At 40.3% G+C, this 144,179-nt stretch overlaps 1 protein-coding gene across 5 annotated transcripts; it reads left to right on the forward strand.

The window, feature by feature from the left end:
- The first annotated feature begins 34,796 nt into the window (after nt 1–34,796).
- Nucleotides 34,797–100,842, forward strand: LOC124619254 (histone acetyltransferase KAT6A-like). Of its 5 annotated transcripts, none has more exons than XM_047145518.1 (9): nt 34,797–35,223; nt 35,758–35,795; nt 40,581–41,069; nt 41,695–42,257; nt 50,525–51,070; nt 67,506–67,799; nt 69,657–69,914; nt 81,492–82,147; nt 97,843–100,842. In XM_047145518.1, the coding sequence occupies exons 2-9, from the start codon at nt 35,768–35,770 to the stop codon at nt 98,168–98,170; spliced, it is 3,162 nt and encodes a 1,053-aa protein (XP_047001474.1). In that variant the 5' UTR covers nt 34,797–35,223; nt 35,758–35,767; the 3' UTR covers nt 98,171–100,842. The 5 variants fall into 5 exon arrangements, with proteins under 5 accessions (XP_047001474.1, XP_047001475.1, XP_047001471.1 ...); XM_047145519.1 differs by having other exon boundaries at nt 34,798–35,223; nt 50,507–51,070; nt 67,596–67,799; XM_047145515.1 differs by having other exon boundaries at nt 34,799–35,223; nt 50,507–51,070.
- Nucleotides 100,843–144,179: the final 43,337 nt, after the last annotated feature.

The raw sequence follows: 144,179 nt of genomic DNA on the forward strand, positions 1-144,179 counted from the left end.
CGTGTCGCCTGGAAAGCATCAAAATCGCAAGGAACCTGTAACACAAATGGATGGTTTTAACAATGATGTTTTAAAGTGTTCCATGTGAATGATGAATGCTCGATATCACAAAAATGTGTTACGGTTATGCAGGAGACAATTAACTTCAATGGTAAGCGCTTCGTCTAGACGTTGCTTCCTGATACGTTAAGAAGAGAGTTTTTAGTTCAAAGAAGTGGCATAGGTGCAGCACGAACTACATCCCATATAAAGATTCACGATAGAAGAGAAGGAGGTAGTTCAACAGTGTATTACCCTGATGAAACATGGGTCAGTTACAATCATCCCAGGAACATAGCCGGCCGAAGTGGCCGTGCGGTTAAAGGCGCTGCAGTCTGGAACCGCAAGACCGCTACGGTGCAGGTTCGAATCCTGCCTCGGGCATGGATGTTTGTGATGTCCTTAGGTTAGTTAGGTTTAACTAGTTCTAAGTTCTAGGGGACTAATGACCTCAGCAGTTGAGTCCCATAGTGCTCAGAGCCATTTGAACCATTTGAACATCTGAAAAATGAGTGATGGTACTGGCAGTTGCCGGCCGCTGTGGCCGAGCGGTTCTAGGCTCTTCAGTCTAGAACTGCGCTGGTGCTACGGTCGCAGGTTCGAATCCTGCCTCGGGCATGGATGTGTATGATGTCCTTAGGTTAGTTAGGTTTAATTAATTCTAAGTCTAGGGGACTGATGACCTCCCAAAGTGCTTAGAGACATTTGAACTGGCAGTTTAAAGTTTTCATAGGAGTAGGTTCTCGGATAATTATTCTGCATGCTGGTCCTTCTTGTTTTGTTTCTGAGAGTAAACTTGAATTTACGTGTAAGAAAAACAGCAGTGACTAACATTCGGAAATGAACACTATCAGTTTCGTGACGTGATTCACAATTCTTGTCATACGTTGTTTTGAAGTCGGTCATTGCCAGTTATAATTCAACTGTTACAGAGAAAACACCAGAAAAGCGGATGTTGTTCCCTAGCTTAAAAATAAAATAAAAAAATAAGCACAGTATAAACCAGACCCATGCTGATCTCCTGCAGTTCGTCAATTTACACAAGTCATGTGACAGAATGTACAAACTTGACTTCCTTGCTTGTGGTTGGGGTCACACAGTTTTGCGTTTACCCAAGTGTCACTGTCAGTTTAGCCCTATTGAATTAATTTGAACAAAGGATAAGGCTATGTGGGAGGAAAAACAGCATTCAACATAACATTCACTGAATCGCTTGCGAATGAGGCAATAGGCAACATTCCACCTGTAACGTGGGCACAGTCTGTGCGGCCTGCTGAAAAGCTTCAGGAAGAATAATTTGACAGGGAAGTGATGATGTATAGAATCCTTGAACCTATCATCGTAAATATGTAATCAGATTGTTTAGAAACACATTCAAATAGAAGTGACGTTGGTATTGCGATGTAGAATTTGGAACGAAGTACACGTAGTAATATTTCTTAGTTTTAAAGACACGTGGTTTAAAAATTGTCTTTGTCAAGATATCAGTTGCGTACATAATAATGAGAACTTCCTAGCCTTTTTAATTAGGATTTTCCATCTTTTGAATTATGCAGACTATAATGTTCAACACATTGCCCAAGGAGAATTCCTATTTTGTTGGGCTCAGGAAGTGAGGACTACAGGGGAAGATATTTTCTCTCTTTGGAATTTCTTTTTTGTTGGCTACGATCTGCTATGGAGCAACTGTATTGGTACATGTACCAATGCAGCGGCAGCATTGGCTTATAAAGTAGTACAACCGAAATTCAATAAAGTGCTGTGTATTTTGTGGAAGCACGAACTTTAAACGGTAGGCTATTTCCCGTTCTTTGCGAGAAGATTGGTTCTATTCGTGACTCGCACGCGGAGGTACCTTGGATGCCTCGTGGTAAAGTCCTTCGAGGCGGTGTGGATCTGAAGGATGAACTTCGTCTTTTCCTATTGAACAGCTCTCCTACACTCTGTTTATGGATGAAAAATGTCTTTTAATTTATTGCGCTATTTGGCCGACGTTTTTGAGAAACTGAACAATCTTAACGTATCATTTCAAGACCAAAATAGTAATATCATCGTTCTAAGGGAGAAAGTGCTTGCGTGTAAGAGAATACTTGGACTCAGTAAAACGCAGATGGAGAAGGGTAACTGCGAGATGTTATTTTATCTGAATGATGTCGTGAAGGAAAATAAGTTGGATGTATGCAAAATTGGTAGATTGAGCGTAGTAGAACTTGAAAACCTTCGTCAACAATTCCAGGATAAATTTCAAAAAAAAAAATGGTTCAAATGGCTCTGAGCACTATGGGACTTAACAGCTGTGGTCATCAGTCCCCTAGAGCTTAGAACTACTTAAACCTAACTAACCTAAGGACATCACACACATCCATGCCCGAGGCAGAATTCGAACCTGCGACCGTAGCAGTCGCACGGTTCCGGACTGCGCGCCTAGAACCGCGAGACCACCACGGCCGGCTATAAATTTCCAAACTCTTCATTTCATTATGACTCGATCTACAAGCCATTCGATACTATCATAACAGACCACTAACCACACACTTGTCAACAGTAGAACAGGAAGAGCTCAGAGGACTCTCAAGTGACAGAACAATTCGAAATTAATTTAAATCGAAGTGTCTTGAAAATTTCTGGGCGCAGACTCGGAATGACTGACCCAGTTTAGCAAGACGGGCAGTGGACGTCTTATTACCATTCACATCAAAATACTTGTGTGAAAATGTTCAAATGTGTGTAAAATCTTATGGGACTTAACTGCTAAGGTCATCAGTCCATAAGCTTTCACATTACTTAACCTAAATTATCCTAAGGACAAGCACACCCACCCATGCCCGAGGGAGGAGTCGAACCTCCGCCGGGACCAGCCGCACAGTCCATGACTGCAGCGCCTTAGAAGTACTTGCGTGAGTCTACGTTTTTGGCAATGGCGTTAAGTATGACGAAATGTCATTCTCGACAGCAGCTCGAAGGGGATCTGTGAGAAGCTGCTTCAGAGATACAACCACAACTGGATCTACTTTCCTCAGAAATTGAAGCGGATACATCAGCCTAAATGTGCAACAGAAAATTACCGAATGTTGAACCGTAAGCAATTTTACTTTTGTTTATTTTCTTTTCAGATGATCAGTTTATATGTGACAGTTTTTACATTGGCATTTAAGTGTTGACTATTGTTCTATTGCTGTACGTCGTGATATTGCAAGTATTAAAACACGTCGTAGCAATTGACGGAAAGTCATCGAGTAAAAGGGAAGTGATTTCTCGCGTTCCCCAAGGTGGTGTTATAGGCATTCTGTTGATCCCTGTCTGTACAAACGATTTAGAAGACAATCTGAGCAGCCGTCTCAGATTGTTTGCAGATGATTCTGTCGTTTATTGTGTAGTAAAGTCACCGGAAGATCAAAATCAATTGCAAAATGACTTAGATAAGGTATCTGTATGGTGCGAAAATTGACAGTAGACCCTGAATGATGAAAAGTGTGAGGTAATGCATATGAATGTTAAAAGCAATCCGTTAAACTTCGGTTACACGATAAATCAGTCAAATCTAAATGCCGTAAATTCAACTAAGTACCTAGGACTAACACTCAGTACAGTTTAAACTGGAAATCACACATAGAAAATGGTGTGGGAAAGGGGAACCAAAGGGTGCGTTTTATTGGCAGAACACTTAGAAAAAGCAACGGATCTACTAAAGAGACTCTCTACACTAGGCTTATCCGTCCCCCTTGGAGGTGCTGCTGCGTGGTATGGGATCCTTACCGGATAGGATTAACAGAATACATCGAGAAAGTTCAAAGAAGGGCAGCATGTTTTGTATTATCGAGACATAGGGGAGAGAGTGTCACGGACTTGATACGGGATTTGTGGAGAACACCATTAAAATAAAGGCGATTCCTGTTGCGGCTGGATGTTCTCACGAAATTTCAACCACCAACTTTCTCCTCCGAATGCGAAAATATTTTGTTCACGCCAACGTACATGGGGAGAAACGATTATCATAATAAAAAATAAAGGAAATCAGAGCTCGCACGGAAAGATGTGTTCGATTTTGCCGCGCGCTGCGGACCCTCTGCCAAACACGTATGATTTGCAGAGTAGCCACGTAGATGTAGAAGTAGATAAATATCGTAGGACCTTTCTGCGCCAAGTATGAGAACTGCTGCGGAAGGAAAGAAAAGTGGGTGATGGAGGGGCAAAATAATTTATGTTCCAGAAGAGGAGCATGACAGAAAAAGTTTGAGAACGTTTGTATAGAGGACCGGACCATTGAGGGGAGCAAGAAGAATCTTCTAGCTTCCTAGCCGTCAATGCATATTACTACGCTACACATCTCCTATGGGTCTTAAATTTCTGTGATAAATATTATGAATTACACAAATAGCGTTGAAAATCAAAATCTGTAAACCATAAAAATCATGGTCAACTGAAATCTATACCGCAGACTTGGTGGCTTCATATAGGGGAAGTGTTGTGGTACACTTCTCACACTTTCGCCTCTAGCCAGCCCTGCAATAGAAGTTTAATACATTTTAATTGTATTTTTAAATGATGGCATTCAATTTTTATGTTCAGTAGTCTTTTTCTGAAATTACAAACAATACCCTGGAAAATTAAAGTTTTTTCCAAACTGAGAACATGTTCAAAGATACAACATGGTTAAGTACCTAGAAACCAATATTCGATTGAAATTTAAAATCGCTGGAGTCAAGAAAATCTTGTCTTCAGTATATGTTACATTATTACACTACTAGACATCGATAATCAGTAAGTTATATTATATTAAGCAGAAGTATTATCAGAAACTAGTTACACGTTAAATACGTTTTGAAACTGAAGTTATTGGAAACTACGAAAAATTTCCAGTTTCAAGACAGGTAAAAGTGCTACGACATTAAAGAAACCCAGTTCGTTTGGAAGTATAATGCACGCAGAATGCCGTGGCCGCTAGATGCATAGACGCAGGGCAAGCATGGGGGAACTATAGTGGTGAGGGTTACTGGCAGGCGCTGTTCTGAACTGAAGCCTAAGCTGAAATTTCCTGTAAGTGTTAAGTGGGGACCATCCACGCCCACACTTGCATGATGGCCTTTCAAAAAGATCTACTGTCACCTATGCTTTGGTTAGTATCTAAAAAGAATTTCGCCGAAAATGAAGCGATTTATTTTCGCCTGGCTTGTTACCCATTTGTAACTTTCAGCGAAGCATCATGAGTGGCGAATTTTGAGCAAAACCTACTCATTTTTCTGGTTGCCGGGTTAAAATTTGTTATTTTTGCCAAAACACAGCGGAGTTTATACAGTCTCACTTCACTAACATGTTGTGCAGATGCAGTTGCAAAAGTATTGTGAACAAGCCGTTTTATGAAGTTTATTAAGTGAGCAACTGACGAAAAATAGGGTCAATAGCTTATGAAAAAGCACATTGTCGGTATAAAATAAAAGTGTAATATCTTCATTTATGTTGTTCCAAACCCCACAGCATTTCGCCTTTCACCAGCTATCAATGGACCTTAAAAATTGTATTCTTTCATCGAGAAGTCTGTATTAAGTGGAATAAAATGGTAGATAATGAAGTTTTGCATATTAACCTTATCGCAAAATGTTCTCCTCTTTGCTTGCTATCATTGTTAAAATCTCATTTCGATATCTCAAACCGTTTATGAAATATGAGGAATTTTGTGCATATTTCACTCTGGCCTTATCGCTTGCGCGGCGCGATCGCAAATGAGTGTGCTACGTCAGATCAATTTTCTCGAGATTGATGATGGATAGGGACCTCCACCCAAGTCTAAAGAAAAATTCAATATGTTAGCTAAGTCTCATACACTGCAACATATTATGTAATGTGCACCAAACGCAGAATCATAGCGAGCTTTATTTCTCATTATAAAGTTTTTCGAATTTCGCTGTTTCTTAGTTACATGTATGTATCACAAGGAATATGACCCTGGGCGGGGTATACCACATGTCCTATGGTAAAATACCTTCTGTTTCAAAGTACAAGGTGGTGCACAACCGACGAAATATGGCTTAACTGCCCCATGTTATACTCGTATAAGTTGCCCTAGAAATATATAGCATTTTACTTACCATAAAATTCTGAACCTGCAGAATTAACAAACATTCCTGTTATGATAAGAATTAATTAAATATAAAACTGATTAAATACTTGTGTTTCTGATTTATTATTAACCTGTAACTGGTCATCAAACAGTACTTATAAAATTATGTTCAGTTACTGGGGGTGGGGTGGGGGTGGGGAGCTGTTCGTTAACTAAATAATGGTGTTCATTCACTTGGTTTTCTGTTAATTTTTTTTAATGTACTGTAAAGATGATTCAAGCGTGCCCCTCCCTCCCTGATTCCAGTTTCTGTACTTATTTGAGGTAGTCCATAGTACGTGTTTCCAGTTAAAAAATTTACCAGCAATTGTTGTGGTGTCAAGTATGAATTTTCCAATTCACTGGTTATGTTAAGTATACCAAATAGCAGTAATATATTATAGAACAGTTAAATGCGTAGAACACGAAATACTTACAAATTCTGTGCAAAACACAACCTCAAGTCTGACAACACCAAAACTGTAAAAAATAGCGGAATCTACTTAGGGTGATCTCTAATGCGCATTCCTTTATGTGATTCTAAAACCAGTCACTATACTGAAGCACCCATCAAAAAACACCATCTATTCCCCAGTACACGATCCTCCAGGTTCAACACTCTCCTGTTAAATGAGTCACATACTTCAAAAAAACTACCCCAAATTCTTTACATATTCACATTTTGAAGAAAAGACTTTATAAATTAACAGTAGTTAACCTTTTTTTCTGTCTTTTCCCTTTTTATCTTACGCACTTTGACCTATTTACTGACGTTTTGTTTCGACATCATAGTTGATGTACTAATATTATTGATCTATTGATCTCTCACTTTCTAATAGCTATGAGGAGCGTGTTTGCTAGACCTACTGATTTCGGCACAAAGTTGTCACTGATTTCCTGCTCTGGCTACTAAAATTGTGTAAGAAGTCCCCCCCCCCCCCCCTCGCTTGCAACTATAAAGCGCTAAGGGCTTCAGGCGAAAACAGCGGCCGTCTACAGAGCTGCGACAAGTAACAACACCGAGGCATTGCCATAGAGACCTTTAAAAAATAGCGATAGTTTATTGGGTGAGGAAGGCACGGGAAGCTGCCACGCCAAACCTACTGCAGAACTGTCAGGGGCCAACTTACGGAGCATCAAATCTACACTCCTGGAAATGGAAAAAAGAACACATTGACACCGGTGTGTCAGACCCACCATACTTGCTCCGGATACTGCGAGAGGGCTGTACAAGCAATGATCACACGCACGGCACAGCGGACACACCAGGAACCGCGGTGTTGGCCGTCGAATGGCGCTAGCTGCGCAGCATTTGTGCACCGCCGCCGTCAGTGTCAGCCAGTTTGCCGTGGCATACGGAGCTCCATCGCAGTCTTTAACACTGGTAGCATGCCGCGATAGCGTGGACCTGAACCTTATGTGCAGTTGACGGACTTTGAGCGAGGGCGTATAGTGGGCATGCGGGAGGCCGGGTGGACGTATCGCCGAATTGCTCAACACGTGGGGCGTGAGGTCTCCACAGCACATCGATGTTGTCGCCAGTGGTCGGCGGAAGGTGCACGTGCCCGTCGACCTGGGACCGGACCGCAGCGACGCACGGATGCACGCCAAGACCGTTGGATCCTACGCAGTGCCGTAGGGGACCACACCGCCACTTCCCAGCAAATTAGGGACACTGTTGCACCTGGGGTATCGGCGAGGATCATTCGGAACCGTCTCCATGAAGCTGGGATACGGTCCCGCACACCGTTAGGCCGTCTTCCGCTCACGCCCCAACATCGTGCAGCCCGCCTCCAGTGGTGTCGCGACAGGCGTGAATGGAGGGACGAATGGAGACGTGTCGTCTTCAGCGATGAGAGTCGCTTCTGCCTTGGTGCCAATGATGGTCGTATGCGTGTTTGGCGCCGTGCAGGTGAGCGCCACAATCAGGACTGCATACGACCGAGGCACACAGGGCCAACACCCGGCATCATGGTGTGGGGAGCGATCTCCTACACTGGCCGTACACCACTGGTGATCGTCGAGGGGACACTGAATAGTGCACGGTACATCCAAACCGTCATCGAACCCATCGTTCTACCATTCCTAGACTGGCAAGGGAACTTGCTGTTCCAACAGGACAATGCACGTCCGCATGTATCCCGTGCCACCCAACGCGCTCTAGAAGGTGTAAGTCAACTACCCTGGCCAGCAAGATCTCCGGATCTGTCCCCCATTGAGCATGTTTGGGACTGGATGAAGCGTCGTCTCACGCGATCTGCACGTCCAGCACGAACGCTGGTCCAACTGAGGCGCCAGGTGGAAATGGCATGGCAAGCCGTTCCACAGGACTACATCCAGCATTTCTACGATCGCCTCCATGGGAGAATAGCAGCCTGCATTGCTGCGAAAGGTGGATATACACTGTACTAGTGCCGACATTGTGCATGCTCTGTTGCCTGTGTCTATGTGCCTGTGGTTCTGTCAGTGTGATCATGTGATGTATCTGACCCCAGGAATGTGTCAATAAAGTTTCCCCTTGATGGGACAATGAATTCACGGTGTTCTTATTTCAATTTCCAGGAGTGTAAATACACTTCCTCACGATCGGCTTCTAATCAAACTGCGTGACTACGAAATATCGTCTCAGTTACGCAACCTTATTTTGTATCTCCTCACTATAAATGTTTTGGGAGACAATATCAGCAGCCGTCTTCGATTATTTGCAGATGGTGTTGCCGTTTACCTTCAACAGAAGATCAAACTAGTTACAGAATGTACCACTAATCATATAACGTCTCTGTGATCCAAATTTAAGTGCAGTTCTAAGAGCTTTTGTGCTTTTGACTTTTTGTGCCTGATTCATAAAACCTCTGGCAGCTAGTGTTGCCACTCGTGTCTTCACGAATGGCGCCTCTGAAGTACGTCCGATAATAGCGGCCTAACACTCCGTTAGTTTCACAATTACTTTAATGTTCTGTTCAGTCTTTGTCGTAGATAAGCGCAAAGTTAAACCACGGATGAGTAAACCCTGTCGTTCCCTGTAGGGACAGGTGAAGCACTTGCCACCTCGACTCCATTGTTACGCTGGTGCGCAAGTTCAAATATAACGCGCCGTGAGACAAGTTATCATTCCGAATTGGGATCTCGCTGCCTCAGTGACAGCTAGACTGGCGTGATTTAGAAGGACTAAGTTCTGCAGGTGCCATCCCTCTCATTTCTGGGAGGGAATGAAGGACGAATAACAAAAAATTTAGGACATGGACGATGAGGGGCAGACTGCCATCAGATGAATGGTGAGCCACATGTAGGCCGCGTTTGTGCATCACTTCTTTTCCGTATAGAATCCTTATCATGTATGATTAACAGAAGATATCGAAAAAATTCGAAGAAGGCTGGTTATTTTGTGTCAGCGCGAAGTAGGGGATGTGTCAGGGATAAGATAAGCAAAGTGGTACAGGAATCAGTAAAACCAAGGCGTTTTTCATTGCAGTAAAATCCTTTCACGAAATTTCGGTCAACAGTTTTTTCCTCCACACACGAGTGGCCATTTTCCGTCTTTCTGTGATCCAAGGTAAAAGAACATGTTCACTGTTATAGAAGGCAGACCGACTTACAACCGAATGCAGCCCACGCTTCGTAATCGAGTGTGTAGTGTCACATTTTGTAAAGAGAATATGATAACTCCTACAATATTATTTCAGTGGTACAGGGTGGCGCACGAAGAATCGGCTCCGAGTACTAGACTCCTCATTGTAGCTAACCAATCGTCATCTATTGTTTCGAAGTTGTTTGCATTAGTTTATTTGTTATTTCTTCACTGCCTAATTATTATCTGTTCTGCTCGTAGCGGCCAACAAATCGTGCGAGCAGTCGGTACTCGGGGCCTGTTTCTCGTGCGCCACCGTATATTATTTCACTGCGATCAGCCGCATAACGCTACAGTTGGCTAAACGAGATGTTTTGCAGAATCACGAAAATTACAAGTGCATGAGAATTCTGTTATAAATAAAAACTCTGTACTCCAGGGGGGAGGCAAGTGCCCCCTCTTTGCGCCTTCCATCTTCTGTCACCTATGCAAGTAATTTTCAGTTTTTCATAAGCACCATATATGAAGCACAGTGAACGGTGAACGAGTAAAAATGAACGGTTCCCAAAAAAGAACGATCACCAGTGAACTAGTTCCCAAGTGGCGTTAATGGAAGATGGGCTAGAAGTGTTTTGCCTGTAGTCCCACTGCTAATAACCTGTCCGCAAAGTCCGTGTTGACACACGTGTGCCCACAAGCCCCTTATCTGTGCTGTGGTAGCTGTACGATCTACCACTGCTGCCCTCATAATATGACATTCTTGGCAAGCGTTTGTGCTGCGTGGATGTCCAGAACCTTGCCTATGGGTGTGACAATGTTCAAGTGACCACTGATACCAGCCTCGTTGCACAACGAACGCAGCACGTCAAACTTTCTTTAGTGGCAGTTCTCCGAAAGGACCATCCCATCACTGGGAAGGCCACAATATTACCTGTTTCAAAGTCGTTCAGTTGTCTGTAGGAAGCACGAGTGCATTTCCGTGGCGTGGTTCTGCGCTTGCTTCATACGTATGCACCACACTGAGCTTTCTGGTTGTGAACATTACCTATTAAAGGGTAGACACAGATGACGCTCTAGTAGCTATGCCACTACGCTATCTGTTGGCAGATGATGAAATCGCTATCAGTACACCTACTATCCCCGGGTGGCATATGGCGTCATCGGATCAAAATCAGCGTTGTCTTTCCAGGTGTACTAATTCTACAGGACTACGAAAGTTGAAGATGTACTAATTCTTTTTCCGGCAGTGTATATGCAAACATTATATCTGATTCTGCTGCGCGGGATTAGCCGAGCGATCTTGGACGCAGCAATCATGGACTGTGCCGCTGGTCCCGGCAGAGGTTCGAGTCCTCCCTCTGGCATAGGTGTGTGTGTTTGTCCTTAGGATAATTTAGGTTAAGTAGTGTGTAAGCTTAGGGACTGTTGACCTTAGCAGTTAAGTCACATAAGATTTCACACACATTTGAACTTATCTCCTTCTGGCAGCAGTGGAATATCAAGTGATTGTGCTTTGAAGGCTACTTTCCTATACTATGTATGACCAGTATTTTGCCCAGCCCGTCCATAGGTTGAAAACTTGCGTAGTTTCCTCAATATTTTTTGTCCATGATCAAAGAAACTAAGGCGCGTAATTTCTTAAAATACGAGGTGCATTCAAGTTCTAAGGCCTCCGATTTTTTTTCTCCGGACTAGAAAGAGATACAAACATGCGCATTGTTTTAAAATGAGGCCACATTCATTGTAAATACGTCCCAGAGATGGCAGCACCATACGGCAGGTGGAATTTTACCGCCAGTGGCGAGAATGAGAACTGTTTTAAATACTTAAAATGGCGGTGTTTTCCTTACTTGAACAGCGTGTAATCATTCGTTTTCTAAATTTGCGTGGTGTGAAACCAATTGAAATTCATCGACAGTTGAAGGAGACATGTGGTGATGGAGTTATGGATGTGTCGAAAGTGCGTTCGTGGTTGCGACAGTTTAATGAAGGCAGAACGTCGTGTGACAACAAACCGAAACAACCTCTGACAAGCCGGTCTGATGACATGATCGAGAAAGTGGAGAGAATTGTTTTGGGGGATCGCCGAATGACTGTTGAACAGATCGCCTCCAGAGTTGGCATTTCTGTGGGTTCTGTGCACACAATCCTGCATGACGACCTGAAAATGCGAAAAGTGTCATCCAGGTGGGTGCCACAAATGCTGACGTACGACCACATGGCTGCCCGTGTGGCATGTTGCCAAGCAATGTTGACGCGCAACGACAGCATGAATGGGACTTTCTTTTCGTCGGTTGTGACAATGGATGCGACGTGGATGCCATTTTTCAATCCAGAAACAAAGCGCCAGTCAGCTCAATGGAAGCACACAGATTCACCGCCACCAAAAAACTTTCGGGTAACCGCCAGTGCTGAAAAAATGATGGTGTCCATGTTCTGGGACAGCGAGGGTGTAGTCCTTACCCATTGCGTTCCAAAGGGCACTACGGTAACAGGTGCATCCTACGAAAATGTTTTGAAGAACAAATTCCTTCCTGCACTGCAACAAAAACATCCGGGAAGGGCTGCGCGTATGCTGTTTCACCAAGACAACGCACCCGCACATCGAACTAACGTTACGCAACAGTTTCTTCGTGATAACAACTTTGAAGTGATTCCTCATGCTCCCTACTCACCTGACCTGGCTCCTAGTGACTTTTGGCTTTTTCCAACAATGAAAGACACTCTCCGTGGCCGCACATTCACCAGCCGTGCCGCTATTGCCTCAGCGATTTTCCAGTGGTCAAAACAGACTCCTAAAGAAGCCTTCGCCGCTGCCATGGAATCATGGCGTCAGCGTTGTGTAAAATGTGTGCGTCTGCAGGGCGATTACGTCGAGAAGTAACGCCAGTTTCATCGATTTCGGGTGAGTAGTTAATTAGAAAAAAGATCGGAGGCCTTAGAACTTGAATGCACCTCGTATAATCATGTGACTTGTGCAGTCAGCCACATACTTGTGCAAGACACAATTTAACTACAGTATGGCCCTCTTTTGAATTTTACGAAAGCAATTAAAGAAAAATCGTTTTTGATATAAATTGTTTTATTCTCATAATATTCGCCTTAAAATAATACACTTCTCTGTGCAATTTTTCCGCTCTGATATAATTACCACAAAACATGATTTTAGTAAGATTCGGTGAGTTATGATCAGATATAATGTTCTGATCATTTGCTGTAAAATCTTAGAACATATTCTGAGCTCAAACGTAATAACGTATGTCGAAGAGAATGACATCCACCGTACCAACTACACTACTGGCCATTAAAATTGCTACACCAAGAAGAAATGCAGATGATAAACGGGTATTCATTGCAGAAATATATTATACTAGAACTGACATGTGATTACATTTTCACGCAATTTGGGTGCATAGATCCTGAGAAATCAGTACCCAGAACAACCACCGCTGGCCGTAATAACGGCCTTGATACGCCTGGGCATTGAGTCAAATAGAGCTTGGATGGCGTGTACAGGTACAGCTGCCCATGCAGCTTCAACACGATACCACAGTTCATCAAGAGTAGTGACTGGCGTATTGTGACAAGCCAGTTGCTCGGCCACCATTGGCCAGACGTTTTCAGTTGGTGAGAGATCTGGTGAATGTGCTGGCCAGGGCAGCAGTCGAACATTTTCTGTATCCAGAAAGGCCCGTACAGGACCTGCAACATGCGGTCGTGCATTATCCTGTTGAAATGTAGGGTTTCGCAGGGATCAAATGAAGGGTGGAGCCACGGATCGTAACACATCTGAAATGTAACGTCCACTGTTCAAAGTGCCGTCAATGCGAACAAGAGGTGACTGAGACGTGTAACCAATGGCACCCCATACCATCACACCGGGTGATACGCCAGTATGGCGATGACGAATTCACGCTTCCAATGTGCGTTCACCGCGATGTCGCTAAACACGGATGCGACCATCATGATGCTGTAAACAGAACCTGGAGTCATCCGAAAAAATGACGTTTTGCCATTCGTGTACCCAGGTTCATCGTTGAGTACGCCATCGCAGGCGCTCCTGTCTGTGACGCAGCGTCAAGGGTAACTGCAGCCATGGTCTCTGAGCTGATAGTCCATGCTGCTGCAAACGTCGTCGAACTGTTCGCGCAGATGGTTGTTGTCTTGCAAACGTCCTCATCTGTTGACTCAGGGATCGAGACGTGGCTGCACGATCCGTTACAGCCATGCGGATAAGATGCCTGTCATCTCGACTGCTAGTGATACGAGGGCGTTGGGATCCAACACGGCGTTCCGTATTACCCTCCTGAACCCACAGATTCCATATTCCGCTAACAGTCATTGGATCTCGACCAACGCGAGCAGCAATGTCGCGATACGATAAACCGCAATCGCGATAGGCTACAATCCGACCTTTATCAAAGTCGGAAACGTGATGGTACGCATTTCTCCTCCTTACAGAGGCCTCACAACAACGTTTCACCAGGCAACGCCGGTCAACTGCTGTTTGTGTATGAGAAATCGGTTGGAAACTTTCCTCATGTCAGCACGTTGAAGGTGTCGCCACCTGCGCCAACCTCGTGTGAATGCTCTGAAAAGCATCTTCTTCCTGTCGGTTAAATTTCGCATCTGTAACACGTCATTTTCGTGGTGTAGCAATTTTAATGGTCAGTAGTGTAGCATGAATTCCGGAAACATCGATCATCTGAAATCCAGCTCGCACTTTTCTCACGTGACACAGGCCTCATTTTTTAACACTATTTCGAAGCTAATTTGGATTGCGTAATTATCTGTTATATCATCAGGTAGGACCCATGTAAGTAATTTTGTCTTTTGAGTTTTGTAACTTAATTTTCAACAACTTCATATCAAAGTACTCACTAATATTACTTCTATCCATTGATAGAAATTTGTACAGTCAGTTCATTCAATTGCAATTACGGTTTTTCATTTACGATTGAGTAATAAAAGTGATACCAAATACGAGCGTATGCCTAACTAGCTTAGTGCCTGCTGCTTCGCTCGCGTACGGCCTGCAGAGATTTTTTTTTGTTTTTATTTAATCGAATTTTTATGTTGTTCATAAATTGCAACACCTTCTAAGTTTTTCACGCTGATTAAGGCCAGATAAGCATGGTCTTTTCCGAATGTGCTTGTAGCTGGAGTCGGAAGGTTTTGTTAAACATGCCTTTTGCGTTCTTGTGGAGATGTTTCCTTCGCAACTTTAATCGCCTAACAAATATTTCTTTATGTCTAACCGAGATGTGAAATACTAATTTTCATACATTTAGCTTAAATTTTTTGTAGTGTAACGAAATATTTTCTTTAAAATTTTCAACCCCCATTACACTCCCTTAGGAGGTGAATTTCCAGAAACACTGGAACACGGATTTTTTTATTCTTCACCGGGAAGTCAAATACCAATTGTCGTAGATGCACTCTTAAAAATCCTTCAGAAGTTCTTTAATAATTGTGTACTTTCAAGAAAACACTTTCTCTCGCTAGTTAACCCCCTCGGTGGTTGAATTTTCAAAAATGCTGAAACACGTACTTTTTATTTTCTGACTGAGAGACCAAATACCAGTTTTCGTAGTTCTAGCTTCAGAATTCCCTTAATAGCGACATACTTTCAAACAGCATTTCATTGCTATTTCGCCCCTTAACGATGCCTGCAGTATAAAATCCACACCCTCTCCAAACTTCAAGCTTCTATCCTTAGCGGTTTGGGCTGGGCGATAATGAGTCAGTGAGTGAATCGGTATGACTGTATTTTACCCCGTTAGGGTTTCAGTTTCCAAAAGCAGCGAAATACATATTTTTTTATTTGTAACCGAGAAGTCAAATATCAGTGTTCATAGATGAAACTTTAAAGATACTTCAGTAGTTTTTTAATAATGATATATTTTCAAAAAATGCTTTCACTTACTATTTCGCCCCCACAAGGTTAAATTTCCAAAAATGATGAATCACGTATTTCATTATTTCTGACCGAGGAACCAAATACCAATTTTCGTAGGTCTAGTTTCAATTTTGCCGTAATACATTTTTTTCCGAAAACCCCTTCCTTCCCTATTTCACTCCCTTGGGTTTGGGGTTTCGAAAAATCTCGTCTTAAACAACGCCTACGGTTAAGATGGTATCTGTTCTTTCGGACATGTTCGAAAGAACAGATACCATTGGTGATCTTGCAGCTCTCGAAGAACGAAATCCACACCTTCTCTAAATTTCAGGTTGCTGTCCTTAGCGGCTTGGACTGGGCTACAATGAGTCAGTCAGTCAGAGCATTGTCTTTTATATATAGATATTATAATGTTGAAATATGTAACAACCCTGTTTATCATACTGCCAGCTTACTATCCTATTGGCTAACGTATATTTACCTCGTAATTATTGTAATTCATACCACGAAACCGGACTAATAATGTAAATAAAGCGTTTATTTGGGCAGCTGTATTATATATTGAAATCTTGTTCACATTAAAAGTAATGTACTCATATTTGAAACAGGAAACATGATAGGGATACTTGTAATAATGACGTTTCAGTATTATTAACAAAAACGTAATCAGTGTTGTTTGCTCTTGCATTTTACTTATTTCTTCATGAAAGCAAGAAATATGTAATCGGCTTTGTATCACATTCCATACATTACAATTGTAACCACTGGATAATCAAATTTTTTTGTAATTACCAATAACTTCTGTAATTTAATTAGCGAATTGATTATAAGCAACAATACATTAATTGTTAGCAAGAGTATATACGTAATGACCAGCGAGAAATGTGTGGGAGGCCCAGTATGATGTATAATCTTGAGCGGCACTCTGTAACGTAATAAACTGTACACCTGAAATATTAACTGATTCTCACGTCTTTTGAGAACCATAGTGTTCTCTTGACCGTTTTCACTTAAGAAACTTGCAAGAAACATCAACTGCAGCGAAACAGCGAAATGGAGGTAAGTTCTGGTCAACGTTTATTATTTTGAACAGCCTGAATTACACCCACCAGATTTCAAGAACATTTATTTCAGTTACCATTGACAAAATTAATATTTCGTAAAGACGTGTCCTTTGAACTATTTTCTGTCGACAGCTTTTATCTCCAGCATGGCGGTTAGGTCAGGTGTATTTTGGGACCCAGCCGATGAAAGGTAGGACCGGGCAGCGGAAAAAATCGCAGCACCAAAAAGTAAGTAATGTAGAGTAATGAAATTTTGGGAATACGTTTTTCTAGATAACAATTTAAGTGATTAGCACTGCAAGATCACAGGTTAATGTAAGCTTGAGATAATTCCATTGCAAATGTGAAATACTGGTACATTAATAACCGATGTAACTGCCAGCATGTTGAACGCAAGCATGCAAACGTGCATGCATTGTGTTGTACATGTGCCGGGTGCTTATTGCACTTGGTCTGTCAACACCTGGGCGGTTAATACTTGTTGTGGATGACGCTGGAGTTATTGCCCTGTAATGTCCCACGTTGTCTTGTTGGAAAACTCCCCCTGGAATGCTGCTCAAGGGTGGCAACACAACAGGTCGAATCACTAAACTGACGTAAAAATCTGGAGTCAATATGAGTGAGATAACCACGAGAGCGCTCCTGCTGTCATACGAATGTTTTCCAACAAGATAACGTGAGACATCACCGAACAATAACTCCAGCGCCATCCACGACAAGTATTACGTCCAGTGTGTCCAGCAAGCAGACAGATTCGGTTGCAGGCCCTCAACTGGTCTCCTTCTGACCAATGCCCACCCATCACTGGCACCGAGGCAGAACTACGGAGGGGCGTTTGAAAAGTTCGTGCAAAGTCCGAGAGATGGCACCACCGGTGCGTATCGAGGTCATGTTTTGTTAGTAGCATCTTTGGAAAGAACGCACACCAAGTTTCAGCCATATTGGTCTATGTCTTTGTGTTTGACATTCATTTGAATCAAGGAAGTCGAGTGATTGTCCAAAAATGGATGAGAAAGAATTTCGTGTGGTGATTAAACATTACTTTATGAAAGGCAAAACGCCTCAGGAGAGTAAAGAGAAGCTTGATAAACATTACCTTCGATTAGAACAGTTTATAAGTGGTTTCAAAATTTTCGGAGTGGCCATACGAGCACAAGTGATGCTGAACGTTCTGGACGCCCTGTGGATGTTATGACTCCAGAAATCAGTGATAAAATCCATGATATGGTCATGGATAACAGAAGAGTTAAGGTGCGCGAGATTGCTAGTGCTGTGGGCATCTCGAATGAAGGGATACATAATATTTTGCATAAACATTTGGACATGGGAAAGCTATCCGCAAGATGGGTTCCGCGATTGTTCACGCTTGACCAAAAACGGAATCGTGTGAAGTGTTGCGAGGATGGTTTGCAGCTGTTCAGGAAGAATCCGCAGGACTTTAAGCGTCGTTTCGTCACTGTGGATGAAACATGGGTATGTTACTATACTCCTGAGACCAAACAACAATCTAAAGAATGGGTTACCAAGGGAGAATCTGCACCAAAAAAGGCGAAGACCATTCCTTCGGCCGGAAAGGTTATGGCGACTGTCTTTTGAGAGATTCACAAGGGATAATCCTCATCGACTATCTGGAAAAAGGTAAACTATTACAGATGCATATTATTCATCGTTATTGGACCGTCTGAAAACCGAGCTGCAAGAAAAACGCCGACGATTGGGCTGCAAAAAAGTCCTTTTCCATCACGACAATGCACCAGCACAAAATGGTTCAAATGGCTCTGAGCACTATGGGACTTAACTTCTGTGGTCATCAGTCCCCTAGAACTTAGAACTACTTAAACCTAACTAACCTAAGGACATCACACACATCCACGCCCGAGGCAGGATTCGAACCTGCGACCGTAGCAGTCGCGCGGTTCTGGACTGAGCGCCTTAACCGCGAGACCACCGCGGCCGGCGCACCAGCACACACCTCAGCAGTTGTGGTCGCAAAATTAATGGCAATAGGATTCCAACTCGTTTCACATCCCCCCTATTCTCCAGACTTGGCTCCCTCGGACTACTATTTGTTCCCCAATATGGAGAAATGGCTGGCGGGACAAAGATTTTATTCAAATGAGGAGGGGATTGCAGCAACTAGTAGCTATTTTGCAGACTTGGGCAATTCCTATTATTCGGAAGGGATCAAGAAATTAGAACAGCGTCGGACGAAGTGTATAAGTCTAAAAGGAGACTATGTCGGAAAAAAAGGTTTACCCCAAACACGTAAGTAGTTTTTATTTTTACACGGACTTTTCAAGCGCCCCTCGCAGCTTTCGTCAGCAAACACGGCCGACCTCCACCCTGCCCCTTCAATGAACTCTCGCTCGATACAATGAACTCGCATATACACCTGCGTCAAAAGGTAAATGACGCTCACGACCATTACAGCGTGTAAAGCAAATAGCGGCGCTTCTAGCATTTGAATAGACATGTTTCAGATGTGGAGACAGGCCTACCAGTTTAGTTTATGTCACACAACTCTTTTTCGGTGTTACGATTTTTTCTCCATCGGTGTAAAACAGCGCAAACTGGGGCGCAGGACAGGGCAGAGCAAGAGAGCACAGTGCCTGTTTCAGCCTAGACACCGTTTACTGCTAGAGCGCCACGAAACTGACGGCCGGCACGCAGAACAAGTAGTCTGGCGGGCTGAGCGCGATAGTGGAAACCGCCTTCCAGTTTTCCGCGCCGGCCGCTGTGGCCGAATGGTTCTAGGCACTACAGTCTGGAACCGCGCGACCGTTACGGTCGCAGGTTCGATCCCTGCCTTGGGCAAGGATGTGTGTGATGGCCTTAGGTTACTTAGGTTTAAGTAGTTCTAAGTTCTAGGGGACTGATGATGACCTCAGAAGTTAAGTCCCATAGTGCTCAGGATTTCCTAGAAGAAAGAACACAACATGTCATTCTTAACGGTTCAAAATCTGCAGATGTAGAGGTAATTTCGGGAGTACCGCAGGGAAGCGTGATAGGACCTTTATTGTTTACAATATACATAAATGACTTAGTTGACAACATCGGTAGCTCCGTGAGGCTATTTGCAGATGACACGGTTGTCTACAAGAAAGTAGCAACATCAGAAGACTCGTACGTACTCCAGGAGGACCTGCAGAGGATTAATGCATGGTGCGACAGCTGGCAGCTTTCCCTAAACGTAGATAAATGTAATATAATGCGCATACATAGGGGCAGAAATCCATTCCAGTACGATTATGCCATAGGTGGTAAATCATTGAAAGCGGTAACGACCGTAAAATACTTAGGAGTTACTATCCGGAGCGATCTGAAGTGGAATGATCACATAAAACAAATAGTGGGAAAAGCAGGCGCCAGGTTGAGATTCATAGGAAGAATTCTAAGAAAATGTGACTCATCGACGAAAGAAGTAGCTTACAAAACGCTTGTTCGTCCGATTCTTGAGTATTGCTCATCAGTATGGGACCCTTACCAGGTTGGATTAATAGAAGAGATAGACATGATCCAGCGAAAAGCAGCGCGATTCGTCATGGGGACATTTAGTCAGCGCGAGAGCGTTACGGAGATGCTGAACAAGCTCCAGTGGCGGACACTTCAAGAAAGGCGTTACGCAATACGGAGAGGTTTATTATCGAAATTACGAGAGAGCACATTCCGGGAAGAGATGGGCAACATATTACTACCGCCCACATATATCTCGCGTAATGATCACAACGAAAAGATCCGAGAAATTAGAGCAAATACGGAGACTTACAAGCAGTCGTTCTTCCCACGCACAATTCGTGAATGGAACAGGGAAGGGGGGATCAGATAGTGGTACAATAAGTACCCTCCGCCACACACCGTAAGGTGGCTCGCGGAGTATAGATGTAGATGTAGATGTAGATGTAGCCATTTGAACCATTTTTGGGTTTTCCGCACACACACCCCGTTTACGTGGGATCCCAAAATCAAATTTCGTAATCTGAGTTCCCAATACCACTAATGGATGGTAATGTAAACACTTAAAAATCGATTCTGGAAATCCGCTTCTGCTTTCCTGTTTTCCAATTCGGCAACCGACTTTCGCTCCCATGTAAACGCAACTGGTTTTGAAACGTGCTTTGGCTGTCAGGTTTCGTTTTGTTTTTAAAAATTTCGGCTAATATGGACGGAGTACTTTTTGTACAGTGAAGGATAAGTAGAAATATTAAACTGAAGCAGTTTACACTTCAACTAACTGATGAGAAACAGCGATTGGGCTGGCTAAATCATAAACTATAATAGCTGTTTTCCAGGCGCCATATTTAACAGGGCTAGCAAATCCGCTTGAGAAAATGGTTCAAATGGCTCTGAGCACTATGGGACTCAACTGCTGAGGTCATTAGTCCCCTAGAACTTAGAACTAGTTAAACCTAACTAACCTAGGGACATCACAAACATCCATGCCCGAGGCAGGATTCGAACCTGCGACCGTAGCGGTCTTGCGGTTCCAGACTGCAGCGCCTTTAACCGCACGGCCACTTCGGCCGGCTAATCCGCTTGAGACCTTAATATGTTAACACCACAGCAAAAAACGGTTTCCGAAATTCGTTTTTCGTCCTTCGGTAGATATGTTGCATGTAAACATATTGTCGTGAAGCATTTCCTTTGCTTGCTGCCCAGCGCCGGCCAGGGTGGCCGAGCGGTTCTAGGCGCTACAGTCTGGAGCCGCGCGACCGCTACGGTCGCAGGTTCGAATCCTGCCTCGGGCATGGATGCGTGTGGTGTCCTTAGGTTAGTTAGTTTTAATTAGTCCTAAGTTCTCGGGGACTGATGACCTCAGAAGTTAAGTCCCATACTGCTCAGAGCCATTTGAACGATTTTTGCTGCCCAGCCCTTCGTCGACTGTGTCCCAATATGCGCCTGGCCGAACACTACAAAAGCCATGGATGAGGGCAGTGTCAAGCGAAATTTCTTACTGCATTGAGAATTTTTTGGTAGAGAGATGCAGAAAGTTATCTTCGTTAGAGCGTCATAAGATGTGTTCCAAGGAAGTGTGTTGGAACCTTTACTAATCGTCTTCTGTATTACTGACGTAGTGGACAATATTCATAGTAGAGTCTGCACAGATTAACATGGCCAGTAGATGCGCAGTTGGCAGAGCACCTGTGGGGAGAGTTGGAATGGTGGGGATTGCCAGCAGCTGCTGTAAGGGAAATGCTGGACGGGGAAGCGCTGCTCTAAACTGAAGCCTACACTCACATTTATTGTAAATAGTGAGTGCAGCCCCTGTTCGCTCACACTTGTATGGTGACCATTCAAAAACGTCTACTGTTACCGCTGCTTTGGTCTCACTGAAAATGCACCAAAAGTAGCGATTTATTTTCTCCTGGGTTTTTAACCAGTTTTAACTTTCAGAGAAGTGTCGTGAGTAGCGGATTTTGAAGAAAACTTACATTTTTCTTATTGCTGTGGTAAAATTCGGTTCGTTTGCCAAAATATAGTGGAATTTACACAATGTCACCTCACTAACAATGTGTGCAGACACAGTTGCGGATTATTCTGAAACTGTGGTTTATTGAGTTTCTTAAGTAAGGAACTGAGGAAAAATAAAGTCAACAGCTTATTGAAAATAAATGTGTAATGTCTTCACTTATGCTGTTCCAAAACCCACAGCATTTCATATTTCACCAGCTGCCAATGGCCCTTAAAATTACATTCTTTCATCGAAAAAGTCTGTAGTTAGTGGATTAACATGGTATATAACGAAGTTTTACATAATAACCATATGACAAAATACTCTCCTCTTTGTGTGCTATCATTTGTCAAAACCTCATTTCAATACCTCAAACTGTTTGTGAAATGCGAGAAATGTTGTGGATATTTCATTCTGGCTTTACCACTGACACATGCGATTGTGAATGAGTGTGCGACATGTGGATCATTTTTCTCAGCATTGTGGCATATAGAGACCTCCACTCAAGTCTAGTGAAAAACTCAGTATCCTAGCTAAATTTCATGTGCAGTAACATATTAATGTAATATGCACAAAATATACAGTTGTAGCGACCCCTATTTTTCCTTGTAAACATTTTAGAATGTTGCACTGTGTCTTACTTAAATGGAAATATCACAATAACTATGACCATTAAAGAAACGATAGGCATGTTATCCCAAAGGATCCGCCAGGGTAGGTGAGAGCGCTAATGCGTTGCTTCCTGGACTCGAGTAGGCGCGCCGGCCCTGGGTCGAATCCGCCCGGTGGATTAACGACGACAGCCAGTGTGCTGGGCAGCCTGGATGTGGTTTCTAGGCGGTTTCCCACATCCCACTAGGTGAATACGGGGCTGGTCCTCACGTTCCGCCTCAGTTACACACCTTGCAGACATTTGAAACACGTTTGCACTATTCCATGATTTACACTAGATGCAGACAGCTGGGGTACACTGATTCTGTCCCAGGGGTTACAGGGTGGCGGCAGGAAGGGCATCGGGCCACCTCTAAAAACTAACTTTGCCAAATCCATTCTAACCACGCTGACCCTGTGATCGCTGCGGGACCGTGGCGTAAGCAAAAGAAAGAAAAGAAAAGAAAGGCATGTTATCACAAAGCTGACACATAAAGCTATGAGTAATGCAAGAATGAATTTTTTCACCAAATAGTTTCTATACTATTGTTTGAGAAAGCTTGCAAGGCGTGCACCTCGGTTCTATCAATGCAGCTCATCGCTGACCGGCTGAAAAGGGGAAAAGCACATCGGCCTCCCTTGCCAAACAAATGAATGAACTCGGCCAGCACTTTGGACAAAAACTGGCCACTGCACATCGTCCACCATTTCCTGCATGTACTCTAACCTCAGACTTTTTTCAGATGAAGCAGTCATCTATAACGAAGTACCGTCTGAAAAAAGCTGCACAAATATTCTGTCAGATGTTGGTAACATTTCAAAGTGATACAAAGAATGGCAACTTGCTTTAAACGTTCAGAAATTTCGAACTGGGCACTACACAAAATGAAGAAACGTAGTATACTATGGCTATAATATCAATGAATCACAGTGAGAATCAGTCAGTTCATACGAACACCTGGATGTAACACATTGTGGGGGTATAAAATGTACATAATCTCAGTCATAGGTAAAGCAGGTGGCAGATGGAAAATGCAACTAGTCTAGATAGAAGACTGCACATAAAACACTCAAACAATCCATTCTGAAATGTTGCTGGAGTTTGTGGGGTCAATACCAAATAGGACTGACAAGGAATGCTCAACAGGTATAAAAAAAGGCAGCACGAATGGTCCCAGGTTTGTTTGATCTATGAGAGAGTGAACAAACAGGCACATGAAGATAAATGCAAACTGTCTCAAGAAAATCTACTTTGAAAGTTTCTAGAATCAACTTTAGGTGATGAATCTAGCAGTACATTATAACCCTCTATGTATCACTCCCACTCAGGTCATGAGAACTATATTAAGCTAACTGCAGTGCACACAGAGGCATTTAAGCAATCATTCTTTCTGTGCTCCATATGTGAATGGAATGGGAAGAAGCTCTGCTAACTCTTACAGTAGGACATACCCTTTACCACGCACTTCTCAGTGGTTTGCAGAGATGTAGGTCGTTAATTCATATTCTGTGCTGAGTATGATATCTACTCCTTTCAACAGATCTAATTCTTCAGTATATCCCTCCAGAAGGACTATGTCCTCTGCAAATTTCAGCATTGCTGCCTGTCCCTGTTGCAATCTTCCACAGTTTGCTTCCAACTACTCCATTGTTGGAGTCTGTTGGTCTAGTTGAGAAGTGCTGAAAGGTTATGGCAAGGAATGCTGCTCAGACTGTGGAGTATTTCAGCCTACTTTCAACCTAGGTTTCACATGTCAATGATGTGAATATTTGCCAGGAACGAAATGTGGCTCGGATTCCACATCAGACTGTAGGTCCCTTTTCTCTGGTAGGATTACTGAAGAAGGTTAGTTAGGGATACATGACTCACTGAGATGGAATCAAATTGAAAATATTACACCGGTGCATTGACCTATGCAGGATTATTGTTATAACTCCTCCATTGCTTATTCAACATACAAGTTGAACTGCTGTGGTAACAAGCCAAGCCCCTGCCCTAAGGCCTTCTAAACATGAGTACTTCATGACTATCCGCTTCTATGACTCTAACTTGGGTTTTTCAGATGTTTTAGATTATTTGTCTGTCTCTGTAGTTTAGTCCCAATCCTCTATGAACTTTAACATCTTATAACACCTTCTGTTATCAAAGATTTCGTCTAGGTATGGAAGTACTTTGTACTAGGAAGGCATTCCGTACATATCTTGAATCTACCTTCCATTGCTAAGAGCAATATCAAAATTGTTTCTGTGGTACCCTTTTCCTCCGTAAACCAAACCGATCTTTCTTTACTATGTCTTCATTTTTGCTTTCAATACTAACAGCTGAAACTCCAGATTCGAATGTTAACAATGTAAGGAAAAGATAGATTGGTATTTACTGCAAAGATGACACATTAAGTTGCAGACAGACACAGTTAAATGACACTTACACATTAGCTTTCGGCCACAGTGTGTGTCAGAAAAAAGAGAAACACACTTGCCTAATGACATTGTGGTCCAAGCTGCCAGAGCTGGTGGTCATGTGTGTGTGAGATATACTTGCTTGTGTGAATGAATGGTGTAGGATTCTCTTTCTTTTTCTGACAAGGGCTGTGGCCAAAAGTTAATGTGTAAGTGTCTTTTAATCGTGCCTCTCTGCAACTTAATATGTCAGCTGTGTGGTAAGTTTATTTTTATACATATTATTCTGATAACAGTTCAGATGTTTACTAGTCAGAATTATCATCCAATAGTTACAGATTTTTCTATCATGCATCTTCTTTGGTAACATGATGATAATTCTGTTCCAGCGCTCTTGCACTGTCATCTGTTTCACAGATCTCAAATTACATCCCAGCTCCTATAGCCTAGCTCTCGCATTTCCACTACCTTTGAAGGTATGTCATCGACAGGTGCTTACTTGTTTAACCTCACATCATTCAGTGCTCTGTCGAACCGTCACCATATTACTGGATCACCTATTTCTTTCACATCAACTTCCCTCTCCCACCACACTTCAGAACAATTCCACTTCATTGTGCAGAACATTGAATTTGATGTATGCTTGTTATCTGTCTACCATTTCTTCTGCATTTAAAGCGGTTTTCCATCATAATTTCACAGGTCATGTAAGACCTTGACATATTACTTCTCCAAAGTTATATTTAATTTTCCTATATGTTGTGTCGAATTATCCTAGATTTTATCTTTTCCGATATCTTTACATGTTTCTCTCACCAATTCTGGTATTCTCTGTTTCCTAAGATTCATACACTTTCTTCTTCCACCCACTAGCTTGAATGCTTCCTTTATGTAGTGTCCTTTTGTAATTTTTTTATTCTTTATTAATTTGTACTGCTCTCCTTTTGAATTAATCACTAAGTTTTTATGTAGAGCAGTCATTATTGCCTCAGAGAATATCATCTTTTTGTCATTCTGTCATTAATTTTCAGAATTCCATTTCATCATATAATATATATTTTTTTCGTTTTCTTCTTGAATTTCAGTCTGCTGTTCATTACTACTGGGTTGTAGCTTGAGCATCTGGAATGAGGTACACTTCACAGGCCCTAATTTTGTTCCTAAATGTTTTAAGAATCATGATATAGTACAGTTGATATCTCTTTGTGAATCACAGCCTATTCCACATATGTCTTTTAGTATTGTAATCTTGAAGAAAAAGTGTTTGTGACCTATGGCAGAATTCTAAATATCTGTTTCACCTTCCTGCTTTAGGCACAGTTTTCTGCCCCAAGGGCAAGAAGCTGATCTGATCATCTGTTTTCTCCTTCACATTCTTTTGACAAGGCTGTTGACAGAATGTAGGTCACTCCTTGTATCACAAGTTTTCACACACAATGACACATATTATTCAAAAAATATGTAATGGTTGAGACTGAATCAGCGACTCAGTAGTTTGGATTTGTAGTCAAAGTAGCTAAACTCCAGACCAAAGTGCTCTATGGATTTTTAATGTCTATTTATGCAGAAAATATTACATATTTCCTTCTAAGTCAGTAGACTGTGATAGTATATTAAATTAACCACAACTCGTCTACATCAGAGACAAGTTTTTTTCGTAAATTGGTTTAACTCCTTTAGTGTCAGACAAATACATATACACTACTGTTCTAAAGTACTATATATCCCTGAGAATTTTGATACAGGACTTCAAAAAACCCATTAGTCTTTCAAATTTAAAATATTTATTAAAGAAGGATAGTCTACAAGTGAGAGTGAACATTATGATGAAGGACAAATTGTTTCTAATATTTTAATTCGAGGAAATATACCAATAGGATGTTCATGTCTGTGCAGTGGCATGCCATGTCACCTCCAACTGCTCCTATTTTGTTGTAGCCTTCTTCTTCTGAACCTCTTTCCCAACCAGTTACCACAAATTCTCAATTTGATTAAATCTAGCGAATTTCGTGGCCATGGAAGTTCTCTGATACTCAGTTTACTCATGACAGAACGAATCCGAAATCATAGAGTTGGCTGATATGTTACATCAGCAAGCCTGGAAATTGTACTACAAAGATAAAATAACCAAAACTCACCTTTTTCATGTGCGACATGGAGCCAGATCCAGTTGGAAAACCGAGCGAGGTGGCGCAGTGGTTAGACATTGAACTCGCACTCGGGAGGACGATGGTTCAATCCCGCGTCCGGCCATCCTGATTTAGGTTTTCCGTGATTTCCCTCAATCACTCCAGGCAAATGCCGGGATGGTTCCTTTCAAAGGGCACGGCCGACTTCCTTCCCCTTCCTTCCCTAATCCGATGAGACCGATGACCTTGCTGTCTGGTCTCCATCTCCGAAACAACCAGCCAACCAGTTGGAAAACCCACTGGACATTTGGGACAACATCAGACGCAGTGCATATCACTGGGTGCCGAATCACTGTTAATTATTCCCTGAACAAAGTACAACCTTCCAACACCTTGGTATATCATTGCTCTCCACACCATTACTGATGGAGCATGTTTCATGGTTTGCATAAGGTTGTCAGGGTCTGTCCTTTTATTGGGTTCACAGCTAATGAGCTGTGGTCTTTCACTCTGCATGGAAAATGGGATTCCATCTGAAAATCCCAGAACTCTCCACTGCTCTTTGTCCAGCTTAAGTGCAGTCTGGCCCATGCAAGAACCTTTTTCCTCATTTCAGCACTAAATAAAATTGCTTGTCTTGCCAACTCTAGCCTTCATTCCCATTACACAGAATCTTTTCCTAACAACTGATGAGCTAGAATTAACTCCCATTGCCTCTTTCCATGCTTTTGCCAGTTCAACTGAAGTAGCAGTCTTGTTTTTCTGGCTTAATCGAAGTATTCTGTTCTCTCGGGACAAAGAAATGCGTGGGTTCCAACTTCATGGTAAATTTTCCATATGTCCTTTGGCCATCAGCTTCTGCAGATTTCGACTAACAGCTGATCTCAAACTATTGAATCACTTTGCAGTTTTAGTATTGTTTAAGCTTTCCTTGTTTAGAACCTCAATGCCATTTTTCTTTCTTGGGGTTAATTCATGAGTTTTCACCATGGCAGTAAATGCATGTATGCACAGTAGGAAGAAAATTTAAAAAAATCTGCAATACTTTCAGCAGGCCATAGTTAGCAAACGCCAAACCTCAGTTAACACAGAACACTTCTGAGGCAATAATTGGCAGTATGAGATCACATTCCTGCTAGGCATTGTAGCAAGGCACCCCCCCCCCAAAAAAGTAAATACATGTACATTTCTGATAGAAGATGTGTAAATGACAAAAGAACATCATTGCAATCGTGCAATCAAGAGTGGGCGGTACTTTAGAACAGTAGTGTAGCTCTTGAAGACAAGATATTTTGAGCAAATACTAGAATGTATCCATGTTTGCCTCACCACCTGTATTTTCGCCCATCAATCTGCCCTTATTAACACAGGTATGAACACTAACACTCTCCTTTTAAATACTTTTTCAAGATTTTAGCTTCATAATCACATTAAGTTTTATATTTCATGATTGGTGTTGTATTAATTAGTTCATTCCATTGTTGTTGTTATTTCCAATGTGAGTGTATGTTTCCTACTAGCAGTTCTGTGGGACACATTAATATTTGCAAAATTATTAACCATCTCATTACTGACAATTTAATGAAAGGTGAATATTGAATGAAACACTCATTGCAAACACATTGATAATACATTGAGAGTTTGATTTTGATTCATAGCTGAAGATACTTTGCAAAATTAGTGAATGAAATTTAAACTGTTTGCTGCCACATGCTTCAAGTGAATAACTTTCATTAAGGACATTATCCACAGAGGCCTACATATTAAAGGTATTATCACAAACATTAAAATTTCAGAATTTCCATGATTTCTTTGAATCATCACATTTACTGGAGGTAGAAGAAATACCTTTACAATATTACTTTGTTTAAGATGGCAAGTCTTGAATTTTAGTGATTTCGGAATTTTAAAATTTGAGTGGCACAGAAATATATCTGCATGTAGTACAAAATACTCTGATTACAACTTGCTGTTTTTAAGCTGTCCCAATTAGTGCAGGTGTAATAAAATATACCTAGGAAAAAACACAATTACCTGAACCAAATCAAAAGGAAATAGCCTCAATAGTGTGCATGGTATTACAGCCACACTCTTTTCAATGTAACTTACATGAAGACATCCTAAGAAGAAGTTCTCTGAAAGCTGAAGTCACTGATCTGAATTTCTGGGAACCATCTGGACATAGTGGAGAGAGATCGGTGGTCTTCTTTCTCCAACTACTGGGAAAATACCTTCAGTATCTTCAGATCTACAGTCAATCACTAAAAAATATGGTGCTTCAGAAATGCTCGTCGTTTCTTTCTTCATCTGTGTCATCTCCTTATGCGTAATTGTCTACTACAGGTTTATTAATAGCAGGAGATACTATATACAGGCCTAAATGAAAGAATCACCACTTGTGTTTCTGGCAGAACCAAATTTTTGCCCAGATGATTCTGTTCTGTACAATTTATGATGAAATGTAATTGATTGATTGACTGATTGATTGATGGACTGATTGATTGATTTTTATTTGGTCCCATTTGATTACATTATGTAGAGAATCTGTGCTTGTAATATATAAGAGGTCAACTTGGCCTCATTTGATTACATTATGTAGAGAATCTGTGCTTGTAATATATAAGAGGTCAACTTGGCCTAAAATCTTAAAATATTTAGCCTATCTATTACAATATAAAACCACAAACTACAAGTTGTTTACACACATCATACTACAATATTTTCAATTGATTCACAGCACATTCTTACAAGTAATAACAGCTTTCCTTATCCCTTACACAGATATTCTTCTGCAATATAAAATTCTTTTTCCATCATATAATCCTTTATAAGGTTTGCAAAGTCCTTTCCCTCATACTATCCTGTAGACTCTTAAAAAGATGCTTTACCAGTCATACAACCGAATATCGAGGGCCTTTTTCAGCAGTTTGCAGTCTATGTGGTATACTTCTCACCGACCTTTATTTCTTGTAGTCATATGAATGAGCAACTGCAATTTTTCTAGTAATATACTGCCTTTGATTAATGAATTATAGTTCAATATATGTACATGGCTAGAGAAGTCAATATTTTTAGAGTACAGAAGGCAGTTCTGCATTACTCTGGTTTTTAGCTCAAAATGGCCCTAATGGCCTTTCTTCATAATACAAATATATATATAGGTTGAACAGAAGTGGGCTAAGTACAGACTCTTGGAGTACACTGCACTTCATATTTCTGATGTCAGATCTGCATCCAGATTCTGTCACATATCGCTTTCTGTTACCAACATATTATTTTATCCATTGCACAGTAAGTCTACATGTGCCATAGTTTTTCAGTTAGTGCTGTATGGATGACTGTGTCCAAAGCTTTAGACAAATCAGGAAACACAGCAGATACAGAGTTTCCTTTGTCTAATGCATCTATAACAGATTCTGTTAGACTTGAGGTAGTGACTTCTATAGACTTTCCTTTTTGGAAACCATGTTCTGCTGGAATCAGAATCTTATTTTTCTTGAGAAATGTGGCCATCCTACTATACACGAGCATTTCTAGTAGTTTTGAGAAATCAAAGATTAAAGATAATGGTCTGTGGTTATTCATGTTATCTTTGTCACATTTCTTATTGATACTACTTTTCTTATTTTTAATTTTTATGAAAATACTCCTTCCCTGAATGGGTTGTTTGCTATATGCAAAAGAGATTCAATTATTTCTTCATCCACATATTTTATTAGATGACTTCATATTTCATTATCTCCAGCAGACGTCTTGGATTTTAATTTCTGAATTATTTCTTGAGTTCCGTTACTGGTTCCAAGAGCATTGGGTAGGATGGCTGCCCAGGTGAGGTGAAATGCTTGTTCTGTCTGTAGTTGTGATGTTTTCAGTTATCACTTAATAAAATTCAGGTACATAAACTCTTTTGGCTACATCTTCAAGTGTCATTATGTGTCATTGTGTTTCACTTTTGTGGTTTGAATTTGTATGGCTGCATTTATTGAACTGACTTTTGCTTATGTTATTGATTGCCTGATTTCTGGTACTGTTTATATGTCTCCCATGTTCCCTGTTAGAGTTCCTTCACTCTAATCCTGAGTTCAATTATTTATTTGGTAATCCATTGCCAGTTGAGACCTTACTCTATTTGATAGGTCATTTTGGGATAGACTGAATTGAAGTGATGTATTAGTGTGTTAATAAAGGGATCATACATCTCATTCATGCTTTGTGCTTGCATTGTTTCAGTCCTATCTTCTTTCCTCAACGTTATTTTTAAAATGTTTGTGTTCTTTAGATTTACGATCTTGACTTCTCTCGTATCTCGCTTTATTTCTGCTTTTGAGCTTCTGTTTTTGTAGATATGTATCATTACCCTTGATGGTCAGAGATTGCTGCTTACAGAACTTTTGCTTCACATTCACTATTTTCAATATTAGTGATAACGTTAAATGACAGTCTGACTCTAATCAGTCATTCTTGCAGGTACATTTCTTATTTTTTTATATTACACTGTAATAATATTTCTTTCAATTATTTTTTGTGTTTTGATTCCTTACCCATATCTGTGTTGTAGTCTCCACTTGTTACATCCTTTGTTGTAAACTTCAGTAATAATTTCGTTACCTTTTTCAGAAATGTTGCTACGTTACCACCTGGTGACATGTGTAATCAGAAAGTTGTTAGTACTTCACTCATTATTCCAGTAATTTCAGAATCTTTTCTGATGCATGCTGGAAGATTTATATATTTCCAGTATTCAGTATCCTGTACACTATCGATCTTCTTCTTGTATATAGCAACAGCTGTACCTTTATATTTTAGTTTGCACAACATCTGTACCTTTATATTTTAGTCAGCAGAAATAAGTAGTCAGATCACAGTCTCTTATTATTAGATTGCAAAGTTCTGCTTCATTTAGCATATAGTCTATAAAGCATAATGCATCTGGTTGTATTTCACTAAGAAGCTCTTCAAGTTTTTTGTTGCTAGGTATTTAATGTTTTGGTACAATATTTAAATGTTATTTTCTTTTTGATGACTCCTAAGTTGTTGTAAATCTGCTGTAGCTGTAGACTAACGTGTGATTACATTGTATTCAATATTTTTTATCTTGTACCTCTTCTCTTTCATTGGCTGCACAATAAAAAATATTTTGCTAAATAATAGGGAGCTGCTTGTACTCTCCGTGAAGTCTATGTTGGTTTCTTTTCTATTTGTGCAAATTTTGAAGTTCCTAATTGTTGCATCTTTCTACTTTAATGTAGTTCATATTCTTTGTATGGTGTTGTATATGATGGTTCAGTTCATGAATTTGCAATGTGATGGTACCAGTACTACAGTTCTATTGATCAGTTAGTGTTACCTTCCTTGTTTTTGGTGTGTGGTGCTCCAGTCATAGCATCCAATTTTTTTTATTTTGTAGGAGATTTTTCTTCCTCTATCAGTATGATTTTTCTGAGTTATTTTACAGTTTGACCTCCAGCCCCAGCCAACCATAGAAAATGTGAAAAACAAAAAATTATGAACTTTCCGTTGGTGCAATACTATAATACTACTCTTCATTTACAAACGAAATTGCGTAAACTTTTGTACAGTGCTATCCAAGTTTTTACTAGTGGGGCGTGTAGAACATCATACACAACAAAGGGCAGCAAAGGTTTGTTTGACATTCTGGAGATTGTCAAAGGAATGAAGAAAAAAAATTAACTTGCAGATGCATAAAAAAGTTGTCTGCCATGTCACGAAATATTATTTTATAGCACTGCATGTACAGTTAAAAAAGTAACTCGCAGATGCATAAAAAAGGTGCTTAACATCTCGTGAAAAAATCATTTATACCACTGCAGGCATAGTCAAAATAATGTTACTAAATGTAATTCCTACACTGTCAAATACCATTCATCACTGGCGAATGCATAAAAAGCACGAAATATAGCTCCTGCATTCATCCAAATTCTATCCATCAATGGAATGGAACAGAATCTTATTACGTTATATGGTATAAGGTGCATTTCGCCACATATTTTACAGTGATCCGATTGGTATAGCTTTAGATGTACACCGTCGATGGTCGATAGATCTACAGAACGAAATACGCCATTCTTCTTGTGTCTCCTGCTCATCGCTAGTATTTATTACTTGTTTCTAAAATTAGGGGGGCAAGAGAAAGAAGATACCTGCCATGTTGCACGGCTCCATGTCCAGATTCCGGTTCCCCTTAACGGGTGTCTTTGAACCCTGCCGATCACGTTCCTCCAAGTGCAAAACCAAGCACTGCCGGTATCGGGCTAATTAATCCACTCAATGTTTTCCAATGAAAGAAAGAACCTCTGTCAACGAGACCAAAAACTCATATTTATTGCGCCAGTGCAGTGACAGCTCTCTCTTTATTGGGCGCTGTTTCATTATTTCTTTATGCGTCTGCTACATTGAAGCAACGTTGGGCGGAGGCGCTTGGTACGTTTATGCGCTGAGCGGCAGTAGAATCTCGTTAGTGGTTGCCTAGCAACCGGTATCCCTTCTATTATGAGCGAGGGGCGGTAGTTGATAGGCTGGCGGGAGGGGAGGGAAGCGGACGGGCAACTTGCCAAGTCCACGAGAAACTGAAAGTGATGTTTATAATTACGGTAGTTATCGTGGGAGCAGGCGCGAGGGGGGAGGGTGGCGCAGACAGAGGTGTCAATATTTACGCGTAAACAGGAGAATGAGATGGTATGTGCAGAAAGGACATGGAAAACAACAGAGGAGGCTTTGACTTGTGTGACTACTGTGGAACGACCTCATGGAAAATCGTAAGGACATTTCGTTCCATTTCGGTGACTCTTGTTGCGATGCTAGTAAACCTTGTAATACACAAATAAAGATAAGTTTGGTTCTGAATATTTATCTTGATGTCATTTATTTCTTCCGTAAAACGTGAGAACAATATCGGTCAGGAACAGTCGTCATAGTATGCACGCAGTATTTAGTTACCTAATCAAAACCTCGAATCGTTTCATGTACAGTAATTGAATCAAGAGAGTCAGAGAGTTAGATACGGAACTCCAACTCGGCTTAGGCAAGAATGGTAGAATAAGTCGGACACACCTCGTTAAGTCTGCCTTTCGACTGCGCAGATTTAGAAAAAGATATAGAAAACTTAAATTAGAATGACTGAAATGTAATTTGAGGGCAGTCCTTGCCGTTATAGAAGTCTTAATCAGAACACCAACTCGTTCTTATAAATGGAACACACGCGTGTGCTGCTGTGCTTAATCAGCCGTATTATTTGCCATTTGGCAATGGGATACGAAGTTCGTTCCTCAGCTCACTTTTTGTCTTCCGATGTTCTCTTCGTTGCAGCTTATAGGAAAAACAACATGTGTGTTATGTAAACGCTCTTCCGTTTTTGTCGTCTGGAAATTATTCATGGCTAACTAACAGCTGTTTCCCTTGGTCTGTATACCCACGAGTGCATCTGGTGGGGGGAGTAGAGAACTGGCGCTCTGCTGCTGCTGTTGCCAAGTCTTCAACAAATCCTGCTTGGTTCGGGTTCGCTCGGCACATGGCGGCGTTCGGCTTCAGTCGGGTTCTGGCTACCGCTCCTACGGCTGTGTTTGGTGCGCCTGTGACGCCAATCTCGGCCTTACAGGCAGAGACCATTTTCACTTCCCCCTCTCCGCAGCCCATGCTGCAGCCGCATTTCACAGTACACCACGGTTCATGGGAGTACACACTCAGGAACAGGAGCGGATAAGTTCAGTGTATGTGGAAAGTGGTAGTGGGCGGTGACTCATCAGTCAAGGTACTTACTTAAGCACTCGTTAACAAACACTAATCCTGAAGCGGTGACGTAAGACTTACAGTGTTGTCAGTTCTTTAACTACGGTGTGAACGTTTTAGTACATATTACTACAAATTTATTTCTTGCGCTTCGATGTGGAAATGGTTTTGGTGTCACGTGGTAAGTTTTCCATATATTCATATTTCCCGCATTTTTTATTATTTTTTGTCATGTTAAAACGTTCGTAGTTTGTTCATGAAGTTGTTCGACTGTCGGAAGATATACCATTCGCAACTTCCGATGTTAAGAATAGATAGCTATTCCATAGATTAACGCCATTGGAAGAATGTAACCACCATGTTTGTTACATCTTTATGATTGACGTGCGTAAGTTGAGGAACGATGTTTGGGCTTGTATAAGGAATTTGTTGACGTAAACAATTGGTAACTGATCCAGATGAGTGTTGACGGCCGCAGTGCCGAAGTGAACGTGGTAGTTGTATACGTGTGTAACAGTGCTGCTTCAAATGCCGGCACAAGAGAAATGTAGGCAGTGCTTCGATTTAGGAATAATGAAGATCATGTTTATACAGTCAAGATGGCAACGGGTGATTGTTTAATTAGCCTTCTTTTGAAATGTTTAGTGTGCTTTATTATACTTATCGAGTTGGTGAGTATGCAATCATCTCTCTAATATATTTTTTACTGTTGTAGGAGGCTTGCCATGAACATACCTGCAGCATCAAAAACTGGTGAGTAGTTTACGTTGTAGAAGTCGAGTGCAATAGTGATTAACGAGGTATCATCGTAGTTTATTTCTGGTTAAAAGCTTGTTTTGTTTTTTAATTCGAATTTTCCCGAACAGTCCAACGGAGATTCGTTCATAGCTGTAAACAGAATCAAACATTCAATGAAAATCACGAAGATTGCAGTACGATACTCGGCATTATCAATAATTAATTTGTGGTGAAACAGAAGGAAAAATGTTCACGTAGCAGACTGACATTGGCTCGCGTCAACAGTGCATGAACGTAGCTTTGTTGGATTGATCACTTATGTTTAGAATGTGTAAGGGTATTGTATTCAAATCATTATTTAAAAATAACTACTTAGCTGCTTTTTCAGTGATTAACATGTACACAGTGCGTAGTTTCATTGGGAAGATAAGTGAACATTTTCGTATGTGGCATGTACAGTGTTAACGTTGAGAAAGTCACTCTTCGGGGGAAAACAACCTCTTGAAACAAAAAAACGTCCACTTCTGTAGATAGGTGACAATCTGAAACATTGGAGTATATGTGACAACAGACACATAAATCAAATAGTATAGTTATATCTGGATGCAGTTAATTAAAACAGTGTGTTCACCGGTAAAGTAGTATTGCATGTCAGCAGTATTGCGCCCCCCCCCCCCCCCTTCGCATGGTAAAAGAATCGTTGGTGAACTTAAAACAAGCCCGTAGTGTTAGTGCAGGCAAATTTTCAGCACGACTACAAAATTTTGCGTTATGCTTGATTATCATAGTCTTCTGATTGGTGGTCGCATGTTTTAACCTGAATCTTGGTTTCTCGAATTTAGTTTTCGTTTTTCCTTTGCGAGTTGTATGATTGACAGCTATTCTTTATTTCACATGGCATCTGTGATTGTTAGAAGAAGCGACTATAATTGTATTAATTGCAACCACATAAATTGTTGTAAGCTTGTAATAATTTTTTTCTGTCTGAGCATGACAGTGGCCACCCCCGTTCCTTCCCCTTTTCCCTCGGTTATTTATTTATATTCGTATTTGTGATTAGAAGTGGTGTAGTATTTATTTGCTGGTCGTGCTTTTACTTCTGTTTCATCAGTCACTAGAAATGTAGTTTTCTTGTCTGTTGTGTTGGAAATATTTGCTGGCATCAATTGTTGTAGGTCTAGTCAGTCACCATCAGTGGTAGTGTACGGTATCACATGTGGATTTACCCTTGCTCCATTTCTGAGCAACACCATTAATATGAATTTCCAGCATTTTTATCTGTATGCACTGTAAATGTTGATTGCATATTTTTTGACATCTTTGGAAATGCCATTTTTAATTTTCTTATGATGATTTGAAAATGAGTCTCGGCTCGAAACTGTCATCGAATGAATAAAAAGTAAACATTTGGTACTTGACTGGCTTTTTGTTCTACCATTAATATGTTTGAAGGATGCTGTTCTTTCATTTTATGCGAGTGTTTTTAAGCTGAGAATAGCACTGTCACCATTGAAAATAAGTATTGATGTTTAGTGTTGGTTGTTAGTGCTGAAGTGTTCAGGTGAAATGCATTTGGCTTGATAATTTCAAAAATATGTTTATGTAGTATAGGCGGTAAGAGGAAACTGTTAACAGATAATGTAAAAGGTGTAAAACTTTTGGGCGTGTGTAAAATAGTAAAATGAGAATATCACGTAGCGCTCCTTTTCAAGTACTTAAAATGCTGAACCTGTATGGGACGAAATTACAAGTTTTATTGGAAGAGTCTTATTTCTTTTTGTATTTGAGTCATCCACACTTTTCATTGGATTTGCTAGACTTATTGTGATGGTTACAAGCTGGTGCATTCAACAAGACTATAGCTAATTTTTGTTGTGACCTTATTTAGGATTGCTTGTACACCATTTGCCATAATTGATGTTCTCAGTACAATCTTAAACAGGAAAAAATGCGAGAAATTCTTGGTGGGTATGGTAAGACTGTAGCAGGTCTGGTACACAGTGCGCTAGTGAAAAATCAGTATAATTCCCAGATACATTATGTGCAGGGTTCATTTGTTGGCACATCACAACATGTAGTTTTATGTGATATGTTTTTGAAGCTAGCATTTTGTAACAGTGTGCCATAATTATTATTTCTTAAAATAGAGGTGAAGAGGCGGTTTGTTCTGTAGTGTTTCATAGTTATGGTTTTAGTTGAATTAGGTTGGTTGGTTGGTTTGGGGAAGGAGACCAGACAGCGTGGTCATCGGTCTCATCGGATTAGGGAAGGATGGGGAAGGAAGTCGGCCGTGCCCTTTCAGAGGAACCATCCCGGCATTTGCCTGGAGTGATTTAGGGAAATCACGGAAAACCTAAATCAGGATGGCCGGATGCGGGATTGAACCGCCATCCTTCCGAATGCGAGTCCAGTGTCTAACCACTGCGCCACCTCGCTCGGCAGTTGAATTAGGTATTAGGTAACTAATGCAAATGCTTTGCTAATCACGGGTAGTGCTTCTGCACAGCAACGTTAAGAGAGTTATGCTAATTTGACAGTCTTCTGGAGAACGTGAAAGTTAAATCAAAAGCAGAGTTATGACAGAATAGTTGGAGATTGTGTCTGTAAATGAAACAGTTTTAAAAGAGTTAAAGACAATCAAAAATCGTAACAGGCAGGGAAGTGCCTCAAAAGAATTCACTACTGTTGAGCTTGACATTAGGTTGGGGTTGGGTTGTTTGGGGGAAGGAGACCAGACAGCGAGGTCATCGGTCTCATCGGATTAGGGAAGGATGGGGAAGGAAGTCGGCCGTGCCCTTTCAGAGGAACCATCCCGGCATTTGCCTGGAGTGATTTAGGGAAATCACGGAAAACCTAAATCAGGCTGGCCGGACGTGGGATTGAACCGTCATCCTCCCGAATGCGAGTCCAGTGTCTAACCACTGCGCCACCTCGCTCAGTCTTTGACATTAGGCCTACATAAAATGTTGTGTGGTGGTATTTTGTGTGTGTGTGTGTGTGTGTGTGTGTGTGTGTGTGTGTGTGTGTGTGTGTGTGTGTGTGTGTGTCATAGTAGGCCTAATGTGTTGCTTATTTGTGTAGTATATTTAATATTTTTTTTTGGTCGTCTTGGAAGACCTTGTGGATAATCTGAACTTATGAAATCTTAATGCCAATCTGCGGGGGTAATCATTTAGTGTGTTACACAGAATGCCCTACTTTCACAAAGTGAATTTGTGATTTATGCTTAGTGGTAACCAAAGCCACAATGCGAATGTCTGTTGATGCATAATATGCACTTGTTAATTGTTGGTAACTTCAGATCATCAAACTCAACCATACATCAAAAAGTTGAAATGGGATTTTTCTCATTTGATGAATTGTTGTCATTGATCAGAGCTCAGTGATTCTGCAAGGCCTTTAAGAGTGGAAGCTGCTAGTTGTAAATGTAGGTGTCATTACTTAGTACACCATAATATGTGTGAAAATGATTGATGAGACAGGGAGGGTATTAGACTTCATCTGAAGCCACAGGATTGACAATTAATGCTTTTAGTAGTCTTCTGGAGAGGAGATTCAGTTCAGTGAAAAACCACTCACAAACTGTAATTTACTTACCTCTCATTGGCAGGTGCAGATAATGAGTTATCTCCACAGGCAATACTCTTGCAGAGATTTATGTTTGCTTTTGAAAAGAGAGCCATTATTTCTGCTTGTAATAAAACTTCCAAACAATGAAAAGTCCTGGATGGAATAACAAAACTATGGAAAGGATTGACTGCTACTGATCACATAGAGGAGGCACTGAGTCGCAGGCAGGCAAAGTGAAAAAAGATTGCAAAAATTTTAAGCTTTTGAGTAAATCTTTCTTCCAAAGTAGAAAACACACACACACACACACACACACACACACACACACACACACAAAAACCACAAAAAAATTACAACTCGGACAAACATAGCCACTGCCGCCAGCACTCAAAGGCAGTGGCTGTGTGTTTTTGTGTGTGTGTGTGTGTGTGTGTGTGTGTGTGTGTGTGTGTGGAGGGGGGGGGGGTGTGTTCGTGTGTGTGTTCTATTTTGCAAGAAGGACTTTATTCGAAAACCTAATATTTTAGCAGTCTTTTTTTTTTTTTTTGTTGTGCCTCTCTGCAATTCACTTCTTCTAAGTGGTGAATAGGAACCTATCATTTCCAAGTTGTCATAGTAAGATTTTGGTTGTCCTCATGAGTGGAAACATGCAGTTGCCTCAACTAGGAAAGGAATTCTCACAGTAATGGGGATTGAACTTCTCGCATTAATGGAGATTGAACTGCACACACACACACACACACACACACACACACACACACACACACACACACACACAAAAGAAAAATATATATATATATATGCTCTGTGAAATGGTCAAACAATGCAAAGTGGTTTCATTGTACTTCCGTTATGATTGCTTAACATTTCTGTGTTAATATACAAGCACAATGAAGTTAAACTGTATAGAATGCTGTTCTGGGTTTTATGTAAATAGTTTTTTATCTTTATGTAGTTCATGCTGTTTATGTTGGTGCATCAGTGTGCCCAAAAAACCAAAATAACTGTCAAAAAGTTATGAAACAGGTGACTGAAGTTGTTTATGCGCGCGCGCGCACGCACACACACACACACACACACACACACACACACACACACACACACACACACACACAATTTTTCTTTATACTTAAAATAACATAAAATGTAATATTTATTTTAATTGTAATTACACATGTTCAGTATCTCATTTTCATTGATTATTAACAACAACAAAATAATTTTTTGCAGATGTTGCTGCTTCAGACCAGTTCACTGACAGTGGAGTAAGTGAGGGAGAAGATACTGCAGAAGAACAGTGTGTTGGTCGTTTCTACTGCCGTGCATGTAATTATACGGACTTCAAGTCTCGTTACCAGTTTGAGCAGCATCTTTTAAGACATGTCAGTACACCATCTATAGTGGTAGAGCGTCTGGGTCGCTCAGATTTTAGGAGGAGTGTTTCAAGGAAAGCAGTCACCACGCCACGTAAACCAGCTGCTGTAAAGAGCGTCAGCTCCTACATTGTTCCAAAGATCAAAAGCAAGAACTCTCCACTTAAACTTACATTAAAGCTTTCTGCTGAATCTGGGAACAAGGAGCGTTCATTTGAAGTTGTCACCCCAAGGACAGTTCTCTTAGGTCCAGGTGAATGCTTTGCTTTAAACGGTGGTCCACTTGAGCGCATAAAGACGGAGCAGGAGCCTTCAAGCCAGGAAGTGGAGAAACATTCAGTGTCAGGTAAATATTGGTACTGGTATAATGTGAAATCTGTTTGTTGTTCATTCTCAGAGCGTAATTGTGAGTTAAGGTTTGGGAAAGTTTCATGCAATTTGATGAAATAGCTTTTTGAAATATGGTATGATTACATTGGGGGAGGGGGCAAACAGCGAGGTCATCAGTCCCGTTGGATTAGGGAAGGAAATTGGCCATGCCCTTTCGAAGGAACCACCTTGGCATTTGCCTGAAGCAATTCAGGGAGATCACGGAAAACTAAATCAGGATGGCAGGGCGTGGGTTTGAACCGTTGTTCTTCCGATTGTGAATCCAGTGTGCTAACCGCTGTGCCACCTTGCTCGGTAATATAGTGTGGTTTTAGGTAATGTATGCCATTATCTTTCTTGAAAGTTCTTCTGAGACGATGAAAAAGTGGTACGTGTAGTTCTTTGTGTACTGGTTCAATAATTTTGTTTTCTGCTACCAACAAATGCATTGTTGAAAGTTTATCCTCTGCTCACATTGCCATATGAATATCATTATTAATGTAATTACTGCTTATATTATTACTGCTGTAGTATGAACAGAATACTGCTCGTGTACAATATTATTTTCCTTTATTTAGCTTATAGTATTTGAACACCCACAGGTGTGGAGGGGCCAGGGGAAGACGTGCCTGCTCCTGAGCAAGGCTCAGGAGCTGAACAGGCACAAGAAGAACCACAACAGCCTCGCAGTGAAACTGCGAGTCCTGAGGAGGGAGGGACAGCGCAGGACACATCCACACGGAACACTACCGAAGAGTCCAACGAGGCCGAAACTGAAGATTTTGTACCACCAGAAGGATCATTTTCTCCTAATATGGTACAAGTAAATAATGGGGCATTGGTTGACCATACACAGTCATGTTCTCCAGATTTTCCTAGTACCTCACCAAACTTACCAGATGGAGAGCAGCACCTTTCACAACATTGTGATGGTGACGCAACAAATAGTGGTGATAGCCATCGTGACACTGTTTCCGAAGAAAATTCGAACTGTAGAGAAGGCCCACCAAGCCTTGTTAATGAAGACAGTCACCATACCAATTCTAATTTTTCTTGGGCAGATGTATCCTCCACTGGTATGGAAAGCCTCTCTTCTAATTCACAGCCACAGGAAGAGAGGGATCCACTTATGCTTCCGGAGCAAGGCCAGCAGGGAATGATGCAGGTAAATTACGAAATATTACATTTAGTTGTGTTTTTCTCTTTGTTATTGTGTGTCAGCATGTACTTTTATTCAAAAGTTTCTTCCAATCTCTTTTTTAAACTTTTGTTTCTGCTTGAATATGGATTTTTAGTTTATTTCTACAAATTTTATTGGCTGACAGTTGTAGTTTTTGAGCCATTTCTTACTAAAGTAAAGCTGATAAACTGCACTCCTATACATGCGTGACCACATGGCTGTGGGTCGGAAAAAAAATCCTCTCTTTTTCACTTTACGTTGTTTATTATGTTTTGCCAACCTTGAAATCTTTAAACTAGCTGAATTAATTTACTGTCATTTTGGCACTTCTGGTACTACAATATACTGTGGGGTAGCCTGTAAGGATTTGGTTTTGTCCCACTTCGCCTTCTTGTGCAGTGGAGCATCATTCTCAACCGTGGCCCAATGTGTTGACTGTAATCTGCAATATCCTACTGAAGTTCATCCCTTTGACCAATGGATTGCCTGTTTTAGTATGTGGAAATAGCAAATAACTCAGTACTTCCATTTCTTGAAATCTCAGTATGTAGGAGGTTTGAAAACTTTTAGTTGGCAAGAGATTTTGTTTACAGAAGCTAAAAATTTCATATTGTTTTGTAGAAATGTAGCAAAAACTTGCTTGATTGGGACTATGAAGTATGATTGTAATGCATTACATTTCAACTGTTAATGTTATATTACACGAATACCTACAAACCACTGTACATTGTATGGCAGGAGGTACTTCATGGGTATATAATTCAGTATGAGGACAAATACCTGTTATCTTATTTGTTGTTGGTCTTTTAGTGAGGTGTGGTATTGGAGCACTAGAATTACTGCACTCCTTTCCTTGAATACTGGTTCTTCACATCTGCATGAAAGATCTCTTGGAGAACATTATCACCTTTCTCCCAAAGATTTTCATAAGTTCTGTGAGTATTTGTATCATGCTTAGTTGATAAGGAGGCAAAATGGTGCACTTGTACTTTATGACCAGCTGTGTTAGTCTTTTCATCTGGCTTTTGCAGGTATGAGACAGCCCAGAACCCTTCTAGCAAATCGGAATGTCTTTCGTCACTGTTGATTTAAAGTGTTGATACCATTTTATAGGGCTTCATGTTATTACTCAAAGATATTGAGGTGAAATAACTAGCTCCAAAAACTTACTCTGATCTTCTAATTGGATGCAATTGGTTTCATTTTTTTCTTTTTTTTATGAGGTTTATCATGCTGCAGTAAAACCCAGGTTTTGTGACCGTAGTTTGGTTTGCATGCAGAGCTGTTTATCCCTTTAAACTGGCGAACAAATTAGTTAGCAGGCCAGAGGAATTATTGCCTCCAATTTAAACATGTAGTATAAAGAGATGTGGTGATCAAGCCATTACCTCCGGAAATAAGATTATGTACAACACTAAAGGGAAGGAATAAGTTGATGTATTCATCAAATGTAGGAAGCTTTCAAATTTTTGAATATTACATTGTTCCAGATCTAAATTTAATTCTCCTGAGGAAAGAAAAGAAGTTCAAGAAAAGTAGCAAGCAGGCAGGTCAGTTACAATATGGTCGAGAAGTGGCAATGTTTCTACAGCCACTGATTCTGTATCATCTATTTCTAGAACTGTGTCCTCTTACTGGAACATCCCACAGGCACTTATGTCCTTAATTTTTCCCCCTAGCTGCAGTGGTTTCCCTTAACTTGGGCTATGAGCATTCTGCTCCTTTTCCCATTTTTAATACCGTGTCTCCATCTTACCCAAAAGAATGAACCTAGCTGTTGAAAGATATACTGATCTTTTTCTTTAATTGGATGTTCATCCATTTTGTCAACCCCTCACTCTTCCCATCTTTTATCCTTCTCCCCTCCCCCCCTCCCCCCTCCGTCATCTGAGTTTTATCATGTTTTTTGAACATTGACACAGTACTCTTACACCTGTCATGGTGGTTTTTGTTTTGTAAGAGTGTCATACTTTGTCATAGCAAATACTCATCACTGGTCTTCTAGATGAAAATTCAATGAATGAATGAACAGAATATCAGAGAGGGTGTACATGCCTGGGGCAGCCGGCAAATGTGGGAAGCTCCTGAGGAGTTCTTTGAATTGTAATTTCAACTGATAAGAGCTGACACTCATACAAGAATTTTACTTCAGGCACTTACTGCAGGATAATACTACAGCAAATAAAATTTAAAGTGCAAAGAAAATGCACCATTTACAACAACAAAACACTGTGTGCACACCAGCGTCTGCTGACAGCAACTATGTCAAAGGCTTTAGGACGAAGACTGTGCAATACTTCATAAAAGGAACTGCTTTCAGTGAGCGTGACATTACAACTATGTAAATTGGTTGTGGGGAAAATACTGTGAATGGTGGTGTGAGAAGCATTACTTCCTAAGTAAATTTCCTTTTGCACAAGATTAATTATGTTATGTGCAGGAATGTGCGATGAATTTCGTGAATCACAGTGTATTTGACTATCATGCAAAATTTAAGCCTTTGAGGACCACCCATGTAGAATAATTATGTTACATGTAGGTACATGCGATGAATTTCTTAAATGACAGTGTGTTTGACCCTCGTGCAAAGTTTGGCACTCTGAGGACCAGCCACATAGAAAAATTTCAGGGCCAGAAGACCATACATTTATGTAATTATTTATAATTCTACTGGCATATTTGTGTTTGATTTATCTTAAAGGCTAACACATGCAAGATACTGTATGTGAAAACTTAGTTTCTCTTGTAGCTATTCTGTACATAAATTAATTTAAACCATTAACTTTCCCTGTTGTGTGATTGCACTACTTAACACAATGATGTTGCTGTGTCTGACATCACATGTCTAATGCTGTGAATACCAGCTGTTGGCTGGTGAGATCATGTGACGTGAGCTATGATTGGCTGACAAAAGCGCATGGCTATCTCAGTTTCAGTGCTTCGAAAACTGACAAGCTGTGTTTGGTGGAACTTGTATTTGTACTTTTGTAATATGAAAATATTCAGTGTACATGTTGCTGCGCATCAAAGATCTTCCCAAAATGTGTTGTTTTATTTGCTGGCTTTTGTTCCTAAAGTGTCAGGAAGCTCTATGCCGGTGTAGAAAACTATTACCAATTAAAAGATTCATATGTTTTATAGATCTAAGGGAAAGTATATTGTTACATAATGTGCAAAATCGTATTTTCATGTGGGAAAAATGTTTTTTTATTCGTAAATTTGTTTTCCTTGTCTGTGTACGCATCCTGTCAATGCATTTACGTTATTGACAATGCTTTTTGTTTGTTTGTTTTAAAACATTCTGGGACAAATTTGTAGCAGAACCCTTTTATAAAAGATTATGAAGTAGGTAACTCTCCATTATACATTACTAATTTTGTGAAACACAGAGTAGGCGCGAGTTGTGTCACAGAACTGAAATAGTCACTTTCTAATGACGATAAACATACTACTTAACTTTGGGGATGTAAAAAAGTTCATCTTTATTGCAGTTAAACCACAGGCATTTGACAATTATTAACTGTGAGTCCATTCGATTTTCTTTATGTAACGTAGGAGAGATTGGTTTTTACAATCTGTAAACAAATATTGACAATACTGCCACTGTCTTTGTAACTAGGAATGAGGGACTCTGTATTTTTCATTTAACGTTGTGTGTCTCTTGGAGGTAGGTCCAGTTTTCATAAGTATATATATCGATAGCCAGGCATGAGTTAATGATAGGAGAGGGTCATAAAGTACTCTGTTAACTTGCAGTAAGATTTTCATGATTATGATGTTTATTTGTCTTCAAAGAATGTTTGAGGTCTCTTTCAAGATCATCAACATGATATGTCACTGGGCTTTTGCTCAGAGTTCAAAAATTGTCTTGATTTTGTTATAGTCTTCATTTTGTGACAAAATTTACATAGTAAACCGTTGTGGTCTTCAAACCCGTCTTCGGGCTGTTGACTCCCTCTCTTAACTCAGTCACGTTTTCGGTGTGTGCAGCTGCTGCTCCTAGTCTACTATATGTTTGTATCAAAATTTGTGCAGCATTTTTGTGGACTGTATATTTGTGCAAGTTATTGTTAATGCACACCAGGAGCGTTTATCAAATAAAAATGAAAGTGCATTTGAATACATTGAAGAGAATGGGTGGTGACTTCTATGGGGCACAGATTAGTAGGGACTGGAAAAATTTGCATTTTGTGGTAAATCCGAAATAGATGTGAATTCTGCCTCAAAATACGAAAACATGAAAAACATGAAATTACTTAATAAACACTACTTCATTGTATCTAGATGAACTATTTTATTATAGATAGTTTGAAATAGTCTTATTTTCTGCATATAAATATGGAAAATGTGAACAATTATCTGTTACTGGTGTTGTAAACCATCTGGCAAAGCCCAGTTTGAAAAAGTAATGTGCATAAAAACCTCTGTGCAAAATAAAAAGTATATGAATGCGGCGACATACCAATACGCTCAATGATCTGATGCCATGCCACTTGTGAGTGCTTGAATGGTCTATTTAAGATGCCGCATAGTACATAATAATCAGGTGTGGTATGTAGAATTTTATAACAAAGAAACGTGTACGTTTGTTAAATAAAGCTCAAAAGCTGGTATAATTGGACACTTTTAACATGGAAGATTGGGTGACTGTGGTTTTGTCAAATACTGCTAGAGGTCTGGCCTGTACCTGTTCCCAGTTGCTTAGTGTCGTGCATTGCTCATTGTTCTCTTTTCTTATTTTGAAATACGTGAAGCTACTAATCCTGGTCCATCACGGATTTAGATTATGACCCTTACAACACCGTAAGAGGTTGGTGATCAGTGTAACATCATCTGTTCTGCTGTAGGCTGCTGTCCCCTGAGACAGCGCTTGTTTCCACTCACCACTCCTCTCACATCTGGCGGTCAGAATTCTACTTTGTTCACACTCAGGGCCACCTGCTGCTATAGCGATTGGAAAGCAAAATCTGTAACATTTTTGACTACGCTGAAATTCTTCCCCTACCGTTATAATAGAGTTACTGTATGTTCAGTTCTGCTTCTACGCTGAATGACCGTGAAAGGTTGAAATTAATAGTGTGCAGATTTTGAAATCATCAAATTGGGCAAGAAAAGACAAATAATGTCCAGAAACACCCTAAATCGGAGACGCATTCAGCTAACTGGTGGGAAAATGTTGCTTTTCAACAGAACAGTCATTTTTGAAAGCTTCAGAACAACCAGTTGAAGAAACCAAAGGCCGTTTCGGAGAAGAAAAGGAGTCTCCACCCCCCCCCCCCCCCCCCCCCCCCCGAAAGCAAACATTTGAATCAAAAAGTTCCCAGCAATTTCAACAAACTTAGGCTTTGTTTGCCTCCATGTATGCAGCATAATAACCTGTTAAATGTACGTGTCTAATCATTTACAGACAAAAAATGTAAATTAAATAATAGGTGTGTAATTAGCAAAAAAAAAAAAAAAAAAAAGTGAATTTTGCCAAAAATAGATGCTACATTTTCTGGTCCCCATGAGCGAGGATGTAAGTAGTGAGAATAGTGGGTAGTTTGTCTTTGTGGATCAAAACACTCATATTGCTCACTCACACGTACATTTAACAGGTTATTATGCTGCATACATGGAGGCAAACAAAGCCTAAGTTTGTTGAAATTGCTGGGAACTTTTTGATTCAAATGTTTGCTTAACTCACTATCAAATTTCTCATTTGTGTAAACATGAAGTTGCTGAAAATTTGAGGAGACTGAATATTTAAATCCATGGCATTGTGTGTTTGCCTAGCATAACGAGTTCTTGAAAGCCTGAAAACATTGAAAATGCACTGCCTGTGGACAAGCATTGCTGATAAGCACATTAACTCCATTCAGTCTCAGTGAAGGCAGACAATTTTAAACTTTTTGTAAAATTTGTTTGTTTTGCCAGAATAAGTTATGGGCACTGTGTCCATTTCATTATTCACTGAAGAACCGGAATGAAGGCCTTCAATTAAAGGAACTGCACTGAGCAATGTTAACCAGTGAAGGGGAAAATTCCTTGAATCATACCACCACCTGTTATCATGTATGTCTGTCAGTTAACATAAAATTTTTTGCCTGTAGACCAGTGTCTTACAAATCACTGTGACTGGATGAATAAAACTGGCTTTACAGCCACAGTTACATTTTCCAAAACATCCAGTTTTATTCATACAGTTGTACATGGCCTATCTGGAATAATGGTTGTTGGTTGCAAGTTTATGCTTTAAGACAATGGATTGTGCTGTCACCAGAAGCTCCAGCACAGTCTCTCGCATCTTCCATGACACTGTTGTAGATACATGGAAATGTTTCAACACAGAGTGTAGTTAGACACAGACGGAATAAATTGTTGCCATACCTATAAAGACAACAAAATTTTGGAAAAATTCAGATCTATTCAAAAACAGTTCTTTTTCAGGGCTGCACAGATTATTTTCGTACATAAATTGGTGTTACTTTCACTTCAATTGACTGGCTGTCTGTTTGTAAGCATAATTACAGCTTTCTTGGTTTGGTCAACATTGTTCAGCAAATGTGTATGAATATAAGTTTATAGCACATACAGTTTGGCTTAATTTGTGCACTAAATTGTCATCTGTACTATAGCCCAGCACACACATGCATGAATCCCCAAATTGTTTTCTAGCTTCATGTTACACTCCATACTCCAATGAGCAGTCCTGCTTCCAACATTCTATACGCACTGCCTTTTTGAGGCAACTGTGACTGCTTGCCGCTAAAGAAACAAATGCAACCCTATCGATGGACTGCCGGTACATACAATATGCAGTGTATGTAGTGACAGTTATTTTAGCATGTGATGCTGATCTGCATCTGGAAAATTTTATGTTAAATGGGTTTGACTCCACTCGACCGCCATCCTTATACACCAGACCTGTTTGTACTGTGATTTTAATCTTTTTTTATCACTTCTGAAATTAAACAGAGCATTATGGAAAACTTGCGTGCAATGGGCTAGTGATACACATTATAACTTTCTACAGTATGATATCCAGCTGTAAAAGAAAGTTGTCACAACCAGGATACCTGTAGTCAGTTTCATTTTGACACACTTCCCCTTTGGCACACTCCCAGCAAACACAAGTATTTGATCTGGTTTTTGACTTCATTGCTATAGTCAGGGGTGCAGCAAGTATTGATTGGGCAAGCAGTGTTCCAAATGTTTGGACACTATACATTAATATCAAAGTTTTCTGTGGGTGGTTAAAGCTAAATGACTATCTATACAGAATCCAGGATTAGTCCCAGCTTGTTTGAATTTGTGGCGGTTCAGATGTTCTGAAACTAGTTTTCACCAAACCTTCTTGATTTTAGTAGTGTGTGAAGCTTCAGGCTGCAGTCCTGATTGTTTATCAGTTGTGTTTATGCCAGTCTTGTCTTTTGCTTGCAGTTGTAATTGTGTCATTTGGATGATTAGATTTACTGGTAGCTATTCAACAGGATATTGTCATAACTAAAGCTGTTATTAACCTGAAGGTTGGCTTGAGCACCACACTGCTTTGTTAGGCATAGTCCTTTTGGAGGTGGTGTGCCATTACCTTACTCCAACCTTTGACCTAACTTAAGTAGCCAATAGGAGAACTTACAGTTAAATGTAGGTTCCAAACCACGACACATCATACAACTTTTCAAGTTAATTAACATTTTCAGGGGTGAAAGGCATTAAAAAAGATGTACAAATCGTAGGACCGACTGAAATTGAACTTAATGCTTTTAGATCCTTGGTCCTTTCCGTACCACCGATCCGTATACTTGTTGTGTCATGCAAATAACATGCCATGGACTCGGATTTTCTTTGGGATGTGACCTCATTAAATTTATATGAAAATGAGCTCACCTTAAATCAGTAGCTGTGTTATGGGAAATTGAAAAGTGTTAATGTTATGAAACTGGGGTTATACTGTACTTTTCTGTTTTTGAAAACACATAGTGATGTTTTGTGATCATATCACTCTTGTGTATTTTTGTTTATTTGTTTTGTGTTTGACATTTATTAGCTTCATTGCAACACCAGATTCAATTTTTTTAATCAGTACTGAGATTTTGCTAGTTTTATGTTTATGGTTACAACTTTACTTTGCAATTTGCTTCATCATTTTCTTGTGCATGGCACTCAGTGACATACGTGACTGTGGTTATGCCTATTTCAATTCAGTTTACTTTATTATTTTACTAATAGCACCTGCACAAAACGTTTCACAGCTGCAACCATACCTGCAGGGTGACGAGAATGCTGGATCCATCCTGGGCCTGGGTGGTCCCCCTCCCGATGCGGTGGGAGTCCCACCTGGAGGTGACAGCTCCGATCCCTTGCTGCGAGGCTTCATGTGTGAGCAGCCACCGGCAGAAAAAACTGCAGTTCCCGTGGCTGTTTCGGAAGCAGGGAGTATGGAAAGTCTCGGTCTGGGGTCAGAATACATCTCACTGGAACGCCTTGGGGACGGAAGTAGTCAGGTGTCTTCTGGCTCATTTTACTGTGATGTCTGTGGAGAGCGTGCACCCGATCACTCTGCCTTGGAAGATCACCGAACCCGAGCATGTCACTACAAGTGCACGCACTCTGATTGTGGGGGTATGGTGCTAGCAACGGCAGATGAACTCCTGGCGCATCAGAATGCTTGCCACGGGGGTCCTCCGCCTCCACCTCCGCCACCACAGTACATTCACGCTGTGCCGGTGGAGCAGCTCTCCCAGCCAGTTCAGCGTCTTCCTGCACCAGTCTCCATGTCTCAGCCACCACAGCTTCTGCCTGCTTCACAACAACAGGTATCAGGCTCTGTACATTTATGATACAATGGTATATGTGTAACAACATTATGGGCTGTGATAACTTTATTCTGATGTTAATGATAACTGTTCATCAGTTACATCCTCTCAAATTGCAAATCAGCAGAAATGCGTTGCAATGTTAAAGAATTTCAAGAAATTATTATCTTCATTTAATTAGTGGGAAGAACCTGCAAAGTTTGAAAAGACTTGTGGAATTTATAGTACTGATTGTCCTGACAAGATCTCTCCAGTTCCGTGTTGGAAGAATCGTCTGCTGACAGTGTCTGTAGAGTAGCGCATTGTAGTCTTAGGTTTCGCTCAACAGATGAAGTATAAATATGCGATTGCATTAATCAGTAACACACAGCAAAAAATTTTACTAGTTTTGTCAAAGTAAGTTATACAAATCTTTTTGAGATAATTCAACAGGTGAGCAAAGTAATGCATCTTTCCCTTAGAACAAAGTAATGTATCTGTCCCTTAGAGTAAAGTAGCACATCTTTCCCATAATGCTGCAGCTTTCATATAACTTGTTCAAAGACAATGTTTCAGTTCAGAGTGAACATCAGAACTGAAATATTGATCATTCAGAATTGGTCAATTTGAGCAAACAGATGAATGTCCCATAATAATGGGTCTTGAATGAATAAATGATGAAGATTAAAAACTGTAATCATCATAATTTACTTTTGACAGCCATTGCTGGATGTAGGCTGCTTTCAGACTTCATGCATTATGTTCTTCTGCCACACCAGCACAATAGTGGTGTGCACATAAGAATGTGGGAGATGGGATGGTGTGCAGTGGTAGGGGGGAGTGTACCAGATAACCCTCCAGCCAGTAGCATAATTTTGAAGCATGTGATTCATGGTGTATGGTGAAGGTAATTATTCACAGTAGTGTTCACTTTGGGTGGCATAAAACAAACACAAGAAATATTAGTGGCAACAGTAGTTTTCCAAACGTATATATTGTTCTCGGGAAAGTCAGTAGCAGAATCAATGGCCCAATGTGGCGCTTATCTCAGCATTGCCAGAGATTATTGTTGTTGTCGTTGTTGCTATCAGTCCAGAGACTGGTTTGATGCAGCTATCTATGCTACTTTATCCTATCTAATCTTCAGCATTCTTCTGTACCACCACATTTTGAAAGCTTCTATTCTCTTCTTATTTATTTATCATCCATGTTTCACTTCCATACATGGCTACACTCCATAAAAATACGAGGGTAATCCCAAAAGTAAGGTCTCCTATATTTTTTATAAGTACATAGACCTGTTTTTTTCTACAATGGTTTACATCAATTTACAGCTTGAACATTTAGCTATTTTGCAGCATAGTCACCATTTCTGTCGTTGCATTTTTGTAGACGCTGTGGTAGTTTTTGTATGCCCATGTCATACCAGCTCGCCACCATGCTATTCAGAAAGTTATGAACCTCTTCTTTCTTTCACCTCGTCATCGGAGCTGAATTGCTTTCTTTTAACTTAGGGAACAGGTGATAGTCACTGGGCGCCAAGTCAGGACTATAGGGTGGGTGGGTGATTATGTTCCACTGAAACTGTTGCAGAAGAGCAGCAGTTTGCCAAGCGATGTGTGGGCAAGCGTTGTCATGAAGAATGTGTACGCCCTTGCTCAACGTTCCTCTTCTCCCGTTCTGAATTGCCCGTTTGAGTTTTTTCAGAGTCTCACAGTACCTGTCAGCATTAATTGTGGTTCCAGTGGGCATAAAGTTGACCAACAATACCCCTTTCCAATCCCAAAAAGCGGTTGTCATGACTTTACCAGCAGACTGTGTTTGTTTGATTTTCCGCAGCTTTGGTGAAGAAGGATGCCGCCACTGGTGTGATTGTTGCTTGGTTTCAGATGTAAAGTAGTATGCCCAGGTTTCGTCATCCGTGACAATTGAGTCCAGAAAGTTGTCCTGTTCTGCTGCAAGGCAGTGTAGAAATGCACGGGAAACATCATCTCGTTGCCGCTTGTGGTCTTCATTCAGCATCCGTGGCACCCATCTTGCGCACACCTTCTGGTAGTTCAATGTTTCCGTTAAAATTCTGTGAGTGGTGCTTCGGGAAACCTCAGGAACCAATGTGCAGAGATCATCCAGGGTGATCCGCCGATCTTCACGCATGCTTTGCTCAGCCTTCAACACTGTCTCCTAGAAATTGACATTCTTCCGCTCCTTTGTTCACTGTGATTTTTGGTCCAACCAGCTGCAAACTCTCTACACCACCTAGGAACATTTTTGACATCCATGCATGAATCACCATACATTTCCGTCAATTGGCGATGGATTTCAGTCGGCGCAGTGCCCTTTTCGTTCAAGCTACCAAGCCAAGACAACGTGTCACACAGCACGTGAAGCACTTTTCATAACAGTGTGACCAAATGCCACACAGAGTTTTGGACTTACAGAAAAATAGGAGACCTCGTACTTTTACAAAACACTACCTGACACTTAAATCTATACTCAGTGTTAACAAATTGTCTTCTTCAGAAACGCTTTCCTTGCCATTGTCAGTTTACATTTTATATCCTCTACTTCAACCATCATCAGTTATTTTGCTCCCCTAACAGCAAAACTCATAAACTCATTTACTACTTTCAGTGTCTCATTTCCTAATCTAATTCCCTCAGCATCACCTGATTTAATTTCACTTCATTCCACGATCCTTGGTTTGCTTTTGTTGATGTTCATTCCATATCCTCCTTTCAAGACACTGTCCATTCCGTTCAAATCCTCTTCCAGGTCCTTTTCTGCCTCCGACAGAATTACAATGTCATCAGAAAACCTCAAAATTTTTATTTCTTCTCCATAGATTTTAATTCCTACACCAGATTTTTCTTTTGTTTCCTTTACTGCTTGCTCAATATACAAATTGAATAACATTGCAGATAGACTTCAACCCTGTCACATTCCCTTCCCAACCACTGCTTCCCTTTCATGCCCCTCAACTCTTTTAACTGCCCTCTGGTTTCCGTACAAATTGTAAATAGCCTTTTACTCACTGTATTTTACCCCTGCCAACTTCAGAATTTGAAGGAGAATATTCCATTCAACATTGTCAAAAGCTTTCTGTAAGTCTGCAAATGCTAAAAACGTAAGTTTGCCTCTTCGTAAACTACTTTTTGTCTTTCTTTAATTTATCTTCTGAGATAATTTATTTGTTGGGTCAGTATTGGCTCACATGTTCCAACAATTTTACATAATCCAAACTGATCTTCCCCAAGGTTGCCTTAAACATGTTTTTCCATTCGTCTGTAAAGAATTTCAGTTAGTATTTTGCAGCTGTGACTTATTTAACTGATAATTTGGTAATTTTCACCTCTGTTAACACCTTCTTTCTTTGGGATTGGAATTATATTCTTCTTGAAATCTGAGGGTATTTCACCTGTCTCATACATCTTGCTCACCAGATGGCAGAGTTTTGTCATTGCTGGCTCTCCCAAGGCTATCAATAGTTCTAATGGAATGTTGTCTACTCCTGTGGCCTTGTTTCCTACTTTCAGTGCTCTGTCAAATTCTACGTGCAGTATCATATCTCCTGCTTCGTCTTCAGCTACATCCTCTCGCATTTCCATAATATTGCCCTCAAGTACGTCACCCTTGTATAGACCCTGTACATACTCCTTCCACCTTTCTGCTTTCACTTCTTTGCTTAGAACTGGGTTTCCATCTGAGCTCTTCATATTCATACAGATAGTTCTCTTTCCTCCAAAGGTCTCCTTAATTTTCCTGTAGGCAGTATCTATCTTACCCCTAGTGATATATGCCTCTACATCCTTACATTTGTCCTCTAGCCATCCCTGCTTAGCCATTTTGCACTTCCTGTTGATCTCATTTTTGAGACGCTTGTATTCCTTCTTGCTTGCTTCATTGACTACATTTTTGTATTTTCTCCATTCATCAATTAAAGTCAATATCTCTTCTGTTACCCAAAGATTTTTACTAGTCCTCGTCTTTTTACCTACTTGGTCCTCTGCTGCCTTCGCTATTTCATCTCTCAAAGCTACACATTCTTCTTCTACTGTATTTCTTTCCCCTGTTCTTGTCAATCGTTCCATAATGCTCTCCCTGAAACCTTGTACAGCCTCTGATTGTTTCAGTTTATCCAGGTCCCATCTCCTTAAATTCCCACTTTTTTGCAGTTTCTTCAGTCTTAGTCTACAGTTCATAACCAATAAATTGTGGTCAGGGTCCACATCTGCCCCTGGAAATGTCTTACAATTAAAAACCTGATAACTAAATTTCTGTCTTACCACTATATAATGTATCTGGAACCTTCCAGTGTCCCCAGCCCTCTTCCATGTATACAGCCTTCTTTCATGATTCTTAAACCAAGTGTTAACTATGATTAAGTTATTCAATGTGCAAAATTCTACCAGGCGGCTTCCTCTTTCATTCTTTATGCGCATTCCATATTCACCTACTACTTTTCTTTCTCCTTTTCCTACTGTCGAATTCCAGTCCCCCATGACTATTAAATTTTCATCTCCCTTCACTATTTGTAATCTAACAAAAGAAAGTATACTTAAAGAAAATAAATTATGAGAAAAATGAAACTTAGAACTAATAATTTCTTTTATCTCATCATACATTTCTTCAATCTCTTCTTCGTTTGCGGAGCTAGTTGGCATATAAACCTTGTACTAATGTGGTAGACATGGGCGTCGTGGCTATCTTGCCAACAATAATGCGTTGACTATGCTGTTCATGGTAGCTGACCCGCTCTCCTACTGTTTTTAAAATTCATTATTAAACCTACTCCTGCATTACCCCTATTTGATTTTGTTTTTATAATCCTGTATTCACCTGACCTTGTTCCTTCTGCCACCGAACTTCACGAATTCCCACTATATTTAACTTTAACACATCCATTTCCATTTTTAAATTTTCTAACCTGCCTGCCCAATTAAGGGATCTGACATTCCACACTCCAATCCTTAGAACGCCAGTTTGGTTTCTCCTGATAACAACATCCTCCTGAGTAGTCCCTGCCTGAAGATCCGAATGGGGGACTACTTTACTTCCGGAATATTTTACCCAAGAGGACGCCATCATGATTTATCCATACAGTAAAGCTACCTGCCCTCAGGCTGTAGTTTCCCCTTGCTTTCAGCTGTTCACAGTATAATCACAGCAGGGCCAGATCAGCCCCTGCAGCTGCTGAAAAGGCTGCTGCCCCTCTTCAGGAACCACTCATTTGTCTGGCCTCTCAACAGATACCCCACCATTGTGGTTGCACCTATTGTACGGCTATCTGTATTGCTGACGCATGCAAGCCTCCCGCCTAACGGCGAGGTCCATGGTTCGGGGGGGGGGGGGGGGGTATGAGATTAGGAATAACAAAAAATTAAGTGTTGCCCCGCAAACTCGATTTCTCTTTCGCTGCATTTCGTGTCTTAAAGTGCAGGAAGTTGTATGCCTGTGTATAAAACCTTCACCATTCAAAGGATTGAGAAGTTTTACAGCTCCGATGGAAACTATGTTGTCAGTTAACTTGGCATAAAGTAGTTTCACCAGGGTTATAGTGTACTTCCACTCGAGAAAAAGTGTGTTTATAACCAGGATAGGTGGGAAAAGTCTGGATTCCCCCTCCCTTGTTACTGTATACAACCAGTAAGAATGAATGAGTGCAGACACAGAGTGTATGGTGACAGAACACAGTATCCTGTTGCAGGGCACACACTACAATATGACAGTCATGAACTCTGTTCCTGTTTCACCACACATCCCATCTGCATTCTCTGTACTGCTACCGTCGTAACTGGTGGGAACTGGTTTTGCAATATGTACTCGGTTCCCACCACATTCCTGCCCTGAACTTGCATTAATTTCTCTCGTCTCAGCATTCCTTTTCACAATTATTCCTTTTTCTACCTCCTTTATATATTTATTGATGTTTTTAGTGTTTATTATCTGAACTGTGTCCCTCTCGCCCACCCCCTTGTTGTGTGTGTGTGTGTGTGTGTGTGTGTGTGTGTGTGTGTGTGTGTGTGTGTATATATATATATATATATATATATGAATATATATGAAAATGTCTGCTTGTGTCTGTGTATGTGTGGATGGATATGTGTGTGTGTGCGAGTGTATACCTGTCCTTTTTTTCCCCCTAAGGTAAGTCTTTCCGCTCCCGGGATTGGAATGACTCCTTACCCTCTCCCTTAAAACCCATATCCTTTTGTCTTTCCTTCTCCTTCCCTCTTTCCTGACGAGGCAACCATTGGTTGCGAAAGCTAGAATTTTGTGTGTATGTTTGTGTTTGTTTGTGTGTCTATCGACCTGCCAGCGCTTTTGTTTGGTAAGTTTCATCATCTTTCTTTTTAGATATATATATATATATATATATATATATATATATATATATATATATATATATATATATATATATATTTTGCACTTTGCTTTGTGCTGTTATTGACTGTTCACAATGTTTTTTCCGTCTTGCATATTATGCTACCTTCCACCTTTCAGTTCTTAACCTTCATATTTCGTGTGGTATTGGTACCAATAGCAAGTGTTACCATCTTATATTGTCCAGTAAGTCTCCCTGACTCCCAGGATTCTATGGGACTTTCCCATATCTCTTCCCATTTTGTAAAGTTCGTGAACTCTTCACCTTCATCCTTCTTCCTCTCCATTTGAACCTTCTGCCAGAGGGTGGAACCACTGGCTCAGAAAGCTCACACTTTTCCACAAAGTTTGTGTATCATACAGTATGCTCGAGTACTCTGCCATAGCTCAGAGATGGAATTGTTGGTCATCAGAACTGCCTGCCCATTCAGAACGTGAAAAATTATCATGATCGTTGCAGCCATCTTCAGAGTATTTCCATTGCCTGTAGAAACTGTTACAGTCTGTACAATCTCTCACGTACGTGCCAAATACTTTCCTATGACTTGTCCTCTTGAACTCAAAAACTTCTTGACAGGTACCACACACTCCAGTGTTATTTAGCGGTAAGAGATATACTTAATAAAACAAGTGTCATGTTTGTCATGGACTCAAAATGTATGACAGTTAATTTCAGTGTGGCAGAAACAGTACCATTATTGGAATCAATTGCTGAGTGTTATTAATTGGTCCATCATTGTGTATCTACTTAGTTCGAAGCATTTTGTGGTATAATGTTTGCCTGCAAATGTTTTGTGCTGTCTCACTGGATTGTGTACTAGATTATTAAACACTTTTCTCATTTTTTTGGCCACAATCCTCATTTCAGAGAGCCGACAAATACGTATCAGCATTGTTACTGACTTTCTCAGTACTATCACTTGTTTCCATACCTGATCAAACTACTTTATTACAGCACATTGAAGATTTTTCACTTGATGGCTAAGTGCTTTGTATCTTCGCACTTCACTTTGCCAAGATACTTTCAGAAAAGGTATGACAGACAGTGCTGCTCAGTTCTGAAAACAGCAAGTAGATCGTACAATAATAGCTGAACTGACAGATCATTTATTGGCTTTAATTAGTTTTAGAAGTATTGGATTTTAGAAAGTTTGTGGATTTTTCATTATTAACACCATAGCATGACAATGACGTATTTGTCTTGTTTATTGTCTCTTATAATTCAGATATGCATGCGTGGCTGTCATTTACTTAGTCATTTTTCTTTCTTCAGTTCTTCCAAGTACTTTTCAGTATGGCCATAATTTTGTGTCCATTTGTTATACTATTGTGTGTAGACAAATCATTCAACAGTGTTTTAAGTAAAAACATCAAAGAGTCATTTTCGTTTGCAGCTTCCTGTAAGTAGTAGCACATTTCTCTGCTGTGAAGTTCATAACATTGTCACATTTTATTTGGAGCTTTTGGTAGTGTAATTGTAATGTGCATATCATGTCAGTGTGAGGAGTGACATTGTCATTAGGTTTCAGTTTGGTTAAGTCCCATAGTGCTTAGAGCCATTTGAACCATTTTTGTTTCAATTTGTGTTTCTTTCTCATATTTGCTTCCTCCACCGTTCTTGTTTATCCTTGGTATATCATTCCTAGAATGCTTATAGAAATGCATTCCCATTGTGTGAATAGTAAATCGGTATTGATTCTTGTGTTGACACACTTGCCATTCCCTCATGCAGCCCATTATCTTAATAATAATCATGTTTGTTATGGAATACATCTTGTTGCATCCTGTATTTACTCAAATTGTACAGTTTAAGGTAGCTAGTAATAACTGTTAATAAATGCTTATTATGATAAAGAAAAATAAACATTTGAAAAAATGTGTACAGTATTTTTAACTGCTTGTCATGATTGTATTAGACAGACATATATCAGTTTTCTTTTTGAAGTATTCTTACTGTGTTAAAAACTTGAGAATATGGAGTATACAATTTTCCTTGGGGTTCCTACACACTTAATCATATGTTTCATAATGAGAAAGTTTCAGCAATTATTACATGGCATAATAAACATAATAATTCACAATTTTTGTCAGCTGTTATTGTACATTATGTCCTCCCACCATACTGTGTACTCCCCCCCCCCTTTTTGTTTATTTATATATATATATATATATATATATATATATATATATATATATATATATATATATATATGGTTTCTGGGATTTTCCGCCCGCAGTTTCATGTTTGTCAGTTTCACTTCATTGTCCATTTCTGGAATAGATGTTTAAAAGCTTGTGGGTATAGGTGAATTCATTTCACAATAAAACAACTAGGTGGCACTAGTTTCCTGCAGTGAGTAGTTTTGAAATTACATGTATCTATCTCTGTGTGAACATATTCTGGAAGTTTACGTTTGTAGGAATATATTTCTGATTGTGCAGTTCTGGAAGTTTTCCAGTTATCATTTGAAATGAAAAGTTAATGTGTGCACAAGCTTAAAAATAAGCATGTGTCTGAAATCTAGCTGAGGTGCTGAAGTTTTCGAAAAATGCTAAAAATTGTGCATATTGCACCTACTTAACTGCTAGAACACATGGAAAATGACTTCGTAGATGCTATGTACAATATTTTGAAGCTAAATTATTGAAAAATATGGGTAAATACAAAATCTAAAACTACATCCATGCTGCTAATGCATTGAAAGTAAGCTATTACGTTTCATTTTGAGTACTGTAGTAATTGGAAGTGTATAGTTAAAAGAAGTTTCTGTGCAGAAATTAATTTTAAACCCTTGTAAATGTCCAGAAAATTTCCACCTTAAGGGAATATAACACCTGTGTTCACTTTGTTGCTCACATAACCTTGGGACAACGTATATTACATCACTCTTTTGGTTACATTAGGTTTCACTAAAAAAATCAAAGACAAGAAGGAATTAACTTGGTCATAGTAACACAGCACCTTCAAAGACTTGGCTGTCTCAAGTAAGAGATTTACATCTACAATGAGTATACTGTCTGTCATACCTGAATCTGTGCCCAGGGAAGCCCCTCTTGAGATTACAAACAACAATTAAAGTGCTGTCATCAAGATGCAATTACCTTTTGCTTCATTTACATAAACTGAAAGTCTTGTGTGTAAGAGAGAATGAAATTAAAATGGGTATTTGAGAGTTATTTCGAAAATAATTTTTTTGATCATCCCTGTCTAGTGATTGGTAAACAGGTAATCCTTTTCTTTCCTTAAATTACATCTGCTTTCATAACAATTACGGATTTTATTTCGCTGAAAGATGCCATGGTTATTTGCTTTCGTATAGAATTATTTAGATATTGTAGACCTACAGCTACACACATTTATGATTTGTTGCAAAATGACAATCTTGAAAGTGTATTCACATCTCCAAGAGTGAAAGTGTGACATCTACAACGATTTGGGTGAAAGTGTAAATATTACAGTACCCAACCATGTGTGTAAAGTGTACAGTCTTTGCGGAATTCTTCGAGAAGCATGAGGATTGTGTTACTTTGCTGCATTCAATTGTATTTTGATTAATGTGTTGAAATCCCGTTGTTTATAATGCTTACTTCTAAGCTCAAAATAATGGCAGCAGGATTGCTTCAAAAGACATTGCAAACTGAAAACCATACTCTCTGCAGTTCACTTTTGGGCACCCAGTGACAATTCTTAAACTTTATCTTGTGAGGTACATGAAGAACATCTCTTGGTGGACAGGTAGTCTCTTAAATAATGCCATGTGAGTAGAAAGCACCCAAACTACATCTGCATCATACTTCACAAGACATCTATTGGTGTAGGGTGCTTCTGGTATCACTGATTCTCCATTCCCTTTTCCACTGGTGAATGGCGGATGGGAAGAATGATTGTCAGTAAGGTTATGTATTAACTTTAATTTCTGTCGTCATTTCGCGAGATGCACAAGGGAGCAAGTATAACTTGTCCAACTCTTCTGGGAAAGAGCTATCTCAGAATGTCGATAGCAAATCCCTCGTGATGTACATTACCTCTCTTGTAGCATTTCCACTGGAATTTATTGAACATCTCTGAAACACTCTCGTGTGGTGTAAAAGATCTTGTGAAGAAACATGTCATTCTTCGTTGGGTCTTCTCTCTTTCTTCTATCTGTCAGGGCTAACTAAAGCGTGCGTCATTTATGTTGGCGGCCGAGTTTAGGTTCGTTCTGCGCATCTGACGTCACAAAACAGTCAGCCAATGAACAGAGAACGACGTTGCGAGATCTTGACTGCAATGCTGAGCATGGACGAGTGTCTTGAGTTTTACAAATGTTCAGTCATAAATAAAGTAATAGAACAAAAGCAATGTCTTGATAGCAGACTTTCTTTTATAGAAAGTTTGGAAAAAGCATTCTTTATACCAGTTGCTTCATATTCTATTAATTAATTAAACCAAACAAGCAATAAGACTCCTAATTCAGGCGATAGCAAGGAAAGGTGTTTGTATCAATCTCATGAACCGCTTTTTCGCAATAAAGAACAGCGGTAATTGTTTATTTCCTATTGTACTTCGACGAAACGTGAGTAATTCATAGTCATAAAAACAGCGTTTGTCAATATTTTGCGTGACTAATGGCGCTCCGTAGTAAGACGAGCTGCGCTAGCGTATCGGTTAAGGTGTTGGGCTTCTACGCGAAAGGTTATGAGTTCAAATCTTGTGCACTGCTTAATATTTTCATTATTTAAAAACAATATCGAAGTGCCTTACTTCACGAATTATATTCGTTTGAATGCAATTTTTTGAAATTTCTAGTGCTTTGTCTCTTCATTAACCCTTTCGCTGCTGCAGACACGTGCTCCCCGCATTCCACGATTTTGTCATCACTGCACTGCTCGCCTGTGCAGACACGTGGTGTTCCCACTGCTTTGACACACTTATCATTCTATTTCACAAAAACTATTTGGCCCAAAAATTTGATTTTTACACGTCTTCTTGACTGGTACCTTCCCCCCATAAATGACTTAATTTTGTTTCGATGTTCAACGCAGTTATTATGCAGCATTAAATGTAGTAAACCATTGCACGAAATTTTGAAGAGCTTGCAGAGGTAGAAGTCCATAGCGTATACTTTCCGTATGGTCGATTTTAGTTGCCACAATGTTGAGAATGAAATGTGGACAAGATACCTGAGGGGGAGGAGGAGGAGGGTGTGTGTGAATGGGTGCGTTTGTAGACTCTGAGCCGATTTTTTTGGTGGTGCTGGACCTCTAGGTCTCCTATCCAAAGAGTATATACACAGTAGCCATTCTGATGCATGATGGTTGCTGATAACCAGCATGCGCCCAGACTGCCGTACCTGCAGAAAGTGCTGTATAATAGAACTTGATGGTGGGCAAGAACCTGATGGAGGTGGTGGAGCAGTGTCAGCGACTGGTGCCTGTGGAGCAACTTGGCAGCGTTACAGGGATGAATAGGAGCCATCTGGTTTCCTGTCAGAAAAAATAGTAACGCCTCCTCTTGGGGAAAGTCTTGCAGATACCTTTTCATCTGGGTCTTATAGGTCTGAACCATATGTTTGGCCTCCCCGTTAGATTAGGGGGGGAAAGAATTGAAACGAACATGGCAAATGCCTGTCCGCACACAGAAATCCCAAAATGTCCAGGACAGGAACTGAGGTCTGTTGTCAGAACTGAGTAACTGGGAGATCTTCCACAGATTTTTGAAAGATCCTGAATCGTAACCTCAGTAGTGGCCGAGGAGCACTGTACAACACATGGAAAACACATCATTGACAGTCAGATAAAACACATTCAGAAATGGGCCCACAAAATCCATATGGATGCATTCCTAGGGCTGGATTGTTGGAGACCATGGGACAAACCTCAAGCCTCAGAGCCACATGTTGACTAGCATCCTGGGGACTTACAGCCACCAAATGCTCCAGTCTCGGTCAATGCCAGGCCGGTAGACACGTCTGCAAGCAAAGGTGTTGTTGTGGAAAATCCCCAGTGACCCCCATGGAATAGCTGTAAGACCTCCCACCACAAAGTCTTGGCTATGACCACCCTGCGTTTTCCATGGAGAGGAGGAAAACGAGGATGACCCCATTTAAGACCGAGAGACGATGACCCAAGACAAAATAGTTACAAAGCAGATTGGAAGCGCCTGGAGGAATAAATGACCAACCCTGCTATACAAGGTGGATGACCAGCTTGAGGACAAGGTGAGACCCTGTGTCCCTGGTGACCCATGTACTAGTTATCGGAAAGCCCTCTACTGTATATACATGAGCCCCTGTCCATCAAACTTGGGATTCTGGTCTGAAGGAGTTTTTGTATAAGGCGTCGGCGTAGCCATGGTGCACAGTGGGGTGAAAATGGATGTCATTGTGGTATTTGGAGAGAAACAATGCCCACCAGTGCAACCTGTAGGCCACCTTATCAGGGACCCAGATGGACAGACTGAATAACAAAACTAACGATTTGTAATCTGTAATGAGTTGGAAATTTGTACCATTCAAGAATATGTGGACTTTTGTGACTACATACGCAATGGCCAAAGCTTCCCTCTCAACATGAGAGTAATGGACGTGTGTTGGACTGAGAGTTTTGGGTGGGAATGCCAGTGGCTGGTCCCGAGCCATCTGTATTCAGATTAGCTGGCCGCTGTGGTCGAGCGGTTCTAGGCACTTCAGTGGCTGCTACGGTCACAGGTTTGAATCCTGCCTCAGGCATGGATGTGTGTGATGTCCTTAGGTTAATTAGGTTTAAGTAGTTCTAAGTCTAGGGGACTGATGACCTCAGATGTTAAGTCCCGTAGTGCTTAGAGCCATTTGAACCTTTTTGTATTCAGATTGGCGAGGACAGCCACAAAGGTGTACTGTGAGGCTTCTGTAGCCAAAACCAATGTGGTAATGTAATAATTATAAGAACACAGAGATAATAATGAACACACCGCTTTATTACTTAAAGTAAATTGGTACAGGAGAAACACTTGCCGCGGAGTGGCTGCCCAACTAGTCCTAGTCACATTGGCTGAAAAGTAGATTTCAGACTGAGGGTGAGGCTGGCCGAGCCTGACTCCATAAGCCGTTGGCTGGGCAGTAGAGTGCAGTATGGAGAGGCAGCGTGCACATCTGAGAGTGTGAGCCTCTGCTGGTGCTGGCATCCTGCGACTTCTGTAGCGCACTGTACAGCTGTGCGCCCAGATTGTGCGTGTAGACACTCTTGCGGATCACTAAAAGCAATAAAGTTTCACTACACTGCCTCAAAAGTAGTACAAAAATGAGTGTTAAAAGTGGACTAAAATTAATGACATTCTGTCACCAATGAAAATAATACAGCATATGATAGAGATGTGAAAACTTCCCTTTTGCCCGTTTTGTTTGTTCTTCAGAGAATGAAAATTTGATGCAGAGAGGTGAAGTTCACACAATACTTTTTACGTTTTGTGTGTGTGTGTGTGTGTGTGTGTGTGTGTGTGTGTGTGTGTGTATGAAAGAAGGCCTTGAGGCTGAAAGATCACATTTTTAGCAGTCTTTTTGTTGTGCCTATCTGCAACTCAGCATCTCCTCTGTATGGTGAGCAGCAATCTGTCCTTTCCATTATTACATCCTGAGTATTCCATTGTCAGATAAATTTCAAAATGGACTTTACAGTTTTAAAAATGCACATAAATTTATTGATACAAGTTAGAGAGCTGGCTTTTGTGATATTTTGTAGGGAAACGCAGCAAGTTGTTTCCTTTTTTTTTTTTTTTTTTTTATCTTGCACTAAAGATGTTGTACAAGGCTTCTGTTGGTTATCCTGCACACATCCAATCGGAAGTGAATTACTTCCCAAACTCTGTAGCATTGCAGTGGCGGTGTAAATTCTTGCTTTAAGTTCAGGTAGAGAAGCCGGCATAGAAGGTACAAACACAATGTCCGTGATGAATCCCCATAAGAAAAGTGAGTGGTGTCAGGACTGGGGAACATGGGGCCCATGCGATTGGCGCATCACGGCCAATCCATTGACCTGGAAAGCAGTCGCTGAGAAAATCCTGGATGTCAGCCAGGTACTTAGGTGGTGCACCATCTTGCATGAAGCAATCATTTTGTTCTTGGTTATCCTCATCGATCTTTGGTGTCAAAAATTGTAACGTATCCAGGTACACTACCCCGTTGATAGTTCTCTGATGGGGAAAAAAGGGGCCATACACTTTGTTCTTGCTCAGTGCACAAAAGACTTTCAGTTTAGGGCTATAGGGCTATCATGAACATGTTGCAATGTTACACTGAACTGTTTCGCTGACTTTGATTCATCAAACCAAAACACACAGCTAACAAGCTCGGGTCCAGTGGAGGAAGCAATCTTCAATGCAACTGCCGCTAGCACTTCTTATGGTGTGATTTGGCACTAGCGAGCCATGCAAGACAAAACTTGATGTATTTCCCTACAAATTGACACTACAATAATCTCTTTAGGTACTATGAATTAATTTATGTGAATTTTCAAAGTTGTTAAGTCCTTTTTGAAACACCCTGTATGTGTGTTGCATACTGTCACATAATGGAGATATAACTATTTTATTTGATGAAAAGCAAAGAAGTAAGACTCTCAGTATTGTTGGTTATTTGTAGATAGGTTCTTGCATGTTGTCAGAATAATTAATACAGTGATAATTAATTTAGTTGTATGAATGAAATTGTAAACATTAGACATGTAGAGTCGTCTGATAAATTTGCATGTTGCATCCTAGGTACCTTACTAGTACACTTTTAAAAAGGCAATTTAGTGTCTTGATTTAGTGTCTTTCTTATCAGGCAATAGTTTTCTGTTTCTTTTCTAATCAAAAATGTGTATTTTGTGGGCAAATTAGTAGACTAGTCAGTTTAGCTGCCTCACTGTTTAATTTTTGTTAGCATTTGGTACGCTATCATTTTAATATATTTTTATAAAAGTACAGTAATTTGTAAATTTATTTCATCCAACTGATTGTTGCACATTGGAATTTACCCGTTTGATGTATGGAATAGGTCTCATATTTACGCTTATTGATGAAGATTTGGATTCAAATCTGCAAGAGGCCAAGCTGATTGAGATTCTCCTGATAAATTGGTTCAGGCAAATGTTGAAAAGATTTGCTCAACAAATTCATCCTCCTTCGTCCGAAAGGGTAGGAGCCCAGAAATACAAAAAACTGAGGATTATACATACAAGGGTATGTTGAAAAATAATGTCTCCAAATGTTTTATGTGAAAACTCCTGAAAGTTTTTTTAAAAAATAAAATAAATTTTCTTCAGTCTACATCCTTATTATTCATATCTGTTTCTCAACATGTCCCCTTTGGGGACAAACACATTTCAAGAGACCAGTTCATTGAGACTATCACTGTAGAATGTTTGACTTTGTGACAGAGCCATAACCTCATCTCTGCTTGCACTGCTTGATCACGCAGAAAATGTTGACCTTAAGCCTTCCAGCAGAAGAAAACAGTTTTGCCATTATTGATGCAGGGTCACCAGCTTACTCCACCCACTGTATCTATTACTGTTTTGTTCCTGTCACAAACTGGTGGACCTGCACCCCCTTCTACAATAACCAGTTGCTACACAAAATTACCTTGATTCTTTTTTAAATGGTCAAAACAATACTCTTTTCTTCTGATATGCATATAGTCAGTTTTTTCATGTACTTTTAACTGCTGATCATCCAATACAGTGTTGCGCACTGTCTTGACGGTGCGAATAGCGGGCTGCTCTAGATGTGAAACAGCTTCAATCAAGTTTTATTTAAGCTGTCCATTGTGTAACTGTTCAGATTAAGGAGCAGACTCTTCGTAAGCCCACACTAACATTTGACACGTTTGTGTCTGTGAAATTTTTCCTAAAATTAAGACTTGTTTGATAGCGTGCTGTCCATTTGCATGAAGCACACTCGTAGTTAGTTTTAGAAGTATTGGTAAGAGGTCGCTAAAATCTGCAGCTGAGTCTGATAATATGCCCACAAATATGTCAGATGCCCATGGTCATTGATTAGAGGTAAGACTCATACAAGACTTTTCATTTGTTGTGTATTTGTGTCTTTACAATTTTAAAGTTTATCTTCCACACACAGTATGTACCACAAGGTTCACCTGAGGCCGTTCGTCGTCCTACACCTCCCCAATTGTATAGGGGACATTCACCCAACCAGCTGTCTCCACAGCCGCCGCCACCACCGTATGGCCAGCAAATGGTATATGGACAACAGCCGCAGCAGCAGCAACAGCAGCAGCCACAGCCAGCACCGCAGCAGCAGTACCACCCGCAACCACAGTTTCAACCCATCCCAACCCAGCAGCTGCAACAGCAACCACAACAGCAGCAGCAGCCGCAACAGCAACCGCAAACTCGAGGTTATAGTGTGATGGTATGTTCTATGATTCTATTCCCTTAAACATTCTTTCCTTCTTTGCTCTTGGTGCAACACCCTCCACCTTTTTTATTTTTGTGGTCGTTTCTCCCTGTTTGTCCCAAGGGAATTAGCTTGCAGATGCTAACAAAGAATAATTTGTGAGATGTTAATAAACAGCACCCAGTGTCTTTATGCATTCAGAGATTTCTGTAAACATACATTGGGCTCAATAAATGATGAAAAAATCATACGAGCTGTTACTTGGAATACCATGCGTACCTAAATAACACTCGTCCTTTAAAATAAAGGCCCTACATTATCCTTACACACATGCATTTAGCCACCAAATTCATGGACTGTACAGTGGGAGTCATTGCTGTGAGAGAAGGTAATAGAAATAGCTAACTTCATCCGTTCATGTAGTTGAGTACTTTGCAAAGAATCTGTAGTGAAGATGGTGTTATTACTTATCTTGCCATCTTATCATTGCTTGGCACAGTGGGGAGTGTAGTGAACAGAGATCTTTCAGCAGTCAACAATTCGATGAATAGAGTGACTTAGCTCCATCTCCTGGCATTAATTATGTTGAAGGTGCTCTGGTAGCCATTTTGTTACCTAGTCATTGTAAAGATCCCTGCTGTACTGTGAGCAGCATTGCAAGGAGATTGGCATTTTGCTAATTGTGAAGTTTGTCATCGTATTCCTCATCAGTGGCATCTCAGCTATGACTCCTGGTGTCTTTTCATTTCAGTAAGTTTTTTTTAATTTCAAGCTTGTATAAGCAGCATACAAAAAAGAGAAAACGCGAGGCACATCTCCAACCCGCAAAGCAGGGAGCAATATAGTGGCGAATAGCTGCCATCCTCGTTGCGGACAACCTTTAATTATTTCAAGTACTTCCTTGAGAGAGGAAAGAAGTATCATGCTCCTTCCACTGTAAAAGAACTATTTGTATATATGAACTATATTTCGTATGCAGCAATCTAACCTAAAACCCACAAAACGTAAACTGGCCATCAATTACTTGCCAAAATATTTCTGATGGTTTACTTATTTGCGAAGTACCACAGTAACTAAGGGCAACAATGAAAAGAAAACCAGTTCACTTTCAGGCTATGATGTCAGACCATAAGAAGAAGAAAAACAATTGTTTGTTTATTTGTATTTTTCTTTTTGCCAAATAGTTTTCTCTAAATCTAATGAGAGAGCCTGCGAAGTAGAGAACAGTGGTTTTTAATTTTCTCTCTCTCTCTCTCTCTCTCTCTCTCTCTCTCTCTCTCTCTCTCTCTCATTAGATTACGTGAAACTCACTATGAGAGCATAGATGTCCCTTTCAGTGTGGGGGCTCAAACATTGTGATATGATGCAGGATGCCTCATTTATGGCCACATCAGTGTGTTTCACATGGGCCGAATTGTTCCACACAGATGTGGCATATTCAGCTGCCAACAATCTTGAGAGGAGTGGCTTTTGTTAGAAGCCAGGAATTGATTCTCTCATAGCTTCATTTCTCCCCTCCATAGTGCACCAAGGATCTGACAAGTGAAGCTATGAGATGTGAGAGAATCCGTATTTTCTAACGAATAGTTCCATTAAAATCTCTTGTCAAAGACTGCCTGCAGAACAGCTGGTATGTGCACACCTCCCTTCCTGCAGTGCGCCTGTAATCTAAAATTGCAAGATTATGTATAGCTATTGCTGCTACTTGAGTTAGAAGAACAAGCAAACATTTTTTAAATACATAATCTCAATGCCTTAGTCTCCTGAAAAAGTGAACTTTAAATTAATATGATTGATGATCGTGAAACACCTTTTCCATGTCAAATAAGTTTTATTGTATAAAATTACCTATAATGTGACAAAATCTTACAGCAACAGCAACAGTCGCCGCATCGTGTACAACAGGCTGGAAGTCGCATGGCAGCAACAACTGTTGTTCGTGGTGGAGCACAAATGACAATGGCCCAAAAACGAACAGTTGGACAAGTACCTGGAGGTGGACAAGGTACCTCACCCAACAAGCAGCGCAGATTAGATGTGTTGCTGCCAGACAGGCATGAAGACCCTGACTGTCATGTGATTGCCATTCAAAAACCCACAGAAACAGGACCTCTCATCACCAGTGTACAGGTAAAATGTTCTGTTCTGTCTGGTCATCTTGGTATACAGCTGCATATCTACAAATAAAATTGCTTAGAAATGAAAAACAGAAGTACAAAACATAAATTTTATTGAACTGTCATAAACAGATACGTACTGTGTTTATTTATTACTCAGATGATTCAGAGTCACGTCACTCGAATCCTTGCCTCCACTCTCTTTATAGAGAGCATCGTCCTCTGTCCCATCAAGCACATTAGAAGAACAGTTTTCTTTTAAAAGCATGATGGACAGTTTTATTCGGAGACAATACCAAGAGTGATCACCTGCAAAATTAAGACAAGTTTGCGCTTGTAACACCTTCGGTAGGTGTTAATTGCTTAGCTTCTTTTAGTAGCTGTTGCGTGTGCGTATTCTGAAATGTGTCCTTAAATGGTTTGTTTAGACAAATATTTAATGCCTGTAGAATTGACATCATCCCTCCTGGAATTAAAGCCAGGTCCATTCTACCTCTACTAATTTTCTCTTTATGGGCAGAGTAGTATGATGTGCGTATGAATCTAGTACAAGCACACTTGCAAACCTTGGGAGGCACCAGGACAACATTGCTATACGAGTTTAATCCATTGTGTTACCCTGTCCTCTATGAACCAACCATTTTCGTTAGCAAGTACAATAACTCTTCTTGGGAGTACATGAGGTTAGGTAACGTCTTGTGTTTAAAAAACAATGAATGGTGACAGTTTATGGCTATCAGTTGAACAAGCAAGCATGACAGACATGCACTGCTTTCAACCATTTGTGGACAGTGTCTTGACACCTTTGCTCCCATTTGCTTCTGCTGTATAATTTGTTGGCATATTGAGATACACCAGAGTTTGGTCCACATTACTTATCCAATCAAGAAGGTAATTATTTTCAGTGCGCCATTTGACTTTGAAGTGCTGAAGTTTTGATAAGTTTTCCTCATAGTTTTGTGGAAGCTTCCATGCAATTATAGTGTGGATATGAAGAAAAAATCCCCAGTGTTTCATGAAATGGGCAATACAGTTGCAACTTCTTTTGAATTTTTTTTTTTTTAGCAGCAGCTTCGTGTGGCTGAACTTGGATAATTTATGCACTTACTGGTAGATGCACAAAATCATTCAGCACAGCTTTCAACAGTATAACAGTGGCCATGAAATGGCCCAGAAAATGTTTTTCTATTGCTGGAACAAGCTAAAAGTTATTCCTGTTTCGGTCTCAGTCCAGGATGTAGCTAGGCGAGCACCAGCACTCGTGTTCACTTACCACCTGAGTAGTGAGAGAAAGTGCAAACCATGTGCTGTCTTCAGAGAAAGAACAATACATTAAGTTCGCTGTAATTTTAAATGCAAGTGTATGTACTTAACGGTGCAGTACTTCTTAAAGTGGAGAGAAGCTCTTTTAAAATTAATGACAGTAGAATTATGGCTGGGTTAGAAACTTAAGAGCGATCACACAAATCGGCATCAGTTTATAACACATCAGTGCAGGGTACCTAACTATAGTTAGAATTTAAAGATCTGCAGTGTGACAGCTAGTTCAATGATAAGTTTCTTATAAAAATACATCTTGTAGACACGCATAAAAATTTTGTTCAAGGTAAGTTTCCACAACTTTAAAAGTTTACAGCTACAATTGTGTAAATGTTTGGACCTAAATTTTTGTGTGAGCAACTTCGTCACATTGAGCAGAACGAAATCTCCCTACAGAAGTTTACTGACAGGCTTCTGTTTAAAAGCTTATCTTAGAATTAGCGATGTTTAGAAGGTGATACCAGACATAGATGCTTTAGTGAAAAGCAAATTAGGTAGTATCCAGTGAGATAGAATGTTTCTATGTTTAATGTCTGAATAAAATAGTTCTGAGATTATGTTGATGTCAATTTAAACTTTGTCCGAAAATTACATTCATTGTAAGGCTGCATCAGTAAAGAAATATGTTTCATATGTAGCTGCAAGTAAGATGGGGCTGGACGTTTTAGCTGTTAGTGACATTCGGGTAAGGGGTGAGAAAGAAGAGGAAGTGGGAGAATACAAGGTCTACCTGTCAGGAGTCAAAGCAGGAATAGCACAATGGGGTGTAGGGCTTTACATCAGGAAAGAAATGGAACCCAGCGTAGTTGCAATAAGGTATGTAAAGGAACGACTGATGTGGATAGATTTGACAGTGTCTAGCAAGAAAATTAGGATAGTGTCAGTATATTCGCATTGTGAAGGGACAGATCAAGATAAGATGGATAGTTTTTATGAGGCACTCAGTGAAGTAGTTGTTAAAGGACAAGGACAGTGTTCTGCTCATGGGTGATTTTAACTCCAGGATTGGAAACCGAACAGAAGGGTATGAAAAGTTTATGGGTAAATTTGGAGAGGATGTGGAGGCCAACAGGAACGGGAAACAACTCTTCGATTTCTGTGCCAGTATGGGCTTAGTAATCACAAACTCCTTTTTTAAACATAAGAACATTCACCGGTATACTTGGGAAGGCAGGGGAACCAGATCTGTCATTGACTACATAACAACAGATCAGGAATTCAGGAAGGCTGTGAGGGACACACGTGTATTCAGGGGATTCTTTGATGACACTGATCATTATTTAATCTACAGTGAAATTGGGATTGTGAGGCCGAAAGTGCAGGAGGTCAGGTCCATATGTAGGAGGATAAGAGTGTAGAAACTTCAGGATAAGGAAATCAGGCACAAGTACATAACAGCGATCTCGGAAAGGTACCAGTTAGTTGAATGTAGTCAATTACAGTCATTGGAAAAGGAATGGACGAGGTACAGGGACACAGTAGTAGAAGTGGCTAAAGACTGTCTTGGAACAGCAGTGTGTAAAAGTAGGATGAAGCAAACAGCTTGTTGGAATGAGACAGTCAAGGCAGCCTGTAAAAGGAAAAAGAAGGCATATCAAAAATGGCTACATACTAGAACTCAGGTAGACAGAGAAAGTTATGTTGAAGAAAGAAACAAAGCCAAACAGATAATTGCAGCATCCAAGAAGAAATCTTGGGAAGACTTTGGAAACAGGTTGGAGACTATGGGTCAAGCTGCTGGAAAACCTTCTGGAGTGTAATTAGCAGTCTTCGAAAGGGAGGTAAGAAGGAAATGACAAGTATTTTGGACAGGTCAGGAAAACTGCTGGTGAATCCTGTGGATGCCTTGGGCAGATAGAGGGAATATTTTGAAGAGTTGCTCAATGTAGGTGAAAATGCGATCAGTAATGTTTCAGATTTCGAGGTAGAATGGGATAGGAATGATGATGGAAATAGGATCACATTTGAGGAAGTCGAGAAAATGGTCAATAGCTTGCAGTGCAATAAAGCAGCTGGGGTGGATGAAATTAAATCGGAACTCATCAAATACAGTGGAATGTCAGGTCTTAAATGGCTACACAGGATAATTGAAATGGCCTGGGAGTCGGGACAGGTTCCATCAGACTGGACAAAAGCAGTAATCACACCAAGCTTTAAACATGGAAACAGAAAAGATTGTAACAACTACAGAGGTATCTCTTTAATCAGCGTTGTGGGTAAAATCTTCTCAGGTATTGTTGAAAGGAAAGTGCGAGTATTAGTTGAGGACCAACTGGAAGAAAATCAGTGTGGGTTTAGGTCTCTTAGAGGTTGTCAGGACCAGATCTTTAGCTTACGGCAAATGATGGAGAAGTGTTATGAGTGGAACAGGGAATTGTATCTATGCTTTATAGATCTAGAAAAGGCATATGACCGGGTTCCTAGGAGGAAGTTATTGTCTGTTCTACGAGATTATGGAATAGGAGGCAAACTTTTGCAAGCAATTAAAGGTTCCTTACATGGATAGTCAGGCAGCAGTTAGAGTTGACGGTAAATTGAGTTCATGGTTCAGAGTAGTTTCAGGGGTAAGACAAGGCTGCAACCTGTCTCCACTGTTGTTCATATTATTTATGGATCATATGTTGAAAACATATGATCCGGGAGGGGACTACTCAAGAGGATGTCGTTATCAGGAGAAAGAAAACTGGCGTTCTACGGATCGGAGCGTGGAATGTCAGATCCCTTAATCGGGCAGGTAGGTTAGAAAATTTAAAAAGGGAAATGGATAGGTTGAAGTTAGATATAGTGGGAATTAGTGAAGTTCGGTGGCAGGAGGAACAAGACTTCTGGTCAGGTGACTACAGGGTTATAAACACAAAATCAAATAGGGGTAATGCAGGAGTAGGTTTAATAATGAATAGGAAAATAGGAATGCGGGTAAGCTACTACAAACAGCATAGTGAACGCATTATTGTGGCCAAGATAGATACGAAGCCCACACCTACTACAGTAGTACAAGTTTATATGCCAACTAGCTCTGCAGATGACGAAGAAATTGAAGAAATGTATGATGAAATAAAAGAAATTATTCAGATTGTGAAGGGAGACGAAAATTTAGTAGTCATGGGTGACTGGAATTCGAGTGTAGGAAAAGGGAGAGAAGGAAACATAGTAGGTGAATATGGATTGGGGGACAGAAATGAAAGAGGAAGCCGCCTGGTAGAATTTTGCACAGAGCACAACATAATCATAACTAACACTTGGTTTAAGAATCATGAAAGAAGGTTGTATACATGGAAGAACCCTGGAGATACTAAAAGGTATCAGATAGATTATATAATGGTAAGACAGAGATTTAGGAACCAGGTTTTAAATTGTAAGACATTTCCAGGGGCAGATGTGGACTCTGACCACAATCTATTGGTTATGACCTGTAGATTAAAACTGAAGAAACTGCAAAAAGGTGGGAATTTAAGGAGATGGGACCTGGATAAACTAAAAGAACCAGAGGTTGTACAGAGATTCAGGGAGAGCATAAGGGAGCAATTGACAGGAATGGGGAAAATAAATACAGTAGAAGAAGAATGGGTAGCTTTGAGGGATGAAGTAGTGAAGGCAGCAGAGGATCAAGTAGGTAAAAAGACGAGGGCTAGTAGAAATCCTTGGGTAACAGAAGAAATATTGAATTTAATTGATGAAAGGAGAAAATATAAAAATGCAGTAAGTGAAACAGGCAAAAAGGAATACAAACGTCTCAAAAATGAGATCGACAGGAAGTGCAAAATGGCTAAGCAGGGATGGCTAGAGGACAAATGTAAGGATCTAGAGGCCTATCTCACTAGGGGTAAGATAGATACCGCCTACAGGAAAATTAAAGAGATCTTTGGAGATAAGAGAACGACTTGTATGAATATCAAGAGCTCAGATGGAAACCCAGTTCTAAGCAAAGAAGGGAAAGCAGAAAGGTGGAAGGAGTATATAGAGGGTCTATACAAGGGCGATGTACTTGAGGACAATATTGTGGAAGAGGATGTAGATGAAGATGAAATGGGAGATATGATACTGCGTGAAGAGTTTGACAGAGCACTGAAAGACCTGAGTCGAAACAAAGCCCCCGGAGTAGACAATATTCCATTGGAGCTACTGACGGCCGTGGGAGAGCCAGTCCTGACAAAACTCTACCATCTGGTGAGCAAGATGTATGAGACAGGCGAAATACCCTCAGACTTCAAGAAGAATATAATAATTCCAATCCCAAAGAAAGCAGGTGTTGACAGATGTGAAAATTACCGAACTATCAGCTTAATAAGTCACAGCTGCAAAATACTAACACGAATTCTTTACAGACGAATGGAAAAACTAGTAGAAGGCAACCTCGGGGAAGATCAGTTTGGATTCCGTAGAAACACTGGAACACGTGAGGCAATACTGACCTTACGACTTATCTTAGAAGAAAGATTAAGGAAAGGCAAACCTACGTTTCTAGCATTTGTAGACTTAGAGAAAGCTTTTGACAATGTTGATTGGAATACTCTCTTTCAAATTCTAAAGGTGGCAGGGGTAAAATACAGGGAGCGAAAGGCTATTTACAATTTGTACAGAAACCAGATGGCAGTTATAAGAGTCGAGGGACATGAAAGGGAAGCAGTGATTGGGAAGGGAGTAAGACAGGGTTGTAGCCTCTCCCCGATGTTGTTCAATCTGTATATTGAGCAAGCAGTAAAGGAAACAAAAGAAAAATTCGGAGTAGGTATTAAAATTCATGGAGAAGAAATAAAAACTTTGAGGTTCGCCGATGACATTGTAATTCTGTCAGAGACAGCAAAGGACTTGGAAGAGCAGTTGAATGGAATGGACAGTGTCTTGAAAGGAGGATATAAGATGAACATCAACAAAAGCAAAACAAGGATAATGGAATGTAGTCTAATTAAGTCGGGTGATGCTGAGGGAATTAGATTAGGAAATGAGGCACTTAAAGTAGTAAAGGAGTTTTGCTATTTGGGGAGCAAAATAACTGATGATGGTCGAAGTAGAGAGGATATAAAATTTAGGCTGGCAATGGCAAAGAAAGCGTTTCTGAAGAAGAGGAATTTGTTAACATCCAGTATTGATTTAAGTGTCAGGAAGTCATTTCTGAAAGTATTTGTATGGAGTGTAGCCATGTATGGAAGTGAAACATGGACGATAAATAGTTTGGACAAGAAGAGAATAGAAGCTTTCGAAATGTGGTGCTACAGAAGAATGCTGAAGATTAGATGGGTAGATCACATAACTAATGAGGAAGTATTGAATAGGATTGGGGAGAAGAGAAGTTTGTGGCGCAACTTGACCAGAAGAAGGGATCGGTTGGTAGGACATGTTCTGAGGCATCAAGGGATCACCAATTTAGTATTGGAGGGCAGCGTGGAGGGTAAAAATCGTAGAGGGAGACCAAGAGATGAATACACTAAGCAGATTCAGAAGGATGTAGGTTGCAGTAGGTACTGGGAGATGAAAAAGCTTGCACAGGATAGAGTAGCATGGAGAGCTGCATCAAACCAGTCTCAAGACTGAAGACCACAACAACAACAACAATGTTGAAAACAGTAGACTGGCTGGGTGAGATTAAGATATGTGAACACAAAATAAGCAGTCTTGCATATGCGGATGACTTAGTTGTGATGGCAGATTCGATTGAAAGTTTGCAAAGTAATATTTCAGAGCTAGATCAGAAATGTAAGGACTATGGTATGAAGATTAGTATCTCCAAAACAAAAGTAATGTCAGTGGGAAAGAAATATAAACGGATTGAGTGCCAAATAGGAGGAACAAAGTTAGAACAGGTGGACGGTTTCAAGTACTTAGGATGCATATTCTCACAGGATGGCAACATAGTGAAAGAACTGGAAGCCAGGTGTAGCAAAGCTAATGCAGTGAGTGCTCAGCTACGATCTACTCTCTTCTGCAAGAAGGAAGTCAGTACCAAGACTAAGTTATCTGTGCACCGTTCAATCTTTCGACCAACTTTGTTGTATGGGAGTGAAAGCTGGGTGGATTCAGGTTACCTTATCAACAAGGTTGAGGTTACGGATATGAAAGTAGCTAGGATGATTGCAGGTACTAGTAGATGGGAACAATGGCAAGAGGGTGTCCACAATGAGGAAATCAAAGAAAAACTTGGAATGAACTCTATAGATGTAGCAGTCAGGGCGAACAGGCTTAGATGGTGGGGTCATGTTACACGCATAGGAGAAGCAAGGTTACCCAAGAGACTCATGGGTTCAGCAGTAGAGGGTAGGAGGAGTCGGGGCAGACCAAGGAGAAGGTACCTGGATTCGGTTAAGAATGATTTTGAAGTAATAGGTTTAACATCAGAAGAGGCACCAATGTTAGCACTGAATAGGGGATCATGGAGGAATTTTATAAGGGGGGGCTATGCTCCAGACTGAACGCTGAAAGGCATAATCAGTCTTAAATGATGATGATGATGATGATGATGACGACGTAGCTGCACAGTGTTCTTTGCCTCATTAATTAAAAGGCAAGTAATTGACATTTCATTGCCATTTCTCATCAGTGCAATAGTTTTAGGAAACAAATTCGCCTCAAAAAGCGTTTATTAGATGCTGTGAAAAATACATCTCTGCAGAACTATTAGCAGTCGTAGAATAGACTCTTTGACAGCAGTTTCTCTTGCTGGGTTGCCATGTTGTGATTCCTCCTCCCATCCCCTGCTCTTGCATTATTTGCTGTGAGCTGACCTTTTGCTCACTGCTGAGGCATGAGTGGAAGCCAGCTTGCATGAAAAGATTAGTGAACGGGCATGCACTTGTTGATCCCGTATCAAAGATGAACAGCACAATTTGATATTTTCTCGCCGAGAGAAATCACTTTTCTTTTCAACTTTGCAGTAGTGAACATGCTTCATTGTAATAGACTAAAACATGAAACTTCACGAAAGTGCTACAGTAGACTGAAACAAAAGGTGAAATCCAAATGTATCACCTGCAAATGTAGCGAGCTTTGCTCTCATTGTCCTAGAGTGTCAGTGGAAGAAAAACAGTTAGGGAATGGGGGAGGGGGCGCTCGGTGCAACGGTAAAGATTCGCCACTTGCTTGCAGCATGGATACCATATGATTTGTATTGATGATCTGCTATAGTAGAAATGTCTCACGGAAGTAATAAGCGATTAACGTCTTATGGTCTGGGTTCACAATTGTGTAGAATTTTTTAAAAGGCATATTTGACGTTGACTGTAGAAATCATTTATTTCGCAGTTGCAATTTCAGCCTTTGCGCCATTTTCAAATGATACTGCAAAAGATTTTAGTTCAGCGCATGTCAGACTTTAAAATCCTATGACATGTTTAGTAGTCATCCTCAAAATTAAGCTTTTTCACAGTAGAAATACAATAACATCGAACAGGTGCAAAGCTCTGCACATGTTGAAATGCTGTAAAGTATGTGAACTGTTACCAATGTTAACATCCTTAACATAAGTCACTACAGATCAGTGTTCTAAAACACTGTTTGTGTGTGGACTCACAAATACCATGGCGTTTTGCCATTTTTTACTTTTAAGTATGAAAATTGAATTGTACCCTTAACAAAATAAAGCAGCTGCCAACCAGGCCTTTGGTTGATTCTTGTAAAATATGGGACTTTTTTTAAACATTTTTGAAAGTCTGATTTTCCTATCAGCAAAAGGGTATCGTGGTTTCCCATAGACTTAGCAACGTTTAGCACAGTAACATGGTCTTTACTAACCATACGGCCAGGAGCACTAGTTTCCCTTTTAGAATCTAAAGTTGTTTCAGGCAAAGCCTTCCAAATAAGACCTGTCTCATCCGAATTGTATAAAAGTTAAAGATGATAAGATTCTGCTTTAATTTTAAAGTTTTCAATAAAGTTTTCTGCTGCTTTTGGGTCTGTTAGTTTTTCAGCACGTAAATACAACATAGCCAGCCATTGCTCCCTTTAAATGAAGATACACTTTTGATTTTTTTCAGCTAAAAGATTTTACAAACAATTGACCCAGAAAGGAGGTTTCCTAATGCCCATTGCTGCAAAAAACGACTTGAATAAGGCCTCTTCAAGCTCTTTGTTTTCTACTGTTTTCATAACTTTTTTTCGACAAACTCCCATCTTAATTTTCAAGAACAGAGACAGATTTTAAATTTGTGGCCTTTTTTATGTCTGAAATTGGTGATGTTCACTCACACACACACACACACACACACACACACACACACACACACACACACACACAAAGGAAAAGACACGGTAGACAGAACAAAATGACAAATCAGTGTATATCTTAAGGTCCTGATACAAACTGATGCAAGCCACACTGTATGGCAGGCACCACAAACACTGCAATTTGTGCATTGTACATAAATAGTAGGCATACTGTATTTGTTGTTCGGTGGAAGATTTTGTCTTTTATCGCTTTCACTGTGGATAGGCTTTAAAGCAATAAAGAAATGCACATTGTATGGTATACTGTTGTAACAGAACCAACAGTTTTAGTCGTATGGAACAAATTTCGTTTTCCTCAAAGCCATCCAGATAATTGAAGCTCTACTGTACTTCATGACTTACAGGCCTTGATATAACATTGCATTAATAAACAGGCAAATGTAAGCACAAGTAGAAAGCTTGGAAGTGATACCCTGAATCATAACGAACATTCCAAGTATCCAACTGTGACATACAACTGCATTATCAGCTACAGAAAACACCTTGAGAATACCACAGCAAAAATAACAACTCAAAATAACATAATTCAGAAACTCTGTGGAACTACTAGGGAAGCAACTGCTGGCATAGTTGAGTAGTTGTTGTTCCACACTTGTTGATAGACCAGTTGAGCACCACCGTGAGTTTGATCTGTGGGGCCATCGGATCCACATCTTCATTTTGGCTTCAGGTATTGTGTAACTTGGTACTTCCAGAGGTGCATAGAAAAGTAGCAATCACATGCAAATTTAGAAAAATCGTTGGAAATGAAGGTCTACCAGCCCATGAAGGTCTCCCACAACTAAACTACCAACATCTTAAAGTGCCTACAATGTTGCTATTTGTGGGTAAAACAACTTCAAAGAGATGGTTATAGAACAGAAGATCATTGGGTGCATGAGTGGAATGGAAAAACAAATGAACTGCTACAATAATGATTCCAGAACTAGAACCTAAGCATATCAGTAACTGAATGAAACCAAAGACAGTAGATGGCATTAAATGGGATGTGCTGTTGGCATGGCAAGTGCACAGAATCGATACATTACTGAGGAAAACTGATATATTCAGACTTTGACTGTGGTGCATAGAGACAGTCCGTGAAACTTCTTCACAGTGAATGCTCTTTGCGCTCTTATAAGGGAAAATGGACTGACTTGCTGGAGGCATCTGCATTGGTGCTAGAATGGAATGAATATATAGACTTTGACATAAAATTTCTTTTATGTTTGTATTTCGTTTGAAAATTGCCAATTCTTTTCAGTTTTGTGTATTTCCTGTCTATTATGTCTGTACTCCTATTGCGTGAAATACCATAAGCTAAATAAATAAAGCATTTGTCTATTGTGAGGATGAGAGGAGGCGCAACAGGATCCTTTTCTTCCTCTGATTGACATGCCCGTCCTTTTTAACATTCCTCAATCTGTTCTAACCTCTGTGAGTAAGGAACTACTAGTTTAGTGTTGTGTTTTTGTATGAGCCTGTCGCCAGTACTACTATTTCACCGTCTGGAGTATGGATGTGCATACTGGTCTGTAATTCAGCTTAATAATAGTGTAGTTTGCTTGGGTGAATTTTTCTTTTGATAAAATTAATTCCCCTTTTGGTAAGATTCTGTTATGTAAGTGGTAGCTCTGTGCTTGCCTGTCATGTTTTTCATCATTTTGTGGTCATTTTACATTCTCTGTAATCTTTCTCTTGTGGTCAGGACCCTTTTTTCATGTTAAGTGATCCTTATCTGTGTGTATTGATAGTTTTTTTCTTATTTAGCAATCCTCTTTTCTTTTATCTTTGGTTGGTGACCTCTTGACTGTGTCTAAAGAAGAGCTATTATGGCACTAGTGGTCTGCTACTATGTTACATATAATCTATTGGCACTTTTTTCCAATTGGGAAGAGGGCAGTATTCTCCAGTTGTTCACATACACAAACCTTTTTGTTGACCGTACTGTATTTTAGTTTATTGTAACAAATATGTTTATTACATTATCTGAAATAAGAAACGATAACATTGTAATAATGTCTGTCAAAACAGTAATTTTGCTTGCAGTGTAATATCAATTTTCATGTTACAGGGGAGTCTGAATAACACAAATCGATCTGAAATGATCCAGTTAACTGATTCAATTACATTGTCAGTTAGACAACAGAAACAAGTGGGTGGTGTTAATGGAGGACAAGTTGTTGGGGGACGTGGAAGAAACAAAGCAAATGAAGTGGCGAACGTGCTGGCATCAAGAGGAATTACAGTGACACCAGCAGCTGACACATCTAGAGGTGCAAACGTTCAGGCACAGACGAGCCCATTGCGTGGCAATCGCGGATCGGTTGCACAGACTGTACAACAGCAAGTTCCTACCCTCAATCTCAATGCAGCCATCTCAATCATTCGTACAGATAATGGAGGGGGCTCTCCTGTTCGGCAACGACAAAGGCCTGCACAGCCAGCAGGAACAGCATCTTTCGCTGTTCCTCAAGGTCGAAGCCCTGGACGCCCGCAGCAAATATCACAGGTGGAACGACCACCGAGACCTCCCACTGTTGATCTGACTGGTGACAATCCACCTTCCGCTCTCCACCATCTCCCAATGAGAAGAGGTCGTGGACGGGGTGCCAATATAGGTGGACGTTTTACATGTCAAATATGTGATAAACAGTTTGCTTCTCAGGAAACTTTAAACCAGCATATGAACATCACACATCGCAGTCCGCCTAACAAATTGCCTTACAGGTGAGTTCTAAATACAATTTCACTAAAAGAATCATGACAGTACCATTTAAATATCACTGCATTTCAGTTGCTACATTGTACATTGACTGTGTAATATTTAGTTATTCATGTAATTTATATATTTTGTATGTATTTCTTTCTTTGCGTAATAGCATTTTTTTAAATTCAGTTTTTCGCTTCCCTTTGGAGTCCTATTTCAACTTCTATAGATTTCCGTTCAGTCTCGTTTATATTTTTTTGTAGTTCTTGTTATTAACATTGATTTTTCACTTTAAAACAAACTATGTATGTTTTTCTCATTCCCATACAGCAGTTTCTAAGTGCAAAACTCACATGTGCCATACAAAGATTAATATTCTGGCTGGTAGTTATTGAGGGAACTCTGACAGCACAACAGTACATCTTGGACATCATTCATCTCATATGTTATCTCTCGTGCACTGCATCTCATATGTTATCTCTCATGCACTGGTATTATGATGCCTTTTTCAAAAGGACAGTGCTCATCTACACAACGTGTGTGTGAGGTGCCTGCGTAATGTTGACATACGTGCATGGATAGCAGCATCCCCAGATCTCTCTTCAATAAAGTATGTGTGAGACTAGTTCAGACACACCAACTCTGCCCAGTGCCAGTTTCCAGAAGATAAGGAACCAGTTACAATGATTGCCTCCAGCTTGCTACTGGAGAGAATACAATACAGGGTGATTCAAAAAGAATACCACAACTTTAGGAATTTAAAACTCTGCAACGACAAAAGGCAGAGCTAAGCACTATCTGTCGGCGAATTAAGGGAGCTATAAAGTTTCATTTAGTTGTACATTTGTTCGCTTGAGGCGCTGTTGACTAGGCTGAAAACCAAACTACCTGAGGCAGCCCGTGACAGAGCACTTCATCACTGGCCTCCAAGAAGCCCTGATCTTACCCCCTGCGATTTTTTGTTATGGGGGTATGTTAAGGATATGGTGTTTCGGCCACCTCTCCCAGCCACCATTGATGATTTGAAACGAGAAATAACAGCAGCTATCCAAACTGTTACACCTGATACGCTACAGAGAGTGTGGAACAAGTTGGAGTATCGGGTTGATATTGCTCGTATGTCTGGAGGGGGCCATATTGAACATCTCTGAACTTGTTTTTGAGTGAAAAAAAAAAAAAAAAACCTTTTTAAATACTCTTTGTAATGATGTATAACAGAAGGTTATATTATGTTTCTCGCATTAAATACACATTTTTAAAGTTGTGGTATTCTTTTTGAATCACCCTGTATATTTATGACACCCTTTCCAAACAAGTCAGGGCATCCATCTAGGCTCAAACTTCAAAGTTCTTTCTAATTTTGACTTGATTTTGTAATCAGTGAAATAATGTCACATACTTTCTCATCTGGAGAAGTTTAGTATTGCTTCCTCCTTCCCTTCTGGGTATTTCACTCTTTTTGTCAGGAAATGTAGTTTTCATTAAACTTGTGTTCACTGATGACATTACACAAAATTAAGTGTGAATGTTAGTAAATTCTGTCAGTATTTGTTAAATTTTAACAGTGTCTTTGAAAATGACCCCATTGTCAATCCCACACGCAGTACAAATGTTTGATGTTAATGATATTTCTCATTATCCTGCATTAATAGTGTATACTCAATGAGTATGATGCGTATTTGGCGATGAAAAGGACATAAAGCACACATTGCAGCTGTGTCATGCTCTCTCTCTCTCTCTCTCTCTCTCTCTCTCTCTCTCTCTGGATAATAGCAGTGAATTAGGAGGAGTAATATAAATCTCTCACATGAGCAGTTAGTTTCTATTAAGTAGAATTTCAAATGCAGATGTTGCTTGCAAACTTTCCTTTGGGTCTGTTATGCCTATGAAAATAATGCTATGAATATAATAGAGGGAAACATTCCACGTGGGAAAAATATATCTATAAACTAAGATGATGTGACTTACCAAACGAAAGCTCTGGCATGTTGATAGACACACAAACACAAACATACACACAAAATTCAAGCTTTCGCAACCAACGGTTGCTTCTTCAGGAAAGAGGGAAGCAGAGGGAAAGATGAAAGGATGTGGGTTTTAAGGGAGAGGGTAAGGACTCATTCCAAGTTTTTTCCCCCTAAGGCAAGTCTTTCCGCTCCCGGGATTGGAATGACTCCTTACCCTCTCCCTTAAAACCCACATCCTTTCGTCTTTCCCTCTCCTTCCCTCTTTCCTGAAGAAGCAACCGTTGGTTGTGAAAAAAGCTTGAATTTTGTGTGTATGTTTGTGTTTGTTTGTGTGTCTATCAACATGCCAGCGCTTTTGTTTGGTAAGTCACATCATCTTTCTTTTTTGAAAATAATGTTATAATGATTCGAAAGTTAACATGTCTGCTGGGAGAATTCGCATGGCCATCAAGACACAAGGTGGGTGCTTGTAAGCTGGCATGAGCCACGAGTTGAAATATTCATATTTGTACAAAATCTTATAGTTCATCATCTGTATTTACATAATAATCAGAAGCATTATTTCAAACCATTTTGATAACTCCTCTGATTTGTTACCTCTGGTATCAATTAAAACATATCTTTGACAAAGAACGAAAGCCTCGAAAAAATTATCAGATAAATTCAGAAAGAAATTCAAAAATATATGCATGAAAGGCAACATGCAGCCTATCCTCTAATAAATATAAAATTATATTTTCAAAATGACTGCATTGTTGTTAGTTTCAACTGTGCATTTTTTGATATGCGGGGGGGGAGGGGGGGGGGGGGGGGAAATAAAAAATGCAGTATCACAAAGCAGTTCGGAAGTAAGCTGCAATCAACAGTGCCAAACAAAGGTATATCTAATAAAATGTGCGTGCAGATGATGTTCCGATGTGTGTGAAACACAGACATGAAATACCATACGTAAAACCAACATACTTTGTGACTAACTGTTTTTCGATCCAGAAAGCAAGCCAAATTGTAAATATCTTTCATAACAGACTGTATTTGCAAAGACAGATTTGAAATACAATCAGTGTATATAAAGCAACTATGGATAGTGTGGCCACACAAATGAAGTTATTTTCTCAAACTAATTTATAAACAGTATAGCACAGCATTGCCTTCAAAACTTTTGGTTAGGCAGCTAGTTGGCATATAAATTTGTACTACTGTGGTGGGTGTGGGCTCCGTATCTGTCTTGGATGCAATAATGTATTCACTATACTTTTCACAACAGCTTACCTGCATTCTTATTTTCTTATTGATTGAACCTACTCCTGTGTTACTCCTGTTTGCTTTTGTATTTATAACCCAGTATTCACCTGAGGAGAAGTCCTGTTCCTTACAAGGGAAACTCCCTATCATACCTCCCTCAGGTTTAGTGGTCAATGGCCCAGTGGGTAGCCTGTTAAAAACTGAACACAGTTCAACCATGAAAACAGGAAGAAGTTGTACTGAACTGTGAAAAAAAAAGCAAAAATAGAATCAGTGAGCAGTCCAAGAACAAGAAGTGCGATAAAGAGCAGCCTGAAACAGCAACGGCGTCGTGGGTAAGTTGTCGTGATATTGGACTGACAAGAGGGTGAGACGTGTTAAAAAAATCCCTCGTGCCAAACCCACCCTACCCCCACCCCTCACAGTATTATGAACTAACCATCTGGTTACGGAAATGTTTGTTCTCTTTTTGCAGTCTTGTTAGTTATAATATTATCAGTTGGTTATTAGAAAACGAGTCATGTGGTAAGAATAGGCTATAATCGCAAATAAATGTGATGAATAGTGAGAGCAGGCTAAATACTACATAGATGTCTCATAGAAATGAAAGCAACAAATAAGCAGGAGTGAACTATGGTACAAAAAAGGAATTAAAGAGTCAAGACTTCCAGAACAAAATGCAACTTCAAAAACACTAAAAACATTTGTTTTGACAGAGCACAGAGAAACTGTTTGATTGTGAAACTGTTGTGCTCATTTGTTGCAGCTTGTGAGACCAATTACTGTGTTTTCATCATTCCCTTGAGAGTGACAAACTATTGTGTTTTCATCATTTCCTTGGGAGTGATCATATTCACATTCATATGAACACCTATCTCGGGCAAGGAGGCATATCTCACTACTCACTCACAAGTCACACAAATTAGGTGCGTTGATAAGAGATTCCTATCATAAAACACACGTACAGCTACTAATGCCTTGTATGACACACCAGATGTGTTTTCCAGTGGAGGATTCGGTTGACTTATTGCTTTGTCATCAAATGTTTGCAGTTCCATTTCAAAAGTCACTTTCTTTTGAGAGTAGTTGTGCAGAATCAACTGTCATTATAGGTCCCAACCTTACAAATTGCTGTTGCAAAGGGACATTACACCACGACACACACACACACAAATTTGAATAAAGCAAACAGCGAAGAAGAAAAAAAATTTGGCACGAGGGAGGTTTGAATACGGCAGTTCAACACCATAACCACTTAACCACTAAACCATTTACCTTTCTGGCTGCTCTGTATTGCGCTTCTTGTTCTTGGACCATACACTGTTCTTATTTTGCTTTTTTTTTTCATGGTCCAGTACACCTTCCTGTCTTCATGCTTGATCTGTGTTTAGTTTTTGACAGGCTGTCCACTGGGCCCTCTTACCACTAAATCTGAGGGGGGCTGCGATGGGAAGCATTCCTTGTTAGTACCACAAAAGTACTAAGCCAAAAAAAGGAAGTGAAAATAAAAATTACGGTACACAATTTCTTTTTGTTTATATTATTTCTTATTTTATTGTTAAAATGTTGAGAAACAATAAGTGGCATGTTTAGAGTACGTATAATGTTAACCTTTTTAAGCAGATACTTTATATCATTAAAACAGTTTGTAATTTTGATTACACATATAATGTTAAAAATAAGATTTACCCAAGAAGCTTCTTAAAAAAAAGGTTATCGTCTTATATTCAGGGTCATCTTTTACTTCGGTAAATACAGTAAAACAGCATCTCCAAGACAGATTATGTCAACTTTCACTGAATGTTGCCAGGGAGCTCTGACAACAAGAATTATTTGCTCTTTTATAGCCCACAGTTTCCAAGTTGTTGACTGTGTCTCTTTGGACAACATTATGAAAGAGGTATCTAGTAGGAATTACCTTCCTTTTCTGGAATTTTTTTTATTTATGGCATTATCTGATAAACTGCAAACTGGTCATTGGTCCCTTTCCTTGAGTATCTTTTTAATGGAGTGCGAGTTCTTCAGTGACATACCACTTAGTCCCCAAATAGTTTGCAAAGTGGGCAGTTCTGAAAAGGAAGCAGCACCAGTGGAAATAAATACAATTTAGATCTTTCAAGGATGTTTTTAGGGACATTCTGCCCAGTGCAGTCTTATGCCAAGTACCATATTTTACTGACATTTTTACCGTTCTGATTATTAGATTGCGGAGTCAGACTAAAAAAGAATCTAGTTTACAAAACGAAACTGACCTTTAACTCATGAAAAATTGTCATCTGATCTTTCTGACACACTTGTTTGATTGTAGGTCATTTTAAAACTCCCTTCAGTGTGAATTCATGTTGGTTTCATCCATCATCTGTTTGTTCCATTCTCTAATATACACTTTGAATGGTTTATTTATCAAGATGTTGCAATTGTGAAGTAAGTCCTCCCGTAATAACATCAAGCTCCGTATTTCCCTGTCTCAGTTTCTGTTTCACAGAATTTTTCAAATTGACTACTAAACCGATCTAGCACAAGAAGAGAACCCTTCTTCAATAAAGCACTGTTCCTTCTCTCCCACACTTTTAAGCCGTATTTTCATACCAGCCACGTCCATCCAACTCTTTTCCTGTATGTGAACACCAGCACTTGCTGGTATTTCAGGTTTTGGCATTGTTTTGCGCTTGAAAAGGATCATTGGGTTTAGTACCATCAGCATAACCGGAAAGGACAACAGTGTAGAGCATTTTTCATGTCCACTTGTTTTTTTATTTACAGTTTTAGCACCTTTCACGGCAATAGCTCTGTTACTCGGCACATCAATTGTCTGTGGAGTTTCGTCCATATTTGCTATTTTGCTTAGTTCCACTGTTTTTCTTTGCATGTTGAATAATAAAACAATGGAGAGATGATGATTTCTCTTCATACTCTTGTGACATTTTAAGGTACTTTGGTGTTTGTGGACTTGCTAATAAATGACACTTGATAAACGTGTAGCACTAACCAACTCCACTCGTAACATCTGTTAAGTTGCACTGTAGCAGTAGCTTATGAGCATGCGTTTGAATTATTTTTGTATTAATTCCAGTGCCATTTTGATGGTGTCCTTGAATCCATTCTAGTTTTGGCCATTTTGCATTCAGTCCTCATTTTGCACATTTAGTCTTACTTATTTTTCTCAGTTCTTCTTTACTAGCCTGCCAATCGCGAACGTTTTTTTCTGTTGATGGAGGGCCGAAATACTGCTCAGCTGCTCTGTTTCCATGTTCTTCTGCATATGCTATTACTTTCAACTTATAGCCCGCATCACACAAATACCTTTTATTTTTTTCCTTTATGAAATATTGTACTATACCAATAACACAAACCACTTACAGTTCAAGTTCATTGGCACTGTACAGTACAATGGTGCATCATAGGCAAGACAGTATTCTGGGTTTGTGATGGTGGGGAGGGAAAGAGACAGTGTTAGCAAGCTTGTGAATCCTTGCATCTCATGTTCGGCACATCAATACACTGCTGCTGCCAGTTGAATCCAATGTTACCAGATAGAGAGAGGTTTCCCGTGGCATTTAATATATAGCAATTTTTAAGAGCGGTGGGAATTTTAAATCAAACACTGGACATTTTTATATTGATTTCAAGTGCATGTTATAGTTTGTAAAATAAAGTAGGAAAGAACAAGCTTTTATATTAAATCAAAACTACAGGTAATTCTACAGTAGTTGTCATTTAGCATGAAAATTATAAAAGTTAATTCATGAAAATGGTGTCCTTAAATCAGTTATTAGAAACATTGTCTTACTACAAAATTGCTTGTAGAATGGATTAAAATGACATCATATGGAAGGAAATGCTTAAAAGCAACCAACAGTGAACTACAAAAGAAACTGAAAAACAAGAAAAATCAGGCGAAAGGATGGTTATGGACCAGAAAGCACAGTCAAGATGAGTGTTGTAAGAAACATTGAAGAGAAAGCTTTGTATCCAAAGAGAGTGGTAAAATATGGTTCATATGGCTCTGAGCACTATGGGACTTAACTTCTGAGGTCATCAGTCCCCTAGAACTTAGAACTACTTAAACCTCACTAACCTAAGGACATCACACACATCCATGCCCGAGGCAGGATTCGAACCTGCGATCGTAGTGGTCGCGCGGTTCCAGACTGTAGCGCTTAGAACCGCTCGGCCACTCCGGCCGGCAGAGTGGTAAAAGTGCAGGAAATAGGTTATAGAATATGCTTTCTGTATTTCCTATTGCATTAAAGTAGTAGCATGTGAGAAAGCAAGGAGATCACAGAGGGTGTCCAGGCTAGAGGTATACAAAAGCATTTCTTTATATTTCAGTACCTACTAAGGTTTATAACTTTATTCATCCAACATTGTACACAGGAGCCCAAACATTTTTATTCCTGTTCATGCAGTTCAGCTTGGGCACTATTTATAGCTAGGCAAATATCGAAATGGTACTCTACGTCTTGCCATATGTTCATAAGCATGATAGTGCTGCGGCCTCAACTGTCGCGTAGAGCTATTGTCTCAGATCTACCACATCTTGCGCTCCTGTTCTGTAAGCAGTGTCCTTGATGAACACTCACCGAAGTCCAGTAGGCTCGGATTGGGAGACCAAAGGGGATAGGCAATGGGACCCCGACCCCCCCCCCCCCCCCCAACCCCTTCTTCCGATCCAACACTCAGGAAATGTCTTGTGGAAAAATGTGGTATCATCCCCATGATGGTGAGGTGTGGCACCATCTTGCTCAAAAATGAGTTGGGAGTCATCTGTGGAACTACATAGTTGGCCAACATGTCGAGTGGGTGTGCCCTGTCAGTGACGTACATGCGCTGTGTGGCTCAGTGCTGTTCGTGAGGACCACATCTTGGAGAATGGACCTCTTATCAACTGCGTATTTACCCAAAAACATAAAATGTTGAATTCTTTTGTTATAAGGATTTGGTTGTGTATACCTCTAGCCCAACACTGTATACCATCTGTATTGCGGTATACAATATTCTATGTGGAGATGGCAACTGACCAAGTTGATTTCAGTCAATACTTGCATAAATTGCTTAATCAGTAACCATTACACCAGTTTTAACTGACTACTTATTACCAATACAAATATTTCTCCATCAAGGGTTCCCCCCCCCCTCCCCCCCCCCCCTCGGAGTTGACACATGATGCATAAACAATTTCCTCTATTTACCTCATATGACACTTCCTTGGCCAAGTGAACGGCTTCAAGTTTTCCACTCGTAGCATTTGAGGAACTTGCTTCTAAGTTCAGTATCACCAAATGAATGTAACAGCATATAAAATACTAACTCCCACAGATGTAAGAAATGAAAATGAGCAATGTCACAGACTATTACACTACAGTCTGAAACTGAATTGTAGTTAAAGTTTGGTGTGCCGTAGTGGTGGGGTGGAGATTTAACAACAGCAAGTGGTTGCAGTGACTGCAGCTATTGTAAGATTTGCTGAGAGTATGTTGTGCCTCCCCTGTGAGCCTCACCCCACTACTCGCATCATAGCTGTAATTGCTAATGTAATTTTGGACTGAGTATAGGGATAGCATGTGTGGAAGTGAATCGTGAGTTGCGGGAACAACAGAAAAATAAGACAATTGGAGTGTTTGAGTTGTGATGTTACAGAAGGATGCAGAAAATCAAGTGAACTGACAAGATAAAAGAAATAAGGTAATCCTCCACAGAATTGGTGGGGCAAGGGGTATAGTTAGAAGTCTGTGGAAATAGACAGTAATTGTTACCTTGTAGACACAAGCATGTGCTGTTACAGATATCCACTGCCTGTCTGCAGAGACCTGCAATAATAATTGCTTTGCATAATGGGCAATCAAAGAAATTTCTGTTTCAAGTATGCCAATCAGGCAAAATTGCTGTGAGCATTCTGATAATCATCCTACTGATGCACCAAGTTAGTTAGCCATTTAATAAGAAACTGTGTCCTGCTGCATGAAGTAGTCTGTAACTGCCTACTGCTTGTCCTCACCTGATGGGAATCGTTGACCATCGAAGGATCCTTTTTAAGGGCTCGAATACATGATAATTGCTTGGGAAGAGATCAGAACTTACGTGTGAGTGTTCGTGTCTCCCACTTTAGTTTGTGTAACTTCTGCATTACAACATTTGCAATGTGGCGATGTGCGGTATCATGAAGTGTCAGCCCCTTGTCACAGTTTTTGCACAGTGAACAGACATGCTACCCTATGTACATTCTTCTTTCTCTGATGGCTGTCTATCAGTGTTCATTTATGCATTTGACAGCCACGAAAAGAATAACAGCACGTTGGTCCTGTTTGGATGCATTTGGTAATAACGTTGCCATAGTTCATGTTTCTGAATTTACCTCGCACCTTGGGAAGGATACAAATGCCACACTAATCCCTTACCTACTTGTTGGTGCTTATATACCCACATTGGAGTCATGCTATGTTGCATATACGCTGCAGCTGTGCACTCAAACAAACTTTTTAATCACCCCATGTAATTAAAAATTAAAGAACAATATCAATGCTTTTCATAAAATTATGTTACCTGCAAGTAGTGAATGGGGTTGCACTGTTGTATTTTTACCTGAAAACTTGGAAGTGTGTGGGCCCAGGTTAAACAAGAATGGCTGTTTCCATCCTTACCTTCTGGCAAAGAGCGTTTGAGCTACATCCAAGGGAGCAGTACCTAGTTACCATGTATGTACTGCCACGATCTATTGTGCTGTCCGTAAAGCTTGTTCTGGATGACAGCCCAAGCCACTAGCTACCAGAGAAGTAAGAGTTGCCAAATTTCTGCTGCCTTCAGTTAACACCTTCTAGTAATAGAATAACCATGAAATGAATGTGAAGAGAGACGTAGAGGTTCTGGAAATCCCACAAAATTTAAATGCATCTTGGCAGTAAAGACATGGAAATGGATTTTTCAAAACAGCACAGTCCCTTATTAATGCAGTTCCCAAGTTCGCAGCAGTGAGTGCCAAGGTATTGCTGCCTCATCCAACTACCATTTCAAGAAAGTGAAAGGAAACTGCTGATTGTCTGCGTGTTTCTAGAGAGATAATGAATGCTTTCAGTTATCTAGAAGGGGAACTAAAGTCATATCGTAAAAAAAAAAAAAAAAAACTACATGGGAGTGAAAGCACGTCACATTAACATTGAAGAAGGAAAACTTGAGCACCAGAGATTTCAAGAGTGAGATTAAAAAAGTGAAGAAAATATTAAACATGAACTGGAAAAGATATCACTTCGCTCTGTTTATTCATCACTATGCAGAACATCTTGTTTGTTGCCAACAGAGGTCCAAACATTGTAGTAGCATTTTGTCAATGTAAGTGACTACTGTTCAGCACACATCCTCAGTACTGTGCTAGAACACACGACTCAGCAAGACGTCAGCAGTGATGCGAGTGACACACAGCAGCTAATAAACTCTTGTTGGGCTGTCACAACTTTTTTAAAAGAGCTGGCTTTCAGACCCACCAGCAGAAGTCACAGAAAGGAGATGTGGAGATACAGACACACAGTGAGGCAGCAAATAAGACAAATTTTAATCAATCAATATATAGCAACTAGAGTTGAATCAAGACAATTTAATTGACCCTGTGGATAAAAAATTTTGAAAGATGTAGTAAGCTTTCTGACACCATTTAAAAATGCCTCCTTTGAGATATTTTTAGCGTCTTTGCTATTCCTGACCAAGACATTTAACTACGAAATCAGATTCATGAAATACTAGGACACTAAATAATGATGATCCATTAAGTGCCTATCTAAACTTTTTACATGCATGACAGTAATAATATTCTGGAAAAGGCTGTTCCAGCTTGTGGAGCATCGTACACTCTATGAACAATCTAAAGTGGGAGCATTGTTGCATGCTGCAAACAATAAAATGGGCTGCCACAGCGAACTTTGTGCACTGTCAGAGATGCCTGACGTGATCACTGATCTCATACTTGGAGGAGCCATTGCAATGAGCACTCCGGAGAGCCCCTGCTCTGACATTCACTGCACCTTACTTTCACCACGTCAATAAGGAACTGCGCCATATCGAGAAATTGTTTCCACAAGCTGACATCGAAATAAGTGTCCAGGGAATAGAAAAGCAACTGGAATCACTCAACAGGGGAAAGTCCACTAGACCTGATGGGATACCAATTCGATTCTACACAGAGTATACGAAAGAACTTGCCCCCTTCTCACAGCAGTGTACCGTATGTCTCTAGAGGAACGGAAGGTTCCAAATGATTGGAAAAGAGCACAGGTAGTCCCAGTCTTCAAGAAGGGTCGTCGAGCAGATGCGCAAAACTATAGACCTATATCTCTGACGTCAATCTGTTGTAGAATTTTAGAACATGTTTTTTGCTCGAGTATCATGTCGTTTCTGGAAACCCAGAATCTATTCTGTAGGAATCAACATGGATTTGGGAAACAGCGATCGTGTGAGACCCAACTCGCTTTATTTGTTCATGAGGCCCAGAAAATATTAGATACAGGCTCCCAGGTAGATGCTATTTTCCTTGATTTCCGGAAGGCATTCGATACAGTTCTGCACTGTCGCCTGATAAACAAAGTAAGAGCCTACAGAATATCAGACCAGCTGTGTGGCTGGATTGAAGAGTTTTTAGCAAACAGAACACAGCTTGTTGTTTTCAATGGAGAGACGTCTACAGATGTTAAAGTAACCTCTGTCGTGCCACAGGGGAGTGTCATGGGACCATTGCTTTTCACAATATATATAAATGACCTAGTAGATAGTGTCTGAAGTTCCATGCGGCTTTTCGCAGATGATGCTGTAGTATACAGAGAAGTTGCAGCATTAGAAAATTGTAGCGAAATTCAGGAATATCTGCAGCGGATAGGCACTTGCTGCATGGAGTGGCAACTGACCCTTAACGTAAACAAATGTAATGTATTGCAAATACATAGAAAGGAGGATCCTTTATTGTATGATTATATGATAGCGAAACAAACACTGGTAGCAGTTACTTCTGTAAAATATCTGGGAGCATGCGTGCGGAACGATTTGAAGTGGAATGATCATATAAAATTAATTGTTGATAAGGCGGGTTCCAGGTTGAGATTCATTGGGAGAGTCCTTAGAAAATGTAGTCCATCAACAAAGGAGGTGGCTTACAAAACACTCGTTCGACCTATACTTGAGTATTGCTCTTTAGTGTGGGATCCTTACCAGATTGGGTTGACGGAGGAGATAGAGAAGATCCAAAGAAGAACGGCGTGTTTCGTCACAGGGTTAGCGTGATAGCGTTACGGAGATGTTCAGCAAACTCAAGTGGCAGACTCTGCAAGAGAGGCACTCTGCATCGCGGTGTAGTTTGCTGTCCAGGTTTCGAGAGGGTGCGTTTCTGGATGAGGTATCGAATATATTGCTTCCTCCTACTTATACCTCCCGAGGAGATGTTGTTGTTGTTGTTGTTGTTGTTGTTGTTGTGGTCTTCAGTCCTGAGACTGGTTTGATGCAGCTCTCCATGCTACTCTATCCTGTGCAAGCTTTTTCATCTCCCAGTACCTACTGCAACCTACATCCTTCTGAATCTGCTTAGTGTATTCATCTCTTGGTCTCCCTCTACGATTTTTACCCTCCACGCTGCCCTCCAATACTAAATTGGTGATCCCTTGATGCCTCAGAACATGTCCTACCAACCGATCCCTTCTTCTGGTCAAGTTGTGCCACAAACTTCTCTTCTCCCCAATCCTATTCAATACTTCCTCATTAGTTATGTGATCTACCCATCTAATCTTCAGCATTCTTCTGTAGCACCACATTTCGAAAGCTTCTATTCTCTTCTTGTCCAAACTATTTATCGTCCATGTTTCACTTCCATACATGGCTACACTCCATACGAATACTTTCAGAAATGACTTCCTGACACTTAAATCAATACTGGATGTTAACAAATTCCTCTTCTTCAGAAACGCTTTCCTTGCCATTGCCAGCCTACATTTTATATCCTCTCTACTTCGACCATCATCAGTTATTTTGCTCCCCAAATAGCAAAACTCCTTTACTACTTTAAGTGCCTCATTTCCTAATCTAATTCCCTCAGCATCACCAGACTTAATTAGACTACATTCCATTATCCTTGTTTTGCTTTTGTTGATGTTCATCTTATATCCTCCTTTCAAGACACTGTCCATTCCATTCAACTGCTCTTCCAAGTCCTTTGCTGTCTCTGACAGAATTACAATGTCATTGGCGAACCTCAAAGTTTTTATTTCTTCTCCATGGATTTTAATACCTACTCCGAATTTTTCTTTTGTTTCCTTCACTGCTTGCTCAATATACAGATTGAATAACATCGGGGAGAGACTACAACCCTGTCTCACTCCCTTCCCAACCACTGCTTCCCTTTCATGTCCCTCGACTCTTATAACTGCCATCTGGTTTCTGTACAAATTGTAAATAGCCTTTCGCTCCCTGTATTTTACCCCTGCCACCTTCAGAATTTGAAAGAGAGTATTCCAGTCAACATTGTCAAAAGCTTTCTCTAAGTCTACAAATGCTAGAAACGTAGGTTTGCCTTTCCTTAATCTTTCTTCTAAGATAAGTCGTAAGGTCAGTATTGCCTCACGTGTTCCAGTGTTTCTACGGAATCCAAACTGATCTTCCCCGAGGTTGGCTTCTACTAGTTTTTCCATTCGTCTGTAAAGAATTCGTGTTAGTATTTTGCAGCTGTGACTTATTAAGCTGATAGTTCGGTAATTTTCACATCTGTCAACACCTGCTTTCTTCGGGATTGGAATTATTATATTCTTCTTGAAGTCTGAGGGTATTTCGCCTGTTTCATACATCTTGCTCACCAGATGGTAGAGTTTTGTCAGGACTGGCTCTCCCACGGCTGTCAGTAGTTCCAATGGAATATTGTCTACTCCGGGGGCCTTGTTTCGACTCAGGTCTTTCAGTGCTCTGTCAAACTCTTCACGCAGTATCGTATCTCCCATTTCATCTTCATCTACATCCTCTTCCATTTCCATAATATTGTCCTCAAGTACATCGCCCTTGTATAGACCCTCTATATACTCCTTCCACCTTTCTGCTTTCCCTTCTTTGCTTAGAACTGGGTTTCCATCTGAGCTCTTGATATTCATACAAGTCGTTCTCTTATCTCCAAAGGTCTCTTTAATTTTCCTGTAGGCGGTATCTATCTTACCCCTAGTGAGATAGGCCTCTACATCCTTACATTTGTCCTCTAGCCATCCCTGTTTAGCCATTTTGCACTTCCTGTCGATCTCATTTTTGAGACGTTTGTATTCCTTTTTGCCTGTTTCACTTACTGCATTTTTATATTTTCTCCTTTCATCAATTAAATTCAATATTTCTTCTGTTACCCAAGGATTTCTACTAGCCCTCGTCTTTTTACCTACTTGATCCTCTGCTGCCTTCACTACTTCATCCCTCAAAGCTACCCATTCTTCTTCTACTGTATTTATTTCCCCCATTCCTGTCAATTGCTCCCTTATGCTCTCCCTGAATCTCTGTACAACCTCTGGTTCTTTCAGTTTATCCAGGTCCCATCTCCTTAAATTCCCACCTTTTTGCAGTTTCTTCAGTTTTAATCTACCCCGAGGAGATCACGAATGTAAAATTAGAGAGATTCGAGCGCGCGCGGAGGCTTTCCGGCAGTCGTTCTTCCCGCGAACCATACGCAACTGGAACAGAAAAGGGAGGTAATGACAGTGGCACGTAAAGTGCCCTCTGCCACACACCGTTGGGTGGCTTGCGGAGTATAAATGTAGATGTAGATGTAGAACTATCAAAGGTAAAATGACTTGGTTGACAAGATGGTTCAGGTTCTTTGTGTGTGTGTGTCATGTCTGTCAACTATCTGTGGATGTGTAAATGGAACTTGTGGATGCGGAAAACATTTTTCGTATCTGTGCAGTCCTCTAAAGAGGAAAACATCAATTTGAAGAAGGTGCAGGATGGTAGGACAAGTGTTACGACATAAAATAATAATTTCCATTGTTCTCCTGCTAGTAGAACCTTAGAAGGCAAAAACTCGTGGGAAGGACAAGGATTGGAATCTGTATCCAACAAATATTGAGAATGTTGAGTATAAATGCCTCTGTGGAATGAAAAGACTAGCACAAGAGAGAGAGAGAGAGTTGTAGGTACCAGCATCAAACTAGTCATAAGACTGATGACAAATGTACACAAAATCCTGCCACAAGTCATTGGGAAAACTTGTTTATTGGTTCAGTCTTCACTTGACAAAAGGTATCAGGTGATGGATTGCAGCAGGATAGATGCCTTAACATATTTTGTAATATGTGTGATTTTATTCCTTTTAGTGCAAACAAGTGTAATGTCGTGAATATTCTCATAACTGGATATAAGCTTAGGAAACTTGGGTGAAGTTTGTAGTATAAACGTGGAAGTTTGACATCCAACATCATTTTTGCTTATGTCGCATTCCATAACTTTCATGTAGTGTTATTTTTTAACTAAATTTGAATTTCATTCTTTTAATTTTTTTTCTTTTTTAGGTGTAATCTGTGTTCTGCACAATATCCTACGCAACAAGGCCTAACACAGCATCGACAGACTTTCCATAAGGAATCATTAGGCAATACAGAACTGGTCATACCAGTTGTTGACTTGAAGCAAGCCGGTGCACTTTCAAGACTTGCAAATCTTGGGGTGCACCATTATGTTCCCTTGAGCCAGCTAAATAGCCCACAAGGTGGCTATTTTGGACTTCCTTTAATGTCCGTAGATGCCAGTGGGCGTGTTCTTGGTTCTGTGCCAGGCATGACGGGTCTTAGCACTGGTACTGTGTTCAACCTTGGTCCATTGAGGCAGCTACCACGGTAGTTCCTTTTTTGTTCTGAAGGACTGAAAATGTGTCTTTGTGTACATGACTTTTGTGATATTATTCCACTTCTGCTTTTTGCTATCAAGGTATTTTTTTATTTACCTGCAAATGATGGCACATTACGGAGACTGTACAAAAAATCGTTGATTTTTTTATTGTTTGTAGTTTTTATAGTTATTTTGTTTTTAAGTATTTTACAGTGTATTTCACAAGAAAGAGACTGATCCAATTTTGTACAAATTGTATGTTTGTTATAATACTGAAAAATGTATAAGTGTGTAGATCTGAATTATTATTGCATAATAATTATATAAAATGTATCTCTGCTGCACAAGTATTTTTAGAACTGCATGTGAGCCACAAGTAAACCATTAGAGAACAGAATATAAAGTATTATTAATCTAGGTGTGTGTGCAATGCATTTTGTAAATTCTTGTCTGAATGGATGAACTGTGATGTGAACAGTTATAAATGACAATGCCGTTCGGTAGGTAACATGTTTTCAGTAGATATATTTCCATGTGAACTACTTGTGTTTCTGTCTTTTACTGGAGTCATTTTTGTATTTATAGATTGCCATGCATTTCTTAGTGTGAAAAATGTAAATCTGTTTTGGAATGTGATAACTGCACTGTATTAACATGTGCTAAGTGAAGAGTGGTATTTGATGGATAGTTGGAAAAGATAACACCTCTTGTCATGTACAGAAAGTGTACTCAATGAAGATAAAATTTCTTCACATGGTGCCTTATTGTGCCTTTATTGATGCTGCTAATTTGTTAATCATAAAAACTGATTCCTTAATGTATTATTTTCATTAAGAAGTGTTCTCATGTATAATTATTCTCAAAGGTGAATAAAGCTTCATTGAAGTGCATGTTTCCAAAACACAGATTTCCAACAGTTAGGAAAATAGGATCTCACAATACTTTCTGGTTACAGCAGTGTGTGTTTTATAGAATGGATGGATGTCAGCTTAAGTGCGGAAACACCATCATTTTGTTTCATGAACAGTGTTCTGGACAACACACATTCTGTTGTAGAACTTTGTGTGGAGAGCGTAGTTACACTGACACTTGATGGAAAGATTATCTTTATAGACTGGTCAGTGTGTGTTGTGTTCTTCAGTGATCAAAAATTCAAGAACAGCTTTTAGGAAAAATCAAAATTTTTCTTGTTAGCCTGAAAATTAAAATGTGCAGCCTTCAGTTATGAATAACAAGTTCATTATATTCATCCCCTTAAAAAATACAGAAGTTACCTACAATGTTAATAGTCCATATATCAAATGAATAGTTGTTAAGTGATTAATCATAAAGGTAGTTGTAAAATCAGATGGTGAGGACAAGTCAGTCTTTAATTCTGAGTTTGCCATCAAAGTGAGAATGGGCAATCACTTATGCTAATTTTATAGAAACTGAATTACACAGTTTTATTTCAAAAATAACTTTCCTTTCTTGCAATTAATTGATGAGATCCTTTGAGGAAAGAGTTCATCAAAACTGTGATAATGTTTGATTGTTCAGTGTAATTTTTGAGAGGAGAAAGTACTGAAGGTTGCATGTATTCATTACAACATTTTTATGTGTATCAAACTTGTTGTAATTTGCACTCTTAGTTACTCAGATTTGTTTTTTGTAAATATTTTCTTTCCATTGAGTCATCTGTGTAAACATCCTGTGTGTTCCAATTTGTCTTATACTGAAATGGACAGTGAAAGGCCAAAATCTGATACATCTGGTGCTTCTGGGAGAAAAGGGATGCAAGGAAAAGTTCCTACCAAAGTGATTTACAGTATGTTGCTTTAATCTCTTTAAGTGTAATATGAGTAACATGTTTAAGTACAGGGAAAGGAATGGAAAGGTGTATATTGACTACCATTAAAGTTGTGTGCCATGTTATGATTTGCAGATCAAGCACTTCAGTGTACTGGCAAGGAATTTGAAAAGCTGTGTAATTTGCAAGCAGGTTCTTGTGGTAACTACATGGTGACTTATTTATTTGTACCATATTCTTATCTTTCTTGCTTCTCCAGCTGACTTCAAAATTATAGTTTTATACAATTTGTGTTTTGAAAATCGTAATTACAATTTGTGTATTGTATAGAAACTAATATTTACTTTAAAATCTTAAAGTAAAATACAAATTTTATGTTGTAATATTGATGAATCCCAGGGAGGATGTGTTAAATGAATGTCATTCATCATTTGTATTGAAGTACCATATTTTTTTTCAATTGATGGATATGTTGAGATGTGTGTTTTAATGCATGTTATAAAGAGAAAACCATAGGGCTGTATCAGATGTACAGATTATTTGCTGTTAATCTCTGGCAGCTAAAAAATTTATATTAACAGTACATTATTGCATATGCATGTATATGAGAGTTTTATTTCTGTTCGTTGACATTTGCTTTATGTGCATTTATGTAAAAAAGTTGTTATTTTCCTAGAAGATATGAACATTCTTTGTGTTCACACATGCAGTTGTGCGGAGTTATTCCAGTATGCTTTATGAGACAGATTGTGGTCTTTGAATTAATTCCCAATATTTTTGATCTTCAAATTTTTTTTCTTTTCTTTCCCTCCCCCAAACATTTGTACAAACATAATCTCATGTAACTCTCATACTGTCATATCAGTAATAAAAATATTGTAGCAAATTGCATGGACCAGAATGAGCTTAAAAATTATTTTGGTATAATTGTTGATTTAGGGAATGAACAAGTAACAGATACATTATACTCTTCATTTTTGACGACTAGGAAGAATGAGTAAGCTTTTATTATGAAAGGGGTTCAATAAGAAAGATAACATTCAAAATATTGTCACTGGTGTTGATAGGTGGATACATAGCAGGTTATTGTAATGTGATGTGTATTAAGGTTCTTTGGTTTAAAGGAAATGTCCCAACTGCAATTTATTGCCAAGTACTCGAAGTTTACATAGTGAGAGTGATTTACAGAGGGAGAGTGTAATGTCACGAACACAGATGTGGTATCGGTGCCTGGAATATGATAAAGCATAACATATCTATGTGGCAAGGAAAGGTCAGGCCATGAAAATATGTACTCCTTAATATGACAATGTGTGCTATATCAGATGGTTCATTCAAGGCAATCATGACATTCACTTAAGTAAGGTTACATATGAATCAATGTCCATAGAGTGTAGTTGATACCAGCAACATAATGGGCTAATGGAAGGCATGCTCTCACTGGGTACCATGGTAACTCTCACAGTGGGATCTTAAAAAACTAAAGTTATTCACTCACAGTAATTGCTGATAGTGAGTATGTAGTGTGTGCGTCTGGTAATGGTAAAGTTATTGGTTTGAATCTCAGTAATAGCAGTTTTCTACTTTACTTTAAATTCCAAATAAATTAACAAATGGAAATGTTGAATAACAAATATTGAATCAATTTTTTTATTAAAAATACCTAACTGTTTCTAATTATTACGCACATGAAAATTCGAGCATTCATATAACGTACTTCCATATTCTGGTGATTAAATGGTATTATTAACAATGTAAGGAAAAGATAGATTGCTACTCACCGTAAAGTAGACAGGTTGATTTGCAGACGGGCACAATGAAATGACATTTATACATTAGCTTTTGATCAGAGCCCACATCAGAAAGGAAGATTCAATCGCACATTCATTCACACAAGCAAGCACACCTCACTCATGCATGACCACCATCTCTGGCAGCTAGAACCAAACTTTCATTCCAGCAGAACAGGCAACATGGTGAGCACATAGGGTTTGAGAAACTGTTAAGGTTGGTTGATGCCCAGCTTCTACCACTCAACTGTCAGTCACAAAGTTAATTTAAGTGTCTCCTAAACGTGGAACGCGATGTCTTTTATGCCCATTTTCACAGATTAATTTAACAATGGAACAAATGTTAAACAATTGTGGTGACCGGAAAAGTAATAAGTACTAGTGCTCTTGTAACTTATTGCATCTCTTGCTTTCAAGAATAAACTTTCTCTTACATAGGACTTGTAATCTTACTTTCTGAACCATCCTGAGATGACTCAGTTAAGAGACATAAGATATTCGTTAAAGTCTTGATGCCTTGAAGTAATAGTACACTCTTAATTCTTTGTTCTTTTTTGGAAAACGTAATTTTCATTTAACCCCCCTTTTCTCTAATGAAGTAGTGTTGGTTGTAACCGAAAACTGGGGACACCAAAACTTATTGCAAAAGTCACACTGATTTGCATTGCTCTTTGATCAATCAAATGCAAGTGATTTCCAGTTTTGGATCCAGCGGTGATAAGAGAGAGAAATTAAAATACCAAGAAATTACCAAGTTTAAACTGGTACCAGGAAAATGAAAAACACACTCATTTGGGTTCTGTTGGTGCCTTGTACTTATCCTGAAATAAAGTTTTTTTAATAATCATGGTCTAAAATTTTTATGGTGATAAGTGAGTGATACTGTAACATTTACTGGTTGTTCACAGCAATGCAAAATATCCACAGCTGGAAATTTTTTAGCAGTCAAAAACATTAAATTTGACTGTGGAAGCTAAAAGCTGAAATTTAGTGTAGGACATGCATTTATATTGGTAATTTATGATGGTTTTAGATGCACTTTTATTTGGAGTGCTTTTTGACTCGGAGGAAACAATAAAACAGTTATTATTACTTGAGTTATCCAGAAAGTAAGTTCCTAACACTATATAAAGATAGCATATCAAAGATGTGAAAGCCATGTACTCGTGAGAAAGTAGGTATTATCATCAGCAGTAACAGAAAAGAATCACTTGTAGTATCGCTGTAGGTGTGGTGGGTAGCCACTAATTACCACGAGGTACAGTATTGTAGAATTGAAAACCAATACTTTATAATTACCAAATTCAGATGTTACAATAATAGAAACTGCAATGGACCATTAAAAGACAAGTTTCTCATTGTGGTGCTGATTCACCACACTGAGCAGACACCTGTGTGCACAATCATTTTTAACAAGTGTCATGTTTGGAAGAGTTTGGCTGTCCACAATATGATACTGAATATCTTCCAGTTTTCTTTCAGTAAGTGAAGAAAGTCATTCACAGTGGGCTGTTGTATGCCACCTGTAATTGGAATCTGCACATTTATAACTAAATAATGCAGAAATTGATCTGACAGTTTAAAAAAAAAAGACCCAAGTCTGGTGATTAATATGTTCTGTAGTAGGTGTATCTTTTAGAAAGGGTTCCTGGCTAGTTGATTTTCTTTCTGTTCATGGTTCTAAGGAAACTTTTTACTGGATGTCCCTAATATTATTTTTATATGTCTTTAGCAGTGTGAACTGCTGTAAGCTATCTGTTATATGACACAATAATTTGCTGTAGGACCAGCTAATATTCTAAGTCTAATCTCAGATTACAAGTTCACATTTTTATTGTGTCCCAATAAACAAACAGATCATATGAACACGATGGGCTTTTGCACTTTTCAGTTCTTTTTAGTGATCACATATGTATCTTACAAATAGTAGTAAATATAAATTATTAATTTCTGGTGTGTTATATTTGTCATTTCCTCATTTGAAATGTAATAATATTTGAGAAATTGTTTGGAACCTTAAAACAAAATCGGAACTGAATTATATTTACTGTTCAGAATAACAATTTAAAAAGTAGATCTGATCCTGTGAATTTAAAATTAATGAAGACAAAAAGAAAAACTTCCCCCAGGGGGCTCACAGGTCTTTTGTAAGTTAGTGCATGGTACACATGAGGCTCCGAGCTGTTGGGGCCCATTCTTTCTCCTGTCCTTGAGCCCATTATGATCTGTCATCCCTCGATAGTTAACAGCTGATCAGTCTGACCAACATCCCCTGCGAGTTCTTTGAACAGATGGTTGTTTGTCAGCTCAGTTGAGTTTTATAATCCCCTTACCAGTGTGGCTTTCAGGATGGACGGTCTCCAATTGGTCATCTACTTTGAGTGGAAATCGCAGTTTGGCAGGCCTATTCTCAGTGCCACCATCTTGTGACAGTTTTGTTTGAATGCTGTAAGGCTTGCAATGTGATTTAGTGCCATTACATCTCTCTTATACTCCACGAGTGGCGTCTCCAGCGCACCCCTCTGGTTGTTTGACAGTTTCTGTCCCACCAGTCGTTCGAAGTTCAGGTTGGTAACTTGTCAGCTCTCTGCAGACCCAAGAAAATGGTGCTCCACAGGGTCCCGTATAAAGTGTTCTTTTTCTCATCACTATTAATGAACTCATGGCCTCCGTTGGACCATTAGTCACCGCCACTTTGTTTGTGGATGATCTCTGTATCGGGGCTAGTTCCACAGTTTACAGTTCTCCCCTCCTTAAATCATTGGTGATGCATTTCTGTCACTGTACTACATTTCATCTTGATCTGGAGGTCTACCTTAACGCTCCACAACTGGTCACTCACTTCCATTTTGTCGGTCTTCTTTTTGACAACAAGCCTGCTTGATTGCCCCATATCCGCCTTCTGAAGATTGGCTGTTTCAGTAAGCTCATTGTCTTTCGCTTCCTTGCCCACATCTTTTGAGGTGCAGGAGTGTTTGACTCTTCTCTGCCTTTATTGGATCATAGTTCTGTCCTGTCTGGACTAGGGTTGTCAAGTTTATGGCTAAGCTGCCCCTTACACACTGCTCCTCTTGGATCTTGTCCACCATCATGGTATGCCTTTGACACTAGCCATGTCGATAGCATTCTGGCTGTCATTGGGAACCCTCCTCCCCCTCCCCCTGCATCTTTTGGTTCAGTGGTCCCAGCTCCTGGTTTCTCATGCCATCGCTATCCGCCCATTCCTTACTCATCCCTCTGCCCCCTCCCACCCTCTTCTTGTTCTAGTTTTTTTGTGGCTTTGTCACCTGCCTGGTTCCTGTCTGTTTAGGTTTACTGGTTGGGCTCTGCCTTGATTTCCATCTTCCCTCTTTGTCCTATTCTCAATGTTCCCACACAAGCACTCCTCCTCCCCTCTTTGATTAGTTCCTTACCTCTTCCATCATCCGGAGCTCTCCATTGCTCCAGTAGTGTTCCATTGTTTGTTCTGTGTGCTCTTACAGGTATTTCAGGATGGTATTATTTTTTTATACTGATGGCTCTAAACCTGTCAGTCACGTGGGATATGCCTTCATGTCTTCTGCTGGTGTGGAGCACCATCTCTTATCTGTCATGTGCAGAATGTTAACCACAGAACTGGTGCCCATGTGTCAGGCCCTCTGCTTTATTAAATTATCCCCTCTCACCTGAATTTTATTATGTACAGACTCAGTGAGTGGTCTTCAGGCTATTCCCTACTGTTTTTCCTGCCAACCCTTGGTCTGTGCCATCCATGAGCTTCTTGCCAGTCTTGCCTGTGCTGCTTATTCAATTAATTTCCTTTGGGCTCCCATCTACATTGGTATCCTGGGTAATGAACTTGTCAATTTTCCGCCACTTTGAATTTAAGTGAAAGCAAGAAACTGGGATTGCCTGCCAATTCAAAGGAAAAATAAGATATACTTCATTAGCATTATACAAACTATGTAGAGTTAAGGACCGAAAATACCTGTTAGCAGCATGACAAGTAAGAGCATTACTTAACAATTAGTTGGGTATCATAAACAGGTGTTACAAATGTAGTATTCTAGTAAATATGCAACTGCTAACCTATCTTATACATACATAAAATTTATGTATGGATTTTCCACATTTTATGTCTAAACCACTGGATCCAATTTCACCAAATATGAGACATATGCTATGTACTGTCTAGGAGTGAGTATTGTTGGGATAAGAATCACCTAGCTTCCATAGAGGTGTGGTTGAGGAAATCAAGGGTTGGTAACCACTGACACCTAGGCTACACTGCACAACAGCCATGTTGTGCATGCAGTATTGGAATTTGTTCCAGTAGCTGCTACACAAGCAGATGGGTATGACTTGATCAGAGACAGAGGAAGAGCAGATGGGCAGAAAAAGGGGGAGGAGGTGATGGGCAGATAGAGGGGGAGAATGGACAGAGGGAGGTGAGGAGGAGAAGGTTGATAGAGAGATAAGATGGAGAGACAGGTGGAGGAAGTGGAGACTGACAGACTGATGGGGGAAGTAGAGATGGGCAGACAGAGGAGAGAAGGAGACTTACAAAGAGAGGCAGAAGGAGCAAATTGACAGAGGAGGAGGAGGAGGAGATGTGATGTGATGTGATCATGGTGGAAGCTGCACATATGGAGTTTTTTGTGTGTGTGTGTGTGTGTGTGTGTGTGTGAGAGAGAGAGAGAGAGAGAGAGAGAGAGATATTTTAACCAGTACATGTGGTTTCTCTCGGGGATGTGAGGTTAGTGGGGCATAAACTTATACTACTTCCAGTGAGTATCATTTATTTATTTTTAATACATATCTTGCCAATCCCTCTGAGATTACTTCAGTATTAACAATTCAATAATTAATTTTCTTGTCGATGATGAGACCTACTTCTGAGTACCAGCTTTTGTCTGTGTCTCTGTAGCAAAAGACATATCTACATCTATACTCTGCAAACCACTGTTATGGTTTCCTCCCATTCCATACTCAAATGGAGCATGGGAAGAATGATTCTCTGGATGCCTCTGTGTGTCCTGTACTTATTCTAATCTTATCCTCACAATCCCTATGTGAGCAGTACATGTGGGGTTGTAGTAGATTCCTAGAGTTGTCATTTAAAGCTGAAAATTTGTTAGTAGACTTTCTTGGGATAGTTTATATCTCTCTTCAAGAGTCTGCCAGTTAAGTTTCATTATTATCTCAGTGACACTCTCCCATGGATAACACTAACCTGTGACCATTCGTGTTGCCCTTTCCTTTATATGTTCAATATCCCCTATTAGTCTTGTTTGGTTTGGGTTTTCACACATTTAAGCAATATTCTAGAACTGGGTGCGTGAGTGATTTGTAAGGATTCTCCTTTGTAGACTGATCGCACACACCAGGTATTCTACCAATAATACAAAGTCTATCACCTGCTTTACCCACAACTGAGCCTATGTGATCATTCCATTTCATATCCGAACAAAGAGTTGCACCAGGTATTTGTATGAATTGGCCAATTCCAACAGTGACTTTTTGATATTATAGTCATAGGAGACAATGCTTTTGTATTTAGTGAAGTGGACAATTTTACATTTATGAATACTTAAAACATGTTGCCAAACTTTGCACCACTTCGAAATCTTAAGATCCGTCTGAATACCTCTACAGCTTCTTTCAGGTAGTATTTCATTATAGATAACTGCATCATCTGCAAAAGTCTGAGGTTACTATCAATATTACCTGAAAGGTCATTAATATACTAGATGAACAGCAACAGTCCCAAGACACTTCCCTGGGGCACACCCAAAGTTATTTCTACATCTGTCAATGACTCTCTCCCCAAGATAACATGCTATGTCCTCCCTACCAAAAATTCCTCAGTCCAGTCACAAATTTCACTTGATGCCCCATATGATCATATTTTGACAATAAGCATCAGTGTGGTATTGAGTCAAATGCTTTTTGGAAATCAAGAAATACTGTATCTATCCACTTGCCTTGATCCAAAGGTTTCAGTAAGTCATATGAGAGAAGTGCGAGTTGGGTTCCAGATTATCAATGTTTTCGGAAGCCATGCTGGTTGGCATGGAGAGGGTCATTCTGTTTTGGATAACCTCATTATGTTTGAGCTCAAAATATGTTACTAGATTCTACAACAAATCAATGTCAGGGATACTGGATGGTAGGTTTGTGAATCACTTCTACTACCCTTCTCATAGGTGGGTGTGACACGTGCTTTATTTCAAGAACTGGGATTGTTTTTTGGTAGAGGGATCTATGATAGATTATAATGAGAAGAGGGGCTAACTCAGCTGCAAATTCTGTTTAGAATTTGGTTTGGCTTCTCTGGTGCCCTGGAGCTTTGTTCAATTTTAACGATTTTAGCTGTTTCTGAACATCTTTGACACTAATACTTGTTTCATTCATCTTTTCATTGGTGCAAGAATTAAATTGGGGCAATTATCCTGGGTTTCCCTTTCTAGAGGAACATTTAAAAACAGAGTTAAGCATTTCAGCTTTTGCTTTGCTACCCTCAGTTTCAGTTCCTGTCTCATTCTCTATGAACTGGACATAAAATTGGGGGCCAATAATGGCCTGTACATTTGACTAGAATTTCTTTGGGTTTCGTGAAAGATCATTTGACAATATTCTGCTATAGGAGTCATTGCAGGTTTCATGCATTGCTCTCTTGGCAGCCAGATGCATTCCATTCAGCATCTCTCCATCTATAGCCCTATGCTTTGTTTTACACATATTATGCAGTAATCCCTATGCTTTGTTTTACACGTGTTATGCAGTAATGTCTGTTTCTTTAGAAGTTTCTTTGCAGTGACTGTATACTGTGGAAGTCCCTCTCATTATAAACTATTCTACTGGGCATACATCTATCCAGTGCTTGGTCAATTATTCTTTTAAACTTGAGCCATAGTTCCTCTACATACTCCTGCCCTATGCTGAACGTTTCAGGCTTCTCATTGAGATATGATACTATTAATTTTTTTATTTTATTTGCTGAAGACATGTATCTTTCTGCTTGTTTCAGTTGTCCTTCGTATTTTCGTAATAATTGGATCTACAACTGCATCATTGTCACTGGTACTGGTTTCGATATGGACATTTTCAAAGAGGTCATGTATACTTGTTGCTATTAGATCGAGGCTATACACTGAGTACGCCTGCTGTCCTTTCCTGCCCCTTGCTGCCATTTCCCTTAGGGGTACCATAATTCGCCATACATTTGAACTACTGGCAATTGGTAGACACCTACCCTTCTGCATTTGCCTCCTCTTGACATTGGACAAAACAGCTTTTCCCTGAACAGCTGTACTGAGTCCCACTGGTTGAGTTTCAGTTTCAGTGAAAGAAAGGAGCTCAAACTTGTTGGTTAGGGGGACTGGTACAACATCCTGAGTCCTCTCTGGTCCTGTCTACACTGTACAGGATGCCAAGCTCTGCCACTGAAACACCACTTGCAGTCAAGTGGATGCATAATGATAGATCCTGTATTTTCAGTAGAAGGTACATGATCCACAACAGCAGACTAGTTGAGTTACCTGTGGTACTAGTGCCATAGGCACATGACTCTTGTGAATTCTTCCAACACAACTACTAGCAGCATCTGCCAATCAGTTGACAATAGTCTGCGTGATTTCCAGCTGTTTATGATGTCAACAAACTCATTCCATATTCAAGAGCAGCATTCACAGTGGACCTGCATTTTAGCTGGTGTGATATATTACAGGGCTGTGAACAAATAACTTTAAATTAATCCCACTGGTTAGCTTTTAATCTGTTGAGCTAAAAAGTTGCTAATGCCCTGTAAGAATTGAAGCAAATACACAAAACAAGATTTCTCTTAAGGCAACACAAAAATATTTGGTAAAAATTACTAGTTTCCTAAAACTTTTTTTAGGTTAATTATAGTTGTTAGCAAACTTGAAAGCAGAGTTAATTTATGATAAATGTTGATAATATATGTGGCTACTTCTCTTTCAGGGAAAACTAGATGTAACTCAATATGTTAGAAAATCCGCTACACTAACTAAGTCACAAACATCAATTCACTACAAATTAGATAATGCACAGGACAGTGGTAAGTCCCGAAAATTCTCAAAAATGCATGTTGTTTTGTGTTGCTATACAACGAAATTCAGGGGTGATCTATTCTTTGTCAGTAACTGTGAACCACAAAAGCTGATTTGCTATGAAATGAGTTACATATCTGAAACACTCGTACCGGTAACTCACAAAAATAATAGTTTTGCAGGTGTCCAAAAATTCTCAAAAATAATCTGTATCTCACTAAATTATGAAATGAAATTAGAGAATGATTGTTACGAATGAGTATAGACCTACTATTCTCAAAAATTTTAAAACAGCACCAACTTTTAAGCCCACAGTTGACAGTAACAGAACCAGTTTATAAAGGCACTCCCGAATGTTCAAAATTTTACAGTACATCACAATACAAACAAACACTCAAGAAGGATTATGCAGCGACATGAACAGTACAATATTGCAAATCTCGAATTACATATCGGCCCATGAATCTTGTATGCACAGTCTCACACAAAGGAAAATCCTGAAGTTGGCTTGTATAAATAAATAAATGTGCAAAATGCACAGATTTTTCACTTTGCTGTTTCTGTGCCAACTTCTACACTGGTGTGCTGTAGAAGAACACTGCAGCATGCATTTATCTCAGTCAAAATCGTTAAAATGTGCAGCACCAAAAAGCACACCTTTTGCCTGTTGCAGCTAAGAATGCTCTGGCTTTAGCTCTCTGCCCGAGTGTCTTCCTTTCTTCGTACCTCTGATATTTATCTCCACTGTCAGTTCCAATAACCTATCTTGAGTGCTAAGTGTCCTGTGGATCATGGTTCATATATGGAGCATGGTAGAGCTGTGACATCTTCATGAGTCATAATATTTTTTATCAAACTTTCATTATCAAAGTGTGGGTGCAGCAGTAGCTGGGTGTGTGTCATTTTACAAATACACTACCTGACTTTCCTCAGCCTCATACTTATAATAGGCATTAATCCAGGCTGAGATACCACCATCTCAGGAACTTGGATGTAGCAACAGGGCCTTTGACAACAATATCAATGGGTCCTCTGATGACCCTAGCACTCACAGGTTCAGAATTTGTTTGCCAGATACACGCTTGATGACCCGGGGTTCCTGAGCTGGGAACTGGTAAACACTGCCAGTCCCATCATTGTAAGCTCTGGGCACACTTCAATGACCACTGTATGATGTAGTGGTGGAACATTGTGTGCCCCAGGGAATGGGAAACTTGGCTTGACTGCTCAGATTGTAATCATGGAAAAAACCTCTCAATCTCAATGTGTAGTGCCACTGACAAGAAGCATGGCTGTTGAGGTGAAACAGTCAATAGCAGGCTACCTCTGAGTAACTGCCACATCTCAGTAATATAAGGCTTACTAAGGCAAGTGGGGCTCTGTCTGTGTGTGCCTTTATTTCCCTAGCTGCTTATGGGACAGAGGTGAAACCCTCAAAATTTTCTTCTCCATCTCTTAGCGGAACGGGTGGCCTGCTGGTGGGTATCAACACCCAGTCACTCAAGAGGCCTGATGTGAGAAGTTCTCCAAATTCTAAATTTATTCAGGCTAGTTCAGTCTTTAGTAATGGAATGCATGCTGTAGGTCACAATGTGTTTTTCGTGGTTAAATGAAGGGAGAGAATTTTTGAGGAAGTTTCCCCCCCTCTACATTCAAAAGGGATTACAGGACACAACAGGTATGTAAAAATCTGTCACGCGGTTGCACAGTAGGACACTGTTGATCCAAACCTCTAGCTCCCAACAAGTGACATGAACCTGCAGGAAGCAGGAACCCTTGGGAAGTATTCCACTGAAAGTGCACTACACACCACCTTGAACTAGGGGAAAGGTATTGTGTCTTGCAGGGATCTAGTGGACATTCCCAAAGAAGAACTGTATACTGAGTGTGCCCAAAAAGGTATTGTTTACATGCAGAATATCATGAAAATGGTGGACAGCAGTCTGGTCAAATCCCACTTGCTTGTCCTTACTTTCAATAGCATGAAGCTACCAGAGTGTGTCAAGGCAGGTTTGCTTCATTTAAATATGTAGCCTTACATCCTCAACCAGTGCACTTTGTAAAATGCCAGTGATTTGGGTACGATTACTCTTGGATGTGAGCAGAAGTCACTTGTGGCAAATATGGTAAGGCTGACCACAAAGGAATCATTTGTTCACCTCCTTTGAACTGTGCGAATTGCTCTGGGGATCACCCTGTCTGGCACAGGGACTGCAGCATATAACTTGAAGAATGGAAGATACAAGAGCTTAAAATTATGAAGAACATCCTGAGGCAAAAAGATGTATAAGGCCGCACTGCACCAATGTTCCCTACCTCCTTTGTTTTAGCTCTTAAAAAGTCTGTTCAGAAAACCAATGCTGCCACACAAATGGAGGCTACAAGTGTCATCCCTAGTACCCATCTTTGTCAATACATTTCTACTGTTGCTGTTATTCAAAGCTCTTACCTCCCCCCCCCCCCTCCCCAGAAGCTTTGGTTGAAAGCTCCAAAGACCCCCCCCCCCCCCCAACTCAAAAAATCAAAGACAAAGTGTCATCTGCTGACAGAAAGAGTAAGTAAACAGTCCAACAATGTTAATGTCCTTTTATTTTACACCTCTCACAGTTCAACTTTCAAGATGTCACCCAGGGGGATTCATTTCATTCATACTTAGCTTCCACCCACTGCAGACTCTCCTCTATGGCAGAAAGACAGGGTGAAAGTGCAACCCCTATGGCTCCCATATTGCAGTGTCACATTTATGGGTTCAGGACACATGGAGAAACTTAAACTCCTAGGAAAGAAATGCCCCCTGTGCTTGTGTTTGAACGTAACAAAATTTAAAGTATCTGATGCCCTGTAAGTGCCACTCAATGGCATAAAACCTCACAGACTTTTGATTAGTGAGGGCCAAGGCTTGATGCATCATCAAGGAGAGCAAGAAAAGATCATGGTAAGCATTTATGAGCGCTGTAAACTGCTCTATTTATTCTACACAATTATAGGAAGCCATCAGAAGGATTTCTGGTAAAGGCCTCTATCTGCATTGTTGAAACAGGGATGTCTCCTAACAGCACCTGGAGAAATCTCACAGACAGTGGCAGAACATTTTGCACTTACTGCTGGCCACCATAGAGCTGATCGAGTTGGACTTCTGATCCACCAATAAGGAGTCCTACAACTGCCCATTCTCCACGAGGGAGCTGGATTTGCACTGTCTGATGCTCAGGATAAGGCTCCTGGTCATGTCCAAATCCAGTTTCAGCATGCTGTGACTCTCACAAATGGAGTCAAAGGAAATCCTCTTCCAATGTTTTAATTTGATATGGCTGACAGACCAATTTCCTGACTCTTAGCAAGAGGCAATTTTGATACCTCTCCTCAAACTAGAAAATGACTGAATGTTTCCCAGTAGGTACCACTTTCTACAATGCTCTCCACTTTCTGCAATGCTTGTACTCAGCGGATAAAGTAGTCCAGAGTATCCAGGATGTCCTCCTCCATCTACAAAGGCTGGGGAAGGAGGTGTCTTCCTGCTGGGCACCAGGCATCCCTGGCATGTAGCAGCCAGGGAGATGTATCGAGGTCCTCAGTTATTCCATTGTGCTGTCCCAAGTGCATGCTAGCATTTTGGGAGATGTATCGAGGTCCTCAGTTATTCCAATGTGGTGTCCCAAGTGCATGCTAGCACTTTGCTGATGAGTCATGCATAGGTTTGAAGAAGAGTAGCTGGAAGTGACGGAAAATAAGCTATGTATGGTAAAACCCACAATGTGTCTACAATATACCTCCTTCCAGTCACGCAAGCAAGATGAAGCTCTTCTCACTCATCTATGTATAGGGCACAGCTTTTTGATACATGACTTCTTGCTCTGGTGAGAGGGCCCTTTGATTTATGGTGCTTGTAACATACAGATTACTATGGGCCACATCTTACTTGCCTGTGTTTCGTTTTAAGACCAGAGGGCAGCAATCAGTTTTCCAAGAGATCTGCCCCCTATTTTAAGTGACATTCAAAGGAATGTGATTAGAGTTTTAAGATTACTATCATATGTCAAATTCATTTCCTAAGATTTTATGGAGATGTTCTTAATGTGTTACCAAGGTGACTGGCTCACCCACATTTTTTCGTAAGTGGCAGCCAGTCACATTTCCCTGTGCTGCTATTTTAGCTCTTCTCTCATATTTCTTGTTTTACTTTCAATTTTATCACCTTCAAGGCGATTTATGGACTGGCTAACCATTATTTTTTTTGTAAGTGATCAGCCAGTCACATCTCTTGTGCTGTTATTTTAACTCCTCTGTTGTTTTATTTATGTTTTAGTCCTTTCTCTGTTGACTTATGGCACGTGAGATAGAGTGATTGTGTGGGTCGACATGAGTGAGATGGGAGCAAGTGAGTGAGTATGTACAAAAGGCCCATTAAGTTGCAGACAAGCACAATTAAAAGACACTTATACAAAGCTTTCAGCCACAGCCTTCATCAGCAAAAGGGAAACATACTCCATTCATAGACACACTTCAAGCACACACAACTGCCAGCTTTGGCAACTTGGCACTATCACGTGGGATGGAAGCAGCAAGCTGGAGTGGGTGGGGAAGGGGATGGGATAGTAGTGTATAGGTGGGAGGGGGGGGGGGGGAGAGGAACACTGTCTGGTGGAGTTTGAAAGGACCAAAATGCTAACAGGCACAGCTTCAGGAGGTTGTGAGGTGGAGAGATGGGGAAAGAAGGAGTGGAGAAGGGAAAGATGGGCGGATGCATTGTCAGAAGGCAGCATACAAAGAGGGTGGAAGATGAGAATGGGAGATGATAGGACAGAGGAGATGGGAACTGTTGGGTGAAGATTGTGGGGACAACATGTTACCATAGATTGAGGCTGGGTTGATTACAGGAGCAGAGAAGGTGTTGTAAGGATAACACCCATCTGTGCAGTTGAGAAAAGTTGGTGTTAGAGGGGAGGATTCAAGTGGCTTGGGTAGTGCAGCAGTCATTGAAATGAAGCATGTTATGTTTAGTTGCATATTGTGCCACAGGATGCTCTACTTTCTCTTGGCCCCAGTTTGGTAATGGCCATTCATCTTCGTACACAGCTGGTTGGTAGTGATAGCAATCTAAAAAGCTGTGCAATGGTTGCAGCAGAGCTGGTAAATGACATGACTGCTTTCACAGGTGGCCAGGCCCCTGATGGGGCAGGATAATCCTGTGACAGGACTAGAATAGGAAGTGCTGGGTGGTTGGTGGCTTGGACACATATACCACCTAGGTGTTCCACAGAGGTGGGAAGGATCTTGGATAGGATGTTCCTCTTTTCAGGGCATGATGATAGGTAATCAAAGCTCTGGCGAAAGATGTGGTTCAGTTGTTCCAGTCCCCAGTGGTACTGGGTGACAAAGGGGGCACTCCTTTGCAGCTGGTTCTTGGGTTGGTGGGAGGATTGGTGGTGTGAGGGGAAACGGTATGGGAGATCTGTTTGTGGACTGGTTCTGGGGGAGAGCACCTATCTGTGAATGCCTCTATGAGACTCTCAGCATACTGAGCAAGGGAGTTCTTGTCACTGCAGATATGCCATCCCCACGTGGCCAGGCTGTATGGGAGGGATTTCTTGGTGTGAAAGGGATGACAGCTGTTGAAATGCAAGTCCTGTTCATGGTTGGTAGGTTTAATGTGGACAGAAGTGTGGATGGAGCCATCAGAGAAGAGGAGGTCAACCTTCTGGTGTAGCTACTGAGGTGGCTAAATTTAACTATTTGCTAACTCAGCTGGAGCCAAAATTTGTTGAAAATGTCTGGGATCTAATTGCAAGTGATGAGAACAATAAATATTCTCTTGCAAAAGAATCACTTTTGACCATGTTTAAAGAAAGTGAAGAGCATCTAATTAAAAAACTTTTGAGTTCTTTCGAACTGGGTGATATGAAGCCTAGCCAATTATTAGGAAAAATGTGGGGCTATGCTGGTACTAATTGTCAGGCAAGATCTTGAAAACACTTTGGCCTTACATGCTTCCTAATACCATTTGAAGTATTTTAGCTACATCTGACAAAACAGTGATAAGATTGCTCAAATGGCAGATCATATGATCGAAATGAACTCTGTTGAGGAGGTTCAAATTGCATCAGTTCAGTCCATCCCATTAACATTGCTGTCCATGTCAGTCCAAGCTCTCCTCTTCAGAATTGAAGAATTTGAAAATGAGATAAAATGCTGTGAAAACCAAGTAGGCAAAGATCACACAGTAGAAGTAGAAGCAGAGAAAAATCCAGTACAAACAGAAAATACTGCTATTATCATTTTATATTTGGCATACACTGTAAGCCTGAAAGATATGTTCAGACTTTTCGGTGGCAAACAAGGAAAACTAGGAATGGTAGACACAACAGCACTTAAGTGTCCTACTCCAGTACTGCAACTGAGCCACCAATATTGCCTGTTTGTTAAAGATTGGAATAGTGGAAGATATTTCCTGCTATATAGTGGTGCAGATTTGTCTGTTATACCAGTCTCAAAAGGCAAGAAAGTTCAACCTTCTGACTTCAATATTTATGCTGCAAATGGTTCAGAGATAAAAACTTACAGTTCCAAGCTGTTAACCATTGATTTAGTGCTTCAATGCAATTTTGATTGGGCATTCATTGTAGCAGATGTATAAAAATTTGTGTTGGGACCTGATTTCTTCATCATTATGATTTAACTGCTGATCTCAAAAATAAAAAGTTGGTAGACAACATCACCAAATTAAAAATTTCAGCTGCAGTAGCCAGTGTGAATGCTACAGACTCAGTAAGCTCACTCTATGCAACATGCTAGTTTTCTAAGCTTTTAGAGAAATTTCCTGAACTAACAAAACCAGTTCAAAAAAGGATCTCCAAAATTGGGCTAAAACATGTTCTACTTGTCAGAAAAATAAAGTATCAAAACACGTTCAAGTGCCATTAGGACAATTTCCCTGTAATGATGAATGCTTGAAAATAATTCACCTTGATGTGATAGGACCAATGCCTCCTTCAGATGAATATACTTATTGTTTAAAATACATCGACAGAGTTACAGAAGTAGTACCTCTTCGAGACATACAAGCAGAAGCAGTAGCATGAGCATTTTTCAGTTGATGGATCACTAAATTTGGAATGCTGGAAGACAGTTTAACTCGGAGCTATTCCATGCACAATCAAAAATATGTGGTTGTAATCAAACTCAAACTACAGCATACCATCCTCAATCAAATGAAAATATTGAAAGGTTTCATTAGACACCTAAAGCACCCATGCATGCCCATCCAACTGCTAAATGGATTCAAGTAATACCTGTGATCCTTCTTGGTCTTTGATGCTCAATTGGGGAAAACACTAATGCTTCAATTGTGGAAATGGTTTATGGCTCACTCATCGGGATACCAAGTGATGTTTTTCAAGAGTATGGCACAAAAAGGGATTCAGATTTACACCTGTCTGTGTCACAACTGAAGCAGTATATGAATTGCTTGAAACCCGAACAATATCCCCACAAAGCAAAAGAAACACCATTCCTACACAAGGACCTCAGCAACTCAGTATATGTGTTTGTAAGGGTTGACTGAGTGAAGAAGGCATTAGAGCCTCCATATGAAGCTCCTTATGAAGCGACTGAAAGGGACCCATCATTTTTTGGACTTAAAGTGAAAGACCAGATAAGGAATATTTCCATTGATCAATTAAAACCAACTTACCTGATGAATGGGAATAATAAACACCCTGAAGACACTCTAGTTGAATGGTCAGCACAGGACCAACAATCAGACTCTACAGTACATAAAACACAAGATCTGGTCTTGGAATTCGATTTCCAGCAAGATTAGTTGAAGTCCTAAACTGACTATATTACTAAGAAAGGGGAACATGACAAATTGCTATTTGTATTTTTAATGTGTTTGAAAAGCGTTTCTCATGATAATGCTGGCATTGTTTTTGGAACAAAACAAAAAATGAGGTTTGTTATTCCATGGTGATTGAAATGCAAGTTTTTTGTTTTGTGCAATAATAAAATAAAATAAACTGAGTTAAATTGAGTCTGTAATGAATGCAAAGAGCAACAGTTCTATTGCCCACCCAACTTCCACAACATCCTAGTCCATTGTTATGCCACTCCCAGTCCCAAACCATTTGCCACAAGGATCATATCCCTGTGGAAGACTCAGGTGGAAGACATACCCAATCCACCCAGCCAGCACTTCACATTCCAGGTCCCATCACAGGTTTATCTTACACCATTAGTGGCCAGGCCACCTGTGAAAACAGCCATGCCATTTACCACCTCTGCTCCAACCATTGCACAGTTTTTTACGTTTGTATGATACCAACCAGGATGAACAGCCACCACCAAAGTATTGCCAAGAGCAAAGTAGACCCTGTGGAACAACACACTTGATGTCAGTGACTGCTTCACTGCCCAAGCCATCTGGAGCCTCCCCTCCACCTCCAACATTTCTGACCTCTGCTGTGGTAGTCATCCTTACAACACATTTTCCACTCCATTTGTTATCCCAGTGTCAACCTATGCTAACATACTGTCCCCAATCCCTCCACCCAACAGTTTCCATCATCTCTGTCCTTTCATCTTCTCCCCAGTCTCGTCTCCCATCCTCTTTGTTTGCTGCCCTCTGCCAATGCATCTGCCAATCTTTTCCTGTTCCTCTCCTGTTTCACTCCTATGTTCCCCACCTCCTTGCCCCACAACCCCCTGACACTGCATCTGTTGGGATTCTAGTCCCTGTGCACTCTGCCAGGCAGTGATCCACTGTCCCCTATGTTCATACATTACTATCACCTGCCCTTCCCTGCCCCCTCCAGACTGCTCCTTCCATCCCTCATGCCAGTTGTATTCTGGCCTGTGCTGTCAGAGTTGGCAGTCACGTGTGCATGAAGTGAGCTTGCTTGTGGGTATGAATAGTGTGTGTTTCTCTTTTGCTGATGAAGGCTGTTGCTGAAAGCTTTGTGTGAGCATCTTTTAATTGCACCTTTCTGCAGCTTAATGTGTCTTCTTTACAATAAGTAGCAATTTATCTTTTCCTACATTGTCGATATTCCTACCTGGAGTTTCCATTGTTTGAGTGAATGTGTTTCATTCTGTGGGTTTACTCCTCACTGTGTGACAAAATTTTTACCCATTTTTGGGATCTCTGACAACCCTATCAATCATACACTAGCATGTTAGACCTGGAGAGCATGGTGAGACTTCATTCAGTCACATATCATGTTCTGTAAATCCCATCATGGAGGACCCTTCAGGGATACGGGAGAATCGAGTTATTCATTAACAAGCAGAAGAAACCATTGTTGTTATGTAAACTACAACAAATTATGGCTAGTGTTGAGCTACTCATAGTGATAATCATGGGAATTACTTGTAGAGTACTGTATATACTTATAGTAGGGAAAAGGCTATCCTGAAAAATGCTACTGCACCTCCACATTACTATTCCACTGCCATTTCTGTCTATTAGTTAAAATAAAAAATTTATGTAGTTTTACATGGCCCACTATGAGTTATCCATCTGCTGGGAAATTTTATTTCATTTATTCATCTAGTTACAATGCAATGTTGTGTATCTGCCATCAAATGAACATACAGTTTCAAACAATAAAGATTATACAGAACAATAAAAGTTAATGGGATAGTTCTATGCAATAAAATTAAACACTGTAATGCACATTATTGAAAAACCATACAATCTGATTTAATAAAAATAAAATAAATCCAGATGAATATACAATATGGAAAAAATAATAGAAGCAGAAAAAATTTTCCTTGGAAACTCTTCTGACTGGTTTGAGATAGTGCACTACAACTTCTTTTCCTGTGCCAACCTCTCTATTTCCAACCAGAATTTACATCACATTTTTGTGATCGTTTGTTGGATACTTTCCAGCCTCATTTTAAGAGAACCATCACTTGTGTTTATCAGGCATTTTGATGAGTCTCAGATGTTGTAGAGGAACCTGTCCTGAACACCTGGCTTTCAGATTTTCATGCAAAATAATCAGTGCTGAAATTTTATGTTTACCCCTAGACCTGTAACGTCAGTCATGTTTTGACCAAGGGAGAATAACACAGCAGCTAAGGTTCTCAGCTGTCATGCTGATGATATAGGTCTAAATCCAATCCAGGTGTATTTTTCTTTTTTTTTCAGTTTCACCGTACAGAATATCATTGAATAGTATATGCAAAATTATTCAAAAATAATCTTTTTCCCTATAGTAATTGCATTAATGTATCAATCATTACAGCATAATTTCTTCAAATGCAAATTCCATTTGTGGTTAATAGCTAAAATGCCAGCTATTTGGATAACTTTGGCTTGATTCATGGGGAAGACAGACTTTTCATATCATATCCTTGAATACTGGCCATTCCTCCCATGACACACTGTACACACATAGTACAACTTGTAAGAGGGAAACTTTTGTTGGTCGTCACCCTAGTTGAATAGTCAGTCTGTACGTTTTCTGTATACAGGGGCAGATATTCAAATCCACATTAAGTTGCAACAGTTTGTTTATATAAAAAGAAAGAAGAAAGAAAAGCTGAGTAAGAGAAGTTATTTCTCTGTTAACTGCCAACATAACACATTTTAATCAATTTTTAGTTCTGTTATGTCTTGTTCTTACAATGAAATCAGTGAGTAGTATGAGCTTGCATCTTCATCATCAGTCTACAAATCTTGGGACAAGACTGGAAGTTGCAACTCACATCTCTGTCTCTCTGCACATTCATTCAAGATCTATCTTTTGTGTTTACTGACAATGCTGAAAAACCTACCTCACATAAGTAGAATGTTGCAAAAAGTACCAAAAATTGTAGGAGCTTTTTACCTGCTTAACCAAACTCCAAAAATCAAGCAGTGATTAGGAATGAACTTCTGTTTCAGTGTGGAGTCTGAAAAAGAATCAATAAAGTGCTCTTGTTCTTCAGTGGTAAATGGTGATGGAAGTTCTGCACAGAAACAATCTTTGATTCAGTTGTGTTGATCAACTTCTTCTAGAAAGTACTTCAGAAAATAATCACTGAGTTCAGTTAAATTCACAAACACAGATTTCAGTTCTTTACTCAGCTGAAAGTCTTTATCCTCTAGAACTGTGTGAAGGGCAGGGAATATGTAATGTATAGCTTTATCATCCAACTTTTTCCACACAATTGTAGTTTCTTTCTAAAGGCTGAAATTTTGTCTGATGGTTGCAGAACATTGGTCTTATAACTTTGAAGAGATGCAGCCAGTGAACTGAGTTTTTCAAAGGTGACACAAAGATACACAATCTTCAAAACAAAGTCACTGTAAATGAACTTTTCATAACTCAAAGGTTTCTCTAGAACATGATAAGAGTAAAGTTCATTTCTGAGCTAATACACCCATTTCAAAACATTCCCACTCATGAGCCAGTGAGTGTTAGCATAATATATTATGTACCTATGCTTATTTCCCATATTAATGCAGTTTTTTTGAAAACATCTTGACTTCAGTAGCCAATTTTTAATGAAGTTTACCACTCCGATCACTAACTGAAGGACAGGGCTCTTGCTTTCTAATGTCAGTGCTTCTCAGTGAATAGAACAGTGTATCCAAATAGCATAATGAGACTTTGTAAGGATCAGAGCTTGGTATCCGGCTTAACATCCAGCCATATCTGACCTCCATCTATACACAAGCCGAGAAAATTTTCCCAATTAATATTGTTTCCTTCCATAAAAGAGTGTAGAGTTTCAAAGTTGTCTGTTGCCTTTGTTCCAGGAGTTATTTACCCGCAGAAAAGAATATTTTCATGAAATTTGTTATGATGTGTGAACTACACATAACAAATCAGATTACCATCATTGTGGTTGTCTGTAGTTTCATCCAACAGAATAGTGAAATCACCATTAAAATTGAGTTTTTTCAACCAACTAACTATTAATGTCATCATCCATAACAAGTATTCAACAACTAATTGGGTTGTCTGACAAAGGCATACTTGGCACTTGACTCACCTGTCATACTGATACCATGTCCACAGCAGAAGGTAAAATGGCTTCCTCTATGGCCGGGGTTGGCAAAAGTACTATTGCAGGCACCCCTGAGTGTCCACACTGCTTGCCTGTGGGTGCTGTTAGATAGCAGCTCCCCCTCCACTTGTCTGCTAATATCGTCCATTTATTGTCGATGCGTGCAAAGTGGACCTGTTTACTTTGTATCATTAGTTTTTTGGTGTTAGAGTCTCCTTGGCATTCATGCTAGGACAAAATTAGTGAGAGGTCTACCTTGGTAGCTGCAGGGCCAGTGCATCAGATTCCTAACCTAAGGGGCCCGGGTTCAATTGCCGACTGGGTTGGAGATTCCTCTGCTCTGGGGCTGGGTGTTCTGTTGTCTTTAAATTTGTATCATCATTAGTGACACAAAAGTCAGCTCAAACACACTGATGTATTGTCTTTCCACTGTTGAGACAACTGCAAGGACATGAACCAAAAGCCAATAATTTAAAAAAATAGTGAGAGGGAAATGGCTAAGGAGGAGTCTCAGAATGAAACTTGTTCATATTCCTAGGCTTTAACTCACAGTGAGAAGAAGATTACTTTTTTATTGAAACACCAGTTGACCCTCAGTGTCTGTTTTGCATGAATTATAAATGAAATAAATCTTGAAAAGGAGACACTGAATTGACACTTCGATGAATTTGTTATGGTGCTACAGGTTTAATTACAAACATTTGATAGTAGATTTAATGATTACATCAATTTGAACTTGATTTTAGAATTTTTGCAATTCCTTTTGCTATTGACACTGAAAGTGTACCTCCTGAAATTCAGATGGAGCTCATTGACTTTCAGTGCAGTCATGTCCTCATGTAAAGGTGTCACACTGCAAAAAATGTTGAAATGTTTTACAAGAACTTCCCCCAAGCATAGTTTCCACACTTGTTAATAGCTGCTCAAGTATGTAGTATGCTCAGGACCAAATACCTGTGTGAAAGTGTTGTTTCAACCGTGAAATTAACAAAATTGAATCTTAGGAGCAGCCTTGCTGAGGCTCATCTGAACAGATGACCAGTATCCTCACTCCAAACATCGAGGAGCTAGCAAAAAACATTTAAAGACAATAGTAGAGTGATGAAAAGAAAGTTTCTTTCTTTTTCATATGTGGCAGGCCATATCCGAACATCACACTTCTCAATAAGCTAACATTTATTAAGTTAACAGCTATTTAATAAAAAGAAACACTGTTCTTTGCTTATCAATTTATGTTTGTGCTGTACCTGTGAGCAGGAAAGTAAATGGATTGGAATGGTACCACATTTCATTCTTTTTTTGTGAGCCATTTACTGTCCTCCCCCATTACCCTGCCACCTTCACAGTTTTCTGCTGAACTGAACCACAAAATTTGATACATCTCATACGGCTTGCAATTGCTGTCATATTACGTGTTGTATTACATTGCAGCATTGCAGTACTCATTACAGCATTATGCAGGTAAATGGTTATTCCTTATTTCTTTCTTTGTCATTGTGTTGTACCTCTATTGAACTGCAGAGGGTCAATCAATTTTCTGTCACCTGCTGGTGTCATCTCAACATGTGTATCTGCCTTCAGTTTTCTGAACAAAGCTGGAACAATACATTTGCACTCAGAAGGAAGTGGAACATGAAGTACAAGCTGCTTGCGCAGAGAAAAACTATGCACATTATACACTGTGTCATAAGTATTTATTGCACTGTCTTACTATAATAATTACAACAATGCAAATGATACTAATGTGGCTACAAACTTGAACTCCAGCTGTCATTATCTTCAGTCATGTTTGGGAGTAAGAGAATGTGAGCTGCACACGCATCGTGCTCGCATGGCGACACACGTACCCACAGTGTCCATGGGCATCTCATGCACCTAGCCCTGCCCTATGGCATAAGTAATAAGGTTTCTTGCTCTTTGCTACAAGGTAGATAATTTTTTGTCAGATGAAAGAAGATCCATTATAGGAATTGTAGCTTGTTTAGTGAAAGTTCTTCTTGCTCTGTCATTTCTTTTAATGTGTGGGAAAAATATTCTCATTATTTGTTTACCAAAATTCTGTGTTTTTACTTCAAATGTTGTTTCATTTTAATAGGGAGCATGCTTTCAGTAACTAGCATCCTGAAACAAATGTCACACTCTGGTCATTAATTTCCAATAATAGTACATGAAAAACAAAATTTAAGTAACTGGTTCATACTTCCTGCCTTTTCATCTGTTCATGTTTTTAGAACTGCATGATACATTTGAAATTTCACATGTTGTACTTACATTCATGTATATGCTAGCAAATGACGTCACAGAAGACAAACATTAGTCAAAAATAGTCTGCACTCAACTAAAGTGACATTCAGAGTGACTGTTACTGAATGAAAACAAATATGTCACATACCATCACATGTCACTTTGCCATAGTAACAACACTTAATTGGCAGTTCATTAGATATTACTAATAGCACACACAATCTTTTTTCACATATAAAGAAAATACCAATTATTATTTTCAAGAAACCATCACAATGCCTCTACTATAAAACTGTGACATGCCTGGGAGCTCCAACACACAGTTTGAAAATCGCTGCTCTAGCAGATGTCTTGTACAAATGTTAACCTTATATTGGTTTTTCTCAATCTGTTAATACATTGGTATCATTGCATTACTAACCACAATATTGTGCCTATGTTCTGAAAGCACTCTGTATCTTTGATGATTCTGGGCCAACCTTCAAAGACCACATCTTCACTGAATCCCCATCCACAACTGACCACCTTCTCCACCTTGGGGCCTTGATCTACAAATAGCAACTCACCATTGAACCATCCAAATCCCATTCTCATGTCTACTGCTGCAAAAGATGCCTAATGATAAATGAACACTGAACTATTGACTGCAAAAACCCTCCCATATGCACCCATTGTAAATCCCACCATTCCTTCAAGCAATGTCCTAAGATCACTTCCCCACCCTCATGTAAAACCTGAATCCTAACCCATCCAACCTATTCTTCCAGGTGCAAGACTCAACCTCCACCCTCAGAACCTGAGCTGACAGTTCCTATCGACCGTATTGACAACCCCCTCCACCCCAACAACTCCCTCTGCCCACCTACCACAGCTGAAGACATTAATCATTTTATGACCACAGTTCTTCAAAACACCAACCCTTTGCAGAGACCACACACTCTTCACCAAATCTCCCTTGCTGCCCACTCTGTCTTTCACCTCAACACACAAGCCATCTCTATTCCTGCAACCAGGTCCACTTTCTTTTCACCTACCTGGACATCCTACTTTAAACCCACCCTAACCACCCATTCCCACCACCCCTTCCCTCCCTAAACCATGGTGCTACAGTGGTATAATATCCTCTTCCACAAAATCGGCTCCTTTTCAGAGAACAAACATCTCTTCATGCACAGCTTCTCCCAACACCACATTGATGCTTTCATCCTGAATGAAACCTTCCTTCAATTTCATCATACTACCCACACTTTGCCATATATCCTCCTGTGAACAGATAACCCACTCCCCGTGACCTGAGAAGGAGCTGCTGTTGGTCACCACAAAAACATCCCTGTTCAGCCACAATCCCTCTACAACAATCCTACCAAACGCTTTATTCTCACTCTCTTCCTCAAAACTGTAACTAACAATCTATCAACATAAGAAAAAGATAGATTGCTACTTACCATTAAGATGATATATTAAGTTGCAGACAGGCACAATTAAAATACACTTACACATTAGCTTTTGGCCACAGCCTTCATCAGAAAAAGGAAGACCAATCTGAGCTTCTGAACTGAAAGAGTTGGTGGTCATGTGGGCATTAGGTGAGCTTGCTTGTGTGAATAAATGGTGTGTGTTTCTCTTTCTTTTTCTGATGAAGGCTGTGGTGAAAAGCTAATGTGTAGGTGTCATTTAGTTCTGCCTGTCTGCAACTAAACGTGTCATATTTATGGTAAGTAGCAATTTATCTTTTCCTTACATTGATGATATTCCAAGCTGAAGTTTCTGTTGTTCAAAACCATAACTGTTAAATGTGCCGCTATTTTTATCTGTCCACATTATCCTATTCCATATGACTTCCTCACCCACATAGACATTGCCTTCTCAACCTTTATTATTGCCCCTGACTTTAACATACATAGCTGGTCTCACGCTGAACTCCAGCAGTGACAAAAATGGTTCAAATGGCTCTGAGCACTATGGGACTTAACAGCTGTGGTCATCAGTCCCCTAGAACTTAGAACTACTTAAACCTAACTAACCTAAGGACATCACACACATCCATGCCTGAGGCAGGATTCGAACCTGCGACCGTAGCAGTCGCGCGGTCCCGGACTGCGCGCCTAGAGCCGCGAGACCACCGCGGCCGGCCAGCAGTGACATCAGTTTACTGAATCCCTCCATGGTGATATAGTTCTTCTACCACTGCATACTCACCTTAAAAGCAGTTCCACTGCTGATGTTAACCTTACCTCTCCTAACCTCCTTGAGCACATTACTACAGCAATTCCAAACCCCATTGGAAGTGATCATCTCACTGTCCTATTCACCATGCCCCTCAGCACATGCCCTACCTGTGCACCCACTCCTCCTGCTTCTCCCAAACACATTCGGGACTACTCCCATACCAAACTGGATGCCTACGGGAATTAATTGCTACCCAACTCAGAAGCCATCCTGTATCCTTCCAACACTCCAATGATATTCACCACGATGTCACCTTTCGGCATCAAACCTTGTCAAATGCCATAACACACCACATTCCACTTGACAAACATAGTGCAGATACTAAAAATACAGAAAAAAAATTATTCGAAATATGTGCACTGCAAATCACAGAGAACCATGTGGACCATTATTCAGAGAACTTAAAATATAATTCTGCAATCCTTGTACATATATGAGATTATTATATTTTTGTACACCAGACATGAATTATCTGAGGGAAACCATTATGTCCAATCACATGGTACTAGAAACAAAGAAAATTTTATGCTCCCCACCCACTGCCTCAGACTGTATGCCCAGGAACCTCAATACATGGGAATGAAAATTTGTAATAAATTAAAAGGGAACAATTTGATGCAGATGAATTTAGGTTAATATAAAAGAGAGCTATGTGAGATACTGACACAGAAGTGTTATTACTCAGTGGATGAATTCATGCAGGACAAACTGAATTTGAGTTGGATACAATGTGTTACATATTCCAAGAAATATCCGTATAGTGTTATTATTTGTTGTAGTGCAATTATTTATTAATATAAAAATCATTGTGACTGTACTATTAATTTTTGACATGTCTCCAGTATGCAAACCAAATGGATTGCAAATCTACATCATGAGATGAATAAAACACAATTCACACAATTCACAATTCACAATACTGGAAGGGATTTCACTGTTTTACTGGCAACAACCCTGCTCCCTCCTGCTACCTCCTACATGATAATCACCCTCTCCCTGACAACCTAAGCAAAGCCAACCATTTTGCATCCTACTTCTCTGACACCTTCACCATTCCAGATGCCCCTCAACTTTGATTACTCCTTATTTTTGGCAGTCTACGAATATAAAAATACCTGCCCTCCCCCCACTCCCCTCCCCTCGCTCCTAGTTTCCCATACCTTACAACATCCCACAGGCAGAACTCAATACTCCAACAACAACATGAAACATTCTACAGAAACTCCATCACAAACACAACACAGCTCCCAGTCATGACTACGTAACCCACAGATATCTGAAAGAATGCCCCCTCTCCTTTCTGGAAATCCTAGTTATCCTTTACGATATAATCCTACACAAGGGTTTGTATCCTGATCTGTGGAAAAGCTCTTGAATCCTCCTCTTCCTCAAACATAATAAACCTGCCACTGACAGCTCCTGCTACCATCCTATCAACCTCACCCCAATGTTTAGCAAGGTTTTGGCATTCACCTTATCCTGACGTATCCATAAACACCTACAACAATGCCTACCCATTTCTGTCCATCAATGTGGCTTCCATCCCAAGATCTCCTTCAATTACCAAATCCTGTACCTTACTCATCTCACCAAATCAACAGTGCAAATCCACCATTATTTCTCCCTAGATCTTGAGACAGCTTATGACTACGTATGGCATTCCATGTTCCTCTTTAAGCTCCAGACCTATGCACTTACCATGTGCACCTCATCACATCCTTTCTCTCTAATCACCACTCTTATGGCAACATCAGCAACACCAACTTCCGTACTTTCCATCCCACCACAGGTGTTCCCCAAGGTTATGTTCTCTCACTTCACTGTATGTCCTCTACATTGCTGATGTACCAAAGCCCCCTCCTTCCATTCATCTCCTCTGGTATGCTGATTACACTGCCTTCCTTGTCCTCTACCCTAACCTCCAGAAATACAAACAATGCCTCCAGCTCCATCTCAATCAGTTCACCTCCTAGTGCCACCAGCGGCAAAATCAACACTTACAAAACCCAGGCAATAGTTATAGGCCAAACCACCTGCAGCTTCCACCCCTACAATTTTTACCTTACTGTTTACAACCATCCTATCCAGTTCACTAACACACTAAAATACCTCATACACTTGATTGCCAACTAACAAGGAAGTCCGATCTACCAACTATTCAAAAGAAAGCCCAAAGTAGACTTTTTTTCAGTCATCAGTCTTCTGACTGGTTTCATGTGGCCTGCCGTGAATTCCTCTCCTGTGCCAACATTTTCATCTCAGAGTAGCTCTTGAAACTTACGTCCTTGACTATTTGCTGGGTGTATTGCAGTCTCTGCTTTCCTCTACAATTTTTATCCTCTAAGCTCCCTCTAGTACCACGGAAGTTATCCTGTGATGTCTTAACAGATGTTCTACCATCTTGTCCCTTCTTCTTATCAGTGTTTTCCATAGATTCCTTTCCTCAACAATTCTACAGAGAATCTTCTCATTCCTTACTTTATCAATCCGCCTAATTTTCAATATTCTTCTGTAGTGCCACATCTCAAATGCTTCTACTCTCTTCTGTTCCAGATTTCACACAGTCTGTGTCTCACTGCTTGTCGATTGGTCTTTAGCATGTAGCCTTGATAATGTTGATACTCAATTTAACTGTTTTACTGAATTCTGTGCTCCTTTTGAAGAAATATTTCCGAAGAAATGGGTCAGAAACAGTGCTTCCAATTCTGTAAGTAAGCCTTGGATTACAAAAGGTATAAAACAGTCATGTAAAACCAAAAGGGAAACTTATGCTGCAATAAGATTATATAAAGATGTCGAAAAATGGGAACACTATAGATTATACTGTAAAATTTTAAAGAAACTAATATAGAAACCAAAAGCCCTTTATTATGAGAAGAAAATAGATAACTCTAATAATAAAATAAAAACAATTTATAGCATTGTAAAAAAATAAACAGGAAGAGATACAACAAGCAAAGAAGAAGTAAATAAAATCAGATATGAATGTACCCTAATAGGTAACCCCAAACTGTGGCTGAGATTTTCAATAAACACTTCCTGTCAGTAACTCAACAGATTGGTTGCAAGCCCAGTGTTGATGAAGCTGTAACTCTTTGTCAGGCTGTATATTCAAACACAAATTCAGACGTGTACCTTAATCCTGCCACTGTAGATGAAATTAAAAAAAATCATCATATCTCTAAAAAGTAAGAACTCTGCAGGGGTTGATAATATTTCTATTAATTTATTGAAATATTCTTGTGTGTGGGTAAGGGACATTCTCTGTCATATTTTCAATGCTTCCTTTCAGAAAGGTGTTGTTCCCAGTAGACTTAAGTATGCCATTGTGAAGCCCCTGTACAAAAAGTGTGATAAAACCACTGAACCAACTAACTATTGATCTATCTCTTTGCTGACAGCTTTCTCTAAAATTCTAGAAAAGCTAGTACATGTAAGATTTACTGATCATCTTATGAAGAATGGTGTTCTCAGGAAGAGCCAATTTGGCTTTCAAAAGGGCCATTCAACAGAAGACGCAATCTATGCACTTTCAAATGAAGTCCTAGAAATCCTTAATGAAAATTTGCTAGCACTTGGCGTCTTCTGTGATTTGTCTAAAGCGTTTGGCTGTGTTAGTCACCAGATTCTCTTGCAAAAAGCAAAATTAGTAGGAATAAGTGGTGTTCCAGATAATTGGCTTCAGTCATATCTCCAAGACAGAAAAAGTTGTCTCAAACAGCTCAGATGGAGTATGTGATGTTTAATCACATTCTGACTGGAGTTCCATTACATGTGGAGTGCCTCAGGGCTCAATTCTTGGGCCACTATTATTCCTGATTTATATAAATGATCTACCATCATGTACAAGCCTGCCGTGTAAATTTACATTATTTGCTGATGATACCACAATTTTTATGAGCAGTAGAACAGATAGTAATCTTGAGGAATCCATTAATCACATACTCTCAGATGTGGTTATTTGGTTCAAGGTGAATGGTCTCTCATTAAATTCCAGTGAGACCAGCTTTATTCAGTTATGTAAAAAAACAAGAAGAGAGAGAGAGAGAGAGAGAGAGAGAGAGAGAGAGAGAGAGAGAGAGAGATAAGTGTGACATGCAGTACTCAGCCAGTAGAAAGAATGGAAACAACAAAATTTCTTGGAGTGCACATTGACAAGTAAATGAACTGGTCTTCACATATTATGGATCCCTGTAAGAGGCTTAGCTCTGCTATGTATGCTTTATCGGCTGTCACTACATGTGTTGAACCTAACACTTCAAAAGTGGCATACTACGGCTATTTTCACTCACTTGTTGAATATGGCATTATTTTTTGGAGCAACCAACCATTAGCAAGGAAAGTGTTCATTACTCAGAGGCGAGCTTTAAGAGTTATATGCAGATTGCGCCCAAGAGACCATGTAGAAATAGCTTTTGGAAACTTAAAATAGACACAACTACATGCCAATATATTTTTTTCTCTCATTTGTTTTGTCTGTAAAAATACAGAGATATTTCAACCAAACAGTAATTATCATGAACATAACACAAGGAGGAAGAATAACATACACAGCAAGCATAGAAATTTGAGCTTGGCACAAAAGGGAGTTCACTACACTGGAAGAAAACTCTTGAATGCTCTTCCTACTGAAATAAAGACAGAGATTGATAACAAGAGTAAGTTTAAGAAAGCACTAAAATATTTCTGCTAGAAAAAGCTTTTTACAGTATACATGAATTTTTAAATAAATAAATTGTAAAATTTTAATATTACATAATACAAGTTGACAAAACGCCACTAAAAATGTTATTTAACTTGGGCTCTGTATCTGTGTGTGCTTCGTATCTTTTTTTTCCGCAGTGCTTTAATGATTCTAACAAAATATGTATCATCTTTTTTCTGTACTGCTGCTCAAAGAATTTACTGTATACATTTTTATATAATTATGTACTCAAATGTCTGTATATGCTATAAGATTAACACATTGTACTTGTAAAAAAAATTGACTCATTACACATCCTCGTGAACCCAACACAGCTGGACCTACGGAATACGAAATAAAATCCATCAGTCAATCAATGCCGTGCTCCAGATGTACAGTCTCAGAAATTTCTTCCCCAAATTAAGGCCTGTGTTTGATACTAGTAGACTTTCTTGACCAAAAATGCCCTTTTTGCCAGTGCTAGTCTCTTTTTGTGTCCTACTTGCTCCATCCGTCATGGATTATTTTGCTGCCTAGGTAGCAGAATTTCTTAGCCTTATCTACTTCATGATCATCAATCCTGATGTTAAGTTTCTTGCTGTTCTCGTTACTTCCCCCTTACTTCAATAACACCTCTCTTTATGAGGGAGTTGTTCCAGAGAGAATGAAATATGCCATTGTTAGACCTCTTTTCAAGTCTGGCGATGCTACAGCTGGCAAAAATTATTGTCCTGTCTCTCTCCTAACAACGTTTTCAAAGGTTCTTGAAAAGGCAGTGTATAACACGATTGTGGCACATCTTGATAAACTTAATATTATTATCCATAGACAGTTTGGTTTTCAAAAAGGGGTTTCCACAGAGCGTGCCATATACTCACTCACACATGATGTCTTGGATTCTATTGATAGTAAGAAGTCACCAGTTAGTGTCTTCTGTGAACTTTCCTTGATTTACCTTGGTCCACTTGTAAAAATTGTGAATTCACAATGTTTGCTGATGATACAAGCATTGTAGTACATGATAAGTCTACTGTTGATATGGAGACTGAAGTTAATGATATACTCAGAGAAGTTACAGCTTGGTTTTCAATTAATTCTCTTTCAGTTAATATTAAAAAAAACTAATTTTATACAGTATAATAGAGGGAAACATTCCACGCGGGAAAATATATATTTAAAAACAAAGATGATGTGACTTACCATACGAAAGAGCTGGCAGGTCGATAGAAACACAAACAGACGCATACATACACACAAAATTCAAGCTTTCGCAACAAACTGTTGCCTCATCAGGAAGGAGGGAAGGAGAGGGAAAGACGAAAGGAAGTGGGTTTTAAGGGAGAGGGTAAGGAGTCATTCCAATCCCGGGAGCGGAAAGACTTACCTTAGGGGGAAAAAAGGACGGGTATACACTCGCACACACACACATATCCATCCACACATATACAGACACAAGCAGACATATATGTCTGCTTGTGTCTGTATATGTGTGGATGGATATGTGTGTGTGTGCGAGTGTATACCCGTCTTTTTTTCCCCCTAAGGTAAGTCTTTCCGCTCCCGGGATTGGAATGACTCCTTACCCTCTCCCTTAAAACCCACTTCCTTTCGTCTTTCCCTCTCCTTCCCTCTTTCCTGATGAGGCAACAGTTTGTTGCGAAAGCTTGAATTTTGTGTGTATGTATGCATCTGTTTGTGTTTCTATCGACCTGCCAGCGCTTTCGTATGGTAAGTCACATCATCTTTGTTTTTAAATATAATTTTATACAGTTCCACACAAAAAATAAAACTCCAGAAAATATAGTAATTTCTCATGACAGCCAGGAACTAGAACAGGTGCACTCCACTAAATTCCTAGGGGTTCACTTTGACAGTAGGCTCAACTGGGAACAGCATGTGTCCCTTACTCTAAAAATGCTTTCACCAGCAATGTTTACTTTAAGAATCATTACTCGTTTTGAGGACATCAACATTTTAAAATCAGTTTACTTTGGATACTTTCACTCATTAATGAGTTATGGACTAATCTTCTGGGGTAATTCACCAGAAAAAAAAGAAGAAAGAGAGAGAGAGAGAGAGAGAGAGAGAGAGAGAGAGAGAGAGAGAGAGAGAGAACTTAACTGCTCAGAAGAGAGCAGTCAGAATCATGTGTGGGGTTCCTCCATGAACCTCATGTAGAAAACTTTTCACACAGTTAGGTATACTGACTACAACATGTCAGTACATATACTCTCTGATGAATGTTGTTAATAAAGACTATGCTCAGTATGAAACAAATTGTTCATTCCATAACTACAATACTAGAGGTAAAGATTATCTACATGTGGAACTAAAAAATTTATCACTTGTACAGAAGGGAGTATGCTGCTATAAAGACTTTTAATGCGTTGACTAATTATATTAAATGAGACAATGCAATACTGTTCAAAGGTACGTTAAAAAAATACAGGCTTGACCATCCACTGTACTCCTTAGATGAATTATTTTCCAGAAATAAGCACTCCCTTAATAATAGATGTATTTAGTCTCTTAGTTATTAGATGGATGATACAATATTATGTTAATGTTGTAGTGTTAATGTTATAGTTATAATGTTATAATGTGAATTGCTATACAAGTTAAATGACAGCTTGTAAATGAGAACAGGTGATACTTATTAATATCTATATCATTGTATTATATTACTATTCTGTAGCATTAATTGTATTTGTACAACTGTATTGACACATTCCACATCCATGCGAATCACTTGCATGTCTGGATCCATGGAATACACATACCAAATAAAAAATAAATTCATAAAATAAATACTCTCAGTCCATATTCTGTACTCATTAGACTGTTCATTCCATTCAGCAGATACTTCTTCATTTTCACTGAAGACAGCAGTGTCATTAATGAATATTATCATTGATATCCTTTCACTTTGAATTTTGATTCCAATCCTGAACCTTTCTTTTGTTTCCAATATTGCTTCTTTGATGTGTAGACCGAACAGTAGGGATGAAAAACTACATCCCTGTCTTACACCCTTTTTAATCAAAGCACATCATTCTTGGTCTTCCATTCTTATTAATGCCTCTTGGCTCTGGTACATATTGTATATTACCTGTCTTTCCATATAGTTTTCTATTTTTCTCAGAATTTTTAACAGCTTGCCCCATTCAGCGTTGCTGAACACTTTTTCCAAGTTGACAAATCCTATTAACATATCTCCATTTTTCTTTAGTCTGGCTTCCATTATCAACCGCAATGTCAGAATTGTCTCTCTAGTACCTTTATTTTTCATGAAGTCATGATGGTCATGTAACATGTCTTCAGTTTTATTTTCCATTCTTCAGTATATTATTCTTGTCAGCAACTTGGATGCAAGAGTTGTTAAGCTGTGATTCTTGAGTTTCTCCCGGCGTATTTGATAATCAAAATATCCACGAGTGTACTGCCGGTCTACAGTGTCCAACGGGCACAATATTTTGGCGATCATACATGTCGCCAACATCAGGTGAACTGACGGACTGAGCTCCCGTGAACGTGTCGGCGCGAAGGTCCGTACGCTATGGCTGCTCAGAGGGAACTGGATTCGGTCGCGGCGGCGGCCGATTTAAATACCCCCTGCCCGTGGCGCGCTCCCTCGACTGTCCGCACCGCTGACTTGCTCGGATACATCAGTCGAATGTGCCTCTGGTGTTCACGGCATCGATCCTCGACGGTACGCATCGTCTGACCAATATACGACATGACACATTGACACGGAATCTGGTACACGCCGGCCTTCCTCAAACCGAGGTCATCTTTGATGCTCCCCACCAGTGCACGAGTTTTATTCGGAGGACAAAACACAGTTCTGACCCGGTGTTTCTTCAAAATGCGGGTGATTTTCCCCGAGAGTGCGCCTGTATATGGAATAAACGCAGTGCCTACCTCCTCCCTCGTGATTTCATCCATCTCCACAGGTTTTGCTGTAGTGGTTGGGCGGAGAGCACGTTGAATCTGCCACTCTGAGTACCCATTTTTTCGAAATACAATTCTCAGATGTTCCAATTCCTGGGGTAGACTCTCTGCATCAGAGATAGTGCGCGCCCTATGTACAAGAGTTTTAAGTACCCCATTCCTCTGTGAAGGGTGGTGGCAGCTGTCTGCGTGCAAATACAGATCAGTGTGCATTGTCTTCCGATACACCCCATGACCTAGGGTGCCGTCAGCCCTTCTCTTGACCAAGACGTCAAGGAAAGGTAATTTACCCTCCGTTTCAGTCTCCATAGGGAATTTGATGTTGGGGTGTATGGAGTTTAGATGTGTAAGGAAGTCAAGGAGTTTATCCATACCATGTGGCCAGATGACGAACGTGTCGTCCACGTAACGGAAAAAGCAAGTAGGTTTCCATTCGGATGACGACAGGGCTTCCTCCTTGAAGTTCTCCATGTACAAATTCGCTACCACCGGTGAGAGTGGGCCACCCATGGCGACTCCCTCCGTTTGTTCATAGTATTCTCCATTAAAAAGAAAATACGTGGAAGTCAAGATATGCCTAAAAAGTTCACTGGTCTTCTCGTCAAACTTCTGACTAATCAATTCTAGTGACTCTCGCAGGGGTATCCTCGTAAACAAGGAAACGACGTCAAAACTCACCATGATATCTGACTCATCCAACCTGAAGCTATCAAGGCGTTTAACAAAGTCCACGGAATTACGAATGTGATGAGGGCATTTACCCACATAAGGACTTAATATTCCCATCAGGTATTTGGCCAACAAATATGTAGGTGCCCTGATGTTGCTGACAATGGGGCGTAATGGTACCCCCTCTTTGTGAACCTTCGGGAGTCCGTATAGTCTAGGCGGTACTGGGCCTTGGGGTAACAATTTCTTAGCATCACCCTCCGGTAAATCTGCGTCCTTGAGAAGCGCCCTCGTCTTGTTCTCCACCTTCTTTGTAGGGTCAACGCTGATCTTCCGGTAGGAATCGTCATTTAGCAGGCTCTGCATCTTATCAGTGTAGTCCTTATGGGAGACAACAACTGTAGCATTGCCTTTGTCAGCCGGTAAGACAACAATTTCAGAGTACTCCCTCAGATCACAAATGGCCGCCCTCTCTTTACTGGTGATATTTGACTTCATCGGCTTTGATTTCGTCAACGTACGACAAGTTTCACGACGTATTTCCTCAGCTGATTCAGGCGGATGTCAAGCTGCAACCTGTTCAACAGCACTAACAATTTCTGCGACTGGAGTGAACTTGGGGGTGGGAGCGAAGTTGAGACCTTTCTGCAAAACCGAGACCGCATCATCACTCAACATCATGCCACTCAAATTGATGACAGTCTTGCACAGAACCTGCAGAGATGGTTTGTCAAGGAGACATGAGAACTTAGCTGTTTGACGTCCCGTTGCCTTCTTATGGGCAGAATCAGCTGCAACCCAGGTGACACCATCAATCCAATCCCAGGAAAAAGAAGTAAAATTACTAGCCAGTTGCGAATGTAGTTTGAGTAATTCTTGTGAGATAAACTCAAGGCTCCGGCTGGTGAATTGCACTCTCTCACGTACCAATGAGAGGCTGGCTCGTTTCTTGAGTCTCTTAGCTGCTGCAGAATCGATGTGATGCATAACCTTAGCAAAATTTGGAACAACATTCTCGGAACGACATCTCTTTAGAAAGGCAAGAGTACTTAGCAAACGACATATACGGTGGCGCAACTTTTCAAATTTCTTCATGCTGCGGTACATCTCCTCCCCATAAAGGTGTATGATTTGATTCTTTAGTTTCTCCCAGCATATTTGATAATCAAAATATCCACGGGTGTACCGCCGGTCTACAGTGTCCAACGGGCACAATATTTCGGCGATCATACATGTCACCATCATCAGGTGAACTGACGGACTGAGCTCCCGTGAACGTGTTGGCGCGGAGATCCATACGCTATGGCTGCTCAGAGGGAACTGCGTTCGGTCGCAGACAATTCACAAAAAGACGCGCTAGGATGCCGCCACTGCACGGCGAGCGGGGTCTGGCCTACAGCCATGCTGAAAAGGCCAACGCCCTCGCCGACACTTTTGAGAAGCAGTTCCAAGCGGCTGAACCCCAGGATGATGAGCATGAAAGAGTGGTCCGTCGTCAACTGGCTGTCTTCTTCAATGCTGAGGAGGACCCAGAAGACGAACCCACAGTTTTTGCCCCTGAAGACGTGGCAAAAGTAATTAGGTGCCTCCCCTCCAAAAAGGCGCCAGGACATGACACTCTCACCAACCAGTTGGTCAAAAACCTCCCACCCACGGCGATCGAACACCTCGTGAACGTCTTCAACAAGATTACTCGTACCCGCGAGTTCCCAGCTTGCTGGAAACACGCGGAAGTGGTCGCAATACACAAACCAGGGAAAGACCCTCTATTCCTGCAGCACTACAGGCCGATTAGCCTCTTGCCAACTCTCAGCAAGATCTATGAGTGCCTCCTGCTAAGACCCATACAAGAACATATTACCAGAGAACAAATTCTGCTGGATTTCCAATTCGAATTCCAGCAGAACCACTCTGCCCCACAACAGATCATGAGAGTGGTTGAAGCAGCCACAGAGGGCTTCAACCACAGAGGCTACTGTGGGATAGTGCTACTAGACGTAGCCAAAGCCTTTGACTCAGTATGGCATACAGGGCTACTCTACAAGTTGTACACACAAGGGTTCCCCGGGAGCATAGTTAAGCAGATCAAAAGCTATCTCTCAAACAGAACTTTCTCTGTCAAAGTAGAAACAGCCACCTCCACCAAGAGGCGTATTCATGCTGGGGTGCCACAGGGATCGGTCCTGGGGCCTGTTCTGTACAGTCTGTGCACTGCGGACACACCAACGGCCCCCCTGGTGCACACCGCTCAGTACGCTGACGATACAGCCTTCTACACAAGAAACGCGAACAAGGACCTGGTCATCCGTAAGCTACAAAGGGTTTTAGATGACACAGAAACTTGGGCACGTCACTGGCGAATCACCATAAATTCCGAAAAGACGCAGGCTATGCTAATTACCCGTAGGCTCGGAAGGCGCGAACCTCCTCAACGCCCCCCCTCCACCTTCACCTAAACGGAACCCAACTCACCTGGCACAGAACCACCAAGTATCTTGGCGTAACCTTGGACTCTCGCCTTACGTGGAAACCCCACATAGATGAGGTCCATAGGAAGGTCTGCGCCAGAATGTCCATCCTGTACCCAATCCTCAACTCATCCAGCTCCCTTTCCTACTCAGTAGGAGTGAACGTATACCAGGCCCTGATCTGGCCAGTCATGGAATATGCGTGTCCTGTCTGGGGATACGCGGCGAAGCAGCACCTGGACAAACTCCAGAGGCTGCAGAACCGCACCCTCAGGAGGGCACTGCGTTTACCTCTTGGATTCCCGATTGACGATTTGCATGCCGCTGCTGAAATCCCACTCCTGAGAGAGCGTTTTCAAGACCTGGCAAGGGCCTTCTATGAAGGTACTTCCAGGTCGGGAAACGCCCTCATCCACTCCCTAGGTCGGTATGACATGTCCCGCGATAAACACAATCGCCCCATGACAATCTTCGATGACTAAGTCGAAGAGAAAAATCCCCATATCCATTCCCAAATCCTGCTCCTACCCAAAATTACTACAATTATCTCGCCAAACCTCAGGCAAGTACCAGACTCACACAGAACAATCATCACATTTCACGGACACCAAAAAGTACAGAAATAATCGCACACACAAGTACACAGGGGAGTAAAAGCCGAAAGGCTACAAACTCCCCCTCACACTTCCCCAAAGAGGGGAAAGTAATAGATGAGAGCAGCAGCGACCGAACACAGTTCCCTCTGAGCAGCCACAGCGTATGGATCTCCGCGCCAACACGTTCACGGGAGCTCAGTCCGTCAGTTCACCTGATGATGGCGACATGTATGATCGCCGAAATATTGTGCCCATTGGACACTGTAGACCGGCAGTACACCCGTGGATATTTTGAGTTGTTAAGCTAATTGTATGATAATTCTCAGACTTGTCAACTCTTGCAATGTTTGGAATTGTGTGGGTGATGGTTGTCTGAAAGTCAGACAGTATATCACCAGACTTACACATTCTATACACCAATGTGAATAGTCATTTTGTTGCGACTTCCCCCAATGATTTTAGAAATTCTGACAGAATGTTATCCATCCTTTCTGCCTTATTTGGTCTGAAGTCTTTCAAAGCTCTTTTAAATTCTGATTCTGATACTAGATCCCCTATCTCTTCTATATTGACTCCTGCTTCTTCTTCTATCATGTGATCAGACAAGTTTTGCCCTGATAGAGGCCTTCAGTAGACTCTTTCCACCTATTTGCTGTCTTCCACATTTAACAATGGAATTACATTCCACTCTTAATGTTACATCCCTTGCTTTTATTTTCACTGAAGGTTATTTTGACTTTTCCATATGCTGAATCAGTCTTTTCGACAACCATTTCATTTTTGATTTCTTCACATTTTTCGTGCAGCCATTTCACCTTAGCTTTGCTGCTCTTCCTATTTACTTCATTCCTAAGTGACTTCTGTTTCTGTATTCCTGAATTTCCCTAAACATTTTTGTATTTCATTCTCATCACCTGAACTATTTCTTTTGTTACCCAGGGTTTCTTTGCCATTACCTTCTATGTGCCTATGTTTCTCTTTCCAACTTCTGTGATTGCTCTTTTTAGAGATGCCCACTCCTCTTCAACTGAACTGGCTACTGAGCTATTTTTTATCGCATTATCTATAGCCTCAGAGAACTTCAAATGTATTTCTTCATCCCTTAGTACCTCTGTATCCCACTTCATTGTGTGTTGATTTTTCCTGATTTGTCTCTTAAACTTCAACCTACTCTTCATCACTACTAAATTGTGGTCTGAGTCTATAACTGTTCGTGGGTATGCCTTACAATCCAATATCTACTTTTGGAATCTCTGCCTGATCATGATGTAATCTGAAACTTCCTGGCAGAATCTAACTGAAATGTTCACATATCTCCCAGCCTTTTCCAGGCATACCTCATGTGATTCTTGAACGGAATATTCACTATTACTAGCTGAAATATATTGCAGAACTTAATTAGTCTTTCTTTTATCTCATTCCTAGTGCCATGCCCATATTCTTCCACAATCCTTCCTTCTACTTCTTCCACTACAACCAGATTCCAATCACCCATGACTATTAGATTTTCATCTCCCTTTACATACTGAATTATCCATTCAATATCCTCGTCTACTTTCTCTATCTCTTCGTCTTCAGCTTGCAATGGCTGCATGTATACCTGAACCATTGTTGTCAGTACTGGTTTGCTGTTGATTCTAATGAGAACAACCCTGTGACTGAACTGTGCACAGTATCACACTTTCTGGCTTACCTTCATAATGGATCCTACTCCCATTATACCATTTTCTGCTGCTGTTGATACTACCCTATAGACATCAGACCAGAAATTCTTGTCTTCTTTCTATTTCACCTCGTTGACACCCAATATACCTAAATTTAGCCTTAGCATTTCCTTTTTCAGATTTTGTAGCTTCCCTACCATGTTCAAACCTCTGCCATTCCACACCCCGACTTGTAGGATGCTATCCTTCTGCTGGTTACTCAATGTTTTTGTCATGGTCATCTCCCCATTGGCAGTCCCCTTCCGGAGATCTGAAAGGGGAACTAGACTGGAATCTGTTGTCAATGGAGACATCATCATGACACTTTTTTCAGTTACAGGCCACTTGTACTGTTGATACACAATCTGTGTTTTCAATGTGGTCATTTCCATTATCTTCTGCATCTTCATGCTGTTGGACATTACTGATTCTTCTGCCTTTAGGGACAGTTTCCCATCCCAAGGGGAAGAGAGGGCCCTGAATCTCTGTTGCCTCCTCTGCCCTCTTTGACAATGCCATTGGCCAATGAGGGGTACTTCTTATGCCAGAAGTCTTTGACTCTAAAATTACTAAAACTACTAACTAGCCAAGCATTGGGACTGCTACCTGCCACAATCCTCCTCACCTATAAATTCTTAATCTGACCAATCCTCTGCTATGCAAGAATGGCATGGACTTCTGCTCCTATTTCCTTCTATCAAGTCCTACAGATCCTTGAATGCCTTGCTCTCCACTTAGCCTTTTGGATTCATTTACCCTCCTCCACTTGCATCCTCTGCCAACTTATACAAGTCCCCAGCCTACTCTTCCATGACATTATCCACTCCCTAGTTTTGTGCCTTATCACTGACCCTGCTAGTCTGCCACACATCTACCACCACATTCCCCCAGAATTACACCTTCACACCCTCTCCCAGCAAAACTTTAATCACCTTCCCTTACCCAGTCATGAAATCTTCCCTGATATATACTCATCCTACCAGATCTAGGAGCTCCCAACCATTCACCTCTTGTTGGGCCTCCCTTCCCCTCCAATCCTCTCCAACCATTTCCTAAGTCTTGGTTCGGAACCACATCCCTCTCCACTCTTTCCCAGTCCCTCCTCCAAACATCTGCCCACACTAACCCCCCCTAAGCACTGCCTTTAAATGTTACATTCCCATGATATCCTTATTCCTGGCAGTCTGCATCCACTCACCTCTTTACTCATTTGTGTATCTATTTTAATCACTCTACACATCAGCATTTCCATTGTACCTTATGCAACTGTGTACCTGTTTTTATATATTCATGTGTGACACTCATTTTCCTTTTATCTGCGTCTATATTTTAATTAATTACCAAATCAACCTTTTATATTTTAACTTATGCAACTGATGATATTTATTTTTATTGTACAAAGTATTTATTTTTGTTACCCACCATGCTAAGCTTTTATATTATGTTTTTAAAATTTCCATTCTCATGTAGTTGAAGAGTAGCAGACTGTATCTGCTGACAACCCATCTTAGGTGGGGGAGATGAAATAATAATAGTAATAATGAAAAAATGTAGCTACGTCTGTCTTCATCTACACTGCATCTGCATATGTACTCTGCAAACAACTATGAAATGCCAGGCAGAGGACACTTCCCACTTACTAGGGCTTCTTTCTATTCCATTTGTGTGTGGAAAGAACGAGTGCTTAAATGCCTCTGTGGATGCTATAACTACTGCAGTCTTGTCCTAGTGGTCCCTTCCAAAACAGTAAGTAGGAGGTTGTAACATATTCCTTGACTTGTCACTTAAAACTGGTTTATAAATCTTTGCAAGTTTGCTTTTCTTGGATATTTGATGTTTATCTTCAAGCACCTTCTAGGTCAGGTTCTTAAGCATCTCACTAAAGCTCTCGCATGACTCAAACAAACCTGTGACCATTCATGTTGCGCTTTATATACGAGGAATTTTTGTAAAATAACTTTGTTAATTTATTAGAATAAAACAGTAATACACTAACCTATTCTTTTAGCTTTGCTGCATACATGTTCAGTAAATACATGAAGCACATATTTCCTCCTCCTCAATCTCTGTGTCCACTTCTTTACCTGTTTCTCTGTCCACCACACCTCCCACTTGTATCTGTACATCTCCTTCTCCCCACAACCTCTGTCCCTTCATCTTCTCCTCCTTCCCCTCTCTGTCCATCTCCTTACCCACCTCTACTGCCAACCACATCTTCTTCTCCCTCCCTCTGCCCACATCTTCCTCCCCCTCTCTCTGCTCATCATCTCCTCCCTCTCTTCCTTTTCCAGCACCTCACTACCACTCTACACTTTCCACCTGCCTCTTGCGTCTAACCCTCTTCCTCCCTCTCTGTCCCTGCGCTCCTCCCCCCTCCATGCTCATCTCCTCCCCCCCCCCCTCTCTCTCTGCCTTCTCCTCTCCTCTCTGTCCATTTATTATCCCTGTTTTCTCTATGTAAGTCTCCTCCCCAGCTCTCTGTCCGTCTCCTTCCCTCTCTCTCTGTCTATCTTATCCTTCCCCTCTCACTGTCCATCTCCTCCTCGCTCCTCTCCCTGTCCACATCATCCTCCCCCTCTCTCCCTAACCACTCATGCCTGACCCCTCTCTTTGTCCATCCCTGCCCCTATCCATCACAACTTTCCCCCAGCTGTGCTAATGCACATGTAGCCCCAGCAAAACAGGTTGATAAAGTGGGCTGATACTACTCCCACAACACACATCTTGTGCAGGGCAGCCTATACATTAGGGGCTGGAAAACTAACTCTTGGACCGAGCGAGGTGGCGCAGTGGTTAACCAGTGAACTCGCATTCGGGAGGACGACGGTTCAATCCCGCGTCCGGCCATTTTTTTCCGTGATTTCCCTAAATCGCTCCAGGCAAATGCTGGGATAGTTCCTTGTGAAGGGCATGGCCGACTTCCTTCCCCGTCCTTCCCTAATCTGATGAGACTGATGACCTCGCTGTCTGGTCTCCTTCCCCAAAACAAACCAAACCAAACTAACTCTTGCTCGTGACATGCTGCACACATCTTCTCCTTTCCCTTTGCTTCCACCTCTATCTGCCCATCTCCTCCTCCTCCTTCTCTTGGTCCATGTCCTCCACCCCCTCTCTCTATCCATATCTCTCTGTAGTTCCCTTCCCCCTTCCCTCTATTCGTCCCCGTGTCAGTCGTTTCTTTGGCCATTTCCTCCACCCCATTTTCCTGTCCATCTCGTCCTTCACAGTCACTCTGTCCATCAACCCCCCTCCTTCTCTCTCTCTCCATCTCCATCTCCTTATCCACCATCTCTCTCCTTGTACCCTCCCCTGTCAATCTCATCCTTCCCTGAACTGTGACTATTCACACATGTAGCCCAGGAAAGCAGGTCAATAAAGCAGGCCAATACTACTCCAATACAACTTGCCTATCATGTGTGGCAGCCTATATGGTAGGAGCTGAAAAAACCGGATTTTGGACATATCTTCACTTCTGTGGGGGGGGGGGGGGGGGGGGGAGATAGGAGGTTCTGACTCCCACAAAGCTGATACTCATGAACTTCGACTGAAATTGATCCAGGGGTTTTGGAGGAGATGTGGGACAGACAAACATACATCATAACATCACACATCCTGCTATATATCTCACTCTTATTTGTCCTTTCTCCATTTCTCTGTCAATACCTTTTCTCCTCACTTCCTTTTCAATTATCATCTTGTCACTGCCCTCTCTGCCCTTCTCCTCGTTGCCTCTTTCTGCCCATCTCCTCCTCTCTCCTCTCTCCACATCTCTCTTCCGACCCACTTCTCTGCCCATCTACTCCTCCGCATCTCTCTGCCCATCTCCTACTGCCTCCTTTCTATCTGTCCA

The sequence above is a fragment of the Schistocerca americana genome, chromosome 6, assembly GCF_021461395.2.
Source record: "Schistocerca americana isolate TAMUIC-IGC-003095 chromosome 6, iqSchAmer2.1, whole genome shotgun sequence".
Classification (NCBI taxonomy): Eukaryota; Metazoa; Arthropoda; class Insecta; order Orthoptera; family Acrididae; genus Schistocerca; species Schistocerca americana.

What these genes read in the sequence shown, in the direction of transcription:
- LOC124619254 (XM_047145515.1), top strand. Translation starts at nt 35,768, where the DNA reads ATGAACATACCTGCAGCATCAAAAACTG. An exon ending in GGAGAAACATTCAGTGTCAG is followed by an intron (nt 41,070 to 41,694) that starts GTAAATATTGGT and finishes GAACACCCACAG; the next exon opens with GTGTGGAGGGGCCAGGGGAA. An exon ending in TGCCTGCTTCACAACAACAG is followed by an intron (nt 51,071 to 67,505) that starts GTATCAGGCTCT and finishes TTCCACACACAG; the next exon opens with TATGTACCACAAGGTTCACC.